At 45.9% G+C, this 144,179-nt stretch overlaps 2 protein-coding genes across 3 annotated transcripts; both read right to left on the minus strand.

Moving 5' to 3' along the window:
* Positions 1-11,829: 11,829 nt before the first annotated feature.
* On the minus strand, positions 11,830-30,725 carry CLEC19A (C-type lectin domain containing 19A). The gene is made up of 5 exons (XM_006123155.5): positions 30,289-30,725; positions 21,733-21,898; positions 18,887-18,980; positions 17,580-17,712; positions 11,830-12,859 (listed from the first exon to the last, which is right to left on the minus strand). Exons 1-5 carry the CDS (start codon positions 30,377-30,379, stop codon positions 12,780-12,782), a joined length of 564 nt encoding a protein of 187 aa, XP_006123217.3. The 5' UTR covers positions 30,380-30,725; the 3' UTR covers positions 11,830-12,779.
* Positions 30,726-31,631: 906 nt separating this feature from the next.
* Positions 31,632-120,695, minus strand: SYT17 (synaptotagmin 17). 2 transcript variants are annotated; one of them, XM_006123154.5, is made up of 8 exons: positions 119,742-120,695; positions 109,393-109,410; positions 107,775-107,923; positions 99,672-99,820; positions 98,341-98,960; positions 71,746-71,866; positions 70,549-70,704; positions 31,632-33,291 (listed from the first exon to the last, which is right to left on the minus strand). In XM_006123154.5, exons 1-8 carry the CDS (start codon positions 119,754-119,756, stop codon positions 33,095-33,097), a joined length of 1,425 nt encoding a protein of 474 aa, XP_006123216.1. In that variant the 5' UTR covers positions 119,757-120,695; the 3' UTR covers positions 31,632-33,094. The 2 variants fall into 2 exon arrangements, with proteins under 2 accessions (XP_006123216.1, XP_075755500.1); XM_075899385.2 differs by lacking the exons at positions 107,775-107,923; positions 109,393-109,410; positions 119,742-120,695 and adding an exon at positions 102,629-102,903.
* Positions 120,696-144,179: the final 23,484 nt, after the last annotated feature.

The raw sequence follows: 144,179 nt of genomic DNA on the forward strand, positions 1-144,179 counted from the left end.
CTAGGGAAGTATAAGTGGAAGGAGGTGAGGGAGGAATGGGCTACGAGCCCCCGATGGGGAGGACTGGGCTGGTTCTGTGGGCTTCTGGGGGTGGAAGCTCTCCTGCAGCCCCCCAATTACCCCCTCTCCCCAGATGGCAGCCTGCGGCAAGTGCAGCCGGGCTGATGGCCGAGTGCTGTGATGTGCCCAGTGTGGGCACTCAGGGCACTCCAAGCCAGGACTGCTTTGCAAGCGGGGCACCCCTGAGAACTGTCTGTCTGGGGTGGGGGTTGGGTCCCTTTAAGCACAGCCTCGGCTAGCCTGAGGCAGCAGCTCCACGCTCTAAGTCCTCATCTGATGCCCTGCCGGCACTGCTTCCGGCCATCCTTAACCCCGGTTCAGGGTCCACTTAATGTGGACATGCTAATTCGAATTAGCAAAACGCTAATTCGAACTAGTTTTTTAGTCTGGATGCGTTAGTTCGAATTAGCGCTGTAGTGTAGACATACCCCATGAGACTACCCTGCTTCTCTGTCACTCATTTCTACCTAGATGTCAATGGGTTAAAAGTGATCTGTAGTTTAAGGTTTGCTTGGATTGATTTCTTGAACTAATCAGAGTGGAATTCACGTGCCAGTACATTTTGTAATGAATATGATTGTTCAGAGCCTTTTCTTTGTATATGACATGGGAACTCTGTTATACATAACCAATAAAATTGTATATACAAATCACTAATCATAGCAGTGCACTAATCATAGCGAGGAGAACAAAAAGTATTTGGATCCAACAAGTGAGCAAAATATCAATGCTCAGGGGCCCAATCTGGGGAATCAAGTACGTAAGCAACCACCCTGTCTGTGAGTTCCAGGGGTCATTAGCTGAGGAGCAGCAGCTTAGGGAATTCCCTACTCATGGGTGGGGGGTAACTGCCCCAGGGCCCAGTGATTCAAGATGGCTTTGAGTTCCTGCCTGCCACTGTTGCAGCAGCTGGAGCCCCGGGCCCTTGAAATTGCTGCTGGAGTGCTGCACAGTGTGGCTGCTCTGAGGGCTGCTTGGGTGGGGTGAGGGTGGCATGCTCAAGTAAACACTGAGGGCTGCCACCAAGTTCCCCCCCCCCCCTTATAGGAGCACAGAGCCCTCTGCACCTTCCCAGGGGCCCAGCAAGTCTGTTGGCCCCAGTGTACACAAGCTTCATGTCAAGCTCCAGTATTTAGAGGGAGAAAAGCCTGTTGAGAGTCTTTGGGTTAAGTTTAGAGGTGGAAGCAACAGGAGTGATGTTGTGGTTGGTGTCTGCTATAGACCGCCGGATCAGGTGGATGAGGTAGACGAGGCTTTCTTCAGACAACTGAGAGAAGCTTCCAGATCGCAGGGCCTGGTTCTCATGGGGGACTTTAATCACCCTGGCATCTGTTGGGAGACCAATACAGCAGTACACAGACAATCCAGGAAGTTTATGGAGAATGTTGGGGATAATTTCTTCGTACAAGTGCTGAAAGAACAGACCAGGGGCCATGCACAGCTTGACCTGCTGCTCACAAACAGAGAGGAACTAATAGGGGAAGTAGAAGTGGGTGACAACCTGGGAAGCAGTAATCATGAGATGGTAGAGTTCAGGATCCTGACCAAAGGAGGAAAGAAGAGTAGGAAAATACAACCCCTGGGCTTTAGAAAAGCAGACTTTGACTCCCTCAGAAAACTGATGGGAAGGATTCCCTGAGATGCTTACATGAAGGGGAAAGGAGTCCAAGAGAGCTGGCAGTATTTTAAAGAAGACTTATTAAAGGCACAAGAAGAAACCATCGCAATGCGCAGCAAGAAAAGCAAATATAGTAGGCGACCAGATTGGCTTACCGGGAACATCCTTGATGAGCTTAAACACAAAAAGGAAGCTAACAAAAAGTGGAAAGTTGGACAGATGACTAGGGAGGAGTATAAATATGTTGCTCGAGAATGCAGGGGAGTTATCAGGAAGGTGAAAGGTTAACTGGAATTGCAGCTAGCAAGAGATGTGAAGAATAACAAGAAAGGTTTCTACAGGCATGTTAGCAGTAAGAGGGTGATCAGAGAGGGTGTGGGGCCCTTACTGGATGAGGGAGGTAACCTAGTGATAGATGATGTGGGAAAAGCTGAAGTACTCAATCCTTTCTTTGCCTCTGTCTTCACGGACAAGGTCAGCTCCCAGACAAACACAGTAGGCAACACAGTATGGGAAGGCGGTGAACAGCCCTTGGTGGGGAAAGAACAAGTTAGGAGCTATTTAGAAAAGCTAAACATACACAAATCCATGAACCCGGGTTTAATGCATCCGAGGGTAATGAGAGAGTTGGCAAATATCATTGCGGAGCCTTTGGCCATCATCTTTGAAAACCCATGGAGATTGGGAGAGATCCCGGATGATTGGAAAAAGGCAAATGCGGTGCCTATATTTTAAAAAGGGAAGAAGGACAATCCAGGGAACTACAGACCAGTCAGCCTTACTTCAGTCCCTGGAAAAATCATGGAGGGGATCCTCAAGGAATCCATTTTGAAGCATTTGGAAGAGGGGAAAGTGATCAGGAATAGTCAGCATGGATTCACGAAGGGCAAGTTGTGCCTGACCAATCTGATTAACTTCTATGATGAGGTAACTGGCTCTGTGGATATGGGGAAGTCAGTGGATGTGATATACCTAGACTTTAGCAAAGCTTTTGATACGGTAAATATTCTTGCCTGCTAGTTAAGGGAATATGGATTGGACAAAGGGACTGTAAGATGGATAGAAAGCTGGCTAGACTGTTGGGCCCAATGAGTAGTGATCAACAGCTCAATGTCAGGTTGGCGGTCAGTTTCTAGCAGAGTGCCCTAAGGATCTGTTCTAGGACTGGTTTTGTTCAACATCTTTATTAATGACCTGGATGAGGGGATGGATTGCACTCTCAGGAAGTTCGCAGATGACGCTAAGCTAGGGGGAGAGGCAGATACGCTGGAGGGCAGGGATAAGGTCCAGAGTGACCTGGACAGATTGGAGGATTGGGCCAAAAGAAATCTGATGCGGTTCAACAAAGACAAGTGTAGAGTCCTGCACTTGGGACAGAAGAATCCCAAGCATTGTTACAGGCTGTGGACCAAATGGCTAAGTAGCAGTTCTGCAGAAAAGGACCTGGGGATTACAGTGGCTATGTGTGTTTCTACAGCTTCACTCTTTGATCACAGAAATATAATTTGTAGCACCACAAAATGCATTTTGTGCAACTTCTAATGCCAGACTATACGGAAAAAAATCAACTTGATTAACACTCTGTGGTAACAAGGAAGCAGCACCTTCCTCAGCTGCACCTGAACCTAAGAACATAAGAATGGCCATACTGGGTCAGACCAAAGGTCCATCCAGCCCAGTACCCTGTCTGCCAACAGTGGCCAATGCCAGATGTCCCAGAGGGAGTGAACTGAACAGGTAATGATCAAGAGATCCCTCTCCTGCCATCCATCTCCACCCTCTGACATACAGAAGCTATGGACACCATTCCTTACCCATACTGGCTAATAGCCATTAATGGACTTAACCTCCATCAATTTAGCTAGTTCTCTTTTAAACCCTGTTATAGCCCTAGCCTTCACAACCTCCTCAGGCAAGGAGTTCCACAGACTGATTGTGCGCTGTGTGAAGAAGAATGTCCTTTTATTTGTTTTAAATCTGCTGCCCATTAATTTCATTTGGTGGCCCCTAGTTCATATATTATGGGAACAAGTAAAAAACTTTTCCTTATTCACTTTCTCCACACCACTCATGCTTGTATAGACCTCTATCATATCCCCACTTAGTCTCCTTTTTCCAAGCTGAAAAGTTCTAGTCTCTTTAATCTCTCCTCATATGGGACCTGTTCCAAACCCCTGATCATTTTAGTTGCCCTTCTCTGAACCTTTTCTAATGCCAGTATATCTTTTTTGAGATGAGGAGACCACATCTGTACGCAGTATTCAAGATGTGGGCATACCATGGATTTATATAAGGGCAATAAGATATTCTCCATCTTATTCTCTATCCCTTTTTTAATGATTCCTAGCATCCTATTTGCTTTTTTGACTGCCGCTGCACACTGCGTGGACGTCTTCAGAGAACTATCCACGATGACTCCATAATCTCTATCCTGATTAGTTTTAGCTAAATTAGCCGACATCATATTGTATGTATAGTTGGGGTAATTTTTCTAATGTGTATTACTTTACACTTATCCACACTAAATTTCATTTGCCATTTTGTTGCCCAATCACTTAGTTTTGTGAGATCTTTTTGAAGTTCTTCACAGTCTGCTTTGGTCTTAACTACTTTGAGCAGTTTAGTATCATCTGTAATCTTTGCCACCTCACTGTTTACTCCTTTCTCCAGTTCATTTATGAATAAGTTGAATAGGATTGGTCCTAGGACTGACCCTTGGGGAACACCACTAGTTACCCCTCTCCATTCTGAAAATTTACCATTAATTCCTACCCTTTGTTTCCTGTCTTTTAACCAGTTCTCAGTCCATGAAAGGATCTTCCCTCTTATCCCATGACAACTTAATTTATGTAAGAGCCTTTGGTGAGGGACCTTGTCAAAGGCTTTCTGGAAATCTAAGTACACTAGATCTACTGGATCCCCCTTGTCCACATGTTTGTTGACCCCTTCAAAGAACTCTAATAGATTAGTAAGACATGATTTCCCTTTACAGAAACCATGTTGACTTTTGCCCAACAAATTATGTTCTTCTATGTGTCTGACAATTTTATTCTTTACTATTGTTTCAACTAATTTGCCCAGTACTGACGTTAGACTTACCTGTCTGTTATTGCCGGGATCGCCTCTAAAGTCCTTTTTAAATATTGGCATTACATTAGCTATCTTCCAGTCATTGGGTACAGAAACTGATTTAAAGGATGGGTTACAAACCATAGTTAATAGTTCCGCAATTTCACATTTGAGTTCATTCAGAACTCTTGGGTGAATGCCATCTGGTCCTGGAGACTTGGTACTGTTAAGTTTATCAATTAATTCCAAAACCTCCATCTGTGACAAATCCTCAGATTTGTCACCTGCATCCTTAATCTGTTGCCACACTTTATGGGGAGGTTGCTCGCTGATAGAAGGTTTTGCCCTTACTATGATGTTTTGGGACTGGCCCTTTAAAAATGGCAGAGCCAAACAGCTGTAGCCCTAAAGAGGCTATTATATAACTGGCTGTTGCTAGCTAAGTCTCCATTGGCAAGTGCTTTTAATTCCTGTTATATTGTCCCAGTATGTCTTTTCTTATGCCTGTGCTCTCCTGTTATGAGGTGTTCCCCACATGTGCAATTAACATCTTGGTAGCAAAAGCTATTGCTGTAAATGGACCAGTGGCATCTAGAGTTATACAGATGCTCATTGTTGGGGCTGAGATCCACTACTTGACCAAAGTCCCAAGAACAGGACTAGACCATCTTCTACTTCAGACAGAAGCTCTGTGAAGAAAGCACTTTCCCACTCCTCCTCGTTCTTCTTTGACTCTAAAGCAGGAGTGGGCAATCATTTTTGGTGGGGGGGAAGGAGGGGCTCTCCAAGATTTTGGAAAGTGATGAAGAACTGCACTTTTCTGTGGGAGAGGTGCAGGGTCGAGGGTGGAGGTTGGGTGCAGAAGGGTGCACGGGGCAAGGGAGTGGGGTGTAGGGCACGGTGTGAGGTCTGAGAGGGACTTTGGGTGCAGGAGAGGATTCTGGCTTCGGGGAGGAGTGTAGGAGGGTGTACAGAGTCTGGGAGGGAGTTGTGATGTGGGGCAGGGGGTTGCAGAGTGTTAGGATGGTGAACTGGGGAGGGCGTTGGAGCACAAGGGGGGAAGAGGTGCCAGAGGCAGGCTGTGGCACTTACCTAAGCATCTCTCAGCCAGCAGCCCTGCAGCACCACCAAGGCAGGCTGGACTCCCTGCCTGCTGCAGCCTCAGACTGCTTGAAAATGCAGGCTGTTCCCTCCATGTGGTTCTCAGCTCTGGAAGCGGGGGAGAGGCTTGCGTGGCCCTGTCCCCCAGGTCAATCTCTCAGCTCCTATTGGCTGGTTGTTTCCAGCCAATAGGAGCTGAGGATTGGGCCAGGGGCAGGAGATCACACAAAGCCTCCACCTTCCTCCAGAGTAGAGAGCCACACAGAGCAGCCCTGTACTTAAAACAGCGGCAGCTGCATGCTGGAGGAACCTGGCAGGGTGTCCACGGGTTGGATCCGGTAGCTTGGTAGGCTGGATTTGGCCTGCAAGACATATCTTGCCCACCCCTGCTCTAAAGGATGATGGCAGCATTGAATGCTTATACCATCTACCTGTTTTGCTCAGACCATTATAGAGATAAGGGGCAGTCACCATATTTGCATCCAGTTATGGGTTCAGGCTCCAACCTCCCCCAGATTCAGATTTGTGCTTCAGGCTCATTGTTAGTTCATGGCTGGATGTTTAATAAAACAAAGTATCAGCCACCAGTGTTCATAGGGCCTCCAACCTCTGCAAGTTCAGAAGAAGAGGCTAGAATTCATAACTGCCTATGCTTGATAGATGTTAAGTCAATAAGGACTTTCCCCCCCGCTCCCCGCAAATGGCATCAAACATTTCAAAAGAAAGGTTAAAATGTTCCCTTGGGAAAGTGTTTGAAGTACTGGAAGAATTGGGCTGCGCTGTGGAATGACTTCACTAAAAATACAGCTAGTGGGGAAAACTTGTGAAAACTGTCATCTCCAATTAACATCTTCATTTCCAGGAGAAAAGAAGGAAATATGCATGGGTAGCAAAACTGCAAGTCTACCCTTAAAATTAATAGGGTCTTTGTTATACAACCCCCTCCCCCCAATCTCTCCAAGCTCCAGGATCTGTTACTGAGAAACAACCACCTCTCCTGCCTGAGGGCTACTAGTAAGAGGAGATGCAATAGTGACCAGTTTGCTGCAGGCAACATGCCCAGGCTGCCAGGCTAAAACATGGGCTGCCAGATTTGTTTGCTCTCGTGGTCTCATTTGTGCATGTCATAGTGTCTGGTGATAGCTAAACGGGATATGGCTTCGAGTTCTGAAGCAGTAAACACTATAGCAGCTACTGCTATAGCAAACTAGCCACATTCAACTGCCCAAATAGCCACATTGTTCAAGCTACCTAGCCACACTCAACTGGCCAAATAGTCACATGTGACTAGTATGTTGGACACCACAGAGGTCAGTGATGGGCCCAAAAATCAGGTGCTTTCCTGAACTTCATCCAAACATAAGAACAGCCATGCTGAGTCAGACCAAAAGTCCATCTAACCCAGTATCCTGATCTCTGACAGTGGCCAATGCCTGGTGCCCCAGAGGGATGAACAGAACAGGTAATCATCAAGTGATCCCTACCCTATCACTCATTCTCAGCTTCTGACAAACCGAGGCTAGAAACACCATTCCTGCCCATCCTGGCTAATTGCCATTGACCTATTTTTCATGAATCTAGCTCTTTTTTGAATTCTGTTAAAGTCCTAGTCTTCACAACATCCTCTGGCAAGGAGTTCCACAGGTTGACTGCACATTGCATGAAGAAATACTTCCTTTTGTTTGTTTTAAATCTGCTACCTACCAGTCTTGAACCTGGAGTTTTGAGCTGGAAATCAAGAGCAGGCTCTGAGATTACTGGGATCTATTCTAAATGTCAATTAACTTCAGCCTCCAAAACAAAGTGTTTTGGGGATAAGTTTGAGTCCAGGATGAAGGCTGAGTTTAATTCTGTATCTCAGGTGGACTGGCCATCCCTAACACTGCCCACCTTCCTTCCTGCCTGCTCTGGACTTGGGGCAGCCAGGTTCATGTGTGGCTCCAATGCTCTTGAGAAGACTCACTTTGCTTCTTCTGACCCTAAGGCCGTGTCCAGACTCAGGGGTTTTTTCGGGAAAAGTAGCCTTTTCCCGAAAAAACTTCCCCTGCGTCCAGACTCAAGCCGCGTTCTTTCGAAATTATTTCGAAAGAACGCGGCTTTTCTTTCGATGGCGGTAAACCTCGTTTCACGAGGAAGAACGCCTTCTTTCGAAAGTTCCTCTTTCGAAAGAAGGCGTTCTTCAATGTAAATAGGCCGTCTTCGAAAGAGAGCATCCAGACTCGCTGGGTGCTCTCTTTTGAAAAAGCGGATTTCTCTTTCGAAAGATCCGCCTGCAGTCTAGATGCGATCTTTTGAAAGAGCCTCTTTCGAAAGAAGCCTGCAGTCTAGACATAGCCTAAGTGAGTGTCTCTGATCAGCAGCTTGCTCTGGGCCTGACTGTGTACCCTTTATTCTCAGGGGAGGGCACTTAATCATCAGACTACCCAGGGAGGGAGCAGCGGGGTGGCCTTGATGATGGCCAAAGGCTACTCCGCACAGTTTAGACTAAGGGTCTCTGCTGTATGCCACCCTGCCAGGACCACACCCTTCCCCACGCCTTGTGCCTGCAGGGACTGGCTGTCACCAGCTCTTTGGCTTTTACAGGGAGCCCTCTGCAGCCCCATTGTCATGCCTCCTCCTCTCACTGCCCACCCAGGAGAGTGGGAGCCATCTCCAGCTAGGAACTGTTTAGCAGCACTTCAAAGCCAGAGGTTCGTCCTCCTTGCAGTTCTGGCTGGGGGGTTCTGCTGTGCCCAGCCAGGATCCCAGGACGTGCACCCCAGTGTCTTGGGGCCACTGGCTATACAGGGGCTCATCTCCAGTCCTACTGCCAGCACTAATCCCAACGCCTGCCCTACCCACCCTGGATTCCCAGCTACTTTTGTAAAAATAAAAATATAAAAATCTTCAGCGTACAAATTGCTGTTAATTATTGCAATGGGAAAAATAAAAATCAAATGCTACCACGCCTGGACTTGGACACACCCCGGCAGTCGTCATCTCCTGGCTAGTTTAGATGGAACCTTCAAACTAGGGTGCAAGTCTAGATATACCCTCTTAGAATAAAGTAGCAGTCTGCTAATAGTCTCCCTGGGCTACTTCTGGGTCAACTGTCCACTGATAGAAATCTTTGTAAAAGAAACCTACTCAGATGCTGGTGCCAGTGACTGTGAGTAACAAATCACTGGCATAATGAACTTGATGTGCCACTGGAAAATCACTTTGGTGGCAAGGCCTTTGTCCAACTATATATCAGACCTGCTGCTTATCATTTTATCCAGCTGTGTAACGTGGAATCCTCTAACAGATTTGTAAGTGATACAGGAAATGAAAGACTGTGGCGTGGTGCTATGAGATGAAAAGCCATGGTACCAACCAACCATGTGCTGGAGAAATTTGACGTCCTGTACAGCGCAGACAGTGTTTGGTCTTTAAATCAGCTTTGCCACTCAACTGCAATCTGAATTCAGTGTTTGCATCACACTGTGAATGTACATTTTTGTTCTACCTGGACTGCATTCTCATCCTGTTCATTTACCGTGTGCTACTCAACTCCTTGAGGTTTCTTATGTGCTTAGTGGCTGCCAACCTAAGTTTCTGGGGCAAAACCTCCCTCCAGGAAATGATCTTATTCCTGGTTGGAGCAGGACTAGACACACTAGACATCCTGATTTAGTATCCTCCCCTCACTGTGTAATGTCAATTTCTAACTTCTCTGTGAGATGTATGTTAAACTTCCCAGTGCTGACATGCCATATGACTCAATCAGCATTTCTTCAAAGGAACCTACCACAGAAATCTCACACCCGAAGGATTCACCCACACATCTTCAGGAAATCATTTCAAGATGACCTATCCAGTTGGATTTTTTTTCCCCTCCAAGTGTTTCTTAGGAACTACTCATCTTCCTCTGTGAAGTATCAAAATCAAGATAAGGTTAAGTAGCATATGGACCACGTTGGTAGTGAATTAAAATAATTATCCTCTGGGAATGGCTGATGTTCTCAGTTTGCTTCCTGGTGAACAGATGTCCCTATCACAAAACCCCGCATTACGATCCACATTCATTTGCTGCTTGCTGGCAAGACGAGCAGAGAAGTCACAGGCTGAATGAACGTGGAATATGAAGAACATATTGCAACCGTCCTGGTCAGGACTAAAGCATTAGATAGGCTGTGTAGGGAAGCTTCCATTGCTGCTGCCCATGCTGTAACCCTTTCTAAGGATACATTGAGAATTACAATCTGCAGTTCTGAGCGATTCCCAGCACTGAATTCACATTAGCCAGGAATAAAGGAAAACACTAAGCAGCGCTAAATGTTTGGTCACAGGTCTGATACAATTGCAATTCTAATGCTGTGGGACTTGCAGGAATCAACCTGGTACCACAGTAATGAGGTGACTGGATTTATTTTCTCTGCAGCACAGAATTGGTGTCCCTTTTAATTTGGTATGTTATTGAAGACTATCAAAATGTCAGTGCTTCATTCTTCATCCATAGTCATGTCCCAGTATATCAGGGTAGGCACAGACTCAGAGCAGTGTACGTGACTTAACACTGGGTCATTTCCCTTAGCATCCATAGGCACTTTGCAGGTGAATCCCTATGCACTGTGGTGAGGGCATGTGGACCCTTTCTAGAGCATCACTTAATGAACTGATCTGAAATTTCCCTTTTCCCTCACCGCACCAGACTTAATACCATTTGAGCATAGTTTCTCTATTTGTATTTAGCTCTTTGATATTGGGATCAATTCTCTGTTTGATTAGATTAATTAGAAACAACTGATAGGGTTTTTCCTCTGTCTGCCTTATCCTGATTACACAAACTGAACGTGAGCCAGTTCTGGAACATGCTGGCTTCACTTGGTCCCTTGCAACAGAAAGCTGGACTGCAAAGCCTGACTGCATGGTAAGTGGTAATAGCACGCAATACTTCTCAAGAGGTGTGTGTGTGTGTGTGTGGAGGGATGCACTCCAATTTCCCATTGCAGTCTATGGAAAGATTTTAGTCGAAATTAAACCAGGCTCTAAAGTGATGCACCCCAGAACAACCTCATGCATGGTAATAATTTCAGTGACAGGTTTGTGTGTACCAGACCAATCCTTGGACTATATTTTGCAACACAGAAAATTGGGGCAGGGACTGTTTTTGTGTAGAGAAGTGCTAGAGTCAATTAGGAAGCCAATTGGAGGGGTGTATTTTTTAGCCACGCTGAGAACTGACAGTGCTCATTGGATTTGTTGAAGCTCAGCTATTCTGAGAATTGGCCCCTTAATTACTAAATGTATATGCACACAGTAATCAAAGAAAAGATGGATTATAAACAATAATAATTTCTAATCTGGTGAAATCCTCATTTAGTCAAGGGGCTACTTGATCAATATGAGCAGCAGTTTGATTCTTAGACTTGTCAGTCAGAAAGCGTCAAAGGCATATGGTCTGGAAATCGGTGTGGTAAATACCTGAATCAGTGCAGGCTTGCAAACTAGCCAAAGGTTGATCAACATTATGAATAGCTCAAGTGGGTGAGAAGGGGTGGAGGTGTGGGACAGAGGAAATAACTTTGGCTAGTGCAGACAGAAGTGAAAAAATGGCCAGTTCAGAGGAAGGAAGAAGGCCCATGTTGAAACAAAGGCTATGTCTACATTACGGAGCTTTATCCAAAAAAGTATGCAATTTTTTGGAAGAGGCTTTTCCGAAATTTGGCCTGTCTACACTAGGCCAAATTTTGGAAAAAAGCCCTCTTTCAGAAGAGCCTCTCTTCCTCGTGGGAGGAGGAAGACAGGGCCTCCGAAAGAGCGTGTCTGCTCTTCCACAGAAAAAAGCGGAAGAGCAGATGCATTTCCCGGAAAAACCCATTCCCCTCTTAAGATTTCTTCAGTCAACTGCCAAAATTGAGTATAAAAGCTGGTTTGGTTTGCACCAGTGTAAAACATCCTGTTTAAGCTAATGAACTTATATTTTTCAATGGTGTTAGAAAAAAAAGGAATATAAGCAAGTTGTTGCCAATGTATTTTAGTTGTGAGAAAGCGACTTTAGCAATACATGACATTTTTCATGACTTAGCAGAAAATGACAGTCCCTGATAATACACACAGGCAAAATCATTTAGCGCAATCACCTATATTACTTTATGATTACAGTTGAGTGTTGCAGTAAAATAATTGGTTTCTTGTTATGTGACAGGTTGATATCTTTAAAACCTAAATATGGGTTCAAATCTAGAAGGTCCCTACTTAGTAGTCTGAGTAAAGAATGAACATGACCTGAGTATGGACTTTGATATTTCTCTTAAACTGCTTTATTTGTACAAAACAGTATAGATTTGGTAGCATCACTGATATAACTTATGAAGAATATTCATTCAAAATCATGCACTATAAGTCAGATCTGACTGATGCTTTTAGTTGGACTCCATTCTGACTTCCAAGTTCAGAAACAATGCAGAATGTGTCTTCTGTAGTAACGAACTCTAGTTTGCAATGGCAAAAAGGATTTTGTCCTGCTCCTCAGGATTCTAGAGAGATTTCCAAATCCTAGAACCAGTCTGACAGTCTTTTGTCACACAAAACTCCTACAGAGGGCAGCAAGACTCATTTCTGGAGGATGAGTACCGTAGAATTAGATTTTCTCACCGTCTTGATTCTTTTCATCTATTTAATTATACATGTAGGTTAAGAAATTATTTTTGAGTCACATGGAGGTCTGGATGGGGCTGCAACACTAAAATTGTTCCTAGACCATGGAAAATGTACTGGCTTGACTGTTCTCCAATGTTCTTTGGTCAGCCATAGCTTGAACAAAGAAAAGAGTCAGTTAAGGTATTTTCTAGGTGGTGTTGCTGCCATCAGACATATAACTAGTTATCTGAGCTACTAACATTGTCTCTGTTCAGACTGACTTTGTTCCAGTAACTTAGTTGCTGCTGTTTGTTATTGTGGGAGTGAGCTAATCGATTGCCAGTGATGGAATCTTGCAGACAAATGGAAACTCTCTGTTGCAGCTGTTATCATTCCAGGATCGTAAAGCTACAGGGGAGTAAGAATAAGAAGTTAGTTAAGGTTTTAAATGGAGGTGTGATCACATGATGGACAGAAATTCAACTCTGCTAAGTGCTCCATGAAGAAGAAATGACACACAATGTGGCCAGAAACACTAAATTTCCTATGCAAAGGATTTAGTTTCATCCCCAATCCTTAGTCCCGAAGAAAAGTCTAGTCAAAAGTCTCTGTAGTACAGGCAGAATTCTGACAACTTCAAAAGCTGCATATATTTTTGCATAGACACAAGACCATGCTGGCTAGATATAGAGAAAACTACAGTCTTACCAGACCCAGCTCTGCATACAATTACTCATGCATGTATGTTGTGTTTATTCCTATGCAAAGTCTCATATGACAGAGAAAAAGACTTATTTGTAATGCTCCTAGTCTATCTTTTCCACCTCTCGGTTGTCTCCCTCTGCCCCCAGTGATTGCTTCCCTGCTAGTGTCTCTTTCCAATAATCAATCCCTGCCATTGCAGGTGACAGGTCTGGAACTGTCCATGACGGGTCTGGAACTGTCTCAAGGCTTTGTCTTCACATACAACTCTACAGCAGCTGCTGCCATGCTTTAGTGAAGACACTACTATGCTGATGGGAGAGCTTCCCCCTAGGGCATTGTTAATCTGTCTCCCCAAGGGGCAGTAGCTGTGTGGAAGGGAGACATGGGGGGTTATGTTGGCATAACTACATCACTCAGGGCAGGAAGGTGGATTTTTCACACCCATGAGCAATGTATTTATATAGATGTAGATCTGTATTGTAGACCTGGCCTCAGTTGAGGGAAAAGCAGGCAGGTGTCTTTATATCATCTTTGACTGACAGTTCTTTACCGCCTTCCATCTTGGGGAGAGGCCATGACATTGAACGCAAACAAATTCTTTAGTGTGGGGATAGACAAAGACTATGACAACGAAAATACCAGTAGTAATTTTAATCTTTCTTTCTTTCTTTCTTTCTTTCTTTCTTTCTTTCTTTCTTTCTTTCTTTCTTTCTTTCTTTCTTTCTTTCTTTCTTTCTTTCTTTCTTTCTTTCTTTCTTTCTTTCTCACACACACACAAAAGTCAATGGGAATCTGTCTATTGATTTCTGAGGGCATCTTTGAAATACATTCATTCCCTTATCCCAGGGGTGGGCAAAATATGGCCCACAGGCCAGCTCCAGCCTGCCAAGCTGCCAGATCCAGCCTAGGCGCAGCGGGAGCCTTAGGCAGGCTCCCTGCCTGACCACCCTGCCCATCACTCAGAGCAACTGGCTACGCCTACCATGTGCTTCTCTGAATGCCATTGGAAGCCGGGGTGGGGGGCAGGTTTTACACACTGTTCCACCCCCAGTACAATCTCGTAGCTCCTATTGGCCAGTTTCCAGCCAATGGGAGCTGCCTGTGTGCAGGAGAGAAAGAGCATGAAGTACCCCTCCCCTCTGTTCCTGAGCTCATGATGTTCAGAGAAGCTTATAGCCCTCACAGCAGGCCACTCTGGGCAGCATGTGAGGACATGGAAGCAGGGAGCCTGCCTGCTGGGCTGCTGGTCGGGAGCAACCCAAGTAATATCTCCTGGCCAGAGCCTGCCTCTGGAGCCTCAGCTCCTCCCCCAACTCTCTGCCCCCTCCTGCATCCCTCCCCCATATAACTCAAACCCTCTGCACCCCCGATTCCTGTGCTCTTTCCCTCTCCTAGACCTTGTACCCCAATCCTCTTCCCCTGGTCATAACTCAAATACCTGCACCCCCTCCTGCACTCCTGCTCCAGGTCACAAACCTCTTCCAGACTCGGCAGTCCCTCCTGCAGCCCTGTTCCATGTCAGAATCCTCTCCTGCACCCATACCCTGTCTCAGACCCCAGACCCCAATTCCCTGCCCCAGGTCAAAACCCAGGCCCCTGTACCCTCTCCTGCACCCCTGCCTCTGGTCACAACACCCTCCCAGACCTTACACCCCCTTCCCCCAACACCTCTCCTCCACATCAGAATCCTCTCTTGCACCCATGCCCCCTCCTGGACCCTGCACCACCTTCTGCACTCCAGTTCCCTGCCCCTTCCTTTACCCAGACTGCCTCCCAGATCCCACACCCACTCCCCAATGCTGTACCCCAAGCTCCCTGCTGCTTCAGCCCAGACCCCGCACCTCCCCCATCAATATAATGAAAGAATGAAGCACTTGATCACTTATCAAAATATTGGAGTGGCCCTCCATCAAAAATTATTGCCCACCTCTGCCTTCTCCCCTTTCTTCCCTTCTGCCATGATTATCGACAGAATTAGTGAGCGCCTTCTCCTATTTTCATCTGATTTACATGAGAGGCTGGTAACTGGCTGTGAAGAGATGACTCATCTGAATAATCCTCGGTGAGATTACGTCAGCATTTCATTTGTGCTCCTCAGGAAAGTCCAGAAAGGAGGCAAAATTTGAACAACTGGCTTGACTTTTAATTATGCCACTTGTGTGCTACTACAATGAGCTCATTGGGAATACAGATAGATGGATGCACAGAAAGAGGAATACACTGTAGCTTTGGCTGAGCCTTACTACTCTTTAAAAATCTTGCCATAACCTTTGAGAACAAGAAATAATTCAACTGTTTTTTCCTGTACCCTATGTGCTGTTGTAATGCCAACAGGCAAACCCAAACCTGGGACCTCTGGAGCTTACTGCATGAGCCTCCACAGCAGGGCTCTCCAACCTTTTTACAAGATCATTTTTTAAATGTCAGGGCAAGCCAAGATCTACCCCATCCTTCCCCAAGACCCCACTCCTTCCTTGAGGCCATGCCCTCTCCATTCTCCTCCTCTCCATCACTTGCTGTCCCCTGCCCTCACTCATTCTCACTGGGTTGAGACAGGAGGTGTGGTCTCTGAGATGGGACTGAGGGATTTGGGTGAGGGAAGGGGTGAGAGGTGCAAGCTCTGGGAGGGAATCTGGGTGCAGGAGGAGGTGGAGAAGGGGATGCTGGCTCAGGGTGGGGGCTCCAGGCTGGAGGGTGTTGGGGTCAGGTAAAGGGTTGGGGTGCTGAGCAAGTCGCAGGCTTGTGGATGTGGGGATGCAAGGGTTTGGGTTGGGGTGTATTAGGGACTTAGAGCAGGGGGGTTTGGGTGTATGATGGACTCTGCACAGGTTTGTGGTGTGTGGATGGTGCAGGAGTGTTGTGGCAGAAGACTGGGTAGGTGGGGGTGCAGGAGTTTGAGGATGTGAAGGGCTCAGGGCTGGGGGTTCAGGAGTATGATGGGCTCAGGGTCAGAGTCTGTTGGGAGTGCAGGAGTGTTATGATGCTGCAGCCAGATGGGGGCTTGGCCCCAATTGGGGGCTTGTTGGCTGGGATTCAATTTAAATAAAATATTATGATCAATACAAAAGGTTTCAACATTGTCTTTATTTATGGGAGGGGCGGGGAACCTTTTTTGGGTCGGGGGCCACTGATCGACAGAAACATCAGTCGGGGACCACAAAAGTGAGATGCAAAAATCAACTCCTTCAAAAAAAACCCAATCCTCACTGAGGTAGCTCCAATTGAGACACCTCACTCCCCTGGCACTTCAGCCCCGTAGGAGGGAGGGTAGATAGGACTGAGGTTCAAGGCCCCAGGCCAGATTAACTCTTCTGGGGTTCCAGGGTTAGTGGATCTTGTGTCCCCACCCCCAGGCTCTGGGGTGGGCCAAAAATGAGGGGTTAAAGTGTGCAGGACAGGACTGCCAGTGAGTGGGATAGAGATGGGGGTGCAGAATCTGGGTGGGAAGTAGGGTACAGGAGCAAGCTGGGAGTAGGTGTCTGGCCAGGAGGGAGAGGGCAGGAACAGGGTGCTGGTGGGTATCTGGACTGGGGGCAGGAGCAGGATGCTGGGCAGAAGCAGCTCAGCTGGTACCTTGGGAGTCACCTGGCACAAGTATCTCTCAGGCAGGATCTGAAGGCTGCACTGGAAGAAGCACACGTGCCGCTCCTTTAAGAAATCCAGCTCCTCATACCCAAAGTCCCGATCCTCTGTTGCCATGTTAGCTCCCATCCCCAACCCTGCCTCCCTGGAGCACGGAGGAAGGAAGGGAAAATAAGAAAGCACGCATGTTGGTGGCAGTGGGGAAGGGAGAAGCAGCGTGTGCATGCTTCCCGACAAACCAGATCTGCCGCACAGCCTCAGGACTCCCCATCCTTCCCCTCTGCCCCGCAGGAAGCCGGTGCTGGTTCCAATTTTGTGAGGGGCAGGAGGCTATAGCACCAACACGGGCTCTTTGTTGTGGGGGAGGAGGAGCAAGACAGGGGCTGAGAACACAGAATCAAGATCAACTGCCAGTGTCTCTGCGATCAACCACTCAATCGCGATCGACTGGTTGAGGATCACTGCTCTACAGCTTCAGCTAAAAGCCAGCTGGCTGAGATGAAGCTGTAGAGCACACTCATTCTTTCTCTCTGTAAGTGGTCTAAGAGCCACTGCATGGGGAGTAAACCACATGCATTAGGTGTGTGGGTTACACTATGGTTATATAAATACAAAATATGCGGGGAAGGGGAAAGTGGTCTGTTTAACTTACTTAGGCACAGAGGCAGGCAATTACAGCAACAGAGACAATACATTTCCTCCTCCATAAAAACAATATGTTAACTAAAACACGCTGGCAGTGTGATTATTTTATGCATAGAAAGGGTGAGCCAGCGGCATGTCACTGAGTTTATTTGCATGTGCTTGCTGGAAAGCACGGTGTACAGCCCGAGATACCTACCACTGTTGTATCTGTACCAGATCTGCACACAGTCCTCCTTCTCGGGAATAGAGTGGATCCCATCATCTGGCTGGTTGCCATCCCAGTAGTTGTAATCATAGGAAGAACCATCTGTCCATTCAAAGTGGCCTTCCTATTAAATACCAGTCAGAAATTAGGCAGGGAAATGGAGAAGAGCTAGGATTTCAGCTGTGGAAGTCTGGACTCCAGGACTGGCCACCAGACTAGTCTCTTCTCCCTTCTACAGAGTGTCACTCTCAGTCTGGCCTCGTTCCTATGTCTAGAGAGCAAACACTGAGACCACGCTGAATAGAGGCTCTTCTTCCATTGACATTTGCACTCTGCTAGCAAACTGTTTGAAGTCCTAGGGTACAGCTACACTGCAAAGAAACACTCACAGCATCGAGTTTCAGAGCTCAGGTCAGTAAACTCTGGATCATGGGGCTTGGGCTGTAGGGCTAAAAATAGAAGTGTAGGCATTGCCATGGCCTTCCCCTCAGCGGGTTTCAGAGCTCAGCTTCATTGGTTTTCCTTCTGTTACCGTGAAATTTTCCAAAAGAGGATTTTAAAAGTTACCAAGTAAGACAAATAAAAATGAAAGTGTGCGGGGGGAGGAGGGCTAAACATCATTTATTGTACTGCACATGACAGGGGAGCTGGACACTTCCATCGTGGGATGCTGCTGATACCCATTGACTCAAACTGGAAACCCTGACTAGGATGGAAGACAAGCATTGCATTGCAATTACTTCAGACCAGCGGGTGCTGGACTGCCCGTGCTTGTCCCCTACCGTACAGTCCTCACCCCCCAAACAAATGGAGAAAGGAGGGACATTTTGCAAAAAATTCACACACTCAAAAATTGTTCTGGTTCAAACCATGTGACATGGAAACAACTTTGAAATTTCAAAATTGATCATGAAATTGCTTTCCTCCTCCCTTTAAAAAAAACACAAGCATTGGCTACCTCATGGTTGCGAGGCCTGAATTATCTGCTAATGTTCATAGGTCACAGTTGAAACAATGGAAGGGCAATGTGGATAAGCAGAAAATCTTGCTCTCTAGGGCTAACTGCCCAGCACTTCCAAGCTCCGTTATAGTCCGGGGGGCGGGGGCGGAATGACAGGAAGAAAACAGAAAATATAATTTAAAAATATAATGTTGCCTTTTATGTGCATCTGATGCAACTGGCCAAGGGTTACATGCCAACGAGCCCCTGACTGAATAGATTTCCAGTTCTTTTTTATGGGAAAACCTGTTTATAGAATGATCAAGCAGGCAGTAGCTGTGCTGTGACAGTTTCTCACCTGTCTTAGGTCATGAAGTCCCATCCAGATATCAGTGGGTATTCCAGGCACTCGGCTGTTAACCAGGTCATAAACAAAGACATTCTCTGCCCAACTGGTAAAGTCCCATTATAAGAAATAGGAGATTAGTATTAGTGGAATGAAGTCAATACTATTCCTAGGCATTCAGGCTGCAGTTTGGCCAATGGGATGCAATTTTTAAACTATCCTTGGAAATTAACCATGAAAATTTTGGATTCATTTTCTTAGTCTGTGTAGGAGTATGGCTTAGGATAGCAAAACCCAGAGCTGGTTGGAAATTCAGGGAAAAGCATGTGACAGTGATTTCTAATCCCCCCCTTTCAAAATTAAAAAATTCGAATGTTCAAAAATTTTAAATAATTTCACTGGCGGCACCAGCAAGCAGGAGCTGTGGAAATATGAGGCATTTATTGCGTGTGCTCTGCCACAGCGGTGTGAAGTGAATCCCAGCACATCAATGACCTGCCACATCTTAAAAGGTGTGTCTACACTACCGGGGGGTGGGGGGGTGTCTCAAAAAAGTGGCCTGTTTTCGAAAAAACTTCCTCTGCGTCTAGACTGCCGCTGCGTTCTTTTGAAATTAAATCGAAAGAACATGGTGGTTTTTTCGACCACGGTAAACCTCATTTTATGAGGAAGAACGTCTTTTTTCGAAAATGCTCTTTTGAAAAAAAGGCTTTCTTGAATGCAAACAGGGGTTTTTCGAAAGAGAGCATCCAGACTGCCTAGGTGCTTTCTTTCGAAAAAGCGAGCTGCTTTTTTGAAAGAAGTGGTTGCAGTTTAGATCAGTGGTCCCCTACCATTTGGAGCTGCCGGGAGACAGGGGGCGGGCCCGTTGCCCGCCAGGTGCCAGAGGGCAGGGACACTTCTGTGCCCGGGGGCGGAGCTGTGCCTACGCCACACCCCCAGGAGCCACATGCCTGGGGCCAGCAACTCCATGCGCCACATGGCCATAGGTGGGGCCACCCATTCGCTGCAAGCCTGGGGCTGGCGCCCTCCAGAACCACACGCCCGGGGCAGCACCCCCCATAGCCAAGCGCCTGGGGGTGGGGCGGCCAATTTGCCGCATGCCCAGGGCCGGCGCTCCCCATGCGCCATGCGCCTGGGGCTGGCACCGCGTATGTACGGTGCACCTGGAGCGGTGCCGCGCATGCACCACGCGCCCGGGGCGCGGCCAGCCCCAAGCACTTGGTGGGCGCACACAAATGCCCCCACGGGTGCCATGACGCCCACGGGCACCGTGTTGGGGACCACTGGTCTAGACCCTCTCTTTCGAAAGAGGCTTATATTCTAGACGTAGCCAAACTGTCAAGAGTGGCTGGGCCTTGCAATGGAGGGGAAACTCCAGAAACAGGACATTGCCTCGTGAATGCCTATTCACTTTCTAGGGGCCTGCTTCAGTGCTCCTTGAGGTCAAAGAAAACACTTCATCATCTCTCAGGCAGTTTCTAATATTGGCCGTAGGAGAGGTGTAGGGAGAGGAGATTCTTGAATTTCAGGTGGATTGTAGATGTGCCCATGTAGCAAAATCTGCCCCTGATCTTGAAACCCAGCGTTTTGCTTTAGGCCCCATTTCCAATCTGGGTCCGTGAACTGATCCAGTGACCAGGAATGGAAAACCTTCCTATTTTGCAAGTTGAGAGTCAGACAAAATTATAACCAAAATTGTTCTTTTGAAACCAAAGCCACTCTCCTCTCTCCAGGGACTGCTTAGTATCAGGGGTGTAATATGGCAGTTGTTGGTGTGGAGTCTATTGGTGTAATTGAGGCCCTCTGCTCCTGCTGTGCAGTTTCCATTCAAATGCCTGGGGTTTGCATTGTATGCACATACAGGCAGCCTCTTGGAAATGCAGCCCTTTAAATTACTATGGCAAACCCAGGGTGAGCCAAATAGCTTTGCTGTATTGCAGAGCAGAAGGGGATAGCTTGCTATTTATGTTAAGGTAACTAAACAGTATTAGAGACCAGGGCTATTCCGCAAGCGACTGTGGGCTTGACTAAGAACAATGGCCACAGATCTGCTTCAGAATTATTGGCCTAAGCTAAATCTTGGGTATGTCTACACTACCACCCTAGTTGGAACGAGGCGTACAGATAGTTCGGAACAGGAAGCCTAATCCGAACTACCTAGTTCGTGCCGCGTGTAGCCGCGGGCACGGAGTCCGAACTAGCGGACATTTAAAAATGGCAGCGCCCGGCAACATGCAAATGAAGCCCGGGAAATTCAAATCCCGGGATTCATTTGCAACTTCGGTTGACTACATTACCACCCTAGTTCGAACTAGGGGGGTAGTGTAAACATACCCACATAGGGTATGTCTACACTACCCCCCTAGTTCGAACTAGGGGGGTAATGTATGCATACCGAACTTGCTAATGAAGCCCGGGATTTGAATTTCCCGGGCTTCATTAGCATAAAGCCGGCGCCGCCATTTTTAAAAGCCGGCTAGTGCGAACCCCGTGCCACGCGGCTACACGCGGCACGGACTAGATAGTTCGGATTAGGCTTCTATCTGTTCGGTATGCATACATTACCCCCTAGTTCGAACTAGGGGGGTAGTGTAGACATACCCATAGAGATCTAATTAATGCAGTTGAGGAGTTTTCATTCTGTCCATTAGAGGGCAGAGATACACATGCACACAAGCTCATGCACTTCAATACAGAACTCCCTACAGTGGTAATGGGGCTTGAATGGGTTTGTTTTCTTGTAGGAAAGTTAAACTCCAGCAGAGGAATTATTTTGCTTATATATTTATTTATTGCAGCAGGCATTGTTTACATGAATGTTAACAATGTTAGGAGCCAATTTCTTTGGTTCTTACCTGTGAATTGATGCTAATTTGGCTGATTTTATGCCACTGGAAAATTCAGCACAGTAGAGGTCAGCTTCTGCCCATGTTTTATTGATAGGAAAATATCTGTAGCAGTACCCTTCATATTCCGTCCAGAACAGTGGGCAGGAATAGGATTGAATTGGCTCTGGCATAGCTGGCGAGACAGGAAAGAAAATTGCCAGAACATTGAATGTGCAGCAGATGCAGGAATCTCAGAAATGGTGAATGTTTCTAGTTTTAAGATCTGGCTCAATGTCCTGGTTGATTTTACAAAAAAAAAAAAAAAAAAAAAAAACCACCACCACCACCAACACACACCAAAACCCAACAGCCTAGATTAGCACGATACCTGGAGACTTTGAATGCCTCTTTTTTTGGTTTCTTCCTGGAAATACCTGAATGTCAGAGGCTACGAGCTAAGCGCTGTGGAAAGTTCGAGCAGTATTGGCCATTTTTGAGTAGGCCAAGCAGAGAAGAAACATACTTTTGGATGCTACTGTAATATAAATAGTTACTAACCCTATTGTACACTTTCCAAGCAGGACTGAAGTGGCACTATGGAGTTTTGAAGGGGTTAGGGTTGGGCCCAGTCTCATTTACATCAATGTCTGGAAAGGGCAAACTTGTAGGAGATATTGCACTTACATTGCAAATAACACAGAGAAGAGGAAAAAGACTGAAATCAAAGGGACTGGAACAAAAATAGGAGCAGCAGTGGGAAAGGGATGCTTGCAACTTAATGCAGTAAAAATCAATGAAAATAGTATAGAAAGAAGCTAAGAAGCATTATCCTCTAAATGGTCACAAGGCACAAGACACCGTGGGAGAAATAATGAGCAGAAATTTAAATCCATCAGTCACATTTCTGGGAGGCAGTTAAGAAGGTAAATAGGGCCTTAATTCAGCAAGATATTTAAGTACAGGCTTAATTTGAAGTACACGCCTGGTCTTGCTGAAATCAATGGGATGATCTATGTGCCTGCAGTTAGCACGTACTTAAGTACCATGCAAGACTGAGGCTTTAATCACAGCACACATCAGAGAATTTGAGGAAGCTCTGTTATCTCCACTCTATCATTTCCTAACCAGTTTCATTTCCCAACACTGTTCTTTGTGTGTGTATTTGTTTTACATCAATGGATTCATGCGTACTAACCATCAAAGCTGGCTCTGGTGGTACTTCACAAAGTACAAGAGAGACTCCAGCTATAGAGATCACTGAAGACATAGAAAAGGTAGAGCAAGAGTGAAATGCTCCAGGATTTGGAGGAAGGGGGAGGAAAATGCTGCTGATGCTCTTTAGAAGAGAGGCAGCACAATAGATGAGTATGAAATGTTGAACAGTGCAGAGAAGGCGGATGCCACAAAACTATCCAAGCAAATAACAGGCTCAAGCCCCAGAGAGTTCAGAAAGGAGCCGGTATTAAGGGACTTCCAGGGAATCATCTTTACAATGACCCATAATTAACCTGCAGACAAACTCTGCTAAAAGCAGCAACTGAAGCAGCAACCACAAGCATATTAAGAAGAGGGGAAATAGCCAAGTCCCAGTCATCACAGGATATAAATGCTAGAACTCGCTGGCTTGACCTCATTCCATCCCCACATCACTATGTGAAACTGCCTTTGGCAGTAATTTTGCACCCCATTTCTTCAGTTCCTTCCATATAGGCCCTCACAGCATTTTACAAACATCTGTCAATTCAACCTCCCCAAAAGTCCCTGTTGCTATAAGCATTGCACTCAATTCTCAAAGAAAGGCCACCTGCGAGGCAAAGGTGCTCCCTGAAGATAACACAGTAAGTCCGTGCCACAAGGCCAGCGTTAGAACCCAGTTCTTTAACCATTTCATCACCATTCCTGTGTAGAGAACATAACGCTGGCTCTGGATTATATCAATCAATTCCCCAGAAGCAGGGAGTCTCTCACTGTCTATGGCAGCAGAATGACTCAGATACCTGGAACTGGCTGTTCCCAGCATTTCACGGCTCACCAAAGCTCCGTGAAACGAACAGCAGGTGTTCAGGGGAAGGGGAGTGCTGTGAGTCAGTCTCTCCTGCTGACCCAGGTTATTGTATGCCTCCATAATGCCAGAAATGCTGAGTCCAGTGATTTCAAGTACTGCAAACCAGGCACTATTTTGTGACTATCGTACACAGCTATCTTTCCATTGCCTTCCTGTCAGCCCCAGCCTTCACCAACACCCTGCTGTCCCTAGAGCTCAGATAAGATCCTTCTTTCCCTTCTGCAGTGACCCTGCCCCTTCCCCTCCAGAGATCTTTAGAAGACGTATCCTGATACAAGTGCTCTTGGAGCCAGTTCCAGTCACTATCAGCCTTGAGAAGTGCCAGGCCTCGATAATTAGGGTCAGTATGCAGCTCATATTGGAAGAGCCAAGTCACACCGAGGAACGAATGAGTTGCTTTCTGAACACGGCGTGACTGTGCTAGTGATGAGCTATGCTCCAGTTGAAAATCAGGACAGTGTCTTGAAACACAGAAGCAACTTTTTAAAACTCAAGCGAATTTGTAGTCAGTTAACTGCAAGACGCAGTGTTGAGTCCCATGGAGCCCTTCCTGCCATCATCTCGCAGAGAAAACAGTGACTCAGGGCTGCTTCCCTGCCTAGTGTAACAAAACCCAAGACAGAGAGAGCGGCAGCAGGATCTGGACACTCTATGAGTTTCAACCTCCAATGAATGGAAGGGAGAGATTGGCTCCCAGCCTCCACAGAGCCCAGAAATCCCAGGCAGGAAGCATCAACTAGCTGCAATTCCCCCTGGGCTCTGCCTTCCCTGATACATACTGAGGGGTCAGTCATAGAGTGGAGGTTAGTGGATCTCTCAGCCTGGCTATGCACATTGTCCCTTGACTCACTCCTTTCCTACTCCCTGAGCTCCCACGGAGGGTGAAAGTGCCTGGAGAGGCCTCGGTGAGTTTTGGGGAGCATGGTGCCCGGCACAAAGCTCCTCTAGCTCTCGCCAGTTGCATGCCAGGCTCTTCCATTGGCTCATTTTACTCCTCTTTGCTCCCTGTCACAGCTCTCTGGACAACAGGGTCCTCAGACAGGCAACCCATTGATTTCCATGGATACCTTTGCTTGAGGGGCAAACCCTAAGCCCTTGGAGATCAAGAGGAAGCTGCCTGTTAATTTCAGTGGGATTTTGGATAAGATCTGAGCTGGTCCTACATTCTGATTCTCTATATTTTTTATGCTATTGATGTCACTTATTACCAATTCCTGATGAAGTCACATTGGCTAGACAGCATGCTTCTTCCTGCTCTCTGTGGGCTCTGTACAGCAAGATGGCAATGAGCTGAGAGCACCCCTAGCTTCTCAGGAACACTCAGCACATGGAAGGACTGAGCCCTGCCCAGCAACACCCAGCGGTACTTAATTATTGGCTGGAATAACTAAAGACACTGTGAGCTTCACAGCCTGCCTCATCGTTGATATTTTTGGAACATTTATTAAAGGTGGCTGCAAACTCTTCCCCTTTAGCCTCATGAAGCACAAGGGACAAGCACGGCAGCCGTCTCAGTGTTTTCCTTTTCATGTGAAGCGTTACAGCATGTTTGATGTGTACTGTTTTAAATTTCAATTAGGATGGCCCTGGCTTCCCTGAAATTTTGTGAGCAAAGCGTTTCCCTTGATAGAAATAGTTGAAACAGTCATTGGAGCAAGGTGTTCAGACAGCCTTTGGAAATCCTATACCATTTTCCCAAGTAGATATTATTAATTTGATTAGCTTCAGTGAACAAGAGGTGCCTGGAGGAATTTAAGGTTAAATATACCAGAAAAGAGAACAAGGGTAAGTCAATGCTTAATTAGCATCTTTTCTGTTAGATCAATGTAGGAAGCCTTTGCACTCTTTAGAAGAGAGGTTATTATTCTTAAATTCATAGGAACTAACAGAGCAAACCACTTTTATTCTAGAACACTGAGGTATATTTTTATTTTAAAATCTGTCAGACATAATATAGCCAACAGGTCCACTTCTCAGCAGGAAAACTTTAACCAACCAAACCCAGGAATTCACAGGGGAATTTACTAATAAGGAAAACAAAGATCAGCCCTATCAAATTTCTACATGTTAAACGACTTCAGCAGAACACCTCTATAACCAGGGCTAACTCCACACTGGCACTTCACAGCGCTGTAATTTTCTGGCTCAGGGGTGTGAAAAAACACCGCCCCCCAAGGACAGCAAGTAACAGTGCTGTAAATCACCATTGTGAACCAGGCTGTGAGCCATGCTCCAGCGCAATTAGTTACTCCCCCTCCTGGAGGTGGTTTACATAGAGTGCTGGGAGAGCTCTTTCCCAGGGCTCATGCCGTAGTCACACTTTCAGTTTAAAATGCTGCCGCAGCTGCGCTTTAAACTTTTAAGTGTAGACAAAGCCCAGGTCAGACAATGGTAAAACGCTTTGAGCTCTCCTGCCAAAAAGAGCTAAATCCTTTATTATTCTTATCCTTGTTGACTCTCTGAGCGAGGCAGGAACATCTGTGAGTAAGGCTGTGGGCTGGAAGTCAGGATTACTTGGGTGTCATTCCTGGCTTTTTCTGGGTGACCTCAGGCAAGTCACCCAAACTCTGTACCTTGGTTCTCCATCTGTAACATGAGACCAAGTCTTTGTGCTTACACCAGTGTTTCTCAAACTGCGAATATCTCCTGGGGCTCTGCGAGATTGACAAACTGGAAATATCGATAGGTACAACACATATAATCAGTGGACCGCTGGGGCACCGCATACATTTTTACACATGTAAAGGGCTCCGGAGCCCAAAGAGTCTGAGAACCGCTGGCTTAGACCAGTGGTCCCCAACGTTTTGAGGCTGCCGGGCACCTGGGGGTGGGGCCGCTCACGCGCTGGGCGTACGGGGGCGGGGCTGCTCACAGGCCACGTGACTGGGGGTGGGGCCAAGCATGCGCCGCACACCTGGGGCCGGCACCGGCATGTGCCGTGACCCCGGGCAGGGGCCACCCAGGCGCGGTGCGCCCGGGGCCGTCACCGGCATGCACAGCGCATCTGGGGCCAGGGCCGGCACCGGCACGCACCGCGACCCCATAGCATGGGCCCCCCATGCGCCCGAGGCTGGCACCTGCCGCATACTCGGGGGCGGGGCCAGACCAGATTGCTTTGCGGGCGCACATAAATGACCCAGCAGCCGCAATGGTGCCCGCGGGCACCATGTTGGGGACCACTGGCTTAGACTATACACTCTATGAGGCAGGGATGGCCTCTTTCTCTCTGTATATACAGCATCAAGCACAACAGAGGCCCAGTCGTGGTTGAGACTTCTTGATGCTCAACCAATATTTTCCTTGGATGCTACTGAGAAAGAAAAATTAAGAACAACCTGAGCCCTACAGAAATCAGATTCTCGAGTCTTTTTTTTTTTTCCATAACAGATTCCAACGTAAGACTGTAGGGATGTTTCTATGATAATAGCATAACACTCTGGGTCTAGGTCTAGAGCAACACTGTCAAGTCATGTCAATCCTGGTAGCATTCCTGGCACTTCAAAGCACTCTCACTGCACCTTTTCAACAGCTGATTATTACCAGTCTTGTGCTGGAAACAAATCACTATCTTGCTGAAGATTATCAAAGGGCTTGATTGCATTATGGGCTATGGATTTATCAGTAAGAGTCTAAAATTGTAAACAAGCCATTAATGCTCTTAAAAAGAAGATTTAGCAATTCAGAGGAGAGGGTTCAAAGGATACCCTAGGGCTACCAAAAAGGGTTATGTGGCTTTGACTGTGCCGGCTACAGAGATCCAAAAACTTAATAAACTCCCAGCCCCGTGGGACTTCCAGCAGCCCCATGCAGAGTTTAACCATTAACAGTAACCAAGAAGCATCAGCTTATTGGTTAACCAGTTAAACTCTTACATCCCTACTGAGCACCTCACAGGGTCAGGCTCTTAGAAGAGACTAAATGAGAAAAGACTCCCTTAACATGTAATGATCAAATGAGCTTCTTCTATGGAAACCATTCCTGGACCTCTGCTGTGACTAGCTAGCAGCAAACATTCTCTCTTGAACATGCAGCTAGTGATATCAGGGATCAAGGGGTGAGCACATCTGTGGGGAAAGGGATGTTGATTTTTCTCTTCTTTTTTCTAATTTAGTTAATTTGCTTTTTCATCTCATTTAGTTTACAGTTTGCCCTTTGCCACAGGACTAGCTGTAAATACAACATGAAAGCCTAAGACTGGACCTGATGTTCCATTTGTGTCTGTTCACAGCCTCATTTCATACACAGAGTGAAATCCTGGCCCCACTTATGTCAATGAGAGATTTACTATGAACTTTAGATGGGACAGGATTTTCCCCAGAGTATGATGAAAAATCAAAGCATTTAAAAATGTTTGGTGTAAAGAACTGAAAAATTTTTAGTAGAAGAAAATCCCAGTCCTAGAAGGTTTAATTTACTGTCTCATCGGCAATGGGACAAATCCCGTGGGAAAAGCCAAGTACATACTTTCAGCAATTCAAGCAAATTTAAGCAACACATCAGGAACTTGTTAATTCCTTAGAGGTTTTTAAGGCCAAGCTTGGCAAAGTCCTGGCTGAAATAATGTAGTTGGCATTAGTCTTGTGTTGAGCAGCATGTTGGACTAGATGATTTCCTGCAGTCTCTTCCAATCTGATGTTCTGAGTCTATGAATTCATTCAGATCTATCATTTTGGAAAGGGCTTGGCACACAACATCACCTATTGGTGCTGTAGCTGGCATTAAGCAGGATCACAGAAAATTCAAGCAACAAATACGCACAATTCTGGAAGACATGAGTATGCAGAGAATGAGGCACGCTTTACAACCTCCATGAAAAAATTCATATAAAAGACTTCTTCTGCAGACATAACCTAACAGTAACTATACACACCCAGTGGGGATCCAAAGCACCACCCTAAGACAGAGCCATAATATCTCCCCAGGCTAACTTTGCTACATTCCTCTTACACTACACTCGTCTCAATCTATCGATCTTCCCATTGTTGGATAAAACACACTGCCAAAGGAGAAGCACAACAAGAGGAATAGAAAAAAAATAAGCCATTTTTATTAAGCATCACTGAGAGATTTTATATGAATGAAGGCTGCAGTCACGTCCTTAAGTAAAGACACCAAAAATGACACTAGGGTGTCTTCAATATTATTATAATGCAAAGTTTTTAATGTGGATGATTATTTGCCTCTTTTCATTATTAAAGACACATCCATGTACATGACTGCTTTCAAAACCAGCAGTTTTATCTGAAGTGGATGTGTGTGCATGTATTGTACTCTGAAAGCCAGCTGCTCCTCTCTTTGCAGAATGGCAGAGCAGAGTTGGAAGAGTGAGGTGTCTAGTGGTGAATATGGAGATTATAGATTATCCAGGCAATGGAATGAAATTGCAAAAGTGTCACAATCTCAGTTATATTGGAGTATTTTTTTTATCAAAATGAAGTTATGTGTATGGAATACAATTCTTTATGGTATTTTATTTAAAGATGTAAAAATACTACAGTCAGTTCTATAGATATCCTGCAGTACAGAAATACTATACGTCTAGTTAGTTATAACCAGATAGGAAGCATCTTTGATTTTTCTCTCCTCAATTAGTTTTTGAGGACGCTCCCATTGAGTTGTTGCCTGGCCCTAAAGCCAAGCTTGTGAGAATTATTTTTCTCATTAGTTCAATGAACAATACTTATTGAGTGAGATTCTGCTCACAGTTCCATGTAAATCTAAAAGAATACTGTCAAAATGAGTGTAGTTACTCTGGGATTACAATGTTGTAAATGAGAACAGAATTTGGCTTATTCTGTCCAAACAAGTGAAAAATGTATGGCAAACATGGGTAATACAATGAAATCATTAAATTTTGTTAAAATACATCTCTCACCCGAAAAAGTACACTTTGTGATTAACGGTAGACAAACTCTGCAGCTAGTTGTGCGTGTGTTATATGATTGAATATATAGAGGTACAGTTTTATCATATGTTAACTTCACTTTATGGTAGAAAGGGCAAGTAAAAGAAACTTTGCAAATTGTTGTTCTCAACTTTTTGCACTTCCACAGAAAGATGAATATCCGAAGAGGCACAATCCTGTGCAACTTGCAATTGATTTATTAATTATGACTGTTATTCCTGTTGAGTGCAATTCCTGTTGTTTGGACTATTATCAGACTAGGAGCATTCTTTAGCTTGTAAACATAATGTAAACTTCTTGGCACCATCATACAGGATCACATACTGTTTATAAGATTAAACTGAACAAGCTTCCAAAACAAAGAAATAAAGCCAACAGCAAGAATCCTCAACACACTGGAACGGAAAAGATTAGCATTACTTGATAATACATCCTCCCAAATTAAGCCAATTATTGAATTTACAAGTTTGGTCTTTATGGCAAAGTTAGCAAAATCGGAAAGGAGAATTGTATACTTTACAGGATGTGTTTGTAAAAGGGCCTGATTTTAAGTCATCGGTAAACTTTTTTTTTTTTAATTAATCCAAGCTCCCGGTCAGTGGTTTGCACTCACCTTGACTGATTTTAATGTTTGTCTGTGGGAAAGCCTGGGTAGAAAGCAACACCATTGAGAAGAGCATGCAGAAATCCCATCTGTTCACCATCTCTGACCGAGGACACCACTTCAGAGAGCCAATGACATAGAGCCTTTTCTTAGTTCGGGTTTGCCTTGCTCTGCTGCTGAGATTCCTGGAGCAGATGTGAATATACTCTGTGCACTGCACCCTCCCCCGCAACGCCAAACTTTCACAATGACATGCGAGGAAGGCTGGCCAAGCTCCCTCCAGTGTAATACTACAACAACCAAGAGCTTCCCAGCAGAAACGCTGCTACATCCCCTTTCACTGGTAGGTCAGGTGGTGAGGTTTTAGAACACAGGCATGCACACTCCCTAGTAGCAGAACTTCAAATGTTAAGTCCTCTATTCAAGCAAACCACATTCCTTTTGTGCTTTCCTAGCTGCTTCCTGAAAGGTTTTGTTTGTGTCTATTGACCAATCAGTGTTTTTCACCAATCTTAGCACAGCACAGGAGAAGTAGGAGAGGTCTTGTTTGGCAATACAGTCCTACATTCCGGAGCAGCTGTGCTCAGAATGGGGCCTGATTGGTTAGACCTTACAGTTCGCTGCTGCAGAGATGTGCAGTCACAACTTCAAACAAACACTAAACCAGTGGTGGGGGAAGTCTATGTGAATGTCAGCAAAAGATGGACATGCCTGGCAGCCAGGGAGATACAGGCAGGCTAATTTAAGCCCAGACACTGCAAGTTCTCACAAATTGGTGGATCCTGGCACACATATGAACCCCCCTCTGAAGACCACCCTACTGAAGTCAATGGATTGTTGCGTGTCCACGGGGTCTGTCTGTGTGGAGCAGCTTGCGGGATTGGGGCCTTATTTGGTGCATTTCTATATTTTTTAAATCCATTATTCCTTATGAACCATTTCTGAATGCTTTCAGCTCCACCTAGATCCAGCGGTGGGCGCCTGCAGCAATGCAGGCAGCTACGCACTGGGCCCTGGGATGGCTCACGCCCCCACCTCTGTTTGACCTCCAGTCTGAAAGGGTTGAGCAATGAATGCAAGAGCCCACTGCTTATTATAAAGGAATTACATTCAGAGTAAAGGATAGGCTGAGAGCCCCATGGGCTGTCTCTAACCATTCTAACTGGCATTGATATGGCTGCAGAGGCTTGCCCTCACAACATGGATAAACACTTCTGAAGATAAGAGGGACATTTCTCCCTCTCAAGTGGAGATAAATAAAAGAAAACAGAAACCAGCCAGCAATGTCATGGCTTCCTTTAATTCCATTATGTGTTTATTTGTATATGGACTCTGTACACAAAGGGGTGAGATTCATGAGCCTTTTGTGCTGAGGTGGCAGTTTTGATAGCCAGAGATGAAAATGAGACTCCAAAAGGCTGATCCTGCAAGGGGGTGTGCTCTTTGGGCCTGATCTGAAGCCTTTTGGAGTTCAGTTCCCATTAGGTTTTGGCTCAGAACCTATATGTAGCTCGAATTCTCCTCCCACATCCAAATTACAACAGTGTAACTCCATTGGTTTCACTCGAGTTAACTTGTGATTTATTCTGGTAAGCAAGAAGAAATTTAGGGCCAACAACTTGGTTTTTCTTTTGGTTGTGCAAAACCCATAACAGATTAAATTGGACACCACGCTGAGTCAGGCTAAGAAGTACCCCTTCAGTATACATGGCACAAATAAATAGATCTTTATTTTCAATAAATATACACTCTCCATCATACCAGACAACATGTCGTGAAAAATGTACAGAAGCATCCAACAGAACAGACAGCTTGACTGTAGCTAAAATTCACTCTGTGGTTTGAAAAACTACCTTGTTTCGAACATAAAACACAGAAGGACCCACTGCAGCCTGTTAAGAAAGGAATTAAAACTCTGTGTTGTTCTTATCTGCAAAAGCTCCCAAAGCAGGTTCTTTTGCACACCATAAGAAAAGTCTTTAAAAGCTTGCCATGGCTTTTCCAGAACACACTTAATTGAAAAGGTTTATTTTGCTATATCATACTCTACTTTACATACACAGATTGCTATACTAGAGTGGCAGGGTCTCATTACTGACAACATTAGCTCCATGTTATACATGGTTGTTTGTGAGGATCTGTGTGTGTAACACTGCACATGCACACACACAAACACATACACACACACACACCCAGACACAAATTACTAACAGGAGTTTAATTTTGTTAAAACTAGTACAAAGACAAAACTAGAGTTAGAAGTGATTTTACCACACATTCTATCATTTAAAAAATAAATACTCTAACCGATTTACCACATTCACCAAAGAGAACACACAGGTACTTACATCTCCAATAAAACGAGTCATGGATTGGTACTGTAAGTGTTGCGGAGGTAACTCAAAAAATTTCCAGTTAACTCAGAATCTACCTGGCAGATCAGCATATAATGTGCTTGGCAATACGTTGGAGCAGACAATGGACACTTCTGAGCTAATCGTGATCTTTTGAATAGTTTCCATTATACCATACATGGATTAAAAACAGTGGTGTGGATGAAGCAGATAATGCAAGTAGTAACAGGTCCAACAGGCCACATTGGTAGTGGCCCTGTGAGAACAAGGGGCGCATGAACAAGTGATATGTAGTTTGCATTATGAAGTTTCACTGAGGCACGTAGGCTAACGCAGCCAGTTTGTTACCAGCAGCTGTAACAGTTATTTTCAATTCCATGGCAATCACATGGGAGTATGCGGGGGTTTGATTTGTTTTCCTCAGTTGTTTGCTTGCTTTTGTGGCTGCCGGAGGACCATTCTCACGTCACCTCAAGAGATGCTGGAGAGACGCGATCACACTCAGCCCTGGACCGCAGGCTGTGCCACTGCTCCACGGCTGTCCGATGGGAATTGAGCATTCGACGCCAATGGTTTGACTCTGGTGAGCCTGTCGAATACTGACCAATCACAATCCTTCCAATAAAGTCATTGCTGCTTTTCACATTGTGGCCATAAGCTGAAGAAAAAAATGAAAGAGGGTCAAGATCAACATCTACAACAACCTTCCCCACCACATCAAGCCCATCAACAGCAATTCTGGGCCCCAGGGCAGAACTATCAATGACCTCCCTGCCCCACTCCGTCGGCCAGGTTCCGGGGCCCAGTAACCCCACCCCAGAAGCTGCATGGGGTAAGGATGGTAATCGTGTATTTGTGCAAATGTGTAAGCGCTGAAATTTTTAGCAGTTACACATTTACACACAGGGGAGAAGGCTCTCGACTCCACACCGCCTCTGATAGAAAGGCAGCAGCGCCGGGGGCAGGTGGCTCAGCGGGAGCCAGTATGTGCAGGGAACCGGCTTGAAAGTCGCTTCCCACGTGTACCATTTCCCACCTGCCCATATCAGAGGTAGCAGCACCATGTGGGGGAGGAGGGGAAGGCAGGCGACTCAGCTCTGGGGGTGGACGGCTCAGTGGCAGTCAGTATATGCAGGGAGCTGGCTTAAAAGCTGGCTCCTCATGTGCACTGGCTCCCATCTTCCCCCTGGGGGCAAGGATGCCTGTCACCATTAGGAATAAATGATAAGCTCAGGCTTATTGGTTAATCATGTAAACGAGTACACACTAACATCCCTAGCATGGAGCATATCAAACGTGACTTTGAGTCAAGAGATCCTTTCCCCAGAGCAGGCAGAGCTACCGTGGCCCCAGCCAGTGTCCCTAGGCCTGGTTAAATCTCCATGGACCCTGGGCTATTGTCCCCTCTGGCCCTCTCCCGCATTCAGGGGGCTTGCATCACATCTATAGAAAACCGCCCTTCTTGCTGATCCTAACACTATAGCCTATGAGTGCAACCAGCAGTACTGCAGAAACCTCACCTGGTGGGAGGGACCATTTTAAGGTCCAAAAAAACATTTCACAGTCAGATTTGTACAAGAATCCATCTAAGTAAACTGCAGAACTCATGTACCAACCAAGGTATCCTCATATCCCCACAAAAGAATACTGCAGCAAAGGTAGGGAATGGTTCATAGGGAATCTAGAGCAATCAACAAGAGGCATAATAGCAAATGGTCCTCAAGAATGAAATCCTGGCCGCACAGTTTAGGGAGTTTTCCCATTGACTTCAATAGGGCCAATATTAGACAAGAACATGAGAGAAATCCAGTAAGGGCACAACCCAGACCACTGAAATCAATGGAAACAGATTTCTCCTGACTTTGGTTTTGGATGAGGTCCTAAGATTAGCAACCCCTTTGGCAGAAGGGAAGAAGGAATCTTCCTGCAGGAAGATGATCAAATGTACTTTTGCATTAGATCATATGCCACAGAGGAGAGGACATGGACAGGGCATGGAATCTGGCATGTAAATTTGTTATTGTAGACAAAAGATTTTGCAAAAATTGTAAGTAAAATGAGCATTTTGGCCCACTAAAAAGATTATGCAGACCTCATCAGCTGCTTGGAAAAAATTAAATATGTTCTAGATTACAATAAAATTCTAATCAGAAACCGGAGCCCCAACAAATCAGAGCTTGTTACATACTCGAGGAAAAACAAGGGAGGAAACAGTTAGCCCATATGCCATTATAGTTGAATTTCTTTATGTAAAAAGAGATTGAAATTCTGGTGCAAACATTATTGAATGATGAAACAGGTAAATATAATGAGAGACTTTAAATGAAGTGATGCTATATAATCCTTTCATTTTCAAGAGTCAAATGTGCTAGTTAAAATTATCAGAGCTCTCAGTCGACAGAAATCAGTCAGATATGACCAGGCTGTCCAGTGTGATGTCTATAATGAGCCAATTTTCAGTAATTACTAGAGCTATTTGTTAAAAGTACTGCTAAATATCAAAGAGGAAGGAATGAACCTAGTATTCTGTTCCTTTTGTTAACCTCCCCTGGTGGAACAAATAGCCACCCATAGTGACAGAAATCAATATAAAGGCATGATCCTGAGAAGCGTGCAGCAATCCCATGAGACTGAACTGAGGGCACTCAGCACCTTGCAGCAGGAAGGTGGAGGAAGGGGTTAGAGAAAGCTAAAGGTTTTGTCTATATTAGCACTTTTGCTGGAAAACTTTTGTGTGCCAGGGGTGTGGGAAAAATAAGCTCTGAGAGACTAAACAACTAAATTTCACTGACAAAATCCCAGTGCACAGTGCCATATTGGTGGGAGATGCTTTCCTGCCAAAAGAGCTACCACTGCTGATTGGAAGTGGTTTAATTATGCTGGTGGGAAAATTATCTCCCATGGACAGAGCAGCTAAACAGGAGGAGACCTTACAGTGGTGAAGCTGCAACAGCTGTGCAGTTGTAAGATCAATAGGGCAGACACAGGGTTCTCAGAATTGAAGGATCAACAACAAAGTATTTAAAACTGGATGAATTTCTAGGACTTCCAGTGTAAACTGATGCAGAATGCAATTCTTCTAGGGGATCAATGCAGACAGGTTACCAAGCATTGGATGCTCTATCTCTATTCCCTACAAGTGTCTTTTTATGACTATTACACTACCACCACCCCATAAACAGTGCTAATTAACTAAGTATAACATTCTGTTCTTAGCAGGGGCAGCCTTTGGGTTGTAAAACAATCAGAGCCTGAAGCCTTGGGCTTTGCCTTTTCTGTCCTTTTGGCTAATACACCATGCTGCCCTAGGCTGCTAACGCAGGGCCCAATCTGGCTCCCCATCAAAGTCAGTAGCAATATTGCCATTAACTTGAGCAGAACTGCGCCCTTTGTTCATGCCTGTGTGTGGTCCCTCACATCCCATTTAGAGTCGTACATTCTCAGGTTACACCTTTGGCATTATTCCCTTGTGCAACAGGAGCAAGCAGAAGCAGGGGACTAGATTTTGAGGCAGTGCCAGTCAAAGGGCTGCACATACAAAGAGCCATCTGTAGAGGGGGGAAATTTATCAGGAACCTCCAGACGGTATTCCTGACATCACCAGAGCCCTACAAATCCGTCAATATCTGCTTTATATCTGCAGGTGTCTGCATCCACAGATGCGATTATCCACGGCTCAGTTTTGCGGATACAGATGCAGATGCGGATACTAATTTTGTATCTGCACAGAGCTATTCATTGTCACTTGGGAACAAGGTTTTGCAAGGACCGGACGTAGACCTGTCCTTGTGCACTGTTCCCTGGGGCCTTCTCCCTGCATGGCACAGGTAAGCACAGCTTACACACCAGACCCTTACACCCCTGGAGCAGGAGATATAGCTGCAACTCTCAGCATGAACTCCCACAGCCGTTCCCAGTGGAGTTCTGCCCCATCCAGCAACCTGAGGCTCTCCAAATGCATGATACTTTCTAGGGGAAAGCAGGGAACAGTGGCTGTCTATAACGCCACCTCCTCTTTTCTATCAGATTTGGGCTGTATCTGGAGATACAGCTACTCTTCTGCACAGTGGGGTTGATGTGATCGCTGCACTTGCCAGCATCAGGCAGCCAGAGACACTGAACAGCTATTAGCCCAGGGTGTCTGGGGAAACCCCATGTTCATGACAAATATGCCACAGGCACTTCAAACCCATGACTAAAAACAGGGCTGAGAGTGTCAGCTTTTAAGTTTTGAACACACAGAGTAAACCACTGGGAATTCAGACACCAAATTCTTATTTAATCATTCAACTCCATGGAAATGAACATCACTGAAAGGGGTATACAGCAGGTGCAGAATTTGACCCAGTGCATTTAGAATGGAAGGACTAATGACTGTTTTCATCCTGCTACAATCCAAATCTGTAAGTCTTAAATATTTTAATCGGCATGCTTAACCCACTCAGCCATCCGCTCAGGCAACCCTAACAACTAGCTAGCTCCCCAAATCCCAGGATACATATGAGGGACGTAAATCCCATTTAATTAGTCAAACAGTTCAATGATTAAACGGGGATGGGAGTTGCTGCATCCAGCCCTTTACACCCTCCCCAGGTTGCCACTTCCAGCCTCATGTAAGGCTGCTGACTCCCAGTCCACATGGGAGCTAGCAGCCGCAGCAGTTAGGGGGCTGTTTCCGGGTAACTGGTTACCCCTTCACGTTCCTAATACATATCTGTTGGAAGTTAATTTATTTTGATTTTTGTGGCAGTAGGAGCTTATAAGGAAGCAGACATAGCAGTGACCAGACTCTGCCACATGGCTTTGAGTCTAGACCTGAAAGCACAGTTTGTCTCAGTGGAGAATTTCATACACTCAGGGTTATGGAAAAGACCAAATGCTGGAGTAGCCTGCCTTGAAAAATCTGTTAACATCGTATCTGAAACTGAGGCCATATAGTGTCACTGTCATCTGCTGCTGGAGGAGAGAAACTCCAAAAGTCATAAAGGCAAACATGTGACGCAGAAACACCTACACAAATGGCTTAAAATAGAACCCAGTCTATCAAGTCAGGAAAGACTCAGGCAATGCTGTGTTCAATTGTTTATATTAAAACAGCAACCCAGTACCCTCATTGCATTGCACAAGCACATGCACACATTTCTAATGGAAACTATTAAAATGCATAAAAGTTTTATCTCTCTCAAATTCTTTGCAGACCCAGTTGAGAAACAGTTTAGTTCATGTCATTCTGCTGAGCCTGTGCTATAAAAACAAAATGAGCTCCAAACATGGTGGGCTGTGTTCAAAAATTTGAAAATCGACGGCAAGACGTAGTGTAGACTAAGCCTTAGGCTATGTCTAGACTACAAGCCTCTTTCGAAAGAGATCGTCTAGACAGCAACCAGTATTATCCAAAAAGAGAGCCGCTTTTTCGAAAGAGAGCACCCAGGCAGTCTGGATGCTCTCTTTTGAAAAAGCCCTGTTTGCGTTCAATAACGCCTGTTTTTGAAAGAGCACTTTCGAAAAAAGGTGTTATTCCTCGAAAAAATGAGGTTTTCTGCGATCGAAAAAACCATCGTATTCTTTTGATTTAATTTTGAAAAAATGCGGCAGCAGTCTAGACACAGGTGAAGATTTTTTGAAAAAAGGTTACTTTTTCGAAAAAACCCTGTCGTCTAGACACACCCTTAGGGTACAGCACGTGTCTCCTACCCCACTTACGCAAAGGAGCATTCTACTGCGTATCTGGCAGTGTCAGATAAACAGCATATTGAATCTTAATGCTAACTGTAAACAGCGTACTGCTACCATTATTAGTACTGCCATCGTAAAAACTCCAAATACCGTGTGTCTTTAAATGACCATCAATATTTTAATTTGATTTATAACCCCAAGACAGGAGGCCAGATGCCAATCTCAGCTACACCAGTGGAGATCTGGGTAACTCGATTCATTCTAAGGGAGCTTCTGCAAAGGGAGGGATGGCATAATGAGAATCAGCCCTGTTTTATGTGAAAAGGCTACGCTTCAGCACGCGAGGCAGCATTTCAGACTATCCGTCTCTTTAACTAGTACACAGGCTGTCGGAGTTATTAATGAGTTCTCATAGAAGACAATGCATCTCAAACATCCCCAGCAGGGACTTGGAGAAATGCTTGAAAGATTCCAAGGGTGATTATCTGACAGTAAACAAACATTATGCAAAAAATAACAACCAAAAGCTCCCTGAACAAACACCCTCACCCAGCTTCTATAAAGGTTTCACCCCCCCCCCCCTTGTTTCAATAACTAAAGAGAAACTAGAACCCTGAGCTAGGATACCATGTAATTTAAACCACCAGGGATCAGATGTTCTACAAGTAATCACAGCACAGATTAGCAAATGCAAAGTGTTCCAGGCAATGAAAGGTTCTTTAACAATTAGTTAATGTTGGCACTGTCAGCTGAGTAGCTGAGTTCAAATGTGGGGAACATGTATTGCTCTGTTAATGCTAGGCACATTGGAGTCCAGTGACTTTAACTGCACAAATTGAAAGCTTGCCTTTTAAAGTGTAACTGTTTCAAACCAATTTCTTTAATTCCAAGTGAACTACCTGAAAGGGCTTTTCTCCACTATGCAATGGGTCAACACTGCAGTGATCGATCCACCAGCAGTCGACAGATGCGATAAATTGATTTCCGAGTGCTCTCCTGTCAATTCCTGTACTCCACCAGGACGAGAAGAGTAGGCGGAGTCAACAGAAGCGCATCAGCTGCTGACTTTACCACACAGAAGACACTGCAGTATGTAGTCTAACTAGGACGACTTCAGTCACACTATTTGCATAGCTGAAGTAGTGTATCCACGGCAGGGCATAGTGTAGACTAGGCCTGAGGGTACAGCACTCATCTCCTACCCCACTTACCCAAAGCAGCATTCCCCTACATATCTGGCAGTGTCAGATAAACAGCATATTGAATCTTTATGCTAATTGTACTACAGCGTACTGCTACTATTATTAGTACCACTATCATTGTTAGCACTGAAGCAGTTCCATAATTGCTGGAAAATGAGTAAAGAAATTTCCTGCTGTGCACCTACAGACTGGATGATGTTAGACTTCCTTCAGTCGGGTGGCATGTAACATCTAGCCTCATCCTCTGCTACAGTATCTACAACAGACTCAGTAAATTCACATCTTGAGATAATAAAGGCTGCTGCTCGCTAAGATAAAACATCTTTGTCTGCCAAAAATTCAGGTCCATTTACCAGTCCATGAGCTCATTTTAAAATTTTAGAGCAGTTCATCATTGGGACATAATTGTTTTATTCTACTGTTAAAACGGTCAGCATTTGCTTGGTAAACCATCTGTAATGCCTCCAAGGAACAGACTGGCTTAACAGGCTCGAAGGCTACAGTTGTGAAATTAAGCCTCTTTTTTCAGCAGATTCCAGCATTGAACTTCTTTTCCTGCTAATTTTGTGTCTTACAAGAACAGCTTGGGCAGGGAAACTGGAAGATTCCATATGCAGGAATGAGAAAAGATCAAACTGTAGAAATGGACTGTACCAAGGAGATGTGTAGCAATTTTCCCTCACTGGTGCATGTTATACTGTGCTTCATCTCTCAACTCCTGAGGAAGAAGCTGTTATTCATCACCTACTTTAGAAGCAGAACCTCCTTTATCAGAGGGCCTTGCTCAGTACTGCCTTGTACGTTGATAAGGGTGTACTGACCATTCTCCCTTCACTGCATTATTTACGCTGTTGTAGTAATTGCACACACAGAGGGGTGCTTTATGTTTCGACTGAAGGCCAATCGTGCGTGCCCTCTTCTCCCGGCGCACTTACACTCAGAAGGGTGGCAAAGATGCTCAGCCATTGCTGGGTTTGTCCCATTCCATAAACTTGCAGGCATCTCATCTATTTCGTCACATTAAGAGAATTAGAGTTTTGCCAAGGTGCCATGCAAGACACCAGGCTGGCACAGTGAAGGGAACTGAGATGCTGCTGCGCACAACCTCTGCGACAGGAATTATTCCAACCGGGCAAGATTCCACAGGGAGGGATGGCGAAGTGGGGCAAGTAGCACTTGCCTGATGGCCACACACATGCATGCTGACTGAGGGGGTACAAGTGCCCCCTACACACAGGACACACCCGTGGGATGTTCTGAGTGAGCTAACTGCTGCTTGTACCATGGCTATAGCCAGCCCACCTACCTTTGGGCATGGGGAAGAGGTGCCAGATGCCCTCTTTCTACCACCCTAGTGCCCCAGAAGGAAGCACATAAATACTGATTATTAGTATTGCTTCAGATGAGGCACTAGCTTTCCCCAGGTCCTGGAGGTGCTCAAGCCTCCTCTGCTCCACCCCCGGCTCTGCCCCCACCCAGGGGGCAGCAGAGAGAGCAACTGCCCCAGGGCCGGTGACTCAAAAGGGCCTAGAGCTCCCAGCTGCCACTCTTGCTACTGCAGCAGCAGCGACAGACGGAGCCCTGGGCCCTTTACATCACGGCCAGAGCCCCATGCAGTGCACTCAGGGTGGCACTGAAGGCTGGTTGGTGCAGAGGGACGCACTGCGCTCTGCAGAGTGAAGAGGGCTGGCTGCCCCCAGCCTACCCCTTCTACCCGAGGCCTTGCCTCTTCTGGGAGCACAGAGCTGCCCCCCAACTTGCTGTCCAGTCTGTTCCCCCCAAACTCCTTCTCCCAAAGCTTCACCCTTGCCCCACCTCTTCCTGACCCTACCCCAGTGGTGGGCAATAACTTTTTGCCGAGGGCCACTTCAAAAATTTCTGAAGGGGTCCAAGGCTGCACCGGAAGGGGCGGGGCCTCGAGCTGAAGGGGTGGAGGTGGGATCCTTCCGGGTTCCACACCCCAAGACCATGATTGGTCTGGGTGGGGGGAGTGTCTTTGCCCACCCCCCGCCCCTACCCTCTAGGCGCCCATGCCCCTGGCTGGGAGACTTCCCATGCTCCCCTGCCCCCAGTCCAATCAGGGCCTGGGGGCAGGGGAGAGTGAGAAGTTTCCTTCACTCTGTCCCTGCCCTGCACGGTGCTTAAAAGCACCACGCGCTCCTGGCAGGGTGGGAGGAGGCTTCGTGTGCTCCCCTGCCCCCAGTCCAATCAGGGCCTGGGGGCAGGAGAGCGTGTGAAGTCTTCTCCCACCCTGCCAGGAGCGCACAGCACTTCTAAGTGCCACGTGCTCCTCACTGGGCAGGGCCAGGGCGGAGGAAACTTCGTGTACTCCTCCGCCCCCAGGCCTTGATTGGCCTGCAAGTGGGGGAGCGCGTGAAGCCTCCTCCAGCTTTGCCTGGAGCACGTGGCGCTTTTAAGCACCGCACGCTGCTCGCAGGGCGGGGACAGAGGGGAGGAAACTTTGCACACTTCCTCCATCCCTAGGCTCTAACTGCGTGAAGGACACTGCCCAAAGGTGCAATGGGAGGTTTGCCCGAGGAAGGAGTGCAGGACTAAGCCTTGCCGCTCGAGATGCGCTGAGGATTTGTACTTCTCTTAACTTCAGCAGGAGCTGCAGGTGCTTTGCCCCTCGCAAGACCGGGCCCTAAGCAAGGCATTGGGGAATGCATAATCATTCTATTGGTTTGTGTGTGATCCTGTCCATCCCTAGAGGCTGGCCCAGGTGTCCACAGTAGCCTGCTTTTTCACAGCTAAAGGACTTTGAGCTGCAGAGACCCGAGTCTTCAAATACGCTGAGCACTATTAGAGGATTGTGATCAACCGTTCTCAGTGTCCACTGACGGCAGGAAAAAAGAAGTTATTGGCTTAGTCTGCAGCAAGGAAGGTTTAAGTATATTTACAATAGGTGTAATTATAAGGATAGTGAAGGGCTGCCACCTAAGAAGGTTATGGAATCCCGGGTCACCGGAGGTTTTTTAAAGGACAGGTTAGACAAACCCACCAGGACTGTACTAGGTATACTTGGATCCTGCCTCAGTGAAGGAGGGATGGAGAAGACGACTTCAAGAGGTTCCATCAATCCCTACATTTCGTGGTTTTCTATGTTCATAATGCTGACATTTAAGGATTCAATTGGCCATGATGACAGTGGTGTCTTTATGTTTATGGTCATGGTTCATTATAAGTGGACTGAGCAACACTATCCTTATACCCATGTACACAGAGTTTAATACCAAGATGAAAATCTTGTGAGTTATAAACACTACCTTTAAGGCTTTGTCTACACTTAAAAGTTCAAAGCCCAGACAGGGCAGCACTTTAAACAGAAAGTGTGGCCACAGCATGAGCACTGGGAGAAAACGCTCCAAGCACTCTTTGTAAACCACCTCCATGAGGGGAGTAGCTAACAGTTAACAAGGGAGTAGCCTGGTTCACACTGGCAATTTACAGTGCTGGAACTTACTGTGCTCTTGCGAGGTGGAGGAGGGGAACAGAAGGGTCATACCCCTGAGCCAGAAAGTTACAGCATTGTAAAGTGCCAGTGTAGCCTTAGCCTTACTGTCTAACAAGCTTTTAGATTTTGCATTTTATTAAACTTGTCCTAGGTCTACAAACCTGATAAGCCTCACAGCTTTGTAAAGCATAAAATAAAATACTTTTCTCATCATCTGGATTCCCCCAAACTCAGCCAAACTCTGGTTATGACCAGGTGGGCACCTATTTTCCATCTTAATAATCCCTGTTCCTAATAGAAATTGAACAACTGGATCTGAGGTATTTCTGCAGCAGAGCAGTCATTGCTGTAACAACAACATCCATTTCGAAGCCAAGATAAAGCAAAAAGCAATTAAAAAGGAAGAAATCGAGTGACTGGACATACTGTGCTAGTCTAACTAAATCCTTCTGTATCCGCACATACCACAGCCGGTCATTGAAGAAAGCCACTGTGGAATAAAAAGGATCCCCTTTCCTTTTCAACAGAAATGTTGAAATATAAATGAACATTGATTTTTTATGTGAACCAAAAGGGCTGCATTTTAAAGGATGAAGGATGTGGCACAAACAACATAGTTGTATGTTTATATTTGTGTTCTTCCTAAAAGCTTTGCTCCCCTAGCTAACGTACTGACTGGAATTTGTGGACTGTGATGAGGTTGTCTCCAAATTCAGTTGTGAAGGATTGGAAGAAACAGATCCAGCCACATAACTCCCTCCTCCCACGAGTTCTTGCGCAAATTCTTCTGATGCCTTCACATGAGAAAGGGGTTGTTGGATCATGCCCTTAGGCCTACCTCTGAGGACAAGTGTCCAGACTGAGTAGCTAGGCCAAACACTGGGCAGATGTGTGGAGAGACACCTCCTACCAAGCCTGCAGAGTAACTGTTGAATGGCTCTCATAGGTTATTTCAGTGCTGTGCATATTCCCAATGCGGACCCCCATGGTACTGGCTATTGGGAGAGCCAAACAGCAGCATATTCCCAGATGTGTTCCTTTGCCAGCCAGCCATGCTGGCCCAAACACCGCTACATGACATCTCTTGTCCTCTGTGCATAGGAACCATTCAGTTTCCCTGCTAAGCAGGCCTCAATGCACATGAGGGACAGGGCAGCAGTGTGTTTGTCTTGGAAAACAGGAACATTTCGCTATCTAAAGTCGCAACTCCATTTGGCATAAAGCATTTATAATGGGACCTGCGCACCCATGAGCCCCAGTGAAGTAAACACTCTCTTGTGGCACTCAGACCCTCTAAGCCACATTCTCAAGAGAGCTCAGTATGACGCACAAGTGTGTGCGGGGGGGCTTTTCTAAACAGCTGCACCTGCTATCAGAACAGGAGTTGGTGGGTACGGAACTCTCTCAGAACCTGGTTTTGTGTACCCTTGTCACAGATTACTCTGTGATCTCACTTGTTTTCTAAAAAACACAATGCAGACCATCCTGTCTCCAGAACATTTGCAATTACTTTCCATTGGGTAAATGTTGCTAATGGTTTAAGGAGGTTTCTTTTTTACAAGTCCAGTTAACCTGTAGGCAAAGTGACTCATTTCAGTGGCCTATTTCAGCGACACAAACATAGGGTTGCCAGATGGTTTCAACAAAAATACCGGACACACTTGACATTACATCATAATCTTATTATGTTCTTATCTTCATTACATTATATTTAGAAAATACCGGACATTTACATTTTCTCAATTTGTTTCCCGAACAGAAAGCTCAAATACTGGACTGTCTGGTTCAAAACCAGACACCTGGCAACCCTACACAAATGTAACTGGTGCATTAGGCTCTGCAGTTTAAACAATTATTTGCAAAGGTGCAATTCACAGGTTTCAAAGCTATATTGGTGCTAAAAGAACCTATCAATGTAGGCTAGGACAAATCGAGAAGTGCAATAAAAAGAAAGCAGTAAAACAATTTTAAAGAGAAAAGCCAAATTATATTTTCATAACAACAGTCCATCAGCCAACAGCGTAAGTCCAATACAATTAAAATAAATGGTTGGCTAAGACACAACAGTATTTTGCATTTCTTTGGGAAAGATGGCTTTTTTTGGGCTCACTCTCATTTTGAAAAATACACCCCATGACATGGGTCTAATGGAAAATAAATCAATTGCATCTGGGGATGGGGTAGAAAGCAGATAGAATTAGTGAATTAACTGCTTGGGCACTCCAGGCTTCCCAGGACACCAAAAGAAATGGTACATAACTCATTAGAGATACCTTCAGTTTGCATTAACATAAAATTCAGATCTCCTGGGCTCAGCATGTTTGCCACTATGTAACATGTAGTTTTCTTTTGCATACTGAGTATTTTGCCTCTGCAGTACAGATCTAAAGACATGTCTTCCATGCACATGGCTTCCACTAACTTTCATATGATACCATTATTTTGCTTATCAAACAAGACTTTCAATTTAAGCATTTCATATTGACAAGTCAGACTGGAAAGCATTAGCAAGCACAGATTTATGGGCAATGCTAACCAATACATTGTATTAAAATATGAATTCCTCCTTTGAATGATCATAATAGTTATGATCTGCATTCAGCAAGGTATTTAAGTATGTGCCTCATTTTAAGCAAATAAACAGTTCCACTGAAGTCAATGTACACGCTTACCATTAGGAATAAGGTTAAGCACCTTGCTGAGCTAGGTCTGTAAACATCTACAAACTCTGAAAAATGTGCAAACTTGTTATTTAGCCATTACTGTAGCAAGAGTAGTAGGGAGTCTAAACAAGCAGGAACTCTGCTGCCCCCTGCAGGCCAACAGGTTGAATACCCAAGGAACTTAATTTAAAAGTCATACATAATTTAAAGTTATTAAGAACCTGATCCCAAAAGGTGTTGAGAACCCCACAACTCTTGCACAAGTCAATGGGATTTGCAGGTTCTAGTCTGCTTCTCTCAGGATCAAGCCCTAAATCAATGAAGAGATGCTGCACCAAATTGCTCAACACCGAAAGGAAACAAGAGAGAAAATAATGAAATGAACAAATCCCTATTATTTTATCATTTCAGCTCATTTCAGGATTCCCTCATTGCTTCAAATGGAATGTTTCCCCTCAATAAATCTAAATTCCCCATTAATTTACCTCTGTGGTACATAATTCATTTCCTAACAAATTTTACCAAAGTTGTGTTTAATGTATTTGCTCTCACATTGCACATTTTGAGACTTTAAATAATTAAACGCGGCCTTGTGCACGACATGCATGCATCTGCTGCAGAAATTGCATCACAACTCTGATAATACACCCAGTATGAAACCAGTGCAATACTGCCCTATGGCCATTTCTTATCTATCCAAATGCAGTCAAACAAAACTATACAGCAAAAGGAAATCGAAACACTAAGAAAATCCTGAAGTTTTTTCATTTTTATCAGTACAATATATGCCTAATTTTTTTACATCTTCTATTTAGAAAAACTCCAGTTTAATTTACTTCCCTTCAGTTGTTCTGAGTGAGACCACCCACTGGGTATGCTAATTATCTCGCTTTAAAGCTATATTAACAGCTTATTAATTATTATATTGACATTATTGCTATTCCAATAGCACCTACAGGCCTCAACTGAGCACAGAGTGGGATGATGGTAGAGTGGGAGCTATGATAAATGCTGCACAAAACACATAGTAGGTGACATTCCCACCCCAAAGAGGCTACCAGATGATCTGAGGCAAAAAGTCATCCCCAAACTAGAGCCTGATCTGGCATGTGGCTGATGTTGTTATAGTGCCAGAGTCCAGCCACTCCACAAGTCAGGGTCTGGCTCATAGGGCAGGTACCTAAGCTTCACACAGCAGCTCAGTCTCCCCAGTGTGGAATAAATTGCCCAGGGAGATTGTGGAATCCCCATCTCTGGAGATATTTAAGAGTAGTTTAGATAAATGTCTATCAGGGATGGCCTAGATAGTATTTGGTCCTGCCATGGAGGCAGGGGACTGGACTCGATGACCTCTCGGGGTCCCTTCCAGTCCTAATATTCTATGATTCTATGATATGATTCAGTGTAACGTCATAGATTAACACTTTCTCCTGCCTGATCGTGGTGGTTCACTCCAGTCCGCTCCAGCTCCATCCTTGACCCTGTCCAGCTCCCAGCCCTATGCTTCCTCTGTTTCCACCTGTTTTTGATTGTTTATTCTGGCTCTGACCTCCAGCTCTGATTGCTTGCCTGACTGCCACTTCATCCACCACTGGTGCCAACTGCCATTGCTCCAACCACTAGGCATGACAGTACTGATAGATAAGCAGACATAGGGTGGGGAGGGGAAAAGTCTTTCCCTGGATTCTGGTCAGTGCCAAAACTAGAACCCCACATCTCCTGACTCTGCACTTGAGTGTACAACCTGCCTCCCCTTCCCCAACCACACTCAGACTCCAAAATGGGCAGTGCTCCAGTTACACCAAAGGCAGCTGGCATTTCCTCCTTTGCACTTCCCAGGCCTGAAAAATCTTAGGGATGAACTATACTTTTGAATTGCAGACATCATTATTAAAAAGCCATTAGTGTAAAGAGCACAAAGTTAAGAACATACCACCATGGGATTCTAATGTTATGCTACTGGTGAGCAATGATTAAGGTCCTAAAATAAAGAGTACCCCTCATAGTGTCAAAAGCAAGATTACAAAGTTATTTTATTTTTAAAATTATTTATAAACATGTTAAATCATGTTTGGCCTAGAAAGTCCCTTGGAAACCTACATGTGAAGATGATAAAGAAGTAGTGACATTTTAAAGCCAGGATGCTCTCTAGTCCCACCCTTCCCCCAAATAAATTCATGGTTATCATTCTATATGAGTTCATACATATATTGAATGATGACACTGAAATATAAAGATGAAGAATTGCTAACTGACATAATTCAGTGCTTAATAATTTATACTTAATAACTTATAATTACGGACAGTGAATGAGTTTAGATGAGATAACATTTGTCTGAGCCAAGGCATCAGCCTCACTTTGTCTGGCTTGAGTGTTGTTTTGCCATTTTTTCCCTCTTACTTGGATGCTGGCAGGACAAAAGGGATGGTTTGTTTATGGAATATCATGCATTTGAAGATTGTAGGTAAAAAGCCAATTAGCATGATAAATATACCAACCTGTAATACTAAAAATCCCTTTTCCTGAGAAAAATCTGGGCAAGATGACATGAATACATAATGCAATTATAATGGTATAAACAGCAAAAGCTGTGAAAATTGATGCTGCTCATATGCACAGTACGGTAAATGCTTAATGATGATTGGTGAAAAACTAAGGAATATGTAAATGTGGAAACATATACAAATCCAAGTGAAGGAGGGGCCCATGCTGGAGAAATAAACTCCAAACTGAAGGAACAAGACTAGGAACAGAAGCAGCAACAGCCATTGTGAAGTACAGGAGAACTTCCCAGTACGCCAGAATTCAGGTGACATGGGCCACTATCTAGTATAAGTTCAGGCACTATAACTGCACGTGATTCTTTTCTGCAATTTTATAATGAAGGTGAACGTGTATTAAGCCTCAATTGGATGGACACATGACTCAATTTCCCACCTTATGGTAAACAACTGGTTCACGGGTATGGTGCAAATTCTGCCTTAAACTCTGCTGACAAAAGACCACTATTGAAGTCAACAACTTCAGGGTAACTCTAATTCTGCCTACATGATTTATCAGAGAAAAAAGAAAATCAGAGACAAGAGGCAGTGGTTTGACATTTATGAATATGGTCCAAGTAAGTCTGTGAACTGAATTTAAAACTCATTTATCAGAATTTTCCTTCGTTAAGCTACTCTCTGCAACATCTGCTAATGTTAAACTGCAGATGGAATTTTAATCATGATAGCTAGTTATTTAATCCTGATGCTAATGTTGGGCTGCTGGGATTGATGGTGCAGAGTGCTATGCTTCATCCGGCTGCTGCCTTCCGCAGATAACAATACTAACCAACTTAAGGAAACTCTGTCTTGGCAAAATTATTTCCCTTTCCTGGTCTTGCTGCAAAGACAGGCCCATATGTTGGCCTAGAGAGCATCTAGACAAAAGAAAACCCAAAATATGAGATTAGCCGTGGGCTTCTAAAAAAAGATTTGGCTTCTGGTGTATGAAGTTTGTCCAATAAAAGATATTATCTCACCCACTTTATCTCTCTAATATCCTGGGATCAACATGACTACAACAACATTGCACATCAGGAATGTGAAATTTAGGCATGGTCCTGAGAATTCTCTTAGGCTATGTACATACTACAGAGTTTTTCTGGGATACCAGATGTATCCCAGAAAAACACCGTGTCCAGGGAACACATCTGCTCTTCTGAAACTTTTTTCGGAAGAGCAGATGCGCCCTTTCGGAAGCCCTGTATTCCTCATTTTATGAGGAATAAGAGCTCTTCTGAAAGAGGAGGTTTTCCCGACATTTGACCCCATGTAAATTGGTCAAATGTCGGAAAAGCCTCTTCCAAAAAAAGAATCGGAAAAAGGTACGCAAATTGCGGTTTGCAATTTGCGTCCCTTTTTCTGAAAAACACCCCCAGCAGTGTAGACATAGCCTTACTGTACCAATAAAAGAATGGTACCAGATTTTGTGGGCAATATCAACAATCAATATATTATTGTGAGTTCAGTAAAACCTTGTTATGGATTAAGTTAAAACCCCATTGAGATTGATAGGTGTGAATTTCCCAGGCAATTAACATAACTAAGCATAAGGCTGATACAGGACTCAATTAATAAAGAAGTAAACAGGGTAATAATGAATGCATATGATCATGGGTTTATAAAAAAAATCACATTAGTTTGACAGGATATATTTTTGATGAGATTACAAATGTGGTTGATAAATGCAATAGTGTTGGTGTAATATGTTTATACTTCTGTAAAACATTTGACTTGGCGCTATGGGATATTTTGATTAAAATACTAGAATAATATAAAATGAACATGGCACACATGAAATGGATTAAAACTGGCTAACAGACATGTGTCTCAAACTATAACTGGAAATGGGAAATAATTATAGTGAGGGTCCGAAGGGATCAGTTCTTGGCCTCGCACTATTTACTATTTTTATCAATGACCTGAAAGAAAATACACACTTATCACTGACAAAATCTGCAAATGACATACAAATTGGGGGAATGGTAAATAATGAAGAGAACAGTCAGCCACAAGCAAACAATATGTGTTTTAATATAGCTAAAGATAAACGTATACTTCTAAGTACAAACAATGTTGGCCACATTTACAAGATGGGAGACTCTACTCTTGAGAAACAGTGACTCTGAAAAAGTTTTTTTGAAGGGAGGAGGGTGGATAATCAGCCAACATCAGCTCCCACTGTAATGCTGTGGCTAAAAGAGTTAATGTGATCCTTGGATGTAAAACCAGAGAACTCTCAAGTAGGAGTAGAGAGGTTATTTTACCTCTTATTTGGCACTAGGTGCAATTGGTGCTGGAATATTTTGTCCAGTTCTGGTGTCAACAAATTCAAGGATGTTGAAAAATGGAAGAGGGTTCAGAGAAGAGCCACAAGAATGATTAAAGGATTAGAAAACATGCTTTATAGTGGTAGACTCAAGGAACTCAATCTAGTCAGCTTAACAAAGAGAAGGCTAAGGGGTGATTTGATTACCATCTTTTAATACCTACAAGGGCAACAAATATTTGATAATAGGCTCTTCAATTTGCAGAGAAAGGTGTAACATAATCCAGTCACAGGAAGCTGAACCTAGACAAATTCAGAGCAGAAATAAGGAGTAGATTTTTTTCCACAGTAAGGTTAATTAACTATTGCATTCATTTACTAAGGGTTGTAGTGTCCTCTTCATTACTGGCAATTTTTAAATCAAGTCTAAAAAAATCTGCTGTAGGAATTATTTGGGGCAGTTCCACAGCTTGGTGTTATAGACGTTGTCTACACTTAAAAAGTTTCAAGTGCAGCCACAGCAGCGCTTTAAACTGAGAGAGTGGCCACAGCACTAGGTAAACTACTTCCAGGAGGGGAATAGCTAGCAGCACTATGAGTGCGGCTCCTAGCACTGTAACCTGGTTCACACCGGAGCTTTACAGCAGCATTTGAAGGGGAGGGAGTGTTTTCACACCTCTTAGCTAGTAAGTTACAGCGCTGTAAAGTGCTAGACTTGGCCATATAGGAGATAAGATGACATGATCCTTTCTGGCCTTGGAATCTAGGAGAACCCTCACCTAAAAAAAGGGGTATGTGAATCTTCCCAGGAGTTTAGCTGAATATTGGTTTGGGTGGGGGGAGGCACAGACAAAAAATCGGCGAGCAAGCAGCTGAAGGAGCAGCTGAAAGCATGGTGGATGCCTCTGGAAGGAACCCAGCGAGAGGTTTTTGGTAGGGGATCCAGGCTGAATAGAGTGCCCTGGGTGTGCCAACAAAAGACACTCTTCTCTGCAATGTGATGCCTTGAGTGCATCTACACAGGACCCTAAACTTGAAATAAGATATAAGATATGTAATTTGCACTACATAAATTAAGTATCTTATTTCGAATCCATTTCAAAATAGCTAATTTTGAAATCTGGCGTGTCTACACAGCACCAAATTTTGAAATAACGAGCTATTTCGAGCCATCCCTTAATCCTTGTGCAATGAGATTTACCGGGATGACGAAACAGCGCACCCATTATTTAAAAAATATTTCAAAATAACAGGTGGCTTGTGTAGATGCAGGGTATTCCCATTATCCTGAAATAGCCATGCAGTATAGACGTACCCCTTGTGAGTTCAGAGATATGGGGCTTTGTACGTGTTTTGCAAACAAACATGCACCAAAGAAATATCTGTCACTAATTTCTCCTCCTAACTAGAACAACTTACGAGACCCTGAATTTTTGCCTAGTTATTTCAGTCAAATGAGGCACTAAGAGGCAGCCTCTACCAGTGCAGTGATTACATTCTGACATCTCCACCTCCAGTTCGCAATGAATGTCATCTACAACTGGTACTGCTGGTAACGTGCACAGACCCTAAAAGGTTCTTCTACACATAAGACTGTCAGTCTACACATAAGATTTCTTGGGAGGCAGAACAAGGCGCCCTACAGAAGAGTGCTGAGATCCCTAAGTAGTAAGAAACATGTTAGCACAGATCCTTGTCAAGAAGAATGCAAACGCAGCCAGAAATGACACCACAGGAAATATGATTCCAGAGTGAATCAGAACAAAATACTAGGTATACCAATGTATCATTTTCCAGTTTTTCAAAAAGAAGTTGGTAACGAGAATACATGCAATTTCATGTCCAAGTAGACCCACTCATCTCCCTCTCTGACCATCTATTCCCTGCACCATTGGACCCAGGCCCAGCTAAGTATTTAAGCATTTGAGTGACTTTAAGCATATTTCCATACTTCAAAGAGATTATTCATATGTATAAAGGTACCCATCTTATTTAAGTGCTTTTCTGGGTCAAGACCCTGCATGTGCCGTCCCTCTGCCCTGCTCTTTAGGAACATTGCATGACATCAATGTTAAATAGAAGATGGCAAAATTTACAGTGAAAGATGCTTTATTGGCAGCCATTCCTGTGTGTAGTACAAACAACACAGGGCAGGGGACGAGGGGAGAATTCAATGAAAAACTATTTGACACTCCCCCGGTAAGTGTCACTTCATGGTATTTACAGCAGCAAATCAATTATCTAGGGCTATGTCTAGACTGCAAGCCTCTTTCGAAAGAGAGCGTCTAGACTGCACGCGGAACTTTCGAAAGAGCAAGCTGCTTTTTCGAAAGAAAGCACCCAGTGAGTCTGGATGTTCTCTTTTGATGAAGCCCTAGTTACATTCAAGAACGCCTTCTTTCGAAAGAAGCACTTTCGAAAGAAGGCGTTCTTCCTCGTGAAATGAGGTTTACCGCCGTCGAAAGAAAAGCCGCGTTCTTTCGATTTATTTCGAAAGAACGCGGCTGCAGTCTAGACGCAGGTGAAGTTTTTTTGGAAAAAGGCTACTTTTCCCAAAAAAAACCCTGAGTCTGGACACAGCCTAGGAGGGGCCATTTTTTTCTTCTGGAGCCCTATTGTTTGTTTTCTAATAAAGCGGACAAATAAAATGGCAGTCCACACACATAAGAGTTAAGATGTATATGGGGATTTACAAAATGACCCAAGACATCTTTCAACTTGGGGTTGTGCAAACATCAGGCTCTGTGAGGTGATCTGTTACAACTGCCATAGAGTACAGATTAGAAACTGGATATTTGTTCCAAATACAGGTGTAGAGGAGAAAGAGGATTATATAGTGTGAAATATAAATCGAAAGGCTGCATGGCCGAAAGGAAAGAAACTTTCCACTGTATTTACATGGAATTCAGCTCGTGTATCAGTTCTTTTTATTTTCTCTTCCCTTTATTTTTAAACCCATTTGAATAAAACAGGTGACTACAACCAGATACTGATTCTCCTTTGACTTGCACTGGTTTATATTAGTGGACAAATCCATTAATTTCACCCACGTTAGTCCTGAGTTACATAGTTGTAAGCAAGAGCAAAAACAGGACACTAGAGATGAATCCTGGGCTGCACAGAGCTCATGTTTGCAGTAGATGGGCAAGGAGGCAAAGCCGCCTTTGTACCTCCCCACATTCCAGAGGGGATTGGGACTGAACTGGCCCTGGGCTCTTACACTGGAGAGGCTGACCAGAACACAGAGCAAAGCGCACTGCAACTCTGTTCCTTTTGCCCCCTGGAACATCTCCTCTTCCCCCAGAGTGCTTTCTGCACAGCAGGATGGAGGCACCAGGAGAGCTGGTACAGAGAAGGCTACCATCAGCTTTATGCGAGCTGAGGATTCCCCTCACATTGCAGTAATGCCCATGTAGGTCAGGGTTAAGGTCCCTTCGCACCATCTCACAGGTGCAATGGGGCCCCAGCAGGGCTGACAATCTGGCTCCAGTTGCTTCCACCTTACCTGACATTTTAGGGCCCGATCCTGCAATCCTGTTCCAGGCAAAACTCCCACAGAAGTTCTGTGAAAGAATGGAGGATCAGGCCCATATTCCTTCATGCATCTCCACACTGCCTCCAGCATCAGTGGTGGCTTTATTTACAGCTGTGATCTGGCTCCAAGGATCCAGCAGTAGAGATGTACATGGTAAGCCTGAGCATGTCAACATACACCACAGCCTACAGCCATCTGCATGTCTTACAAAATAAGCTAAAGGGACATATTTTCAGACAGTTATGAGGCAGGGCTTACACTCATATTTTTGTCACGTGCACAGTGAACCATAGGCATTGATATGAACAGCTATTCCTTGAACCTCTGGATTTGCAAACTCCTTTTCGGGTGCCACACCTCTCATACCCACTCACAACAGAATTGCGGGTGCACATTTTGTAGGTCCAAAGCAACATTGCAAAAGGAGAAGCCTTTATCTCTCAAAATTGTTCCTAATACCAGTAAATGTAAGGAATTGCATTGGGATCCAGTTCTAGAGAAAGCATTTCACCCTGGGATTTAGAAAGGGAATAACGGAGCTGATTTTAAAACCGTCACAGGAAAGGTAATTATATTATCAATTTCACTGCAGACAGTTTATTAGGAGAGAAGCAGCACTGAAAACAAACTAAGGAGATAAAGGAATCTGATGGGAAAGAGAAATATAAAAGCCATATTTACATGTGAAGAGCCTTGATTGTAATCCATTATTGCCTAGCCTTGCTTTGGAGGCAAACCGGATAATAAAAATAATAATGAGTAGCACCATTGCTATGCAGCATCTTAAAGTCAATGGTCTCTGGGTTACAGAGACAGACTCTGCCACCACATTCACATATATTATGTGACAACTATGGAAGCAAAGATAAATATCTGTTTGAATGAGACTGTTTTCCACACTCAGTATTTTCGCTACTTGCACTTAGGGAGTTTTAGTTACATGATGCATGGAACAGATACAGGCTAATAACAAACTGTAATGAATCCTTTTACCATAACAAACAAACACGAGACAGATAAGCCAAAGAGGCAGACAGACATAACACAGTACATATTAATGCACTTTTGCAAAATTGGCTAGTAAGGTAAATCAGCTTGCAAATAAAAATTTTGCTAAGTTCTGTCTAATTATTATGCCAGAGAGACTCAACAAAGAAATATTAGATATACATGAAAAACAGTTTATTTTATACTATGGCTAAAGTTGCATATAGTCTGACACACCTTCTTATTAAAACATTCAGCAGAATTTGAGAGTCTAATTTTACCTTCTAAGGAGATGATGCCATATTGACCAAAGGACAGCAACTGCACTGCACTACAAGGACTTCTTGCTTTCACAGGTATTCATTTTAAAGAACATTACTATTCTTTCCCTTTCTTATTTAATCCATTCCTCATGATCTAAGGAGCCAGATTCATCCCTGGAAACTGGACTAACAGCACATACTCCAGTGGAGTTACATCAAACACACGTTTGGTCAAGTTGTCTAGACCCCAACTGCCTGCTCTGCATTTAGCCTGACTGGACATATCCCAGAGTGCCCACTGAGGGCTGGATCCACGAAGCATACAGCTAGTTTGGATTAGGAAGCCTAATCCGAACTAGCTAGTCCGTGCCGTGTGTACCCGCGCGGCACGGGGTCTGAACTAGCCGGCATTTAAAAATGGCGCTGGCCGGCTTTATGCAAATGAAGCCCGGGAAATTCAAATCCCGGGCTTCATTTGCAACTCCGTATGACTACATTACCCCCCCTAGTTTGAACTAGGGGGGTAGTGTAGACATGCCCTAATGGCTCGCCAATCGCCAGCTTGAGAAGAACTCCAGTGCTGCTAACTCACGTGGAGTCAATAGGACAGCTTGGGGGCTGGCAACATGAGACAAATTCTTCCTCCTCTAGGTCACCGTTTCAAAATCCGTACAGACCAATTTGTGGCTGACAGTCAATGTTACCAGCAAGCAGCATGGTGAGCTGCAGGACTTAACACTACAGGAGTCGAGCAAATCATACAGGACATCTGCCCTGCTACAGTACAGTCGCAGGAACAGAGCACATTGCTTTTCAGGGCAGAGCTGTAAAGGGAGGCGGGGCCATAATGTTTACAAGGGAAGCCCCCTGAGCAAACACCCTTTGCTAGAATGCCAGATGCCCTGCAGGCTGGCCTTCATGGGAAAAGTCATGCCATGAATGCAAAGTCATGGGATGCTCTGGTTGTTTCCCCATCATCTTGGAGCTTATCCATAGTACAACGCCAGACAGGGGGACGGACTAAGGGGATTCCTTCTCAGAACACACTCCTAGAAACAAGGCCATAACTACAGCAGAGCTCAGCAGAAGACAGTCACATCCGCACATGAAAAGAATCTCACAATCTAACTTGGAGGTTGGGAAAGAATGTTCATTAGATTCAGATTCTAGCTATGGTTTCCAAGGCATCAAGAAAGGATGTTCATTAACAGAGACAGAAAAAAAACCCACATTATTTCCTGGTCCATTAACAATACACCCATTTTTGATCAAAGGCTTCCATGGAGTCGTCATTTACTAGCAAACCATGCACTTGAAAATGATTCATTAAACTTCCTTTGCACAACTGGCTGCAGCTGGCTATGCATGCGAGTTCATGCCTAGCGGAGAGGCAGAGAGAAGGGAAAGGAAGCGGGAGAGGGATATATCTGGCATGTGTAGATTCCTTCTTACTATTAGTATTTGCAAACAGCATCATACACAACTTGGAGGGTGGTTTGTATTCAGTTAATACTGATCAAGCCTTTACAGGAAAGCCCCAGTTTGGTTAGCTTTGTAATTCAATCTTAGCAGATTTCAGGAAGGGGGGGATCAGACTCTGCCCCCACTCCACACTTGAAAGCAGAGATCAAGAGGGCATTGTGCTGATACTGTGTGGCGCAAAGATGAAAAGCAGTATCCCAGTTCCTTGCTGCTGAACCCATTATACAAGCGTTTCCCATCTTCTGTCTCCTGGATGGCTCCAAACATCCCAGGGCTTCCCAATATCTGATTTCAGTGTAGTGAATGGTCACTCTCATGTAAGTCACAGGATCACTCAACTGTTCCTGAGATCAAGGGTCAATTTCCTGTGACATGTCTGCCATCTGTATGTCAGCATCCTGCAGGCAGAGCTTATTCAGACCTTCCAAGGCTAAAAAGGACCATTTGGCCTGACCTCCCAACTTCACCTAGCTTCTGTCTCTTCAACTGCTGCCCATGGCCATTAGGATTTAGAATGCCTGGCTTTTACACTTTTAGAGCAGGGGCAGGCAGGATACAGCCCGTGGGCCATCCTGCTGGGATCCTCAGGCCCGAGTAACCACAGACCAATCAAAGAGGCTGGCTGCTCCATGTGCCTTTCTGTGTTGTGCACCATGGGGTGGGGAGAGGCTTTTCCAGCCCCAGCATAATCTCTCAGCTCCTATTGGCCACTAGCTATTTTGAGCAACCTAGGGCAGCAGCAGGCAGAGAGCCTGCCTGAGGGTCCTACTGGGCTGCTGGCTGGAAGTTGCTTAGGTAAGTACCTCCCAGTCAGAGCCTGCCTCTGGCACTTTACCCTGTCCTGCACCCGAACTCTCTGCCCCACGTCACCACCTGAACCCTCTGCACTCCTTCTGCCCCAGGTCACAACTCACTCCCACACCCTGCACCCCTTCCTCAAGACCAGAATCCTCTTCTGTACCCATACCCACTCTTGGATCCTGCACCCCAATTCCCTGGTCAAAGCCCCCTCCTTCACTCAAACTCTCTCTTATACCCTACATCCTCTCCTGCACCCCAGTTCCCTACCATGATCTCCCTTCTGCACCCAACCACTGTCCCAGACCCTGCACACCCCCCATAAAAAAGTGCAGCCCTTAACCACTTACCAAAATCTTGGAGTACCACCCCCCATCAAAAAATATTGCCCACCCTGAGATAGAGACTAGAACAAATAATTCCCTGACACTTTGTGCTGTACTTGGGCTTACTTAATTTATTAGCTATTATTTTTATTTAAACAACCCTCAAAACTTGCAGTTTCTATTCTGCATGAATTCCTGTTATGGTTTAAGACTACTTATGATTTATTGCTTTCACCTCTAGGTCACCATTTTGAAATCAGGACAGATCAGAGTGTCCCCCACCTATCAACATTGTGTCCCCGGGATCCCAAGGCTCCCAAAAAGGTTTGCTTTCCTGACATGTTCTATCAAGACCATTAGGAACACATTCTGAAGCCTCAAGGACCTGGAATTAGGGATGTTAATTAAGTTAATTGAATAGTCAAGTAACCTCAAGATTTCTAATTGGTTAGTTGACTATTCTATAGTCCCCGGGGGTGGGGATGGCAGCCAGGGCACTCCGGCCTCACTCCTGAGGAGCCCTCTGACACTCCGCACTGCTGCCTCTGTATCAGAGGCAGTAGTGCAAGGTACCAGGTGGAAGCTGGTCCATGAGGGGAGCCAGTTTAAAAACCAGCTCTCTTCACAAACCAGCTGCCTGTCTCCCTGTGCTGCTGCCTCTGATACAGAGGCAGCAGCACAGGGTGGCAGCAGCCCATCTAGGGTGGGTCTGAGCTCCCGGACCCATCGCAAGCCCGGCTTTAATACACTTTCAATGCAGAATGGCAGCAGGGGTAGGTCCCAGACCCATTTCAAGCCAGGACTGAGCCAGGCTGCTGGCCAGCCTGCTAAAAAATGTACTGGAAAACAGGCAGGGGAAGAATGCGTGTAGTCTATAGCGTTAATCTATATGCTTTTGCTTATCGGTTAATCAGTTAATTGACTACACTATTACATCCCTACCTGAAATAATACCTGCCATACACATGGGTGGCATTTACAGCAGTTGTGTGCTCTTGTTAGAGCTCCAGATCAAGGACTGTAAGGTATGCAGTGAACAAATCCGTGAATGCTCAGTTAAGGTTACTTTAAAAATCCTGACCCAAAAGGCAAATTCTGATCTAAGTGCAAGAGGTGCAAATCCTAAGAGACACCACTTAAGAGTCTTTGCCTATGATTGGACGACACAGGTTTGATGGGAATCAGCTTCAGCCTTTGAGAGTCAGGAACGTAGAACCTTTGGATATAAAGAACCAAGATGTTTCACAAACAGCAAGATCCGCGAGGAGCTCGTTTAACGGGGAATGCGCCCATCAAGAAATGGAGTTCAATAATGAAAGCCTGGGCCTAATTAAAGGCTAAAGGAATGTCTACACTGCAACAAAACACCTGCATTTGGCTCATGGATGCTGACTTGGGCTCAGGCTGCCGGTGAAACTGTCCAGCTGGAGCCTGACCTCTAGCATCCCACAAAGGGGGAAGGTTCCAGAGGCCAAGCTCCCACCGCACCCCAAACCTCTACACTGCTCTTTTCAGCCCCACAGCCTGAGTCTCATGAGCCTGAGGCAGCTGACCCAGCCAGGCCACAGCTATTTTATTCCAATGCAGCCATACAACAAGGCGCGGCTCCAGGGAGGTGCGCACAGCCATGGAGTCTCTCTGAAGGGAGCAGAGCTCAGAGTCCGCAGACCCCAAGGAGCAGGGCTTATGCAAACCCTGAGCCAAGAGGAGAGATTTCGTGTCAAGAAGTGGGTTGTGCCCACGAAAGCTCATGATACCATCTACATTTTTGTTAGTCTCTAAGGTGCTACAAGACTGTTATTTTTTTCAGTTTGTTTCAGTTACAGACTAACACGGCTACTCCTCTGAAAGTTTATTTGTGTTTAATAAAGTACAATCCCAGAAAGGGAATTTTCATTTGTACCTTTTTGAACTCTGTGAAGGCCTTAAGGGATCCAGAGAGAAAAGAAACTTAGGCAGGGAGCACCACACTAGATCTGGAGAAGAAGGGGGGCACCACAGGGCCAGCATGCTCTGTAACAGCATTGAAAATTCAATGGAGGTTGCCTAGCAGCAAGGTAGCTATCCCTCTCTGTAGCTTAGCATTTCTATGGCTCCCATCACCACAGTATAAGAGCGCCTTGCAAGTCTTTTAAAGTAGAAAAAAATCTTATTTTCTTATTTCCCACCCTGGAAGAGAAATAGCTCGATTTACTTACACGTTTTTTTTGGGGGGGGGGGTATGTTGTTTGGGTATGAAAGCAAGAGGCTCTCTTGTGTGTCTAAATGCATGAAGAAATGTTTGACAGAAAACTAAGATTAGGACATGAGTAATACTCATTGAAAGATGGGTCATGTTCCAGCCCCACACCTTCACCATTTGCAACCCCTCCAAACCAGCAGTTAGAGGGAATGCTGAAATGTAAGTACTTAGATCTCTGAAGATACTTGAACAATTTACAAGTTTCCACACTGGCAGTTCAAAATTCAGGTGCCTCTGTAGTCATATCTGCAGATGAGGCCAATTTCATGTTTCAACATATAAAGCTAATTGGAAAATGTGAAGAGCTGGCGCCTTATGATGACAATATGAACGGAAAGTACCAATATCTCAATGTCTTCATCATGTGACGGATTTTTTTGCAATTCAAATACTCATCAGAACATCTGCTCCTTTAACTGTGATTGCTAAGAGGCAGGGAAAAGATGAGAATGATTTTCAGTCAGGTTTTGTTTTTCCAAAAAACAAGCCAGTGGCAGATAAACAAGACCTGCATATCTGAACCTTGAAACTTAGGCCTGCGTTTATCAACCTTCATTTCGATCACAGATGAGCCAAATGGGAGTGGATGCATTTCTTTTTACAAAACTTTGTGCCATGGTGGTTTTGCTTTGCAAAATAAGGAGGCTTCAGATCCATTTCCCAAAATCTTGGGCATGTGGGTCAGTTAAATGGTTCTGGGTTTGGCACATGCTTAGCTACAATTTTTATTTCAGATAAAGGGCCATATTCGTCACTGGCACAAACAGGCACAGCTCTTTTAATGTCAGTGCATTGCTCCTGCTTATGCTAGCAGTGTACTTGGCCAATGTACACCTTGAGTTCTGGTTCAATAGTATGCCAAGCACATTTTCACTCAACTAGAACATCAAGCAAAGCCTCACCAGTGAATATGCCTTGCACAGAAAAGGTCTCTACTTCATTCAAGAGTCCTACTATGAAGTGTGTAGAGTACAACATAGGCAAAGTAAAGCATCTCTAAGATGCACGATAATGACAGATTACTCTACTTCACTGTTCTGCTTGACTAGCTATTAGTGTCCAGGTATTCTGGGTCACTAAAAGATGTCTAAAACCATGGGTGCTGGGATTCCCGAAAGCCATTCAACTGCACTGTAAACCCAATATATGATGGAAACCCCTAATACCAGCTCCTTAGGCCTTACATAAGCATTCATCACCTACAGAATCACAGAATTTCATGGAAGCTGTAGTTCTTCTCCTCAGGTTATAATGGCTTTTAAAAAGAATGAATATCCTTAAGCACAAACAGTATGCAGCTTCCTCAATCCTACATGATGAACAGAACCAAACCAACAACAGCAAAACCCAAACCAGAACTATTCTAAAAATGAGAAGAACTATTCTGTACATTTCAGATGTCATTAAAGCTCCCTTGAAACCTCCGTATGAGGGAAGAGAGGGGAGAAACAGGTTTGTTTTACTACTGGGCAGTGTGATTTGATTATTTTAGCCAAAGCAATTTCTATTAAGCTGATGTTAACTGGAGCCTTGGACTAAAATTTTCAAAAGCACCTAAGTTGCTAAGGGATAGGGGTCAATGGCAGTGAGGCATCTAAAGATGCAGATGCAGCTAGGCACCTACTGGATTTTTCATAAGCACCTAGATATTTAATTTCCATTGAAATCAGACACCTTAATGCACCTATCTGAATATTTAGGCAATTAAATATCTTGGAAAATCTGGCTCTAAGTCACTAATGAAAACGGGAAATAGACACTTTGGGCATGTCTATACTAGGGAGTTATTTTCAAATAACAACTCCCAAAATAACAATTTTGAAATAGTGCTATTCCCCTTCACAAGCAGGAGTTATTATTTCAAAATAACAAGCCCTTTATTTCGAAGTAATGGGCTTGGTAGTGTGGACACTCGCCTTATTTCGAAATAAGGAGTGTTATTTCAAAATAATTCCCTAGTGTAGACATGCCCTTTAAAAGCTACACCGTCAGAGTGTACTGAGAAATAGCACCGTGAGAGGAAGAGGGAGTCAAACTGAAACCTACAAACAGTTTAGAAGATTTCACTGACTGTTACACAGATATACCCAAAGCTATAGGCCAAATCCTGCAATCTGCATTTATACCAGGCCTGCACAACTCGGAAAGCAGTGATGGCCATATTACTCCAAAGAAAACAGCTACAGGCCGCAAGTACGGATGCTCTCCTAAAAAATACACGGGCTAAAAACACGCAGGCTAAAAATTTTTGTAGAGAAAAAAAAAAAAGAAAAGAAAGAAACAACATGTGTCTCCACATGACCCGCTGGCATTTGGCTCTCCTGCACCCTGCCCCTTGGTGCCTTCCCCTTTCTCCTGACCTACTCCCCTACCTGGCTTCTGCCTTCCAATTTGCGGGGCTGCCAGAGCCTTTTTGAATCTGGCAGTCACCGGCCAGGACGTCACAACACCATGTCACGCCAGCATCCTGGCATCTGCCGGCGTCCCGCCCTCTGGCTCACGCCCCGACTCCTCGCACCAGAGCTGCATGCAGGCAGCCCAGCAGTGAGAATCGCCGCACTTCCCTCTCCCCGGTGGCGCTCTGATCCTCCGCCCAGCCGGCAGATTGGATGAGGCCGCGCCGACTGGAGTCGGTACGGGCTGCACAGTGAGCCCCTGCAGGCCACATGCAGCCCTCGGGCCGTATGTTGTGCAGGCCTGATTTATACAGTGCCAGCAAGCAGAAGTGTCCCAAGCTCCCTTCCCCCCTGCTTTACCACACATCCCTTTTAAGAGCTCTCAGTTGTATTGCTACTACTCCATTTTAAAAGTAATCTCCTGCTTCGCCTCCTACTGTCTGTTACACAGCAGCCCATTTGGGTTCCACATGTAGCCCGCGTCCTCCCTGATGTCCCTTTCCCTCACACCCCTTGCACACTGGGGCCCCACACTTACCTACTCCTCTCCCTCCCTCCCAGCATTTTTGGAGTACTGTGAATTTGCTGGACCAGGGGAGCTCCCCTGTCACTGGCCCCCAGCCTGCCTCCCCTCCCCCTGCTATTAGGCTCCCAGCTCTGGTAGGGATCCCAGCCACTGGCCCTCCTGCTACTGGGCTCCAGCTCCAGGACTCTCTGGTCCGCCAACATCCAGGGTCCATTGAGGGAGGTACAACTTGTAGTATTAGCAACCACATAGAGCTAGCATCTTTTAACCCAAAGTACTTCACAGCTACAGTCAGCATTTGCAGAAGTTTAGACTGACTTTTCAATACAGCACTCAAAAAGGAGGCCTCCAGACTCCTAAGCCGAGATCCACATAGTTGTTTAGGCTCCAAAAGAGCTGAAATTGAAATAAATGGAAATGAGAAACCTAAATACCTCTGTGGATCTGGGCTCTAGTGCCAGGACACCTTGCCACTTCCCATGTCTTAACACCATCTCCTCCAAAAATTAGGCACCACGTGTCTCAAGCAACACACAACGTATAACTGTGTATGTTCTCTTATGAGAATCATTTCACCAACCACTGCAAAGGGGGAGGCACCGTAGCAGACAGATGACCAATACAGAACACCAAGCTATACAAACCAAGGATTTACATAATGAGATACTTAAACAAGGCGCAAATAGGATCTCAGTTTAATTAAAAATACCCACCATCCTAAGAAAGCAGCAGTCTGGAGCACTGAGTGTCCACAGCCACATTGTGCTGGGTTATTTCTGATGGGCAATAGGCTTAACTGCAGCAAGGGAGGTTTAGGTTGGACATTAGGAAAAACTTCCCAACTGTCAGGGTGGCTAAACACTGGAATAAATTGCCTAGGGAGGTTGTGGAATCTCCATCTCTGGAGATATTTAAGAGCAGGTTAGACAGACAGCTAACAGGGATGATATAGATGGTGCTTGGTCCTGCCGAGAGGGCAGGGGACTGGATTTGATGACCTCTTAAGGTCCATTCCAGTTCTAATATTCTATGATTCTATGATCTGGTGTAGCTAGATTATGCACAGGCAGTCCAATTGTCAGAGCTCAGCGTGTGGGGACTTTGTCTCTGATGTGGGCAACATGACTAAAAAGGGCCAATCAGCAGTGGCCAGTCATAATTTCAATCTCTTAAGGCCAGTTCTCAATGATACATTCATTTCTGATTGTAAAAAAAAAACCCTCAACCTATTTTATATCCAGTCATTGTCACTGGCAATGCACCTGAAATGCCTCCAGGTTGTCTTGTTTAAGCAATGGCCAGTTTTCAGATGCATATAAAAATATTGGAAGAATGCAGGTTTGATAAATCCTTACTTTTGTATATAGTTTCATCATCTTTTAGCACCTCACCTATGCAGGTCCTTCATGACTGAGGCTGCCAAACCAATTCTCTTTTGGATACCTGGCCAGCTGCACCTGCTTAAGGACAGCCTAAGTACTTAGATGAAGTCACCCACTATTTCCACAGTTAGTCCAAAAGCACAGACATCCTGTATCACAACTTTGTGTCAATGCTCTGGATTTTTGGTTTTGCCTCATGCTGGACAAGGGTGCCATTTCAGGTGCATGTGGGGGGTGGGGCAGCAACCATGCATTCCGGGAGGCAGCTAGCTTTTCATCCTGTTCCCCAGATGCTAAGGGAGTGAGGGGGAACTGCTTGCATTCCATGCAAGAGAGCTCACCAGCCAGGTGTGAGGAATGCACAAAAATGCAAGCACTTTTCCTTCTCTCCCTTAGCATCCAGGGAATGGGATGAAAAGCAAGCCATGCCCCCCCTACTTGCCTGAAATGTTGCCCTTGATGCTGGAAGCTCTCTAGTGCATCTTTGAAACTGTTTGTACCCATTAAAAAGAACAGCATCATCCCCATAACCCAGGCCAGTAAAAGGCTGTACCGACAGTTACACTGGTATTTGCAGAGATATGTTCAGGGAGCCAATCTACTGTACAGCAGAATAGGGCTAGGACCCTACTTCACCCTGACCAAGTGTGAAACATGTCAGACCTAAACGTATCCTAGTGCACATGTGTAGATCCTGAATTAGTCTGCCTGAGAGGAACTTCCACAAGGCAGCTCTATTGACAGAATCAAAGGTTGCCTTTAGATCAACGTATGTTATTGTCTAAGGCCAATTAAATTCACAATGGATCTCAGGTTCAAAATGAAGAGTAAATATAGCATCCACTGTGGATTGCCTGGTGTGAAGCCCAATTGCTCCGTGCAACGGAGTTTCACACAGTATGGCGGGGGTCGGGTGAATAGGACACGTGCAAGCCCTTTAGAGTTACCAGTTCTGAGGACCAGGGTGGGCAGGGACTCACTACACAGTTTGGATGGCACTAATGGCTGGCTGCATCAGCCCCACCCCTTCCTCCCAAGGCTCCACCCGTTCTGGAAATGGGGAGCACGTCCACACACACACGTTGCCTAGGGAACAGCAATCCTGTCAGTGTCCCTTGACATGTGTGAAGATTTTTCCAAGAACAGAGGGCAGTTAACTGGCTTATAGTTACCACATCAGTGTGGGGGGCTGTTCCCCCCCTTATAGAGCAGGATAATGATTCCTTCTTCCCACTCCACTGGTACCTCAGTCCAAGCCCAGACGAAAAGTTGGTGTCATGGTACAGTTATGGGCTCTGTAGCATACTTGAGACGTTCAGGAATCATGCCGTCAGACCCGGCAGCACATGCACTTCATTGTTTCTTTATGGAACAGCAAACATCTTCCAATATAGATACAGCTACAAAGGTTTACAGAACTTTTTCTTGGGCAGAGCATGTTTTACCATCTGCCTTGTTAGTCAGCACAGATCCCATGCAAAGTTCATTTCTGGACTGAAGTGACTAGATAGCTTTGAATGCCTGTAGTAATTAGGTCTTCTTCCCCTCTTTTGCCAAGTTCTCAAAACAAGCTTTACGAGTCACTTTTGCTCACACTTGAAAAATACCTCATAAATGTTATGATCAGTGGCAGCAGAGCACTGTCTTTTTCTTTTGCAATACATGAAACATCCCACTGTACAGCTGGAGGCATCGTATGTAGCATTTCAGTTCTGGGATGGCCTCCACTGCTTTTCACAGGATTGTGCTTATGACTGTCCAAGCTAATTCTACGTCATCTAGGAGAGTGACAAGTGTGTCTAATTTGTTTTTCCACCATGACAAACTATTTATTACCAAGTGCTGAATTTCCACAGATGTGTTGGGCTTTATGTATTCATGTGAGGCACACTTTTATGTTAAAATAGAGAAGCAATTGCCATTTTAGCAACAAAGTGACAATAGTCAGCATTCACCAGCGCTTATGCACCCCTGTACACCCATATCCACCTCTGCAGACCTTCATTAAAAGTGACAGCGCCTGTATGCGCTTTCCTCCACAGTACCCTTAAAACAATGCAGTTTAAACAAATGTACACAAGAAAAATACAGTGGCTCTCAAAAAGCAGTGGCTCTCAAACTTTTTGGCCTGTGGACCACCAGTTGATAATGGAAATTCCCTGTTAATTATATAATTACGCCCAATCCATTTTGCTGGTGCTGCAGCTAGGGAGATGGATTTAATTTAAATTATTAAACAGACGAAGTGCTTTAACTTTCCCATGTTGGTTTATCAAACTTCATTTTAAATCAAATAAAATATTAATTTGTGTCCAACATAAAAGGTTTCAATGTTTTCTTTATTTATGGCAGAGGTGGGGAACCTTTTTTGTGTCAGGGCCACTGACCCACAGAAAAATCAGTTGGGGACCACACAAGTGAGAAGCAAAAAAACTTCCTCTAAAGACTCCCCAATGCTCACTGATGTGGCCCCCAACTGAGACACCTCACTCCTCTGGCGTTCCCGCCCCACAGGGTGAGGGGAAGGGAAGCAACAGGGAGGACTGAGGTTCAGGGCTTCCATAGGCCATACATTTCTGGGGTTCTGGAGTTAGTGGATTTTATGGAACCTCTTAGGCTTTGGAGTGGGGACAAACATGAGGGGTTCAGTGTGTGGGACAGGGTTGCCAGTGAGTGGGATAGGAATGGGGTGCAGGATCTGGGAGGGAAGTGGGGTGCAGAAGGGGGTGAGGGTGCCAGGTCTGGGTGGGAGATAGGGTGCAGAAGCCAGCTGGGAGTAGGGTGTCTGGCCAGGTGGAGGGAGCAGGAGCAAGGGATGGTGCAAGAACAGGCTGGGGGTAGGGTGTCTGGCCAGGAGGGAGGGTGCAAGAGCAGACTGGGGGTAGGGTGTCTGGCCAGGGGCGGGAGATGGGGGCAGGGAGTGCATGGGGTTAAAGCTGGGGGCAGAATGGCTGAGGGGGTTCAGGGAGATGGGGGGCAGGGTACTCCTGGGAATAGGACTGGGGTCAAGGTGGCTTAGTGGGGTTCAGGGAAATGGAGCCTGGACGCATCACAGCAAGGAGTGGGCAGGCAGGTAGGTGACCGCAGGATGTCCAGCACTGCAGGCTAGCACAGTGGAGGCTTGCCCATCCTACCACCCATTGCAGCTGCTGCTATACCACTAATTTTAGCATGCTAGCTCAGCTACACCAGCTACACAAATAGTGCCAGGATCCTCAGCTGGGTAAGCTGGCATTGCTCCACTGAATTCAATGAAACTATGCCAGCTTAAGACAGCTGTGGCTCTCATCCAAAATCTGAAGCTACTGACATGGTTTATTGAAGATGATCTAGCTCCTGGCTGGCCTGGGTGCTTTTACAGATCTACAGACCTTCATGGAATCAAGAGCCACCCTTTGCAGCATGATTGCTTTCCTGTCTAACTGGCTCTTTTCTCATCAGCAAATTTAATTAACTGACTTGGGGGATGCTAGAGCAAGCAAGAACAAAAAGAAAAAAAGGAAGTGGCTTTAATCCCCGTTGTGCACACAGGGGTAATGAAAAGATCTGGATTCTGCTCCTCTCATTTTTACAGACAGAAATTCAGCTCTGATGAAGCAGAAGTGCAGATTATTGTCATCTTCCTTCCGAGGATTTCAAAGCACTCTGCAAGCATGAACCAATCAAGCCACACAATACTCCAGACTCTCACCATAGGTTTGTATAGCAGAAAGGGGCCCTAATCTGGGCTGGAACCTAAGTAATGTCAAGAGGAACAGGGCTTCTCAGAGTGCTATACTACTTAACATGAGGCAGGCTGCAGAATCTGGCCCTTGCCAACTACTGTGTTTTGATGATGCAGTAGTAGGTCACAGATTTCAACAATGACTATTCTGTGCCTTCTGCTATGAACAGCCCTGGGATATGATCATTTCAAATCTCATCAGTTACATCTGATAGCTGTGTAACAACATATGACCATTTATTTTTATGAATCAGTTAGCTTCTGATTGACTCATTTTTTTAAAAAAAATAATATTTATCCATAATAAAAGGTCAGTCATCCAGCCATCTGACACCAACTTCATTTACTCAAATGAATTGTGCTGGATTTCATTTCTTGCTCCTGATCATGGAGAGCTGGTTTTTGTAGGTAAGGAGTATTTCTCTCCTGCAGAAAGAGATCACCTGGATGAAGACTCCAGGAACAAATTCATCATTACACATGAATGGGAACAATCAAGATGGTGTGCATGTCAAGCCGTGTTTAAATATAGCCTTCTTGTGCTGGAAATTTCTGCGCATGAAGGGCAAGATTTAAAATGCTGATGAGCATCAATTATGTTATGAAATGTTTGGAAACAAGTTAATGGATTGAATTTCAGCATTTTATGCTGATTTAACATCCATTTCTGCCATAGCAGAAACAGATGTAAGAGCTTCACCATAATATTTTCTTTTGGGTGCAGATTATCTTTTCAATGGCTCAGAAACATTGTTGGAACATTGCAAAAAAAGAAAAAAAAGCTGAGTGCAGCAGGCCAGGAGGGCAGCGGAGGAGGCTGCCAGGTGACTCAGGCTCCCACTGCCTGAGTGGCAATTGGGGGGGGGGGGGGTTCCTAATGCCACCATGCCAAACCCCCATAATTCCTCAGGTCTCTCTCATTCATAGGATAGTTGAGGCAGCCACTGTGGGGGCCCCAAAAGTGCAGGGCTGGAGGCTAATTTGTCCTATAGATAGGACAGCTCTGGCTCTTTCCACTTCTTAGTGATGTAACAAAGTTCCCACCTGGATCCAAATAGTCCCCACGTTCATGTGAGTTTTCAGGTCTGAGATTTTGCTTTAGGCCCATCGTTACCTTTCAGAATGTAACAAAATCCAAACAGTGAATAATAAATCCCAGCACTTACTCTGGAAGCTCAGTATAGGCGGGACCTCCCTGATCCAGCACCCTCGGGACCTGAGTGGTCCCAAACACCAGAGTTTGCCAAACCAGGGGAGGTCAAGGCTCCCCTCCTGGCTGTTGCCCCTACTACCCATCACAGGCCTGCTGCCCCCAGCCCTGCCAGGGCTACATTTCTTGCCTGGGCCTGGGTCTACATTCCCAGCATGCAGTCTCCAGCTGCACTCCAGGGTGCATCTACATTGCACTGTAGCTCCAAATCAGCTACTCAATTTGAGCCACGCAAACTGTGGATCTTATTTCAATCTTATTTCAAAATAGCTTATTTCATCATTTGGCGCTGTCTACACAGCTCCAAATTTCAAAATAACTCACTATTCTGAAATGTCCCTTACTCCTCGTGGAATGGGGTTTACAGGGACATCGGAATAGCGAGCCTGTTATATTTCGAAATAATGGGCTTGCTGTGAAGACACGGGATAGCTATTTCAGGATCCTCCAGTATTCCAAAATAGCATTGCAGTGTAGACATAGGCCCAGGCTCCAGTCTGGGTTGCACTCCCCACTGTGCCAGCCCTGCTACCACTGGGGCTGTGCTCACAGGCTGGGCTGGGCTCCCATCATTACCATGCCGGCCCCATGCTCCCCACCACCAGCCCAGCCCCTGAACCTGGCCAGTTGGGGCTGTTTGGTCCAGCAATATCCGCGATCCTTCCAGATCACAGATATTGCCCGACCAGAGATTCCCAAATTTCAACCTGTACTTAATAATGCCCTTTTAAAAGTACAGGCATAAACAAACCAATTTATGTGCCAATGTATAATGGGCTAGTACAAGGCATGTGCACAGTCCTCAAAGTAAAAATTACGTGGCATCCCAAAACAATTATTATTTAAAGGTCTAGGTGGACTATCATCAGATTCTTCCTTCCACCTGTCTCTCATTCCTCTGTCTTCTCTATGAAGCAGTGTAGGGCCCAGTTTAACTAGCCTGCCTCTCTCCTCAGTGGAAACGCTTTCCCAGCAGCGCCAATGAAGAGTGATGATCACAAGGTGAGTTCCTAGACAATTCCATGCTACAGGTGCTAGCGCCAGGAAAGCTTCTATGCAGAGAAATGTGATGTTCATTAAGCTCCTCTAGAAATGCCAGAGCTGATTGGCCCATAAATGATAGTTTGCTGAAAAAGAGGATGCCTCTGTGTAGGCGAAAGTGCATGCATTGGGGCAGCTAATTCATTTCCCTCTGAGACAGCCACAATAGCATCAAATCAATAGCAAGAATGCTTTTACCTGTAAATACTAAGCTGGCATTTTCCAGTTCTTCTTGCGGAACCTTGAAGCTGAAGGACTCGTTGTAGAAAGGATCTATCGTACCCTTCATGCAAGAGGTTTTCTTGGTTTTTGCTAATTTTAATCCATGAACCAGCTGAATTTTCACAAAGGGATCTGAGAGAAACACAAACGCAGGAGGTTAGGTCCATCAATGGCTATTAGCCAGGATGGGCAGAAATAGTGTCCTTTGCCTCTGTTTGTCTGTAAATGGGTGACAAGGGAGGGATCACGTGATGATTACCTGTTGTGTTCCCTCCCTCTGGGGCATCTGGGATTGGCCACTGTCGGCAGACAGGATACTGGGCTAGATGGTCCTTTGGTATGACCCAGTATGGCCATTTTTATGTTCTTATGTAATTCCAGCTTTACAGTTACAGGCAGTCAATGTTCCTGTCTCAGAAATGTCAATGTTCTGCATAGGTGGATCGGGAGTGTGAAGCTTCATTGTGGAGGAAAAATAGCTTGGGGGTTGGGAAGGGAGTTGGGGATCCGGATTCTTATGTCAAGGTACCAGGTGGCTTGCAGTGGAGATATACCAGGCTCAGGCAGAGAGTTCAGAATGTTTCTCTTGGCTCTGCATGGAATGCAGTGAATGGAGGCCTGGACGGAAGCCATCTCTCGCTGACAGATTTCAACAATCTGACGGCAGCAGCAGCTGGTGTAGGGAGTCAGGGAAATATATTGTGGAGTAGAAGGGAAATCACCAGCTGGCAGGCGAGTGAAACAGGCCTTTCTCCATACTCAGGTAAAGCACGAGAGAGGTGGGTAGATACCATAAAAAATCATAAGTATTGCAGAATGAAACCATCTTTATATTTAACACACACACACCACTCTACAGCTGCAAAGCAAAGCGCATACGTTAAGAAATAACCCTAAACCACATAAAAAGAGGCAGGAATAGCATTTAGAAATTCCTGATTCTCAGTCCTGCGCTCCAGCCAGTAGAACTGAATTTTCAATGTTTGATTTATATGCTTTTAAAAAAAAACACATATACTGGAGCTTTTCAAAGCCATGCATTAATTTTAATATGAAGTGAGTATCCAACTCATTAAGTGGCTTCAAAAATGGCAGCCTAAGTATACACGATAATTTCAGAGCACACACAAACATGAAGGAGTGATCTGAAAAATACACTGCCCTTTACTTTACCTGAACCTTGGCTCATATCTGTCTGAAGAAGTTGTTTCGCTCTAATAATGTCTACATTCAGTCTTCCTGCACTGGGAAGGTAATTTAGCGATAGCAGCAGCTCTCCCAACTCAACTTCATTCTACCAGGAAAAGGAAATTAATAATATACAACTGCATACAATATACAAGTCAGCTAGAGAGGCTGTTACAATTAAACCAACAATAACAGGCCCCTCTAATTGACTGTGATGTCTGAAAACATTTTAGCTCACATTCCATTTTCATCATCATCAGGAACCATTTGGGGCTTTGCACTGAACAAGATAAAAAAAAAAAGAATACTATGTCCTACTCGTAGGTTTGCTTTAGTATATAACATAATCACTGAACATGGTTCAATTTTAACTGCCATCACTACTCAGTAGTGAGTTTGTGTCAGAGTGCTAGGAACCAAGAGCTGAGATAGCTCTCTGGTCACTTACACACCAAATCATTCTCCCCAGCGTGAACCTGACAGGGCCTAATTAGTGGATTACAATAGATTGGATGAGGACTAATGAGGAAATCGGCCCATTAACACAGCAGATATAAGAAAACTCAAGAATGCAGTGCAGGAGAGTGAATGAGAACCAGTCTCTGGAGAGAGAATGCTTTCTCCTCAGCAGAGATCTGAGGAGAAACTGTACCTAGGATGGTGTGGAACAGAAAGGTTATGGGGAGAGCAAATGAAATAGACTGCACTGGGGTTATTAGAAGCTGAAAGGGCAGCTAGTCTGCAGAGAGAGAGCAGAAGACAAGAGCAGTTTGTCACCCTGTCAGTACTTGTTCAACAGAATGCACCAGGAAGAGGCATCTCAAGATATGTAATTTTCCTTTCTTGCATCTGAAGTCTTTTAAGCTAGTTCTAATGTTAATAATTTAACATGACCAAGCTGCTGGTAACATACAAAATATGGGCCAATCCTGCAAAAGAAACCCACACAAAACTGCCACCATAAGCCTTGCAAATTCTGGGCACTGAATGCTTAGAGAATCAGACTCTACAGGATTAAGTAGCATTAGCTTTGCAGTACAAGCTGACAACAGGAAGGAAATTCAAAGGTGGAATTCACTTATGAGCTTGTGCCCTTATGCCTTGATACTGCAGCGTGTCACGCAGATATCTGAGAGCCAGGCTTACCAGTGTCCTTGCTATTCAGAAGAGAGTGTCCTGACCTTAACTTTATATAAGCATAACTGTTTATCCATTAATCCCTCTTCCATTGACTTAATTGAAATGAGTAAAAAAAGAACCCAAGTATCTAAAATACTGCTAAATGCTGCCTAAATGTGTGTTCAGTTTTACAGATGACTGGCATGCACTGCCTTTGATGCTTTCTATTGCTATTATTATATGAGTGTAAGGAAAATACACATCCAGCAAGTACTATTTTGTTGGTTTGACATTCACCTTTCAGATACTATTGTTACTGTTGCTGGTATCTTCCCATTCTCATCACCAGAGCTGAGTCTATCCCAGAACTCCCATATCCAAGCCTTGGAGAAGTTTAGACCCAGGTCTCCCCCAGACCTACCTTCTGCGGCCGCCCAAGGTTCTAGGTAGACAATGGAGTTACTTAGTCACAGTCTGGGGAGGCCAAGGAGAGAAATGTAGGGATGCCCCCCTGAGGATGGCCAAGCTGGTCAGAGAAATCAAGCAGGAGGGTAAGTCAAATCTAAAATGGGAGGAGATGTAAGGCACCAGCCTTTATGAGTCTCCCAGAATGATGGCCTGAACCTTCATCACTCCTCCCTTATCCAGGTGGCAACAGATGGCAATATAAATAGACAAGGGCAGATGACGATTTTGCGGGGCTCAGGGCATCACAATTTCGCAGGGTCCTCCCTTTGACATGGGGCTTCTTGAAGCGCAGGGCCCGGGGCGCCTGCCCCGCTCGCCCTGCCCTATATCCGCCCGTGTAAATAGATGCAGCACACACACAATCCAAATTAACCACTCACCACTCTCCATTTCTTCCCAAGAGAAACTTCATTCTGGTTGTACCTAAAAGAAAGATGGAGAAAGGCTCCCCCACCACCACCACCACCCACACCCTCACTTCCTCTTGTCAAGGAATTCACACAACTGTGATGCAAGAGACGAGCATTGCAGTCTAAATCTTCATTGCACAGGTAATTCCCTCTTGTCTGGAAGCAGGGGGGAAGTAACTTAAGTTTCTTACAGGTATTGTGTTATTGCACCCCCCTTGGTGGGGTTCAGGGCAGGAGATTGGGAGGGAGTGTGCAATATGACAATACCTGTAAGAAATTTAAGTCTGGGGTGGAGGGGGGGCTCAGAGAAGTGGGGAGCATGGGGGGTGCAGGACTTGGTTGGGGAGAGAGGAGAGGCACAGGGCAGGAGGGCATAGGGGGTGCAGGAATCCGGGCAGGTGGCTGGAGTTTGTAGGGCAGCGTTTCTTAAACTGTGTTCCGCGGCACACCAGTGTGCCGCGGAGAACAACAGAATTCAAAATGGCCGCCCTTTTGTCTCAATAACTTTCCCCCAACTTTTTTTTTTTTTTTTTTTGGTGTTCCTCATAAAAAATAATTATTTGGTGTTCCTCGGTCTTAAAAAAATTAAGAAACACTGGTGTAGGGGTTCAGGAGTTAGGGCAGGGAGCTGCAGGTGTGGGGGGCACAGAAAAGGAAGGATAGAGGGTGCAAAATTCGGGACAGGCAGCTCAGGGCAGGCGATTGGGCTGTGTGTAGGGGTGAGTGGGGGAGGCAATGATGCCATTTTGGGAGGGGGGGGCTGCATACACACATACCAGGTCCCTGTTGCTCCTCTTCTCCTTCCCCTGACTCTCAAGGAGCAAGGAGAAAGTGCACAGCCTACGTACATTCTCCTCTGCCCCTCCCCTGGGCAGCTGGGAGTGAGAAGGCTGCACACAAGCTGTACGTTTTCCCCTTGCTTCCTGATAGTCAGGGGAAGGGCATCAGAGTTACAGGCACACACAGCCATAGCCTCCCCACCTTCCCTAAAGAGTGCAGGGAGGGAGAGGAGAGGGCTAGGGGCTACGGCAGCCCCAGACAGGGGCCGAGGGCATGCATGCTCCCAACCAGCCCCTTTCACCTGCCTGCTTCTTAGCAAGGCAGCCTGCAGAAGAGCCTCAGGAGCCCAGCTGGAAGCGCGCCACCCAGTTGGCTTCTTCTTGCTGGAGCACTGCACCAGGGAGAAGCAGCTTACCATCACCTCTGTCTGGAAGGCACTGCCCATAGGAGATCTAAGTCTGAAAATATACACACTGTACTCTGCACCAAGGGTAGGTCCACACCAATGTTCCCTCTATTTTTTCCCATCCGTGTGCAGAATAAATTTTATGTGCACTGAGCTATGTGTGAATGTGCAGCACCAGTAGAAACACATGCTGCCAGCTCTGGGTGCTCTGCTAATTAGCTGAGTGGCATTGGAATATCTCCTGGGCAGCCACTCAAGTGCACAGTTTACAGGGAACACTGAGTGGCCCAAATCCTACCTAAGCACTGAACAGGTGGCTGAGAGAGTGAGATGACACAGGTGTTTAGGAAAAATTAGTGGAAATGTATTGGCTTTACCAGATTTTTCCTGACAAGTTTTTTATTGAAACTGTGTGCACGCTTTGGGAGCTACTGCCAACCATCTGTGAGATGGGCCCCAGCCCTTAATAGCTGGCTTAAGCTGGCAGCGATACCTTTGGTATATTACTAAGAATAGTTAATACCTTCCTTTTGGAGAGCAATGCACTATTCATGCTTCAACAAATGCTGCCTAGGCCCTTGATCAAAAAACTAATAGCCTGATCCTGAAGCCTTTACTGGTACCACAGAAACCCACAGGATAGCTGCTTATCTACTTGCTTACACATATGGCTGAGGTAGATGGTAGCTCGACACAGGGTCACTCCCAACATGGCTCTTCACACTCTATAAAATCAGTTTTGTATTAGTATCACAGATCCAAAACACTTCCCAGACATCACTGCACTTTATTTGATCATAGTACCACAAATCAGGCTGCCTATTGAAGGCTGTTGAACAGTTGACTCTGAATCCTGACAGATCAGTCACAGGTTGGCATGTAGGGTGTAAAGGGCCCACACAGTCTATGAGACAATCTGTGTGTAGCGCCCCCTCTCCACCCGGTTACATTCTTTAATGCCAATCTGCCTACAGGTTTTGATGGACAGGTCGGGGTTCTTCTGGATCCCACCACCCACTCAGCACAGTGTATCCGCTTTATGTTTCCCTACGAATTTATTTGGCGGTGCCTCCACCCCCCTCACTCCTTCCTAGCAGGGTCACCAGGGCAGCTTGGGAGGAAAATTCTAACCACAGGATAATCCCCAGTTACAGGCAGTCCCCGGGTTACGTACAAGATAGGGACTGTAGGTTTGTTCTTAAGTTGAATCTGTATGTAAGTCGGAACTGGCGTCCAGATTCAGCCGCTGCTGAAACTGACCGCCAGTTCTGACTTACATACAGATTCAATTTAAGAACCCCAAGCTTCCCCAAGTCAGCTGCTGCTGAAACTGATCAGCAGCTGATTCCAGGAAGCCTGGGGCAGAGCAACTCTGCCTCGGGCTTCCTGTAGTCAGCGCTGGTCAGTTTCAGCAGCGGCTGACTTGGGGACGCCTGGGGCAGAGCAGCTGGGGTGCTGCTGGGTTGCTCCAGTAGCGCTGCTCCTCGGTGCTACTGGACCAACCCAGCAGCACCCCATCTACTCTGCCCCAGGCGTCCTGATTCAGCCACTGCTGAAACTGACCAGCAGCGGCTGAATCAGGACCTGGGGCAGAGCAGCTGGGGTGCTGCCGGGTTGGTCCAGTAGTGCCCAGAGCGGCGCTGCAGGACCAATCGGCAGCGCCCCAGCTGCTCTGCCCCAGAGTCCAAAACAAAAGCCTGGTCTGCTGGGGGGGGCACACTAGCTGCGCCCCCCCCAGCAGACCAGGGACACGGGGAGCAGAGCCGCAGCGGCAGCGGGGTGCCGCGCCTCTGAGGCTTTGCTCTGGCAAAGTCTCAGAGGCGCGGGACCCCGCCGTGGCTGCAGCTTCAGTCCCGGTGCCTGTGGTCTGCTGGGGACGGTCCCCAGCAGACCACAGGCACCGGGACTGAAGCGGCAGCAGCGGCGGTTCCCCGCGCTTCTGAGGCTTTGCTCTGGCAAAGCCTCAGAAGCGCGGGAACCCGCCCGGTGCCCCTGGTCTGCTGGAGACGGTCTCCAGCAGACCAGGGTCACCGGAGCAGCTTACGAACGGGGCTTTCTCGCCCTGGAGCTCGCAGGTAGCAATCCGCCACCTCGACCTCCGGGGCGAGAAAGCCCCGTTCGTAAGTGTGGATCCGACATAAGTCGGATCCGCGTAAGTCGGGGACTGCCTGTACTTGCCAGATAGTTGGAGACTTCCAAGAAATAACACAAACAGATACAATATATTCAACACAATAATTATATTAAACAGGAGACAAATATAATATAACAAGGTAAAACACTATTTTTAGAGTCCCACGCTGCTAATACCTGTGACTTGCCCCAGTCACGTGACTCGATGTAGCAAATGTAAGATTAGTGTCCTGCTGGTACGTGTACTTTGTTGGGGCCCTTGATGACCTATGACCACAAAATTCTTCTCCACAGTAGTTTAGCAGTGTGGCTGACTGGGTTCAGTACAGCCCAAAGGACTCACAAGCGGGATAAGGTGGTAAATCCTTCCACAGGTTTAATATGCAGCAGGTTATAAAATCCCCAAACCCTTACTCTCTGGCTTGAGGACACAGTTCAGGGAGTAGGGGGTCCCCAAAACAATTTCCTGACTGACTAACTAAAAGATGGTGCACTCACAAACTCCATGAATGATCCTCAGGTTCAGAGATGACTTTGGACTCCTCAGTCACTGCAGAGGGCTGATCTCTGCTAGCAAGGATCTCCTTCAGGCAGGAATCACGCTGCTTCGGACCCAGGATTTCCCCTCACCACAAAGGCGTGCACAAAGGCATTTCACTCCCTATTGGTTGCCAAGCAGACTCTCAGTTTGCCTTGGCTCCCCTTCCCTACCAGGGATAGCGTGTTTGTCCCTGAACTGCCAACAGACAGAGCCCCAGGAATTTAGGTAATTTCCTTGGGGGTTACATGTGTAATTCTGAGCCCTTTCACTGCCAATCATTTCATGTTCTAATTTAATCTGAATCTGGTATTCTTCCACCCCAATCAACATTGTTAAAATCAGTGGCAAAAGTAACAAGTTTCCTACAGGTACTGTTGTGTCGCATCCCCCTGGGGGCCTCAGGGCGGGGGAGAGGGGTGCAATACAACAATACCGGTAAGAAATGTAAATGTGAGGTGGTGTGGAGGGTCAGGGCAGGGGGCTGGCGGTGTGGGGGGTGCAGGAGTCAATGCTAGGGGATATGAAGAGAGGCTCAGGGCTGGGTATACGGGGGTGAAGGATTCAGGGCAGGGAGCTGGGAGGTATCTGGAGTGAGTGCAGGGGAGCAATAGCACCACTTGGGGGGGGGGGATAGACTGCAGCTGCACATACCGGTCCCTGTGTTTTTCTTTTCTCCTTCCTGCTTCCTCTGACTCTCAGCAAGCAACGGAAAATGCAGAGCCTGCTGCATCCCTCCCACTCCCATCTGCCCAGGGGAGGGGCGCAGAGGAGTGATGCAGCAGGCTCTGCACTTTCCCTCCTTCGCTGAGAGTCAGAAGAAGCAGGAAAGAGAAGAAAGCCCACCCACAGGGACCAATATGTGAAACTGCAGACCCCCACCATCTGAAATAGTGGCAGGGGAAGGGGCTCAGGGCTGCAGCAGTCCCCAGAGGGTCACAGTGCACCTCAGCTAGCCCCTTTAACTTGCCTGGCTTCCTACTGCTGAGCACAGCAGCCTGCAGGAAGCTGGGAGCCAGGCAAGGAGCACGTCTTCTCTCCCGCTGCAGCCTAGTGCCCCATCTGGCCGGCCAGCTTCTTGCGGGAATATGCACTGGGGTGCATCAGGTTACTCTCATCTCTATCAGGTTACTCTCAATAGTATCAGGTTACTGCATCAGGTTACTCTCAATAGTAGTTAAAACATACTATTGGTTTGCTTTTGGGTCATATATCCATTCTTATTTGTCATTTGCAGTCATTGTTTATCTGGTTCATTGCACAGTTCAGCTTTTGCAAGTTCAGCTTAGTTTGGAAAACACCAATTGAAACCCTGTGTTACATACTGTCAGATACTTTTCCCTGGAGTGGAACTAACACTCAGTAACACCAAACAACTTATTTTGTAAATATCCATTAAGGCATAAATAAATATAAATATAAGGGCGGGGAGACATTTAAAACTAGAATAGTTCTCAACCTATTTACCACTGTGGGCTGCATATGCAGCGGTCTATGTTATGCATGTTGTATCCACATAATATATATACTACCCATATGGTCCTGACAATGTCACATGGGCTGCAGCTGTTGAGAACTACAGATGTATAAAAATGCAGAGCTCTTCAAGTCACTCTAGGCTCAAGTACTAAACATCTGCACCAAGATTCAGGGGACTTACTGCTGGGTCCCATTTAGTTTCAACCAGCAGGGCTATGAACAGATAACCGGTTAAACAGTTACCGGTTAAGCATCATTCTTCCCAAGTGATGCTTACCAGGTAACAATTAACTCACGCATGAGAGCAGCCCTTCAGCCACAGCCTGCCATGGGCAGTGGGATGCCCCAACACTGGAGCTACGAGCTACCAGTCAGGCTTGCATGGTCCCTGGCCTGGGATCCCACTTAGTCAGTTAACAAGTTAAACATTAATTAACCGATTAGTTTAATCCCTGATTAATCGGGATTTTACATCCATACTCTGCAGGAGTTTAAAGTATCTCAGTGGCCCAAATGGATCTCCTAGGAATGGCTATCCTTATGCTGGTATTTATGTGGTTTTAGTGGGTTTGAGTCACCAGCACAGCCAGTCTCCAGGAAGTGCAAAGGAGAGGGCAGTGGCTCTGGGCATAGAACCTGATATGGCACTTTCTTGAAGGCAGGGTAGAAACTCCATGGCTGTGTCTAGACTGGCCAGTTTTTCCGGAAAATCAGCTGCTTTTCCAGAAAAACTTGCCAGCTGTCTACACTGGCCGCTTGAATTTCGCAAAAGCACTGACTTCCTACTGTAAGAAATCAGTGCTTTTTGCGGAAATACTATGCTGCTCCCGTTCAGGAAAAAGTCCTTTTGCGCAAAACTTTTGCGCAAAAGGGCCAGTGTAGAGAGCTGAGATTTTTTTTCTGCAAAAAAGCTCCGATAGCGAAAATGGCGATCGGGGCTTTTTTGAGGAAAAGCGCGTCTAGATTGGCACGGACGCTTTTCCACAAAAAGTGCTTTTGCGGAAAAGCGTCTGTGCCAATCTAGATGCTCTTTTCCGAAAATGCTTTTAACGGAAAACTTTTCCGTTAAAAGCATTTCCGGAAAATCATGCCAGTCTAGACACAGCCCATTTGTTCACCATAAAATTGGTGTTTTTAAACATTGCTTTCTTTTGTAGATACACACACAATTGGATTTGCACACACAGATCAGGCAGTCAGGCACCTCCCCACACAAATCTATGCTCCAAATGCAGGACGCTAAATGGATGGGACAAACCAAAACACTTTTTTTTAATAAAAAAATATACCATGGTTTATAGTGAACAAACAATAATGCTGCCTATGGTATGATCCAAGTTAAGACAAAGATAATGTGTTAACACAAAGATAATGATCTCCAGTCATGCCCTTTTGCATATGCCATGGGCAGCTCTGGCAGAGTCTCTGTGAAAACAAGGCTTTATATTTTACTGATAGTTTTGCATGCAATATTCAGGCAGAATGTGATGAGTTACAAACCACTTTGCATTATTGTCTAATCCAAAGCCCATGGAATTGAACAGAGATCCCCATTGACTTCAGTGGTCTTGGGGTCAGACATCATGTGCCTAAATTTCCCTTGAGGCCTTTTCCTCCATCACACTGCTTTCTAGCTTAGTGTCTGCAGTGTCCAAACACTGCAGGGTTCCATTAATTGCCTTGAAGGAAGTAATATGCAACCCAACCCAGAAAGACCACATCAGGATGGAAAAATGACAAAAAGTAATAGTCTTAACTATCTCGTTGTTGAGCACAGCTGGTAATGTGCTTGCCAGAATGACAAACAGTATTTTCAAAAAAGAATCCTATTCACTGAATAGCCTATCATACAGATGATTCAGGGACCTGAAAAGGCATTTAACTTCAGCAGTGAACTATATCTGATCTTATCCATGTTTATTTCCAGTTCAGTGGAAGGAATATGAATGCTGAATAGTTCAAATCCTGCTACAATGCAGGGAGGGGGATCAGTTGGCTACAATTCAGCACTAAAATATTTTCATTGAATTTGTAACTTTGCACTTCTCCTCTGGTAACTTAGATTTTGATCAACCCACTGTTCATTAATCAGGTTTATATGCTGAACTTGCTACTTGTTGACTTTATTCTTGCAGTTTATTCACCTATCATTCACAGTTCTCAATTGGATGCCATATAGAGTTATTAACAACCACGTTACAAATGCATCGATTGCTACAGAAAAACCCAGGCTACAGTTATGTCTCAAGATTTAGCTCCTGCCTCTCCGATGCACTCTGTAAGCCAAGTCCACGCTGCTGAATATGAGCCCTGAAGTCTGACACTGTCTAATTCAGGGCTGAACAATAATTTTTGATGGGGGGATCACTCCAAGATTTTGGTTAGTCATGGGGCTGCACTTCTATGGAGGGGGCGTGGGTTCTGGGATGAAGGTTGGGTGCAAAAGCAAGCTTGGGGCAGGAGGAGATGTGGGGTCTGGGAGGGAGTTTGGGTGAAAGGAGGAGTTGTGATCTGGAGAAGGTAATTGGGATTTAAGGCATAGTTTTCTCTAAGGTGGCTGCCTGCTGGGGCACCCTGTAACACGATGTGACTCACCACTGGGGCGCCTCCTGCTGGTCACTCTGGAAATTAGCTTCTTGGTGCTGGAGCGCCCCCTTCTGGCCAGTATCTCCCCATGTCTCTGCACTCTGGAGTCCCCCCCTCTGAGAACCCCTGGCTCCCTATACTCTCCTTGCCTCAGTGACCCACTGCCAGTCTTCATCTAGCCCCATACCTCAGGGGCAAACTGCAGTCTGAAATGGCCACTCATCATGACAAGTGGGTGTGGACTTGCTGCCTTTGCCTACCCTTGATGCTCCTCTGCAGCCTTAGTACACTCAGGCTTTGTTTCAGGCCCTGCAGCCTGGGAGCTTGCCTGTCCAGAGCTGCCCCAACTCTGCCTGCCCTCCCCAGTCCTGCTCTAACTACAGGAGAGGAGAAGGGCAGCTACAGATGACAAGAGTGGGGCTGGTGGGTACAGGGGGAAAGGGAAGGGCTAGTAGCGATGGATAGGAGGAGTGCTGGCCAACAACCGGTGACTAAAGGGTTACACTCAGGTAAGCTAGCAAGGATGTTGGAAAAATGCCAAGAAAGCCAATGGGAAAGCCTGTTGACATTTAAATTGACTATAGATACCTGGCTGCTGTCCTTTGTCTGAGTTCTAAGTTAGGCGCTGGAGGAAGCAAGATGGAGTAATCAAATGGAATTACCATGCCTACAAGAAAAACTGGGAATAGCCTGGGCCTGGAAGTATGGATCAGTACGGATCATGAGTAGATAGAAAAAAAATGTACGTTTGGTCACGATCAGAGTATTTTTCTTTATTTTGCTGTTTGACTAAACTTATATGTGCCTTTCTTTCCCCATTTACCATATCTTAGCTGCAGCCCAAATACACTGTGTTTCTTTGTGTTTTGATCTGTTCTTTTCTTAGTTGCTCTGTAACACCTAGCAGCCAAGTATTCTGCATCAAGTACACCTTTTTGTTTTGTCAATGAAATCACGTTTTTTAAGGTGATGATTTGACTCTTGTGTGCTGGAAGGTAAGAGGAGGTCTGTGTGTGTGCTTGCCTAGCCTGAGAGGTCAGCTAGCAGAGATATAGTGTGTTTTCTGTGTTTTTTGTTCCTTTTTTCAAGCTCTCTTGTGGCTAAAGAGCTTGGGGACCCCGTAGGAAGAAGATCAAGTGTTTCTTCCTGGTTTTCAGGGTTTTATTTAATTCACTTGGTGGTAGTAGCCTATCTCCCAGGGCAGTGAATCTGTGACTCTGGGAAGTTTCTGTAAGCAGAGCCTATTGAGGCAAGGTATGTAAGGTCCTTCCCCTCTGCTCCCACCTTCTGCACTTGGGAGTGCCGGACTGGGAAACACCCAACACGGGTGCAGGAGTCAGAGAGGATGGGGTGGGGGTAGGTCCCAGGAGGGCTGAGGGGAGTGAGAAGAGCAGGAGCCAAGACAGCAGAGGAGGGTGAGGGGTGGGGGTGTGCAGCAGGCACCAGGGGAGCAGATGGGGAAGGGGAGGATGGGAGACATGGCAGCAGAGGGGAAAAGGCAGAGATTTATAAGATATTTGTGAGGGTATGTCTACACTACCACCCTAGTTCGAACTAGGGTGGTAATGTAGGCAACCGGAGTTGCAAATGAAGCCCGGGATTTGAATTTCCCGGGCTTCATTTGCATATTGCCAGGCGCCGCCATTTTTAAATGTCCACTAGTGCGGACTCCGTGCCCCGCGGCTACACGCGGCACGGACTAGGTACTAGCGGACATTTAAAAATGGCGGCGCCCGGCAATATGCAAATGAAGCCCGGGAAATTCAAATCCCGGGCTTCATTTGCAACTCCGGTTGCCTACATTACCACCCTAGTTCGAACTAGAGTGGTAGTGTAGACATACCCTGAGATATTTGTTGATAACTTGGGTGCCACAGTAGTACCCATCTGAAGAAGCGCACATGACCTTAATATTGATGCACAAGACAAAACTCACTCTGCTCATGGATGGAAAATTTTAGAGGGAACACTGCTGCAGGGTCAGGGAGGGGCACAGGAGAGGATGCTGGCCTAAGTGAGGGGTATAAGAAGGGGTGCAGGGTTTGGGAGGGAGTTGTGACCTGGGACAGGGAGTTGGGGGGGAGTGCAGAGGGTTTGGGTGGTGACCTGGGGCATGAGGGAGTGATAATGGGGGCATGAAGTTGGGGTGTGGGAAGGCCTGGGGTGCCAGACGGGGAGGTGCTTATCTAGGCGGCTCCCAGCCAACAGCCCAGCAAGACCCTTGGGCAGGCTTCCTCCTTGGTGCAGCTCCAAGCCGCTCAAAGTGGCCGGCTCCTGGGGCCATGTGGCTCTCTGTGCTATATGCCAAGGGGGACAGCCACAGGGAGCTGCAATGATTGTGCTGGAGGTAGGGGCAGTGCATGAAGTCTCCCCCCTTCCCACCTACAAGGGGAATGCAGTGCCTAGAGGTACATGGCCCCAGCAGCATGCTGCTTTGAGCGGCCTGGGACTGTGGCAGGCAGGGAGTCTGCCTAAGAGTCCTGGCGGCCCGCAGGCCAGATCCAAAGTTCTTGGTGGGCTAGATAGAGCCAGAGCGCCGTATTTTGCCTACCCTTGGTCTAATTAGAGAAACCAGTGGAAGCATTTGGGTCAGAGATTAAATCCTGCACACTAGTAAGTGAGGGAGCTACACAGATTTGTTCAGCCAGCAAAATGGAAACAATTGGGGAAAGTCAGTAGGTGATGTGAGGTGGTTATGTTTATTATGGCAGATCAAGTGTGAGAATTGGTGAGATTGATGGAGAGGTTCTTGCTCAGTTTGCTAGGAAACAAATTAGAAGCCTTAGGACAATTCAGGTTGGCATAACTGGTTGGAAAGGAATATTTCTTACTCCTGAGTACCTCTCAGAGTTGTGAGGGCTCCCTCTCCATGCTTGCCATAAATACTGCACAACTCCATAATCATCAGCTCTTTGGTTTCCTTGCTTTTATTATATAAACTACGTCACATAGAAGGGCAGTGTTGCAATACCTTCCCTACTGATTCTATGCACTTAAGTATGTCTAGCTATGTTTAAACTACACCCCTTTGTCAGCACAGGGATGTAAATTAGATGTATCGAAAGTGCAAATGAAACCGGGATTTAAATATACTGTGCTTCATTTGCATAATGGTGTCCGCCACTTTTTTCAAAATGGGGCTTTTAAAAAAAACCCAGCAGTTTAGATGGGGCATTTTCAACAAAAATGCCCCATTTTGAAAGATCCTGTACTCCTCATTTTTTGGAGGTCTGCCCCCTTTAAATTAATGTTAGTTTTTCCTGATACAGAGCATGTATAGAGTTCAGTATTACAGGCAGGTTTTTTTCCAGTTCTGTCTAGAGATAGTGTAGAATATGCAAGGACGTGAGTTTTTGAACCTACGCTGTTTGCTGTGCATGTCTCCCTTAGGCACCATAATTTAAAAGTATAATTTCAGTTACAATTGTAATGCTGATGACACACTGGTTTGTGTTTCGATACCAGATGACCCTGGGAAAGCAATTTCCTGTTAGATTAGGTAGCTAAATGACATCCAATCTTGGATGTCCAAGATTTTCCTGATGTTCTGATTATTGCTTCATCCTCTACAGTTCCTTTTTATGGGTGCATTTTGCAGACTGTTACTAACTGGGGGGGGCGACAGGAGCGGCTTCGCGAGCCACACTTTTGGGAGGCAAGTGCCACGGGTTGGTCATGGCTGATGTTGAGGGAGGCATCACGTGGTCACCTCCCGGGTCTCTGCTGGTCACATGGGCCAGAGCAGCATGTGCTCTGCTCCCACCCCAGCTCGGTGCTCCCCTAGCGTGGTGCCCGGCAAGTGCCCCCTCCTATGCCTTTTCACTACAACTCTGCCATGCTCCTCACTCCACCACCCCTGCCAGATGAGGCGGGGAAAATTCTCCCCACCAGGCTTCCGTCCGAGGGAAACCGGAAATACCGGATATTTCGCATGTCCGGTATTTCCTGTTTTTTTTACTGGACGGAGCCTGAAAATACCGGACTGTCTGGGTGAATACCGGACACCTGGCAACCCTCCGCTCCCCAACCCCTCCAGCAGGCCTCGACCTCCCCCAATCCCGGTCCCCCAACATGCAGCAGGCTCTATCCCTCTCCTCCCCACAGCAGGTCCCAGCGCCCTTCCCCAACCCCTCCAGCAGGCCTCGGCCTCCCCTGCCATGCAGCTGCGGCAGGTCCCAGCCTCCCTGTCCAGCGGCAGGCTCCAGCCCCCCTCCCCTCTCCCAGGCAGGTCCCACCCCCAACTGCCAGAACAGGCCCCAGCTGCTCACCATGTGGCCGTGGCCTCACCCCCCACTCCCAGCACCGCAGCCACTCTCCACATGGCCCCACACAGCCGGGCCATGTAGCGGCTGTCGGAGCTGGAACTGGGGCTACGGTGAGGCTGCCCCACTCAGGACAGACTATCCATGGCCCCAGCTCCAGCTCCAGCTCTGCCCGCCACCCCACTCACTCTGCTGCTACATAGTAAAGTGGGCAGAAGGAAATTCCTTTTTAGGGAACCCCAGCGAGCAGGGCTAATAAAAAACTGGGGTCATGACTGGGCAATGTGCTATGGCCCAGCAGGCTGGGGTTCGCAGCCCACTGCAGGTCCAGGGACCAGCGGTTGGGAACCTCTGTATTAGAATACTGCTGCTTTAGTACACCCTGTTCCTACAGGCTTCCTGCAGCTTCCTACAGTATATGACTCAAGGTTTCTGAAGGTCTGAGCTGCTATATATTATTCCATGACAACAATTTACCCATCTGTGATTAAGGTAACAAAGCCTGGTTAACACACAGTCATGAGATCTGGGCAGTTGTCCCACTCCCTTTGCCAGTGAATTCCTTCTACAATTTGGACTAGGCACTTATTCTCCCCAGCCTTATGTGGAGATAATTCTTTTCACCTTGCAGGACTGCTGGGAGGCTAAATTCTTTCAAATCTGTCAAGCACTTTGAGTATTTGGGATAGAAAGAGCTAGTGAGCAGCACAGGATTATTATTACACCATCAATGCACCAAGCAGGGGTTTAACTGGACATGGCCCATTCAAATGAATGGGGATCACTTGAGCAAATCCCCATGCATCTCACCTATGTATCCAACAGAGCTAACTTAGCTTTTTGTTATATTCAGCAGTAACACAAGGAACCTATGGAGCTGCATCCTGTAAGACAATAGTTTAAGCAAGTCAGGATAAATATACGAAGCTTAGTAGGCTTCTGGGATAGATAAATGGCCTGACAGCTACCTGTAGCTGTTGGGAACCTAGGAATAGCTTGCTGAACAATGGATAGAATCATTGGCAAATGTCTAACCACAAACTTGCCTGAGCAATAGATGGTGTACGTGATAATGAGTTAAATGGCGTTAATATGTTAACCTGAAGCAGTGTTTCTTCTCAAAGTGGGCTGCTGGCTCACCTTGGTAAGCTGCTGGTGGGCCTGAGCTGCTTTCTTTATCTAAAGTGTCCATAACCACAGAGCCTCACAGCTCCCATTGGCAGGCCACCCCACTTCCTGCAGCTGTCCTTGGCTAGAAACGGCAAACTGCACCAATGGGAGCTGCCAGGCTCCGTGGCTAAGGACACTTCAGATAAACAATGTGGCACAGGTCTGCCAGCAGCTTACTCTGGTGGGTTCATGGCCCTCCTTCAGAAACACTGACCTACAGGTAGGGTTGCCAGGTGTCCGGTATTGACCCAGACAGTCCAGTATTTTCGCCTCCTGCTGGTAAAAAAATTCGGAAAATACCGGACACCTAAAATGTCTGGGTTTTTTCCCCTGCCAGGTGAAAATACCAGACACCTGGCAACCCTATGACACGCTCAGCAACTGGGCCCAGCCCCTGGACCCCCTGCTTACCTAGTTCCACAGGGAAGCTCCCTTCTGGCTCTACCAAGAAAACAAGATGGCCACCCGCAAAAAACCTAAAGACCTGAGCAAGGGGAAGTAATGCCTTTCTTGGGTCTTAGTGCTCCACCGCTTCTCTTCCTATCCCTATTCTGACTCTGCATGCAATTAAAGGGGCCATGCTGTTTTAATGCTCTTTTTTTTTTTTTTTTTTTTTGCTTATTAACTGTTAGGGTCCTTTTTTCTTTCTTTCTTTCTTTTTTTGCTCAACAGCTGTGGCCACTGACAACATTTTATTTGCATATTTGCATATTCATTATACAATGAATGAATATGCAAATAAAATGTTACCAGTCCACCAAAAGCCCTGTCCCTGGAGCCGCCACAAATAGTCGACTTCAGCTCTGGCAGTCACCATGTGGCAGGCAGCTGCCACAGTTCAAGTCAGCTGTTCTCAGCGGCTCTGGGGGCCAAGGCTGTGGTACACACCAGCTGCCTGAACCACCCAGTGCCAGACATAGCCCTTAGAGCCCCCCCTCCACTACCTCCAGTGCTAGCCACTGACCCCAGAGTCCCCTGCAGCCAACCCTTCCTGGTGCCAGCATCCCACCTTCAGAGCCCCCCAGTGCCAGCCCTCCATCCCAAATGCCTCAGTGCCAGCTCCTGCCTCTTAGAATCCCTCACCACTAGACCCCCCTCCCCCAGTGCCAGCCCTGTCCTCAAAGACCCCCCAGTGCCAACCCTGCTCCCAGTGCCAGCTTCCCACCCTGGATGCCCCAGTGCTCCCCAGTGTCAGCCCCTCACCTCTTAGAGCCCCCACCCCTTAGAGCTCCTCAGTACTAGCCCTACCCCAACAGCCCCCCAGTATTAGCTTTGCCCCCAGAGCCCTCCAGTGCCAGCCCCCCGCCTCTTAGAGCCACCACCCCCAGAGTTCCACAGCACTAGCCTCGCCCCCAGTATCCACAGTGCCTGCCCCACACCCCTCACCTAGACCTGCGCTGCCTCCAACTGCCAGCTGAGCACTGCTGCTCTAAGGCTGCTATGCCGGGCTCCACACAGCCTTCCTCTGCACAACGAACTGCTCTTCTGCATCTGAGAGGAGACACTGCCCCTGCCCGGCGCTGGTTAGCTGAAAGGCGGGGCAGGACATGCCTCTCCCAACAGCTGTGGCAGCAGGGCAGGTCCCGGTCTCCAGAGCCTCCGTGGCCCGGCAGCCAGCAGTTTGTAGCTTGATGCCAGTCCGCAGACTGCTGCCCTAAAAAATACTGAAAATTCATTGGTTTTACTCCTGTGTAATCTGATTCTGGGACAGGAAATGTATTACCCTCAACTCATTATTTAGAACCAACTGTCAATCAATACTATCATTATTTTACATCAAGTAGGATTAGGCAACACATATAACCAATATTAGACTAAAGGAGCATTTTTCGAGCTCTGCTTTACGCTCATGGGGGGACTTTCTCTGAGGTTAAGTGTATGTATTTTCCACAGGTCACACATCAACTAGCAATGGCTCTGTGATCCTTACTGCTTCCTGGGAGTTTGTTTCCCCACTATCATTACAGAGGACATGAAGCAGCTGCTTTGCGATGCTTCTTGGTCTCAGAATGGGGTTGGGAAGCCTCACCCCACATAAGAGGGTCACAGTCATATAGGAGGAAAAGTTCAGGTAGAAAGGGAGCCTGCTTTTATTACTGATACATATTACAGCCAACTGCAAACAGTGGTGCACATGTTCACTTGCAATGCTATGCACCCAAAACTGAAAAGTCTGGGAATTCTGCATACACAGTGGAGAGTTCAAATGAGTATTTAGTTTCTCTATCATTCTTCTTTACTAATCAATATCTCTGTTAGGGTCAGAATTGAGCAATGAGGACACATATCCAAACCCCGTAAGTCAGGAATCAAAACTAGAATTTCAGAGAACTGTTGGAAGCTTGAATCTGTTGTGAGCAATTTCCTTAAAGCTGAGTGCAACATTCAAGCAAGAAGCCCATTTGACTCCCATTGAGCCCTGTGCTTATGAACCTATTTTCCCAAAAAGTAAATGCCACTCAAATGAACAAGTGACATGAAGGTTCAATGGAGAGGTACAGCATGTACCCCTGTCTTTTATCAGCTGTAGCTCCATGACTGCATCTCTGGGGAGGAGAAAGGAGTTCTTACGAATTTTCACATATCAGCAAGACATGGATTTTCACTTGTGAAATACTGATCAATATTCGTCAAAAATATTTCATCTCCCCTACTCAGAAACAGCTCCTTTCCCAAGGGAAAAAAACCCTACGGGTGCTCCATGCTATGTTTCACCAATCTTTACAGAGAAATGTGAGACTCTGAGCATAGATATAGCGAGAACTTTCAACCTGCTTAACAACAGTTCGGCAATTTCACGGTATGGAGTTATTTAAAGAGGGTAGAACATTTCATATTTTCTCTGGCTCTGGTACTATTCTAACTGGCAGATCACTGATGACCCTTTTGGACACAAAGCCGCAAGGTGCTGAGTGTTCCAGCCCCCAATTCAGCCATACACTGAAACACATACTTGATTTTCAGCACTTTAAAAGCCCCCTTCAAGGTAAGCACCAGCTAAGGCATTCCACTCCTTATGGAACTGAGCCCTTTATCTTTCTTGTGAATTTAGCGTCTGTTGAAGGCACGGGGTTGACAGCCTGGGTGAATATGAAACCCTTTATTTATCCACAGAACAGGGCAGGCTTGCGAAGCAGTGCCTGCCAACAGGCGCCAGCCCTGAGCTGGAGGGAACTTTCCTACGGGCTCAGGTACTTTCAATCCTGAGTGTCTCTGATAACAAAAACATCTGCTAGGATGGTGGATTTTGTGGTGTGGGCTCATGGTCTCTGGTCTGGGACTGGAGCCAAAATAATGTTACATGGTGCTGACTAACAAGCAGCCATCAAATTGTAAGAAATATTGCTCACTATTGATCTGGACTGGATTTGAACCAGCTCCCTAGAAATTAAAAGCGGTAGATACCATTATGAATTTTATGAGTGCTAAACAACGTGCCTCATCCAAACCCCAGTGAAATCAGTGGAAAGATGCCCATCAATTTCTAGGGGACAGAGCATGCCTTTAACTTAGAGAAAATAGGCAATTGCTTCTGTCCAGCTTCTCCCATGCAACAAGAGGTGCCCCCACGCCCTTGTCGCTGCTCATTTCAGGACCAGTTCTAAAGATGCACTCTTTTTTAAAGGCACCTTCTGTGGACTTAATTCACCCTACACTGCCTCACAGCCTCTGGAACTGATTCTCCGTGGTCCTGGACTGTGTCATTGTCATTTACACCTTGCCACAGTAAGCACAAAGTAATTGCCATTCTGATCTGGTAGCTTTTTATAGCTCTTCTCAAACCCTTGTCCTCTTTGCTTTTTCTCATTCTCACCGCTAGTCACTTCTCTCTTCTGTAGCTCTTGCCATCTGGACTTGCCTTCCTGTATCTCTCCAGCTCATGAAGGTTTCCATCTATTTTTAAATGTCACCATAAAACAGACATCTTGCCTTCTATCTTTACATAGCTCGTCTATGCCTCTTCATTTTTCTCTTCTTCTGTTAACGGTCTTATGACTGATTGTTTTAGCATTTTTCATCACATAAGTTTCACCACATTGATTGCTTTCTTTATCCTATTGGAGCAGATCCTCAGCAGGTGTAAACTGCCATAGCTCCAATGACTGCAACTAAGAATCTGCACCACTATGCTTCTGTTTTGTATTACTATTTCATTCTGTAATGCAAAATCAACTTTCACTGGATCGTATGCAATTTTTTTCTTCCAATGTATTAAGATTCCCAGAATTTGTTTGGAAGAAACAGATGTAGCAAATGCAGTTAATAAGGAATTTTAAAAGGCTGACAGTTAACTTTCTTCTTCATTGATCTTATAGGAAACATGCTCTCAGCTTCAAACTCAGCCATTTAAAAAAAATAAGGTAAGTAGAAAAAGCTTCCTTAGCACAAGTATAAGCAACGTTTTTTTTAATTTCTATTATTGTCACCTTGACGACAGAACTCTCTGTTTATAAAAATAATAGCTACAAATTGCAAGCATACACCTTATCATTTCAAAACTTAAAATTATTCTCAATTAATATTTTACTTATTTAAATATCTATTTCTTCCTTTGATTCATGCAGGTTTTCCATATGTTATTCTGGCAGGGACCCATGCTGGTTTGAGTTGTGTCTGTGGGGAGCTTGCTTCGGAGGCTGAGCTTGGAAAGGTATGTGTAGGGAAGGTGATTGAAGGCCAGAAGAGAAGGCTCAGGAAAGATTTCTTTCAAAGAAGGGTGTTGCAGTTGTTTGATGATACTACATAGAGGGCCCAGGATGAGGTGGTAGGTGACAACAAGGGTTGTGCAGTCAGAGGGGGTTTTATTTCTATACTGAAGCAGCATGGGCAGTTGGTGAAGGTAGGGTTGGGGGAGGCAAGCCCCCATCCTCATCTTTTCTGCTGAGGCCCCACCCCTTCACTGCCCCCATGGGGAGGTGGAGCAGTGCACCACATACATCTCCCCCGCCACAGGGAGGGAAGGAGAGCAGGCTGGTGTCTGCTTGCCCCAGTCCCAGGACACAGGGGAGGGAGGAAGGCACACGGTGTGGCCCCAGCCTCTCCAGCCCCAGAGCACCAGGGGAGGGAAGAGGGTGAACCACGCAGACCAGCCCCGGAGCACCAGAGGAGGGAAGAGGGTGCACCACACAGCCCCAGCCCTAGAGCACTGGGAGGGTAGGCACTGGGGGTAACAACAGTCACCTCCAGAATGCCTACAGCAGGCATTCTGGGGGCAGAGTGTGGGCGGAGCCATGCCTGGCGATTTGGGAAGGCAAAGCCTTCCCCCGCCTAGGCTACCAGACACTCATATGAAACAGGATATCTCTGGATATCTGGCTGGCCCACTCCATGATGCAATCTACTTCTCTGATGGAGTGTCCTTGTTTGGTTAAGGCAGTTTGGAGTGTGCTAAGGTGTACACTCTGGACTTTTTCCTCAGAGCGTATTCTGTGTTTTTTGTCACCTACCACCACACATAGGAACCCACACAGGGTATCAGCAGAACAACAGGTGTAAAACCTGCAGACACATCTTCACTGCTTCCATCATCAACAACAAGGGGTCCTGCACATGCCTATCACAACAGCCTATCATCCAGTGCATGAAATGCTCCAATACCAAGCCAGACAATGACTACTCTCTCAAATAAACTCACACCAGAAATGATAAAAAACAAAAACACTCTATTGCCTGAAGAAAGCCGTCGCTCTCTGTTTGACCTGCCAGTCCTCATCCTCAAAGGAACCCTGCACAACACTTTCAAAAGACAAGTCAGGAGGCTTAAAAATCCTAATGTTGCTAGATACTAAAAATCATAGCCTTACTAAAGACACTGGATTTATGGCTTTTTAAAACATTCTTTAACCCACTAACCCCTTTTTGTCCTATGACTATAGTGGGTGTTAATAGGCCAAATCACCTTGAATGATCCTTGAGAATCTATGTATGTTAGTGGTCCCCCATTTTTTTCTGTCATGCCCCCCTTTACCCATAATTAAACCTATCCATGCCTCTCCCTGCCTCCATTGTCAGGAGCTGCAGCCAGGAGCTGAATCTGTGGCTGGGAGCTGGAAGCAGAGACTGGGACTGCATCCAGATGTGGAACCGAGGCTAGGAGCCAAGGCTATGGCTGCAGCTGGGGCTGTGAGTGAGTCGGCACCAGGAGCCAAGTCCAGGGCTGGGGCTGGGCCAGAGCAGAGTCGGGGACACAGAAGAACTCGGAGAATGTGTGTTCTGCCTGGGCAGTGCTCTGACTTGCAACCTCCTTCTCAGGGATGCTTAAGGGAGGCACTGCAGCCCAGAATTTGTGGAAGGTGAAGTGGTACGGCTACGTTCCCTCCTACACCAACCCACTGACCTCTAGAGATTGAGATTTAATCCAAAATGTTCAACCTCAAGGGGCCAAATTTTCAAAGGCAACAAGAACCCAGAACAGCAACTGGTCTCAGTGAGAGAAGAATCAGGCTACTGTCCTTTCAAATGAAATCCAGGCTTGATGAAGCCAAAACTAGGGATGTAAAACCCTGTTTAATTGGCTCACCAGGTAAACATAGGGTTTAGCTAATTAACCGATTAAAGGGGCGTGAGCTGGGGGGGCTCTTCAGCCCCCTGCTGGGCTAGAACGCTCTCCCAACCCTCCCACCACAGGCAGGAGTTGCGCTGGAGCAGCCCTGTCTGCAACAGGGCCCACCATGGCAGGCGGGGAGCTGCTCCGGCTCCACAGGTTAACCTTAACCAGTAAACCTGGGGAGATGGGGGATGGATAGGGGGCAGCATGGCTGGCCGGAGGAGATGCAGGGGGGGACGGAGCTCAGGGGCAGCGCAGCTGGCCTGGGGAGATGGGGGGGGCAACGCGGCTGGCCAGGGGAGATTGGGAGGAGAAGAACTGGCCGGCAGGAAGCAGGGGTGCCCGGGAGAGGGTCAGGGGCAGTGGAGCTGGTCGGGAAGTGGGACTGACCCAGGCACATGCAGATCCCGGGGCGCTGACAGTCCTGCGCACAGTCAGGAGAAGCGTGAGTGAGTCCGGCTGCGGCTCAGGAGTAGGGACAGGGCTTCTCCTCCTCACCAAGGCGTCAGATGTAGCCAGGGCTCCCAGCGCCGATCACGCCCCGCCTCCCAGCCACTCCCCCGCCCCCGCCAGGCTTCCGTCTGGCGCCCAGCCAGAAATCCAGGAAATACGGGACTTTGCACATGTCTGGTATTTTCTGGATTTTTTTACTGGACAGAGGGCCCAAAAACTGGACTGTCTGGTAGAATACTGGACACCTGGCAACCCTAACCACAAGAGGCGGGACTTGGCCAATGCAGGGGCAGCCATTAGCCCTCCCACAGCTTTCCCTCCCCCTCACAAAAATTCCTGCGTGTGGGCCTGGTAACAGAGAGGAGAAGAGAGGAGGCCCACAGGATTATGATGCCGGGGTTGGGGTGCTCACCACCACTCAGGATCAGGCTTTAAATTTGCAAGTGAAGAGCAAGCTGCTTTGCTGTGGCTAAACAAAATCTTAAGTGCGGCTCTTCATATAACATGCCGCTGACATTTCAGTTCCTACACTAATGGAATACATCAGTCTGCTGGTAGTTTTGTTTTTTATACAGCCTTCTGTCTGCCAACTTAAAAATACAGCATGTATCTTCAAAACTCTCCTTGTCCCTAAACTTAATTATTTATTGATACATGATTATCACAGAGGTTTCAAGACACCATGCCAAATTCTGCTCTTGCTTACATATATACAACCTCATTACATTCAAAGAGGTTGGTGAAAGCAGAATTGGGCTGACTTATTTTAATGCAACACAAGTGGACTAGAAGAATGCATAAAGCCACTGCTCTCTGGCAGAGAAGCAGCCTGCCCCAGCAGGAGCTCTGCTTGTTTTTGGCACAGTGAGCCTGATTCACCATTAATCTGTACTTCATACTGGCCGTGGCACACACATCATTGCAAAATGGATGTAAATAGCTGCCTGACCAGAACATTGGTGTTTTAGAATCATGGTGCACTGGCATTAGCAACAAGATGGGGTGAATCGGGCCCAATGCCTCTGGAATCCCTGGGACAGACTGGACCAGCAGAGACCCTTCCACACTCTTGGAAGCGCAGAGGGGGGCATGATCCCACCCTCACCTTCTTTTGGGCAAGACTGTATGTTGAAGGAACTAAGCTCGAGAGGTTTTCGTGCACAAAGATCAGCCACTGCCCAGGGATCCATTGGCAGACGAAGCTCCTTGCAACATCCTCACAGAGGCTAGCCATGTATGCATCCTACTGAGCTAAATTCTAACATACTGTAGTCCATGGCTGGACAAAATTCAGCCCAGGGGCTGGATCCAGCCCACAAACCACCCTTATGGGATGCTAAGGCATGCAGCTGCCACAATTTAAAAAGCAGTCCCTATGTTTCTCTGCAGGGAGGGGTGAAGCGTCATATGATTCCTTCCCCCCCCCCCCCAGCCCAATTCTCAGCTCCTATTGGCCAGAACAACTGGCTAATAAGAACTAACCTTGGCCAATCTCTCAGCTCCTATTGGCTGGCTATTTTCAATTGTTTCTCAGCCAATAGAAGCTAAGAGATTGCCCTTGGGAGGCAGGGAAAACCAAGCCTCTTCCCCGACTCAGTCGAGAGGCAGGTGGAGGGAGCAGGCTGCATTTTCCATGCACTGGGGCTACAGCAGGCAGGGAGCCCAGCCTGCCTCATGGGTGCTGTAGCCCTACTGGCCGGGAGCTGCTTAGGTAAGCGCCTCCCAGCCAGAGCATGCCACTGGCATCCCAGCCCTTCTTGCATCCCAACTCCCTCCCCCAGGTCACCATCCAAGCCCTCTGCACCCCCTGCCCCAGGTCACAACCCCCTCCTACACCTCTCCCCCAGGCCAGAATCCTCTCCTGCACCCAAGCACCCTCTCAGACCCCACACCATCTCCTTCACCCTGGTCCCTTACTCTGTGTGCCCTTCTGCACCCAACCTCCATCGAAGACCCCGCACCCTCTCCACAGAAAAGTGTGGTCTTTTACCACTATCAAAATCTTGGCGTGGCCACCCACCCAAAATTATTGCCCACCCCTGCTGTAGTCTGAAATGCACCTTACAGCACTAAGATTCTGACCAAATGACAAGATGCAGTCACCTTCAGGATGTAGTCTGTTTTCATCACTAATATGAAACACTTGTGGTAACAGCACCTTTTATGGGTCAAATCCTCAGTTTGCATAAATCTGACATAAATCCACTAAAGCCAGTCCATTTGCATCAGCAGCAGGCCTGACCACATAGCATGCAGGCCAGCATGAATTGGACACTGTTACTGCCTTATTACCACACATATTAAGACCAGACCCTGTAAGGGGATTGACTTAAAGGCAAAGAACTACTTACATATTCAGGCCCTTGACCTGCATTAACATGATTCTGCAATATCATATACAGCATATCTTCAGAAGGTATAACAAGCATTAATCATACACAAAAAGCCAAGCTGGGAAAAATGCAAGGCTGCAATGGGTTTGCATGGCTATAAATGAGAACAAAATTTGGCCCTCTGTCCTCGGATACACCAGTGTGATGCTCACCGCCCTCAAGGGGAATTATACACCTATAGGAAGGCACAGCTTGGCTACAGATATTTATAAGTACAGATGTGGGAGAACAAGGGATAGGATGGAAGATAAGCCTTGTATTGGCTGGTGCAAGTGTTTCTCATCTAAACGCAGAACCCTTTGGCTGTTCTGCCACCCATCCCAATATCACACTCTAACCAGTGGAGCTAAACTCTGCTCTCATTTTCACCCATAGGGCCACGCACTTTGAATGGGGGAAGATTTTTTCCCTCTACATTTACAAAAAGTGTGCTTGCTAATCTCATCATGCTACTCGCTTTATTATAGAGAAAAGAAAAAAAGTAGTTATCTGCATCGTAACAGATAAATAAATAATATTGGGAAATCCAGAGCCCAATTCTCCACTGCCTTGTGCATTTATAACAGTGCAGAGTTAAAGCACGGAGCATGTAAAACACTTTCCAATCTCTTTGCACAGGTGCAGACGTCTACAGATGGTGTCACACAATGGAGAATCAGTCCCCCCAAAACTTTGGGGTTTTGGACATAAAATCCTGCCTCAATAGACTTTCATTCTGCAGCTTTTTGAATGCAAGAGATACACCTCGGCCACAGTCTGCCCTCAGCTGCAATAGTGTAAAACAGCGGTAATGCCAGTGAAGTCAACAGAACTACTTCAGATTGACACCAGCATAACTGAGATCAGACTTTGACTAATCCCTTAGCCCTGGCTATACTGGCCTTGGCCTTCTGTGAATTTTAGGTGGTGTTAAGCCCCAGAGAGATCAGACACTGCCTTATCCAAAACTGATAAGGGCATCTGAACAGAAGCATAGCAATGTAGGTTTTTTCTAATACTGTAGTAAGAGAGAGACCATGTACTAATGCTCCCAGGAAAGGATGTGGAAAGATGAAGACCCCTATGCCCTCTTTCCCCTCAGCACATCAGAAGGCAGAGGCTAGCCCAGTGTGAAGGTCTGAACATGCATAGGTGCAAAATATCATTACAATCCAATTAAATACGCTGCACATTCAACTTCCAACATGCACAATTAAAATAAAAATTAAATTCCGCCAATTGTTGGCCATGTATTTCTGGATAGAAATACAAAAAGAATCCTCTGATCAGCTGGACTACCAAGATGTCTCAACAAGGGCCATTTTCTTATGTGTTTGCTCACAAATTAACAGAAAACAGACCCCCACACCCCAAAGCCTGGTTCTGTTTTGATGATAATGATAGTGCTTTTGTGGCCCACATAAACTCCCTATAGTGACAGGGAACATAGCTTACTGAGGGGAAGGATTTGTCCATGAAGCTGTATCTGCACAAAACTATCTCCCAGAAACTGCCGATTCACAAAAGCGAATTTCAGCAGTTTCCATTATGCACAATATAGACAATCTTTCTAATTTAATCTCCTATGTGATCTTGTTCCTTTAAAGTCAAAACAGTGAACCTGATTCAGGTCTGACTTACACCAATGTAAATCAAAAAAGGTCACTGAATTTACAACTGTGCAATACAGGTATAAGCAAGATTAGAAGCAGAACCAATGATTTTTTAATGTAGAAGTGCTTTAGTACGTGAATGAGCATGGCTATTTAAAAACCTCTCATTAACCCCAAACAAGCAAAGGAACCACAAAAACAAAGTAGAAATATTACATAATAACCATCTGAAAAATTCTGTTACCTGTGAACTGGGAACAAGGGCCTTCCACCAATGTCCACCCTTCACAAGGTCAACTTCATTTAATGGCATTGACACTTTGCCAATGACACAATGGCGTGAAAATTTGTCAAAATCCACTATGGTTAAAAGTAGAGTTCTTCTTTGGGCTTCTAAAAATGGGATTTCAAAGGTGTATCTTTCCTCAAACACTGGGTTCTGGGTTTTGCGTTTTACCCCTGTCTGCTTGGAGTTCTTCTGATCTGGAAGGAGGCAGATCTTGACATAAGGGTTGGAATGAGCCAGATCTTGTCTTGAACCGTCATATGAAATTGGAGGAGGCAGATCTCTAGCCTCAATTACCCTCACTATTAGATAATTATGCAGCAGATCATACTGTGTACTAAAATGCAGCATGCCCAGTTGATATTTTGATAAGATTTCCTCATCTGTCAAGGAGTCCATGTCATCACTATTAGAGTCAAGAGAATACAGTCTTGGTTCGAATTTTCTAAAATAGTCATCTGGGGTATATGTTTTTCTCAGGATAGTTGGCTGAACTATTTCTTTTTTAGCTCCTATAATTCCAAACTCAATAGGTTTAATGTCAATTAGTGGAGAACTTGGCCGCCTTGATTCTAGACCTAGGCAAAAGAAACATACGAAGAGCTGTATCTGTAACTGAAAAGATCTCATTACAACCCTATGTTATTACAGTCTGTCATTTTGTTCTGTGTTTGGTCAAAACCCAACACAATGATGGTGGCTTCTAGGAGCTCTCTCAACACAAATGATAAAATAAATAACAATATCATAACTAGTTAATCTTTAAGTGCAAACATCAAATAGATTTTGTCCCCTGCCCCTGTCTTACTCTGTGATTCTGTCACATTAATCCTTTAGCAAAAATACAAGTTTGATCCCTTTCACAGTCTCTTTGTAGAAGGGTTTAGAATTTTAGGCTTTGTCTACACTTAACAGTTTAAAATGCTGTTGTGGCAGTGCTTTAAACTGAAAGTGTGGCCACAGCACAAGTGCTGGGAGAAAGCTCTCCCAGTGCTCTACATAAACCACCTGGACAAGGGGAGTAGCTACCAGCACTGGGAGCATAGCCTGTTTCATACTGGCACTTTACAGCACTGTAACTTACTTCACTTTTGACGGGGGTGGGGGGAAGGGAAGGGGAGGGGTGATTCACACTTCTGACTTAGAAAGTTACAGTCCTGTAAAGTGCCAGTGTAGACTTGGCCTTTATCAACATGCTTTAGGCTTGACTCACATCTCTCTCTAAAAGCAAGCACTAACTTTGGTCTACCTGGGAAATTACATTCCTATAATATGGCTGACAGCCTTACTTGAAATCCGCCTTGTGAGGCTGTAAGTGGACCGTGATGTATCTGAAGATGATCGCCTTCTGTCAGGAGAAGAGTCCTGAGGAGTTGGCGGTGGCTCACTGGTTGTGTTATCAGAGTCTCCATCTTTATCTTCATTCTGATTGCTTATCCTGTTAAAATGACAGACCTCTGGCTGTATGAATCCAATAAGTATACAGTACACATAACAAGCAGGATACAAAGCCCTTTTCCCTGATACGTTAGATTGAACCTGGGCTGCTGGAGTTCATCTTCAAATCTAGTTGGAAACAGAAGAGTGCTGAGTTGTGTGGCTTCAAAGCCCTACAAAGCATGGATTCTCTATCCTTTATTGTGTCTTTCAGACTTCTTAAAATGTAACAAAACTTACTAGCAACATCAAGGATGTACATATGTATATAGATATGTTCATGTTTCACAAACATGCATGATACAGACTTTGGGGCATTATTGGTATGTGTTCACCTATGTAGTGAAAATATTTAAGCCATTACTAACTGATGTATATTTAGGGTACAGTGCAAAAACTTGCGGCGCATCCACACTACAAGCCCATTCTTGTGCAAGAAAAAGTACAGTTAATCGTAAGAATACAGGGCTTTTTGCGCAAGAGTTATTCCTTTTTCTACAAGGAATAAGCCTTTTTGCACAAGAGCTCTTGTGCAAAAAGGCATGTGTGGATGAGCAACAGGGGTTTCTTGCGCAAGAAACCCTGATGGGTAAAATGGCCATCAGAGCTTTCTTGCGCAAGAGAGCATCCACACTGCCATGGATGCTCTTGCACAAAAGCACATCTCTTGCGGAAAAGCACATGACAGTGTGGACGCACTATTGCACAAGAACTTTTTGCGCAAGGACTCTTGCACAAAAAGTTCTTGCACAACAAGCCTGCAGTATAGACGTAGCCCCAGCCTCTCACAAACTGCAGCAATTCTCATTAAACAGAACAAATCAGAATCTCTTAAGTTCCACTCGAAGAGCAAGAACAAACAAGAACAAAAATATATAGTTCAAAGATTTTGATGTCAATTATACTGGTGACAGTCTTTGATAAATCCAATGAAGTCAATAGTAGAACGACATTATACTGACACAACTAAGACTAGAATTTCACTTTTTTAACAGTATTCCACTCGTAGTGTACCACGATAAAATACATATTTCTGGTTAGGACACAAGACAAAAGAACGCTCAGGAAAATAGGAAATTGGGTACAGACAAAGTTAAGTAGAACATAAGCAAATAATATGGGAGCACTGCTTGAATTTTGTTCTTCATTCCTTCTTTCTATATTTCTACTTATGTTGGGTATAAGATAAATATGCTGAATCACCTGCCTCACAATCCATTTATGGAACTAGACTGGTAGAAATATTCTGTAGCAAGTAGCAAACTAAAAAAATTGAAAACCAAACGTAGGAATGGGCAGAAAATGGAAGTTCAGATTTGAAACTTCCTCTTCTCCAAGTTTCGGGGAAGAAGTGCAGATCGGGATCGTGTGGTGCTTGGTGAGCTGAACCCACTTGAGTGTTACAGCCCATTAATATTTAACAGATTTTAATTTCCATTCAAAAATCATGGACACACAATACCTAGCTTTCATATGCAGGTTGCTCAATTCCTTCAACTAGAGCAATCAAAACATCGGAGCATAAATGTATGCTTTTCATGCCAAGATGCAGATCTGAACATACTTATTAGGTGGATGGAGTGCCAACAGCTCACCAGAGGCTGACCCTGGTGAACGGCATCCAGCCCAGGGACCGGTTATTGCACACCCCGGCCTAGACGGTCCTGCCATGAAGGCAGGGGACTGGACTTGGCGACCTCTTGAGGTTCCTACCAGTTCTAGTATCTTATGATTCTATTATTGTGATTCACACACCTGAAAATTAAGCCTTCAGAATGGGGGCAAAGTAGGGGGGAAAAACTCAGAAAAAATATCATTAAAGATATTCTACACATGCTAAATATAAAAGTGAGTTAACTAAGTAACAAGCAGGTGACTTTTTGCAGGGAAACTGCTACTGAACCATGGTAATTTTTCCTCAAATAAACTCATCTGTTTGGAAAAGCTCTGTTTGTATTTAATCAAAACTTTTAGTAAGGAGACCTGAGTTCTAATTTCAATTTAACCTTGCAGCACACACAGTACTTAACTAGTTTTAAGGTAGGAGATTTCATACTATGCAGAGCTGAAAAGCACCCCAATTCCCTGCTAATTTTTTGCTAGAGCTAGGAAACAAACAATTGTGATGAAATAACAATAAGGATCTACCCATGTGCAAGTCAATACAATCAGATTTGCTCCAGAAAATTAAAAATACTTCTTTTAACACTGACGCTGTTGGGTGCTGTAAAAATTCAGGAAGTGCAAAAAGTCAACATCTACTGTAGGAAATGACTTAATTTCATGGCAGCTGGGCCCTATCCTGTTTCCCTAGCAACCCAGAAACTCCTCCTGATGACCATAGGAATGCTGGGGATGCAAAAAACAGAGGAGCGATGAGGACGTTAACGAGACTGCTCCCATACATCTCCAGACCATGAGAAGAACTGAAGAGGAAAAAATCTCACCCCATATGACAGCAATGGCCATGTAAGGCAGACAAAGAACAGAGGATTGGGAGCTCTTAGTTGTGATCCTTTAGGTATTTTTAGATAATTTTTGCGGGGAGGAGGGAGAGAAAGGGCAACACTACAGATGTACTTGTTCCCCAGACACAATACACATATCTAACAGAAGAATGTGGATCATTTTAAATCCAGGTGCCTGCCAGGTGTTACCCTGCTGTCCAGCACTACAGTAGGGGAACATTTACCATGCTAAATCAATTAACATAAGCAGACCCTGAGCAGTTCTGAGATACATACCAACATTAAAATAGCTCTTTTGTTGCCCAATTCTGCAACTCTTACACATGTCAAGTGGCACTTACCTATCTGATGAGTGTAGTACTGCAGACTCCAAACACTTAGAAACCTTCTCACCTCCCTGCACCTCAAGAAATAACAAGACCAGGCAAACGCCATTTGTCTCTACTAATTTCTGAGGTACCATTCTGTCCCTCTCCTTTCTCCTCTCAATCACTCTCCTGTCTTCTCTTCCATCTCTCCAGCCCTCCTCCTCTACCCTCCTTCTCCCCCTATACAAATATTCTCTCCCTTCCCCTTCAATCTACACCAGCTCACATTCTCCCATCATATCCCCCATATTAGCATTCCCCCAAATCTCCTGTGCCCGTTTTCCTTTACAATCTCTCTCTCTCATACACAACATCCCTCTCTCTCTATCCCATCACATTCCTTGGCTTTCTCAGCTGCTACCACTATGCATTCCCCTATGCCCTCAGTGCCTCCTGTCTGAGATACATACAGAAAAGAGAAGCTGCCATTTTAGCTGAGGGCATCTTGGATTCAATCATATAAAAAGTAATGGGAAACAGCAGCCATTTTGAATTAGTTTGCTGCCCAGCTTCTAGAGGCAAGAATCTTTAAAAAAAACACACACTAAAATAACATTTGTGAAAATATCATGAGCGCTCATGACTTTCATACTCTCTAGAGGGCTGCTAGCCTGACTATATGCTACACAGCACAAGTAAGGATAGCAGAATAAGATCATTTAATTGTATTTCATATAACCTTCTTCACTATTATTGAGCGCAAAAATTAACCAAGAGGGTTGCTAAAGGCAAAGGATCTGGAGCAGATCCATGGAACAGGTGGGAGGCAGTGCTTCTGTAGCCACATCAGCCACATGTTGCAAAGTTCAGCTCTCCAAAGGAACTGAAGAATTGCCCCACAGGTCGGTTAGCATGGGGCCAGAGAAGGAGCAGAGGCCCAAAGGTGGTGATCTACCCTAGCCAGAATGGAGGATCAGAGATCATTGGATTTACCACGTTAGGGCCCATAGGTGGGAATCTAGGGGTGGGGAAATGCTGCAGTACTCCTGGGCTCCTGGCCCCACATGTTGCCATCCCCACATGCTGGGATCCTGGCTGCCGCCCTGTCAACAACGCTACCACCCTGCATACTGGCTGCCTCTGCTGCTGGCTCCGCCCACTGGGGCATCTGCTGCCATCCTCACGTTCCGGCTGCCACCCCCATGTGAGGGTGGGGGATAGAGCTAAGAGGGCTGGATTTCAGCACCCCCACCCTTGAAAATGTTCCCACTGCCAAGGCCTGCCACTCCACAGACTTTAGTGAAGGTTTCTTCTGCCTCACCCCTCCCTGGAGCCCCTACCAAACCTAGCCACTTGTCTCCAAATACTCAATCATTTCTGCAGCGTATCTTTCTAAGACCAATAAAAGCACTCTCGTCACTTGCACACGACGTTTCCTTATTTAGCATTGATTTTATTTCTAATTTCCATTAGCTGCAGATAAATGAGATTCTAGGCATAATTCTGACCCTTTAAAAACAGTTCCCTGTTTAATAACCACTTTAAAGCTGTATTGCTAGCCTCTCTGCACCTTCTTACTATACTAATTCAAAACAATAAACAAGCCACTGTAATCCAAACAGAAAAGGATGAATTTTATGTACCTTGTATACACAAACCTGATAGATCTGGCAGGGGAAAAAATGAACACAAGGACACTGGGGGTGAGGATGACACGGATCACATGTCTACCCATCTGTCCTCCGGCAACTCAGTGAAGTGCGGTGCATTAAGAAAGCAATTAAGGGAGCACCTCACCTATTGTGGTTTCAGAAACGCATTGCACATTTAACCCTGGAGGGCCAACTACTCTGCTTCTCTGGGAGGCTTTTTAGCCTTGCAGATAAAGCACTAGATTGACACTAGGGTTCCTGCTCTGCTAGAGGCATGCTAGGTGACCTTGAGTCACTTTGCTGCCCAGTGCCTCAGATTCCCCAGCTGTAAAATGGAGATAACAATACTGGTCTCCTTTGTAAACTGCTTGGCTGTGTCTACATTGGCATGATTTTGCGCAAAAGCGCCTGATTTTGCGCAAAAACATGCTGCCTGTCTACACCGGCGGGGAGTTCTTGCGCAAGAATACTGACGTTCTAATGTGTGAAATCAGTGCTTCTTGTGCAAGAACTATGATGCTTCCGCTCAGGAATAAGCCCTCTTGCACAAGTGTTCTTGCGCAAGAGGCCAGTGTAGACAGGCAACATGAATTTCTTGCGCAAGAAAGCCCAATGGCTAAAATGCCCATCGGAGCTTTCTTGCGCAAGAGAGCATCTACACAGGCACGGATGCTTTTGCGCAAAAACACATCTCTTGCACAAAAGCATATGCCAGCGTGGACGCTCTCTTGCGCAAATACTTTAACGCAAAAACTCTTGCATTAACAGTATTTGCGCAAAATCTTGCCAATGTAGCCCTTTAGTTTTGTTGTTGTTACTGTTGTTGTTTTAGGACCAGATTTTAAAAGAACTTAAGTGGCACAGGAATGTAAATCCCATTGGAAATTCTGCTTTCTAGGAGCTGTATTCTCTTAAGTCACCTTGGTGCTTTTGTAAAGTTCCCCTGTTTAACCTAGTAAATCAAAATAACATTAATAAGACCAAAAGTTTCAGAGGGCTAGCTATGTTAGTCTGTAACTGAAAAAAACTTAAAAAACAATAAATAGTCCAGCAGCAACTTAGAGACAAACAAAAAATGTAGATGGTATCATGAGCTTTCGTGGGCACAACTCACTTCTTCAGATGAATGGACGTAAGGGGTCCAGGTAGCAAAATAATAGCAGAGAAAGGGCATGGGAAGGGAAAGAAAAGGAAAAAAATGGGGGGAAAATTAGAGTGTTCATGCTAAATGAAGCTGATAGAGTGGGTTCTAAGTACTCTTAAGTATCCGGAGCTTGGCTTTTTATGTCATTATGTGGGATGTGGAATATAGCAGGTAATCCAGTTAAAGTCTTTGTTTACACCTCTATTGCAGGTACTTGTAAATGAAATTAAGTTCTGCAGCTTCCCTTTCAAGCTGTTTTTTTAAATTGGCTTGTAATAATATGGCAACTTTGAGATCCATTAATGAGTGCCCAGGCAAATTAAAATGTTCCCCCAACAGGTTTCTGTGTGTTACCTTTTTGAATATCTGATTTGTGTCCATTAATTCTTTGTCGTAGAGATTGTCCAGTTTGGCCAATATACATGCCAGAGAGGCATTGCTGGCACTTAATGGCATAGATCACATTGATGGATGTGCAATTATATGAGCTTTTGATATCATGGTTTATGTGGCTAGGTCCTGTGATGATGTTGCTAGTATAGATGTGTGGACAGAGTTGGCACTGAAGTTGATTGCAGGGGTGGGTTCCTGGATGAGTATGAGGGAGGTGTTATGTGGTTGCTGGAAAGAATATGTTTGAAGTTAGGGGGTTGTCTGTAGGCAAGGATTGGCCAGTCCCTCAAGGCCTGTGGGAGTGAGGGGTCATTTTCCAGGATAGGTTGTAGATTGTTGATAATGCGCGGGTGGGGATTATGTTGGGGGCTGTAGGTGATGAAAAGTGGTGTTCTGTTGTTTTCTTTGCTGGGCCTGTCTTGAAGAAGCTGATGTCTGGGTACTCAGAAGACCAGAATCAATTTCTCGGTAAGCCTCAAAAATAGTGTAGTAGATATCATTTAGTTTCACTGCGTGCTGTTTCTTTGCTATCTTTCTGCCTAGAATAATATTTTACAACCAAACTAAGTGCTCCTAAAAATACAGATTTATCCTGAAAATAACTAAAGTTAAGGGCTATTTCAGCCACTTTCCCTGGGGTTATGCATGGGTGCAGAGGTCCACCAACATGCAACAAATTACTGAATTAGGACCTGAATTAACCCTAACCCCAAATCCCTATTTGTCTGAACAGTTATCTGATGTATTGTTTATGGCTAAGGTAGATCATAAACTCCTCTGGTAGGAACCCTGTCTGTTATGTGCCCATAAATTACAGTGCATGATCTAAGTAATGTGATAATAATCTTCTTACTATATATTTTAGAAATGTGCATCTGTCTATCCATTTGTGAGTCCATTTGTTCAAGAACTCTCTTAAACTCTAAAAGCAAGGACCGCCAAATTTGGTGTGCCGCCTTCTCTTATCATAACTTAAAGCAAGGTCAGGATATGATTGTGCCAGGACAGTGGGATGTACCTGGAATTTGAATGTTTCTTAACAAAATGGAAAAGGAGGCGTCTGGGAGTAGGGACAGTTATACTCTGGAATGACCACAAGATGATAGCAAGGGACCAGAGATGGGGACCAGGACAATTACAATTTCATTGGGCCAGCAGAGGGCAGGGGTGGAGAAAGGGAGAGCTATCTACTATATATTTCAGAGACTGTGTCTATTTGTGTGTCTGTTTGTCTGTGTCTGTCTGTCCCCCAGCTGGGGGACATGCACCCTTCACCCCATCTGTGCAGCTGCAGCAGCCATAGGCAAGCGCTTCTCACCTGGCCTCGAGTTGCTGATGTGAGAGAGGGTGGGCTGTCCTCACTCTCCAGGGCAGCCTGCATCTTGAACCCCTCTTCCCCAGCTCTACCCCAGAACAATGATTTAAATGAAGAAAAACAAAACTTATTTCAATTAAGGACCCGAGCAACGCCAGGTAAATCTACTAGTAATAATAATAAATACAGACCCTCATAAATAGTCATTTGACTAGCAGTATGGAAAATTATGGCAATCAAAGGAGCAAAGTACTCAAAATAACACAGTCCAATTTAGAGATTTCATTAAACTTAAAATGAAAGGTATTGTCTTCTCAGCATGGAATACAAATTGAGGCCAATTACCAACTTGCTTTGTTGGCTTGTAAGATAGTTTCTGACTTAAGCTTCGGGGCAGCAGTATTTCAAGGACTGTAGCTACCTGAATTAACAGGATATGTTTAGTTTTACTGCAGTTATATGCATTGTTTATGTATTGTATACACCATTTCCACCCTTAACACCAACCCTTCCCACCAGTTTGTTATTATATGTACGCAATTAGCCAGGTGTGTAATATTTCTGGAGTCTTATAGCCCTGTGTTTATGCCTTCATCACAGACAAAATAACATTACCTTTGTCTTACTGCTATAAACTGGAGATAACATTTGCTTAAAATGCACATCTAAACTTACAGCCATGCTGGTGTCTGTGCAGGAAAAGGTCCCAGGATTTCAACTTCATCTTCGCTCGACTGACAGCAGCTACAGTCAAAACACTTCTGACAACAATTTCTACAAGTCCATCTGCACAGCAAGAGATCCGATATTCTAGAGAGCAGACCCTAAGGCCATTGGAAACCAAAGAATAAGATTACAACCAGTAGATCATTGGTAAGAAATAATGCTCAGCTGTATTTATGTTTGTGCCTCTACAGCAGAACATTTAGAACTATATTTATTCCATTTATATAAACAGACAAGTACCGTGCAGTTACTGGCACATTCTCACTAAAGCCATAACTAAGCAGAGAAATAAACATTCACTGCAGGTATTTTGTTTTATAGAATTATATGTACGTGGGCGAGACAGTGATATACAAAACACTGTGGCATAACAATATGCTAGAGCAGAAACATGCCCATTATTTCACCCACATTAACAAACTAATATATCAGCAAATTTGTGGCAAAGAGAATTGGAAACTGAAGATTAGTGACACCCCCACTTTTGATTTCACAAGTTGTTTCATAGTTGAAAAAAACCTAACACAACAATATCAATATATTTTAATACTGTATGTATTGTAATCATGTGATATTCATATGCTCTATATATGCAGTATTACAGCATCAAATTTGTCAGCAAAATGTATCATCTTCGGTACAAAATCTTTCCTGATTTTTACTATGATGATTAATTTATTGAAAAGTTGTTGTTGGTTTTTTTAAGTTATTTGCCCTGGATCAGTATAGAAGTGCCCTGCTGTATGGTGGCAGTAATAACTCCCTTACAGTGCTACTACATTTATTACATGTACAGTACATATATGTACATAGGCTAAGTGTATACATTTATAGCAAAGACGTGCACCCCAAGAAAAGAACTGTGTTTGAAAAAGCCACAGTTCTCTTCCATCTCCCCCTTGCCCCAAGAGCGTAAAATCTTGCTATTGGTTTATACCAATTACAAATAACTATCCCCTTCAGCCCCACACCCTTGCTGGTGCACTGACGAAAGAAGAAGAGGGGCAGGAAGCCAGAGGTCCACTCATTCCCCATCTACTCCTACTCCCCTTCCCCAGATACAGGGGAGGGGCAGAAGAAGTGGTTTGTAAGAAGGCTTGCAGAGCAGTGTGTAGGACCCAGACAGACAGATTGTAGCTATCTGTTCTCAGTGGGAAGTGAAAACCCAGCATGCGTTATAAAACCTTCACAAAGCAAAAATTTGAGAATAGCCTATAACTGAACCAAAAAATCTTGAATCTTGCCGTGTTGAGCACTATCTGTATAGGGAAGCAGTCAGCACTCACTGGGAGGCGTTCCCTAGAAGTGCTGGGCTGCAGAGGACAGTAGCAGATTGATAGTAAAGCAGACTTTTATTCCACACCTGTATGGAATTCAATTTTTTCTTCTATTAAAAAAAATCACCGTTTTTCTACACATGAACCCAGGAAATCAGAAAAGCCACAAAGCAAGGAATCTGGCCTACCATCTGTACCTACGGCATTAGAAAAGATTCTGAAAATGCAGGACAACCTCCTCTGTATGATGAGACGAGACAGAATAGGGAAGAATCATCAGATTAACTCACCTCATTTATCGGTTCCAACTGTCCTTTTAGAGATTCATGATGAAGCAAAGGGGAATAAAATGAAAAAGACAAAACCAGTTTAGCAATGCTCAAATAACTCTAAATCAGCAGGCAGACAACATGCTTTAATTTCTCAGGGCATACTATTTCCCAAGCTTGTCCTATTTAATTTTAGGAAAGGGGGAAGAAGCTCTTGAGGGAGAGACAATATCTTCTTCTCTTTTTACCCTCCCACTCCTCTTTTATCCTCTTTTACCCTCCTGCTGCTCACAGCAAGAGAAATGCATGTCTAGCATCTGCCGTCAGCCCCCTCCCAGGTAGGGTTGCCAGGTGTCCGGTATTCTACTGGACAGTCCAGTATTTGCGCTCTTTGTCCGGTAAAAAAAAATCAGAGAATACCGGACATTGCAATCCTCTGATTTTTCCAGCTGCGCACCAGACGGAAGCCTGGCGTGGGTGGGGGGAGCGGCTGGAAGGCGGGGCCACGATTGGCGCTAGGAGCCTGTGATTGCGCAGAAGCCTTGTGGGAGTGGCTGGGACTCCCAGCCACTCCCCCTGCCCCGGCTAGGCTTCTGAAGTGCCCAGAGTGCCAATCGCGGCCTCGCCTCCCAGCTAGGGACTCCCAGGCTGGGAGGTGGGGCCACCATCGGCGCTGGGAGCCTGTGATTGTGCAGAAGCCTGGCAGGGATGGGGGAGAAGTGGCTGGAAGTCCGCCCCCACCAGGCTTCTGTACAATCACAGGCTCCCAGCACCGATCATGGTTCCGCCTCCCAGCCAAGCTGGGAGGTGGGGTTGCGATCACCACTTATCCCGCGTTCCTTTTTTTTGCTTGACCATCTGGTATTTTTTGGGAGACCATCTGGCAACCCTACTCCCAGGAGACCCATCATGTGCAATCACGCTCTTCATGTGTCCTTAGGAAATTACTTGATTTCTACAACTATTTTACTGCATCAGTTGCAAACCCAACCAGGTTGTAGATACACTACCAGCTGCCAGTAATAGAGACCTTGGTCTCAGTTCAGTCTTAGCAAAAACAGTTGCAATTCCAGATATTAAGACCCACACTTTTAGAAGGAGACACTAATTTTGAATACTCCCCTTTCTGTGTGCCCAACGCAAGTCACTCTGTGCCTGAATTTTCAGAGGCGCTGAGCGCCTTAAATTCCCATTGTCTTCCATTGGGGTGATGGGTCCTCGGTGTTGGAAAAATCAGTCCCCAGAGAACTGTTTAACAGCTGAGTCACCCAAGATTACTGACCACTTTTTGAATATGTGAGCTGAAGTGACTTGCCTAAGGTCACACAAGAAAAGTGTGGCAGAGCCAAGAAAATCTCCCACGTTCCAACCTACTGCTTTAATCGCACCATCTTCAACACTTACTCACTTTATCAACAATATACAATCTATCCTGGAACATGACCCATCACTCTCACAGGCCTTGAGGGAAAGGCCAATCCTTGCCTAAAGGCAACCCTATAACCTCAAACAAATTCTTTCCAGTAACCATGCAGCACACCTCCATCATAATCATCCAAGAACCCACCCCTGCAATCAGCCCCAGTGCCAACTCTGCCCACACATTTACATAAGCGATTTCATCACAGGACCTAACCACATCAGCCACTACATCAGGGACTCATTTAACTGCACATCCACTAACAGGATCTATGCTATCAAGTGCCAGCAATGCCCCTCTGCCATGTATACTGGCCAAACTGGACAGTCTCTATAATGAAAGATTAATGGACACAAATCAGATATTCAAAAAGACAACACACAAACACCTGTTGGAGAACACTTTTACCAGTCCGGGCACTCATTAATGGATCCCATGTTGTTTCAAGCCAATTCCACAAGCCAAATACACAGGGAAGCCTTAGAACTTAACTTCATTTACAAGTTTGGTACCCATCACAAAGGCATGAATAAAGATATTACCTGGATAGCACACTACCTTCCACATCCTAATGACTTAATCAACCAACAATGGGTACTTAAGAACAATTTGCACCTTCTTTATCAGCTTCTTGTAACATGAACATTCTAATTCATTATTTTTCCCTTCCTTCCCGCCTCCCATCCCCTATTTGTTTTGGAACTGGACTTTTAATACTCCATTCATCTGAAGAAGTGGGTTGTACCCATGAAAACTCTACATGTTTTATTAGTCTTTAAGGTGCTGCTAGACTCCTCATTTTTAAATTTTTTTTTTCAGTTACAGACTCACTTTGTGTTATTCTTGCTGCAACTAGTTCCTTTACTTTCATGAACACTGAATTCACCAAAATTCATTAAAAGATCTTACTTAGAAAAGTTTGGATCTCTACTATAGTTGCTTTTCTATCTTCAGCCCTTCCTCATATACAGTAGTTTTCTGTCTCATGTGCCTTCTTTTAAAGATGGTTTCCTTAAGAGGCTTGTTCTCCCACCTCCTCCCTCACCAATAGAAAGTATGCTGCTTCTGTTGGCTATCTTCTCTTTGGAAAATATAAACACTAATACTATTCAAAAAGGAACAATGCAATTTAGCTCTGCAATAGCTTCCAAAGAAAACATTTTAACACAAATATCCATCTTCATGTTCTCACAAACTATTGCTTAGTGTAAATACTCCCATCTGTTTGAGGTAGCACAACACAGGAAAGTCCTGTACTGTAATATGGCTACACCCACAAACCATTAAAAACAGGGTTGTATCATCCCCCAGTTTACACTCTAAGGGTATGTCTACACTACAAAGTTAATTTGAACTAACAGACGTTAGTTCGAATTAACTTTGATAGGCGCTACACTAGCGCTCCGCTAGTTTGAACTTAGCGGAGCGCTTAGTTTGAACTAGGTAAACCTCATTCTACGAGGACTAAGCCTAGTTCGAACTTACTAGTTCGAATAAGGGGTGTGTAGCCCCTTAATTCGAACTAGTGGGAGGCTAGCCCTCCCCAGCTTTCCCTGGTGGCCACTCTGGCCAACACCAGGGAAACTCTACTGCCCCCCTCCCGGCCCCGGAGCCCTTAAAGGGGCACGGGCTGGCTATGATGCCCATGCCAGGTGCAAGCCTGCCAGCACCCAGCCAGCAGACCCTGCACCTGGCACGGCTCGAGCCAGCCACCTGATGCCCCCCAGCCCTCCCCCTCTTCCCGGGACCAGGCTGGCGGCTCCCGGGAGCTTGCCCTGGACCGCAAGAGGCGGGCACCCGCCTGGTCTAGTGCGGATATCATGGACCTCGTCCACGATCTCCACACTAGGCACAGGAAAGCGGCCGTCTAGGGCAGGACAGCTGCCAGCCTGGCCACCCAGGAGCAGGTGTGCATGAAAATCAAGGTGGTCCACTGAGACCCCCGACCCTGAGCCCTGAGCTTACAATGGCCGTACTGGGTCAGACCAAAGCTCCATCTAGCCCAGTAGCCTGTCTGCCGACAGCGGCCAACCCTAGGGACCCTGGAGGGGATGGACCAAAGACAATGACCAAGCCATTTGTCTTGTGCCATCCATCTCCAGCCTTCCACAAGGGACACCACTCCTACCCCCTGGCTAATACCACTCCATGGACCCAACCTCCATGACTTGATCTAACTTCTCTTTAAACTCTGTTCTAGTTCTAGCCTTCACAGCCTCCTGCAGCAAGGAGTTCCACAGGTTGACTCTTTGCTTTGTGAAGAAGAACTTTCTGTTACTAGTTTGAAGCCTGCTACCCATTCCTTTTCTTTGCTGTCCTCTAGTCCTTCTATTATGGGAACTAATGAAGAACTTTTCTTGATGCACCCTCTCCACACCACTCATGCTTTTATAGACCTGTATCATATCCCCCCTCAGTCTCCTCTTTTCTAAGCTGAAAAGTCCCAGTCTCTTTAAACTCACTTCATATGGGACCTGTTCAAAACCCTTGATCATTTTAGTTGCCCTCTCCTCTCCCAGCCTCTCTCTTCCCTTCTCCCACCTCCTTTTCCCAGTCTCCCCGAGTTTTGTTCAATAAAGAGAGATTCTATTTTTGAACACACGTTTTCTTTATTTTGTACATCAGGAAGGGGGGCTAGGAAGGGGTAAGTGGAAGGAGGTGAGGGAGGAATGGGGTACGAGCCCCCGATGAGGAGGACTGGGCTGGCTCTGCAGGCTTCTGGGGGTGGAAGCTCTCCTGCAGCCCCCCAATTGCCCCCTCTCCCCAGATGGCAGCCTGCGGCAAGTGCAGCCGGTCTGATGGCCGAGTGCTGTGATGTGCCCAGTGTGGGCACTCCGGGCACTCCAAACCAGGACTGCTTTGCAAGCGGGGAACCCCTGAGAACTGTCTGTCTGGGGTGGGGGTCGGGTCCCTTTAAATACAGCCCTCGGCTAGCCTGAGGCAGCAGCTCCACGCTCTAAGTCCTCATCTGATGCCCTGCCGGCACTGCTTCCAGCCATCCTTAACCCCGGTTCAGGGTCCACTTAATGTGGACATGCTAGTTCGAAATAGCAAAACGCTAATTCGAACTAGTTTTTTAGTCTGGATCCGTTAGTTCGAATTAGCTTAGTTCGAATTAGCGCTGTAGTGTAGACATACCCTAAGTTCCATCCAAAACTGACATGGTTTATTCCAAGCCTGCACTAAAATTAGGACCATTAGATTCAAGTTCTGCAACCAAGCAGCCCAGTATGCATTATGAGAAAAGGCTTTGTGGCATAGGGGAATGGGTGTGGGAGAGGGTGTGGTAACCTCAGGCAGGCCTGCATCAGACAACCCTTCTGTATTAGTTGTGCAAGCAAGGCGTCAAGTAAAACAACCTAGGATCTGTTTTAAAATAGGTCCTTGGACACCGAGTGCCACAGGTGCATGAGCAATGCTATGCACAAAGTCCATCATAATGCTACAACAGGCCCATCTTTAGAGCCCTGCAAATCCACAGTTATCTGCTTTATCTCCATGGACCACTTCTGTGGCTAGGAGGGCAGATGCCAATACACGTCGCATCTGTGCAAGCCTCTGATGTAAAGAGCTGCACAAGCAGTTGTAAGGAACTGCAGCGCAGATTCTCCACCTGCCCTGGGCTGGGGTGCCGGGCCAGGCCAGCCAAGGAGCAGACACGGACCTTCCACCTGTCCATGGTGCTGACTGTGTCCCTGCCCCCAGGTTCAGCCAAAGGAAGGTGAAAGGTCCACACAGGCTCCCCACTGTAGCCCACGCAGCTCTCCCCAACCATGCTCCGATGAGGTGGGGGGGGGGGTGCTTTGGAGTCTCAACCAGGCCTCCGGTGCAGAGCCCTGCTGTGGATCAGTTTTGTGGATCACAGATTGGATGCAGAAACACATTTGTGTATCTGCACAGGGCTCTAGCCATCCTGTCTGTGTACTCAACCAAACTCCCTCTGAAACCCTAAGCAGGAACACAGGACTGATGACATAGACAACAGGCAGGAACTAATCACCATACACAGCAGCAGCAAATGAACAGCCAGTGCCATAAAATTCATAAATGCACAGCTCCATGAAATAAAAGCAAACATGAACAGCTGTCTGTGTCCATGCCAGTCACATGCAGCAGGGGGGCTACCTCGGGGGGAATGGAGTACAAATGATATGATTGCCAGCAGTTGGAGTTTATGACACAGATAATGTAACAAACCCTAGCACACAGAGAGAGACTGCATCTACATTCAGATGGATCTAGCAGTCTACCGGGAATGCAAAAGGAATACCTCTCACATCACTACTGCTCAGCCTAGCATTATACCAGCTCTGCCCATTCAAAATCAACTCTTTGACCCAGGAGCATAATCCATCTGGGACTCCCAGTCACTACAGTCACTGTTGTTTCAGAGATGAAAAGCTAAGAGGGCAACTAACCAAACAGTATTTTACAACCACTGTGCACTGATGTCAGTGATTGTGCAAAGCAGTGGAGCACCCAACCAAATCAGTGGCAGAGCTCAGATAAGAAGCCAGATTTCCTGGCTAACATCTCCCAGGAGTTTTTAAATCACAAACCCAGGGGTATCAAAACTCATTCAGGAGAGCAGGTCAAATTACATCTTTAATGATACACAATGGATCCGGTTTACAGTGTTAGGGTTTCGTATAAAACAGCCAATTCACCAAACAGCGCCTACCCTGGCATAATTGCACAAGGGACAGGCCAGACCCAGTACTTACAGACCCCAGGGGCTCAAGGCCCCCTGCCCATCTAGTTCCTAAGAGCCCCTCAAAGTAACAACAGTGTTTTCATGGCCCTCTGCAAGTTGAGTGAGCCCCTATTTTGAAGTTCATAGTTGGTGGTAAGATGTATACTACACTGGGATCCCAGTATCTATATCCACAGTAGGCCCCATTGTTGTGAGGGGCACCGTTTCAATTTCTGCGGGGATTCCCGTATGTGTGAAGGCTCCCATTTCTAGGTTCACAATGTATAGGTTAGCATGTGGGTGGTTGGCTCCCACAGTGTGTGGAGAGGTGTCTCACATAGATCCAGAGCCTGCGTTTGCTAGGACCCGTGTGAGTGTGAGGGTCACTTCCCACCCTGCTGATGTTTCACAAGTCTGCAAGGTGTGAGAAGCAGAGTCATCTCCATGTGGGGGAAGCTCTGTGTCCTTTCATGTCCTTCTGGCTGGCTCCTGAGCCTCCCAGACCCTGCCTACTCCTCAGCAGCAGCCACCGAAGCTCAACTCAGCAATTAGTAGAAACAGCATCTATGGTAAGGCCAGCTGGACGGATGAGAGAGGAGCTGGTAAAACACGCCTGGCTCCTTCTCTCTACTGACTCTTGCTCCCACTCCAAATTCAATCCTACACATGGAACCCACAGTCAACAGCTGGATCATTGAACAGGCAATATAACAGCAGCAAAGGCAGCTGCAAAAACTGTTACTCTGTGTCTCTCCTTGTGCCCTGCATATGCTAAGCTGTAATAAGACATAAGAACCTCGCTCTGTCTTTCTCTCTCTCTCTCTCTTTCATACACAAACTCATGTGTATGCCGACATTCCCACACCTAGATTTGTGCACACTCCCTTAAACCCACAAACATAAGCACACCTGTGTACAAGCACCCACTCATCTGCATACAAAACCCCCCATGCACACAAACACACAGTCGCATACATACATCATCAGTCAGATGCACAGATTCACACAAACATGCATAAAACGGGATCTTCGGATTCATTCTTAGGCATGAAAAGAGATTCCCTCCCCCCCCCACACACACACCCTTCTCCTGTAGTACTCCACAAAGTGCCTGCCACAGCCCACAGTTCTGGTCTGAATCAAGATACAATGGCTGTAACTGTTGCTATTGAACAGGTGCAAAAAGGGAACCCACAAAGCATCCGGCTGCCTGTGTCGCTAGAGTACTTAACCTTCAGGGACTGACTTGCACCCCCACACATATCCCGTGAAGGGGGAGCAAAGATGACTGTTGCCTGCGGGGAAGGTGCAGGGAGGGCCACCCAGCGGAACAGGGAGGGGGCACGAGGAGGCACCCCATTTAGCAATGAACATTGTGGTTGGGAGCAGAGGGGGCGGTGCTCCCCCCACAGGCTACCACAGTCACCTGTGGGGGGGAGAAGGGATCACTAGCCTGGGCCAAAGGGACATGCAAGGAGTAAATTCGGCTGAGCACTAATCCAGGCTGGAGCAGCCCGGGTCTCCCTGTGGCCTCCGTGCCAGAACAGAGGACGCTGCCTCCCCAGCTGCTCAGGAGCGCACTAGTCCCCCGCACAGCCCGAGCATGGCACCTCTCTCTACTGTGCCCTCCACAACAACGTGACTTGTCTGCTGGATGAGCACTGACCATCTCCCCCTGCCACTCCTCAGCGCCTCCCCCAGCATTTCCCTAGCATGGGGAGTGGGACGCCTCTGTCTGGCACTCTGGCTTTGCGGGGTCCTCCGCGCACCGGTGCGTGGCTCAGGGTGCATTTCTCCCACTTGGGCAGCAGCCCTGCCTCCTCCCGGGCTCGGCATTCCCCACTCACGGGCAGCCGTCTGGGCTTTGAGCCCCAGCCTCCCCTGCCACAGCCAGCGACATTTGGTGCAGAGCCAGACACCGCCAGGGCTGCAGCAAGCAACAGGGGCTGAGCCCACTGGAGGCAGCACCATGAGGGGATCACCTCCAGTGTGGCTGGGGCTGCCATCCTGAGGAACCGCCAGGGCGAACAGACTGCCTTTGGAAGAGCCCACTGGACAGCAGGCTCTGGGCATGGTGGGACTTGTGCATCTGATAAAGGGGGGTGGAGGAGCAAAGTGGGGGGGGGGGCATTCTGAGGTAGGTGGGGGCAAGATCCTAGGTGAGCCCTGCAAACTGCCTGCTGCCCAGGAGAGGGCTCAGCCAGTGGTTAAAGGAAGCAGGTAGGGTGGGGATCCCCTGGCACCTCCATGTACAAGGCAGCCCACGGAACCACCTGCCACCAACGTGTGCTACAGCGGGGTCAGCCAGCTAAGGAATGCAGCAGGGGGCAGGAGAAGAGGGGGGAATCCCCCCAATATAGGCCCTGGTGGGACTTGTATCACACTCCATGTGGCATCTGTGGAGGGAACCCTGGGGGTAACACCAACAGGGAACTCACTAGGAGGATGCCACTTAATAAAAAAAAACCCTGGAGCCAGTGCTAACTCCAGAGTTTCACACACTACAGGACTGGACCCCAGCCCACAGCACCTGTTGGTGACAGGCCCTTCCATTAGCTCTGGATGCCCAACCTATCATTCACCGCAGCTGCCTTCATCCCCTCGCTCCATCCCCTCGCCCCAGATTAGTGCCTGAGAATCACTTTTGTTGTTTTAAAGGAAGTTTCTAGCCTGCAGGGTTGTTGAGAAATGTGACTCTCAAATGCCAGCAGGCAAATAAAAAGAACCCAACAGGTATTACCTTGTCAATGACTCAACTGTCCAGGGGGCCTGACTCATGAGTCTGAAACACTTGGGTTTGCTATACTCATTATTGCAAATGCGGAATGTGCTCTAGGAAACCTAAACCCTGTGCCCAACAGGGAAGGGGCATATAATTACTAAGGGAGCAATCACAGTATGCTCTCTTTGCAGGGGTGCCCAATTGGGGGGCATCCCATATGCAAATTAGCCCCCCATGTTCAATCTCCACTGTGTTCGGGAAGCCCTGTTTTGACCTTTGCATGAGGACCCCAGATGGGTGTTTGAACCTCTCTGTGCCGCCACAAGATCCCAGAGAGAATGTGTGGACCTGGCTTTTGGATTTACAGTGATCACTGAATGCATACAGGGATGCTCCTTTCGGTGCTCACAGGTGAAGGGGGCCACATATAAGTGTGGTCCTCAAGGCTCCACGTGACCTCCACGGGACTCTTCCATGCTGACATTTCACAGGATTGCAGGCACGGAGTCACATAGCCAGCCAACACTATCAGGAAGCTCTGCCCTTTCATGCCCTTCTGGCTGAGAGTCCCAGATCCACTCTATTTGTATCTCTGGGGGCTGCTCTGCCTGGATCTCCATCTGCTGCCCAGCAGCAGCAAGCTCTCCTCAGCTCAGCAATTAGCAGGAGAAGCATCCATGGTAACATTAGGTGGATGGATAGAGGCTGGGGTTGTTAGAGCACCCCAGCTGCTCTCAGTCCCGTCTACCAGGCTGCTCTTGCTCACACACCACTCTCAGTCCCAGGAACTGAACCCTGGAGTTAACAGACGGATCATGGCACATAGAGCAGCAACAAGGGTGTCTTGTGAAAATTGTTCTTCTGTTTCACTCAGGGCACAGTTGCACACACGGTGCTATAAAGCATCAAACCTCTCTCTCTTACACACACACAAACACACACACCCTATATATGTACAGACATTCATACACATAGATAATAGCTACACATGTGTGAATGTAAGTCTCCCATATCCACAGAATCTCACTAGCACATTCATACACTAAGTATGTTACTTTCCTTTTGTTTTACCGATTTGTATTGACAACCTTAAATAACATGCACCCAGCGGATAGCTAGAAGGAATGCTTTCAATTTTTGGTTGTTTTTTTATTAAGATCCGATCAAAATACAATTTCCCCAAACTTATCTTGGAAGTGATTGTTTTGTTACGCTACTTAGTATTGCCAACCACCAATAAGCCACAGTTCTTGTTTCTAAATGCTCTACAAGCAAATATTACTATTGAGTGCAAAAATCAGAACCATTAATAATGCTACAAGTTGCATCTGTCACTAGACAACTTAACCTTTTCTGTAACTAACTCTCAAGTCTCCCAGTTAGTGGGAGAGGGAATCACTAGTCTGGGATGGATGAACATGCAACTAGTAAATTCAGCTGAGTTCTATACTAGGTTAGAGCAGACCTGGTTTCCCTATAGTTCCCTCCTCCCCAGATAAAGAGGACATTTCCTCCCCAGTGCTGTTCAGACCTACCTGTATATACGCCATCTTCACTAGGTATCACATTAGTTCCCAGCACAGCCTGAGCATGGCGTCTCTCTCCACTTTGCCCTCAAAAAAAAAAAAAAAAAAAAAAAGACGTGACTTGTATGTTAGATGAGCACTGTTCATTCCTCCCCTCCCTTGCTGCTCATTGCCTCTCCGTAGTGATCAGTGTTTCCTTCCCAGCATTTCTTTAGCCAGAAGTGCTGATTATTTTGCTTGATTCTAATATTTTTGTATGGCTTTCTGGGTTCCCAGGCTCTCTGTGCTGCGTTGGGCTGGGAGGGACGTGTTCTGTCAGCCTGTCACTGCTGCATGATTGATTTCCTTCTTTTCCTTCTTCTCTATGCTAGGCTGGTGATGAATTTTCCCCTCTTGGGCAGCAGCTTTCACACTTCCAGAGATCTAGATTTGGATCCCCTTCTCTCAGTGCATCTTTCCTTAGATTTGTTTTTCCAACTTAAAGCCTGTGGATGAATCCGGGGAAAGTGTCTCCTGCAAACAGCATCATCCATCTGTCTGCAACCAGATGGACAAGAGACTTTGAAACAGCAACATGTAGGAGGGTCCTTTTTGTCACAGAACAAGAATCAAAACGTGTCTGAAATCTATTGGTGATGATTTTCCACCAGCAAACCAAAAACCTTGCTCTTTATTTCAAATTCTGCGAGACCAGGTTAGATATCTACATATTGAAAGGGAATGGTGTAATGAAGGAAACTCTTTCATTATGAGTATTCAGAAGCAGCTGGTACTGAGTTTACAGAAGGACCAGCAATAAAATATACTCAGGGGACCTGGCACATAATCTATAGAGAATACTGTCACAATGTGCCGTGCAAACTCTCTTTTCACATGCACAAGGAAGCTGACAAAAATATGAGTAGAGGGAACCGCAATGTAACCTACATTTTGCCATGTAAGATTCTGAGAGAACAAACACTTTAATAGTCACCTTGATTTGCCAGCATCCACCTCTCTTTTCTGTTTTTATAATTAAAGCTCACATTGATTAGACCTGCCCCTTTTCCCTCTTACAAAGGGAAATACTTTTTTAAAGTATTTCACTACAGCTATTCTGCAACTGGGTGATTTTTAATTTAGGGAAGGTGGTATTGTTAATTGGTAGTGCTAATGAGAAGAATTAATAAATGAAGACTAATCTATAGACTCTGTGTGTTTGCATTATGGGGCGGAGTGCAAGTCCCTTTTGAAGAATGCTAGTGTCAAAGCTGCAATTGCAACAGGTCCTGTGCACAACAGCAGAACAGCGACATCCAGAGGACATAACCCAAAACTTCAGAGAGCTGGAAAACACTTCCCCAAGCTTATGAATTAACCAAGAGACACGACCCTATGTCTGGATTAGATTGGTTTCATAACACAATGGTATCATATGCTGGTAGTTAAAGTGCAATAAAACCTTATCTAGTGCATTTAACTAACAGGTCTTAGTAGAAGCAAATGTACCTAAACAGAGTTTATATCAGCATTTATCTTCATAAGCATATTATTTGCCACCAATAGCCTGCCATTATTATTGCCCTAGTCCCTTAAAAACCAAGGATTGAATCAACAAGTACTAAACTGTAGAATTCATTGTAACAGAAACTCATCCAAACCAAGCACTGTGCCTGATCTTTAAAGAACTGGATAATTCTATGAACATTAATTCACAAGCTAAAGGATAAGGATAATCAGATCTTGAAATTCACATCATATGGGTAAGTGGAACGGATAAGGAAGGAATTTTAGCCCATCTATAACATCACATATATTCCCCATTAGGAATTTTTTTACTCTGATGAAAGTTATTGCTGGAGGTAAGATATTAGTTTCATGTGGACTAATGATCCACTAATGAAAAATGATCCACTAGAAAAAGTGGAAGAGCACATGCATTCCCTGGATCTGGCAGAGTTTTTCCGGGATACCTCTGGTATCCCAGAAAACCCCCGTAGTCTAGACATAGCCTAACACAACTACCCCTCTGAGACCTTTCATACATATATATGACATGACAAAAAACAGTTATCTCTTTGCCATTTCCTCAGTGGTCACATAAGATGATTTTCTGTCCGATGTAAGCTGTATAGTTTATCTGATATGAAAACAATATCCGACATCATATGAGAAATCCATTCCTCCTTCTCAATCACTGGCAATTTCAGTGTGGTCAAAAATGAAACTGTATTTGATCTCTTTATTTTCACTCCATCAAGCATGACCCCTAACATCAGGGATCATACATTGGCTTCCTCCTGCTCTGCTGGTGAATTAGCAATCAGAAGATTGTAAAGGTAAAAGAGCCTGGTGAGAAATCAAGTTTAAGCTTAGGGATCTGATTCTCTGCTGCCTTGCACCTTGCAGAGTTCTTTACACCATTCTGATCTGGCAGTATTTGACACTTTGTGACCAAGGAATGCCTTGCAGTTCTTCAGAAACTATGGACTGATGAAATGAGACAGGAATGGAATAATCTATAGAGACAGATGTGGAATAATCTGTAAGAATCAGCATGTAAGATTCACTCTTAAAACTTTCCTCTTGGCTGCCTTCAGGGCTCGGAAGGCAGAAAGCAAGCTACCACACACAGAACTATATTGGAGATCTTGGAATTCTGCTCTCTGGGCCAAGAGTAGTCAGAAGGTTTGCAGACAGTGTCCCTGCAGACCCCATCCTGCTCCTTCTGAAACCAACAATCAGACTTCTCAGCGCCTAGGCAGGAGTAGGGGTCAGTGTCTTGAAAATAAAAGCACCTTCCTTTTGCTCTCCAGCAACAAGGAAGGACATTCTGAGCCAGATTCTGGGATGTTGTTCTTGAGTGCCATCTTTGCACATCCCAAATTATGGCCTTGTCTGAGGGAAGCTCTAATTTAAGTCTCCTGTCTGTGGCTCCCTGTGAAGCTGTCTAGCTGAACCTTGGTACACCCTTGCACGGATTTACACTGGACCGTAGACAGCCCTTTACTAGAAGAGCCATACTAACAGGCAGCAGGAATAGGCTGCTATTGTCCACATGCTAACCACTAAAGAAGGATGCATAGCACACTGAAACAGAGGTTTACATATCTACAAATAGTCCCATTTAACAGAGCATGGATGACTACTACTACATATAACACATTCTGAGACAATGTAGTTTATGGAATGAGACTGGACTCTATCCCCAACTAGTCTAATCTCTCAACTCTTACTCAATAAGAGTTGTGAAGGGACAGAGTTATTGCCAACAGATAGTATAAATAGTGATTTTAAATCAAGCTCTCCTGGTTCTTAATCCAGTCCACCTTCCTCTGAGTCCAAGGGCGTTTTGATGGGGCAGAGGAGAAAGATGATATAACTGTCTTGTCTGCTCCTTCTCCAAAGAATTTAATTTACCTGTGACATGCTGTAGTGATGCACAGAGAGTGGTTTATGGGCTGATGAAACATTGAGGGACAAGCTCTCCCTGGGGACTAAGGGGTTAACTGTAGCTAACCAGGTGGCAGTCGGCCAATAGAAATGCAGGTAGCAATTTCAAACTGGGACAAAGGAATTTTTGGTTTTTCCCTCCTTTGTCCCTGGGCAGTTTTCTCTCCAGATACTGAGGGAGACAGACATGTCTCTCTCTCTCTCTCCAAGAAAAGACTCTTCTCTATCTGTAAGTAGGGTAAAGTTTAGATAAATCCATTAGGTTTTATTGTTTTATGGTTTGGGGATGGGAATCTGATGTCCATGCATTTGAAATGGGTTTTCCTCTCCTTTGTAACTAAGCTTTGGGCCCATGGGGGTTCCCTATGAGTGTATTAATTGGTGACTTTTCCATCTAGTCATTATGCTTGTAACAGGAGTATTGTGTTGATAATAAAAGTTCTTTCTTTTTTTTATTAACCTAGTATTGGTTAATTTTTGTGTCCTGGTTTTACTTTAGGGCTGAGATTTCCCAAGTGATCTCTTCCCTAGTTTTCTTACCGTTACTTGGGTGGTGGCAGCGGATTTTTATCCCCAAAATCTAGGTTTTTAAGATTTGGGGGGGAAGATTTTATACCAAAGCCTGGAAAGATAAGGTTTTGAGGTACTCTTGCAGGCCCCCACTTCTGCATTCATTGTGCCAAAGTGGGGATTTGACCTTGACAAGCTGCCAGCAAACCTGCCCAGCACAACTCAGGTGGGAAATAATGATTGTCAGCTGCTTAGAACCAGGTCCAATCAGAATGGAGTTTCATGGAGACAGCAAGTGGAACCTCCCTCACCCATGACTCTAAGGGTACGTCTACACTGCATGGCTATTTCAGGATACCAGAGGTATCCCGGTAGCTACCCTGCATCTACATAAGCCGCGCATTATTTTGAAATATTTTTTTAAATACCAGGTGTGCTATTTCGCCATCCTAGTAAACCTTGTTGCACGAGGGATAAGGGTTGGCTTGAAATAGCGCTTTATTTTGAAATTTGGCGCTGTGTAGATGTGCCAAATTTCAAAATAAGCTATTTCTAAATAGATTTGAGATAAGATATGCAATTTCCATAGCTCAAATTGCATATCTTATTTTGAGTTTAGGGTGCTCTGTTAGATGCACCCTTAGTTTCAGTCTCCTGCTGCAAACTCTGGGAGAACTGGAGTTCTCCAAAGAAAAGTATAACATTCTAGGCAGCCTAAATATATGTCCCACTATGGCTCCCTGCATAATGACAGCAAGTCCCTCCGGTACAGCACTGCTAGAGGAGACTTCCGCAATGCAATTTATATTTTAAGGGCTTTTTTCTGCTTTCTCTAAAGTCAACAGTAATACCCTCACTGTCTACATTGGCAATGGCTCCTCTGTTTCTTTTTAATATTTCTATTTCTTTTCCTCCTAAAGGCAGTTCTTGTTTAAGAAGCACAATTATCATAGTTTAAATGTAATCACTTCCCTCTCTCATTCTAGTTTTAGGGGGTGCTGAGCACCCAGTTAAGTTGCAGTGCATGGCATTTCTCAATTTTTACTACTTGTTTAATAGACTTTTTTATTCTACAAATAGCTTATTTCTAAGTTTAGCATTTAAAAAGTCAGTCTTCAAAAAACTTCAATTTGACTCACTGTCACTTGCGTGGGGCTTACAGTAAATGAATAGATGGAGTTTTTCCATATTGCAATACAGTAAAGAAAGGCTTGTGTCTTTAAAATAATTTTCAACTCATGAAACCATCATGCAGTGAGTCACATTAATCCAGAACGCATGACATTCTGTAAATGTCACACCACGTGTATTTGGTGTCGTGTATTTTCATGGTGTATTTTTAAAAGAATATAAGTATGGAGCTTATATAGAGAGAGAAACAATTTGTAAGTAAAAGATGAGACAGTCAAATCTTTTATAAACCTAGAATTAATCCTCTTGTTCTTACTTAGGCAGAAGTCCCCTCAAGTGCTTTATATTCTTAACACCTATAAACAGTTTGACATACCCCCACCCAAAACAGAGAGGTTCCATGAAACCCATGAGAGCATTTTCTATTGTTCATTTTCCTTGGAAGGTGCCAGATGTTGTGATGATGGGCAGCTGTCTAAAACCCTGAGACAAAGACAAACTTGCATTTTTTTTTAAATATGCACAAGTATTTGAATCCATATTTAGGAATTTTTCAAAGTAGTTACTGGCTATTTAGAAAGGCTTCTATATTAGGTTCTCTTACAGTTCAATAGATACACAGAGTTACAGTCCAGAGAACAAACTGGCTTCTAAATAAACAGCAGACAAGTGTGTATTGTAAACTCTAATTACCAGTCTGCATTTGGCCAGTACACTGATTAAGCTCTGCTCCTACAGCATTCAGTATAAATAGCTCCATTTGACAGGATGACAACATAACCTTTAGACTCCCTATGCTGCATGAAATGTGTCATACTGTGTATTTTATAGCATGTACTCTGTACCTTCTCATGTATAGAATGTGCCTGCAATATATACAGACTTGAAAATCTGGTATTTTTAACTTTTAAGTAAACTGTTAGTTTTCTGTTTTAAAAGTTACTTCCACACAACTGGAAATATTCTCTTCTCACTTGCATTGGTGCATCTCAAGAGTATCTCCTGTGAAATCAGTGGTGTTACACAAGAGTGACACTGGTTTTCATGAAGAATCAGGCCCATAGTAAACCAAGACCGAATACCTCTGAATATGTGCGTGAGGCAGAATTCCCATCACAATAAGGTAGCAAAACCTGCTGCTAGTATAGCAACTAGTTCATATGCTAACTAGACACATCGGAATATGCAGTAGATGTGTTCAAAACACATATTTAAAACATACCAGATACTGTACTATTAAACCCAACTTAGAAACTAATTGTTAAGCCTGCTGCTGGTAAAGCAGCACAAGTGAACCTCAAAAGTGAGTATCAAACTGAGGGTGGCAAAGATGAGACTTAGCGGGCAACTTTGTTTGAATCTTACCAGGGGGAGTCTGGCAGCATTCACCAATATAGCAGAGCATATCTGTCCAAGATGGGAAGTCTTACTCTGCTTTCCCAGACTGAACCCTGGTCATACTTACTTTACTTGAGCCTGCTGAAATCATCTGCTGCCACCATATCTTAAAAGAAGCCTCCTCATTTTTAAAATGGCAAATCACTGGAGATGGTGCTTGCCCACTGCTCTTAGCAGCTTGGTTTTGCCAAGATGACAGGTCAAGCTTCACTGTCCCACAGGCACTCTCCTCTAACAATGCCAACTTTTTATTTATATCCCTTGTTCCAGCTGCTTGTTGAGTAACATGCTTTACTGCTGGCAGGGTTTCATTCAGGCATAGTTCTCCCTCGGCTGCCTACTTGGCCTTTATGTACCTACATGTTTGCAGCTTCTACTTCAAGTCAGTGCAGTACTAGGTATTTAGATGCTGCCATTACCATATTATTATTATGTATATGCCAACATTACATTCGAGTCTGAGAACCTGCCAATCATTAAAAGTAACACCACCTCAGGAGGTAGGAAATATTGTTACCCCCATTTTACACATGAGGTACTGAGGCCCAGAGATGCTATGGGTATGTCTATCCAGGCTGCAGCAATAAGATTCTCAGCTCAGGTCAACAAACAATGGCTGTGTATGCACTGCAGCTTGGGCAGGAGCTCCTGAAGCTTACCCAGGGAGGTGGGGTCCTAAGCTCCTGCTAGTTACAAAGTACTGTTTACACAGCTATTCTTAGCACAGTAGTGCAAGCCAAACTGTCACCCCAAGCTGGGAGGTTCCCTGCCACAGGCTGCCACAATCTTTGCAGAAGTAGTCTGTGTAACTTGCCCAAAGTCACCCAAGAAACCTGGGCAGAGCAACAAATTAAACCTAGGACTTCAAAGTGCCAGACTAATGCCCCAACCACTGTGCAATCCTTTCTCCTTAGTTCCCCTCTGTGAGGATGGCCATGGAGCTGACAGAATTTCCACCAGCTCACGCCCTTTGGAGCAGGGACAGGTTGCCACCGTAGCTCTCAGAATGACCAGGGGATTCAGCCTCAAATCCAGAGGTTCTGTGAGAACCAGAATCAAGGTGTCGGTAAGAAGCCCAGGCAGTCCATATGTGACGGACCGGGCCAGGTCTGGTCACAGCTGAGGATGTCCACTCAGGGCGAATTGCTCAAACTTGGGGCTCCTTACAGCCCCAGACTGGAGACCTTCCCAAATAGGCCACAAACCAGTCACACCAAGCTCTTCAGCTGCCAATCTGGCCAGCCAGAAGCCTCACTAGCAAAAACCCTCTGACACCCCAGCTCTTCTTGTGCCCCAATCAGCCCTGGGCCTAACACACAGGTAAGGAGATATAGAACCTAATCTCACCTACCCCGAATGGGTTCTTTTGGTCCCAAGAAACCAGCCACAGGTCTCAGTCAATTTACACTCTGGATCTTACCCACAAAATCACGCTGAGCCAGTCCTTTAGAATCTAAAATCTAAAGGTTTATTACTAAAGGAAAGAAAAGCACGAGAGTAAGCTTGTTAAAGAAAATACATTACATGCATCGAATCACCAAGTTCTCAATGCAGGATCTTAGCAGAGATGTTATAAACTGCTATCTTATGAGTCTCTGGTATACATCCTATGTCAGGATAGGTCCACAGTTCTTTTCGGCTCGTTGTTCCCTGCAAGTCTGCATCTGGGATCAGGAACTGAACTGAAGACAAGATGGAGGGTGCCACATGGCACTTAAATACCTCTCCTGGCATCCTCCTGGCCAGAGCAGGTCACATGGTTGAGCGACCTATCTCTGTTTTACATGCTGTTAACCATTATGCCCTGGCTGGTTTGCAGGTATCAGTCACATTCCTCAGGTGTGTATTGGCACCTAGAGATTCATTGTCTCCTTGCTAATAAGCATAGCCACTGGCTGAACATTCTTTGCCCGTTGCTCTGTCTCAGACAGAGAATTTTCCAGCATAAGCAGAGAACATGTTTATAACTCCACATACATATATTATACAAGTACATTAATAGCACATACAGAATCAGTAGAACATAAGCTTTCATTTGACACCTCACATGTCCCCCTTTGTACCGACTTTTGGGGCAAACAGCGCCCCCCATGGGTGCAGCAATTATCTGGCTGCTTCCCTTAAAATTCAGTAATGTGACACCATGCATCTACGTAGTCACTGCGATACAGCCCAAGCACTGAAATTGTGAACGAAGGTGCCGTGTTTGTTACAGTGGTTACTTTTGCGATGTCCACTGGGAACTGGACTGAAGTCAGTAGGTCTGAGGTGGATAGATTTGGACTAGAGGTGGCCTAAAGGCCAAAGGCAGCATAGCCCAGCTCCACATGCCACCTGGTCTTCTGTCTTTTGAGTTTCTAAATTATACACACTTGCAGATGTGGGATCCCATTTCACGTGTTCCTTTGCTTATGTCCTGAAGATGATAGCCAGCTGTTCTTTATATTTCTTTTCCCTCTGTTGCTCTTCTCTGTAATTTTCCTTGGCATTATTCCTTTCTAGATTAGTATTATCTGCCCACCCATTTCTCTTTTTTGTTGGGTCCTTTGCATCCCTCACATCCCACTTGCCTCATTAAAGCATAATAAAGAATTAGCCGCCAGACTGCCTGCTCCCCTCCTGTTCTTTTTATTTTGCCCTCTAAAGCTTTATTCTGTTTTACTTCAGAAACAGCCTCAGCTGATTCCACATCTTCTGCAGTGCATCTGGATTATTATCAGGCCACCTGTCAACTCTCTAATTGGCAGTATCAGTAAAAGCACATTTTTCTCTTTTCTTTAAGTCTCCAGATGAATAGCTTAAATTTGATCTATAAACCTCAGATCCCCATTGCCTGATGTCATTTATAATGTACTTGTGTGCAGTGTATAACCACAATTATGCTCTTCCCCTCACACACGCTTTCTGTTCTATCCTTAACATACATTCCTGCAAGAACGGAGATTGAATAATGCTGGGAAAGGGTTTGAAAACAGCCAGAAGCACACAGCTACTTCTAAGCCACGTCCCTTTAGGAAGTCTGTTCTGTATATCGCTTTAGCAAGAACATTAAACACAAATACTTGTGAAGGAACATGCTCCTAAGAGCTGGTCTTCACTAGAAAGTTGGGCTGTTAGAACTAGGCCTTGCAGAGTCAGGTTAACTAACATGACATTGACAATGCCTTAGCAATAATTAATGTAGAGGGGGCCCATTGTATTGAACAGAGTGTGAGCAACTGAACCATTAAACACAACGTGCCCCCATCTAAACCAAACACTAAGTCATTTTTAACATGTTTGTTAACATGACTCAGGTCATGATCTACCACCATCTAACTTTCTAGTAAAGCCTAGACCTAAATGACATGGGCTCTATCTACTTGCAAGACCTACCTTCACCTCTCTCCTCATGCCATACTGCTACAACCATATCAATAGAAGAGTTCATGGTAGGGCTCCAGGAATTAAGAAAGGGGCTGCTGATGGTGCTTCCTCCACGAAGGCTCCTCCACTTTGGAACTCACTCCTCTCATTTTGATTCAAAACAGCCTGAATCTGTTGACCTTGAGGGCATGCTGCAGAGGTCAATTTTTGCTCAATTACTTTATGATTCAGTATGCTTCTGAGTGATCTATTCAAGCTGAAAGAATTGAGGATATAAAATCATAAAATAGAACCATAGGACTGGAAGGGACCTCAAGAGGCCATCTAGTCCAATGCTTTGCACTTATGGCAGGTCTAAATACTACAGGGGTGGCCAACCCGCGGCACACAAGCCGCATGCGGCTCTTCACCCCTGAAAGTGTGGCTTGCAAAGCCTCCCCATGCGCCCCTACAAACAGCCCCTGGTCCCAGCATGGCAAAATGGCATCGGCCAATGAAATCCTGATGTGACCAACCCACAGTTTTTAAAGGGGCATTGCTCAACAATTCTGGTGCAGCGCCTCACATTTTTTCTGCCACTGTTTCGGCTCTCTTCGTTTAATGGGTTGGCCACCCCTGAAATATTAGGTGGATGCCAGCTAAATTTGAGTGTCTAATTTCTGACAAACAATAGACAGATTTTTTTAGTATAAATCAAGAAAAATATTAATACAATATTTTTGTGTCTGCATATCTCACACTCCATATTCAGATGAACTTCCCATGGAAATATGATCCATTTTTATAATGCTTTCAATGGATATAGTATTTCCCATCAGAGGATCTCAAATGTTAGTCTCTCTGTCCTGGTCTACACTAGAGCATTATTTTGAAATAACCCCCCTTATTTTGAAATAATAAGTGGGCTTGTTATTTTGAAATCTGTACTCCTCCTTTCCTCGGGCAATAATGCTTAGTTCAAAATAGTGTTAGTGTTGATGCTCTGCTGCCGCTATTTTGAAATAACTTCTCCCCAGAGTAATTTGAAGTAATTACTCCCCAGTGCTTCATGGGGCTCTAAGTCGAGCACATACACAATAACGGAGTCTGCCACAGACTAATTTCGAGGCTCCCCCATAATGGGGACACACTATTTCAATTTTGTTATTTCAGAAGTTATTCTTTCAAATGTCATTATTTTGAAATAATTTCCTAGTGTAGACATGCTCTGTGAGGTAGGTAATACTTGTCTCCATTTAAAGTTAGGAAGACATACACATGCCAGGTTACGGGATCAGAACCATATCCTCAAAGGTATTCAGGTGCCTAAGTCCCGTTGACTTCCCATGGGATTTCGGCACCTAATTACCTGAGAGATCAGACCTCTGTCCTGCCAACTGAGGTTGAGACTATTCAGCAGCTTTCAGGAACAAATGTTAAGCAACTTGTCCATTGTCAAAGAAGTCTTGGAAGAAGTAGGGACATGTCTACACAGCACCAACAACATTTGCAAAAGGGTGCAATTTATAGAGAGCTCTAACATTCTGCACTATAACTGCCCTCATGTAAACTTTGCTGAGTCACACTAAGGAGCACCAAGTTTGTGTTAACATGACCACATTAAAGCAAACTATGCACCCTTTAGAGCACGCTAGCAGTGTCTATAAGGAGCAATTAGAATGCAGCACATTTGTGCACTTTACATATACACATAGATGTTGACTCTGTGAGTACTCTAACCCCGGAGCACACACGGAAAAAAATTAATGGGTGCATAGCACCCATGAGCACCCAAGTTCCTCTCCCCTCCTCCAGCGCTTCCTGCGCCTGCTGGCAGCCCTGCAGATCAACACTTCGCCCTCCCTCCCACCTGCTGCAGATCACCTGTTCCTCAGTGTTCTGTGGGAGGCAATGGGAGGGCGGGAGAGGAATAGGAATGAGGTACACTCAGGGGAGGGGCGGAACTGGGCAGGAGGAGATGGCAAAAACATTATGGGGGAAGAGTTGAGGTAAGGAATTGGGACTAGAGTTAGAGTAGGAGTATGCACAGGGGCTGAGCACCCCCAGGGAGATTTGCAAGCTAGCACCTGTACTGGTACCTTTAGAGAACATGCCAGCAAGATCTACATGGGGCAGCTAGAATATAGCATATAGAGTGCTTCACAAATCACAGCCCTCTGACATGCTTTGCAGCACCTTGTAGACAAGCCCAAAGAACACAGTCCAGATCTCCTGACTCTCCAGTTAGCACTTTTGCCATAAAACAGACTAACCTCTTCAGAATCTTTTGTCATGATTTCCACCATAAGAGCAGGGAAGTATATTCCAGGGCTAGAACCTAGGATGGCAGGAGACCTGGTTCATTTCCATGTTATTCCACAGACTTCCTGTGATACCTTGGGCAACTCACTCAGTCTCTCTGTGCCTCAATTCCCCACCTGTAGGATGGGGGATATTTCCCTACTTCACAGGGCGTCATGAGGATAAATACATTAGAGAGTGTGAAGTGCTTTAAGATCTAGAGATGAAAATAATATATAAGAGATAGGTATTATTCATCTACCCTCATTAAGGACAGAACAGACTGAGTTTGCCCAAGATCATCTATTTAAGGTTTGGTGGATAAACAGTAAAGTAGCCATGAAGATTGTTTTGGTTATATATTATAGACTTAATGCTAACTCATGTTAGCAGAATATTTCTGTCCCCTAAAACATGTGAAAAGTATTCCTTGCAATACAATATAAATTCTGAATTATTAAACAGGAATATGTGAATTAAACATTCTTCAATCATTTTTTCTCATTCATTGGAACTTATAAAATCATTATTATTAAAACAGACTCAAAAAGATACTTAATTAGCTCCTACAGACAGTCTGGACTCCAACAGTGACCTAAAAATACTGGTTAGCATAAAAGGGCTGGGTCTCATATGGGGCAATCACTTTATTATATGGAAAATCATTTACATTTTTAACTATAAATTATTTTTAAACCAACCCAGCAAAGTCTTTATAATTGCACCCCTAGACTGCACAGCTATGAAACAGGGGAAATTGTCAAAATATATTTTGAGCTGGAGAATACTGAAAAGAAATGTTAACGAGAAAAATCTTTAAATGATTGCCCAAAACAGAAGATTTAACTCATGTTGCCCTGGAGCTTCACAAATACACCAGCTCCTGGGCATTTATGGATTAATTATTTGCCAACATCAAATCATTCTCATATTGGACATGCCCCCAAGTTTACTTTAAAAATAAACAGATGGTAAAAGCAAGAGTAATTTATAATCATATATATTTAATATTATTTTATGTCTTCCTAGCACTCTGTTACTATTGTCTCTATATTAGCCTACCAAACAGATGTGCAAACTAAACCCAAACACTGCATTTTAAAGATATATCTTTTCTATATACATATATTAGAGTGTGTCTGTCTGTGCATTTGTCCATTTAAGAACTTCTCCTAAACTGTAAGGCTACATCTACACTGCAGGCTTTTTGCGCAAGAACAGCTGTTCTTGCGCAAAAACTTGTGGAGCATCTATACTGCATGTGCGTTCTTGCACAAGTAAATTTACAGTAAAGCGTTGGAATAGAGGGCTTCTTGTGAAAAAGTTATTCCTCTCCCCACAAAGCATAAGCCCTCTTGCGGAAGAGCTCTTGTGCAAGAAGGCAGTATAGATGAGCAACAGGGGTTTCTTGCGCAAGAATACCCTATGGCTAAAATGGCCATCAGAGCTTTCTTGCGCAAGAGAGCATCCACACTGCCATGGACGCTCTTACACAATAGCACGTGGCAGTGTGGACGCGCTCTTGCACAAGATCTTTTGCGCCAGAACTCTTGAGCAAAACAGTTCTTGCGCAAGAAGCCTGCAGTGTAGACGTAGCCTAAGAGTCAGGAACACCCAATATGATATGCAGCTTCCTCCTACCCTAACTTAGAATCATAGAATACTAGAACTGGAAGGGCCCTTGAGAGGTCATCAAGACCAGTCCCCTGCCCTCACAGCAGGACTAAGCACCTTCTAGATCATCCTTGATGCCTTAAACCAAGGTCAGAGTTTGGTTGTGCCTGGAAAATGGAAAGTGGCAAGAATGGGACTATTTCCCATAACATGGAAAGAGAGGGCAGAGAGAGGAGGAATTCAAAAGGGAGGGGTATGGGAGACGGATGCGATACTGAGTGTGGCCACTGGGGGCAGCTGCAGCACCAAGAGACTGGCCAGCAAGACTGAGGCTCTGCCATCTTGCCTGCCAGGACCCTGGTAAGGAGCCCTGCCCAAACTTGGAGCCAACCCCCTCCTGTGGAGAACCTGCAGGTGGTGGGGGGGTCTGCTGAAGTGGGGGACAGCCCCCAGAGCCTGGCCCCTCCCCAGACAGCCTGCAGGCCATGGGAGGGGTCTCTGGAGGAGGGAGCAGCCCCCAGAATGTATCAGAGACAGCTGGACAGGTGGGGGAGGAGTGCAGGAGCTAGTGGTCACGAGGAGCCAGCTTTTAAGCAGGCTCCCTGCGAGCATCGCCTCCTGGGGAGCCATCTGCCCCCACACACACTGCTTCCTCTGATACAGAAGCAGCAGTGTAGGGGGGGGTGTCATAAATAGGAGCTGCTAAGGAGAGCCTGACTTACCTGAAGAATGAGGAAAGGGTTAAGCAACTGGAGATGCATCTAGGGAGGGAGTTCAGGCAGTCAGCCAATAAAAATTCAGATAGGAATTTCAGCCTGAGAGAGAGCGTTTTTTCTTTCTCTCTTCTTACTTTGAGATCAGAGCACTTTCTCCCAGGAATTGAGGGAGATGGGAGATGGGTTCTCTCCAAGAGCAGACTTCTTGAAATGTGTAAGTAGGGAAAAGTTTAGATGAGGGCTACTCAACATGCAGCCGATGGGCCACATGCGGCCTGCAGCTCGTTTGTTTGCGGCCTGAGGTGCGGGTTGGGTTTACGCAGGGCTCAACACACGGCCCGTGGGTGGGATCCTTTGAACATGGACTTCACTGGGAACACGATCCACAATGGCAATTCAATATAATGGTCTTCTGTTGATATGCCTGACCTGTCATTGCTCATTAAAAGTGCTGTCATATGGGTGGAAATCAGGTAAATATTGCATTTTATTAATATCAGCAGAACTGACTTAAATGGGGCCTGCATGTGTCTTGCCTTAATCTTTCTATTCATGCCCATCAGTGTGAAAGAAGCTATTTGCACATATATATCTAATATATAGGAGAATGTTTGTATGTTTGTGCGCTAATAACTTGGACACTATAAGAGCTACCGCAACCAAACTTTGCATGGGATAACCTTTCCTCCAGGAGAAGACTTTAAGGGACTGTGGGAGGGAAGAGATGAGAGACCGACGTCTCTCCCCGGGACTGCACGGAGCTTGGCAGTGTGGGGAGAAGCAGCTTCCCCGCCATTGCTGGAAGCATATGGAGGCCCCTCTTCAATAGTGCAATTGGCTCAGGGCCCATCAGCTGACCAATAGACAGGTTGCTGCCGGGGCTCGCTCTGAGTCTAGGTGGAGGGGGCGGGGCTGGTGTTACCGCTCAGCTGCTGCTTTGAAAAAATGTCTAGAAGGCAGCGCATCAGGGACCTGGAGGTGAGAGTGGGGGAGGGGAGAGGGAATGAATGGGGGGGAGACTGGACCGTTGGGGTAAATGGGGGGTAGAGGAGGATTGGGGGGCAGGCTGATCCGGGGGGGGCTGGACTGTTGGCAGCAAGTGGGGGGAGGGCAGTATGAGGGGGGCTGGACCATTGGGGGCACGTGTTGGGGGAGGGCAGGATGGGGGGGCTGGATCGTTGGGTGGTGGGCTGGTATGGGGGGGCTGGACCATTGGGAGAGAGTGGGGGGAGGGCAGGATTGTCGGGGGTGGGGCTGGACCACTGGGTGGAGATTGGGGGGCAGCAGGATTGTAGAGGGATGAAGGAAATAGGGCTGGACAATCCTGCAGGGAATGAGAAATGAAACCCATGGCAGGGGGGGGGGTCTCCTCTGAGGGACACTGGCCCAAGGGGCAGCACTGGATGATGCTCGGTGGGTGAGAAATTAATCCAAGGTGGGGGGGAACCCTCAAATCTGGGCACTGATCCTGCATTTGATACTGGATGATCCTGCGAGGGGTGAGAGATGCAGTCCATGGGAGGGGCAGCTGGTCATACTGGCAGCTGCGGTGTGGCTGGAGGCTGTCAGGACCAGCTTCTGTTTTTCTAAATTTTGTTCCTCCAGTTTCCCGGGTAGTGCCGGGTAAGTCCAGCTAGTCTAATATATAAAGGAGAATGTTTGTAAGTTTGTGCACTAATAACTTGGACAGTTACCGCAACCAAACTTTGCATGGGATAACCTTTCATCCTGGAGAAGGTTTTAAAGGACTTTTGAACCTGATCGGGCCCGAGCTCAAGCTGTAAAAATAAAAAAGTAACCCACCGCACTGTGCTGCAGGGGCCACCCCTCCCACCCTAGGTCCCGTGCCCGCCACCTGCGGCCCCCAGTGCTGTCCGGGACTCGCCCCCTCCCACCCGCGAGGTTACATAAGCGATCCTCTTTTGCACCCCCTCCGCCGCACCAGCACGCAGTGCCCCGACCCCCACACGCACAACGGCTCAGGCACCCGCCCTGCCCCCTGTGGCACCTGCAGCCCAGGGTGCAAGCTGGGACGCCCCTCCCCCGTGTAACCTCACCTCCCCCTGGGGTCGCACCTCCCCCCCGAGGATGACGCGGACCTATATTTTAATCCTTATAGAAATCAGTGCAATTTTTCAACCATTTAAAAAAAGATAATGGATTACTGTTTTTCTGCATTTTGTTCCTCCAGTTTCACGAGCAACGCCGGGTAACTCCAGCTAGTGTATGTATATATATATATATATATATATATATATATATATATACACACACACACACACACAACCACGCTTGCGGCCCTCACCATGTGCTGAGTATGATTGTGGCCCCCAGGGCTTCCAAAGTTGAGTAGCCCTGGTTTAGATAGTCCGTCAGGGTTTATTGTTTTCTTTTTGGGGTGGGGAGTTGGAAATCATGTCTGAGCTGGCTAATTGTTTTTCTCTTTTTGTAACTGAGTCCATGTCACTTCATGGCTATCTAACAGGGCCGGATTGAGGGGTGGGTGAGCCGGGCAGCTGCCCGGGGCACCCACTGATGGGGGGCGCTTGATGGCAGCTATAAGGGGCGCGCAGTGTCCCTTATAGCTGCCATCAGGCGCCGTGCGCCTGCCTCCTACAGCGCTGGCCCTGTGGCGCCGGCCAGCAGTGCCCTTCCCCCGACAGCCACAGGGCCCTGCACGGCCCGGCACACGCACCAGCAGCAGTGACTGGGCCAGGCCGGGCTGTGCATGCGCCGTGCGCCTCGAAGGCAGGCCCGCGCTCCCTGGGGGGGTGGGCCTGCACCCCACAGGCAGGCCCACGCATGCGCCGTGTGCCCAGGGGCAGCGCCAAAATGTCCTTAAGTTTACGTGCCAGGCAGAGTCCATTGTTCTTTGCGGATTCCCTCTGTTTGTTTTCCCAACTCCAACCATAATGGAGGTTGGGGATGGGAGGAGAGCTTTGCCTTGGGGAGGGGAATCCCAAATGATCTCTTCCCTGGAAAAGGGTTTATTTTATATTTCCTTTTAGTCACTTGGGTGGTGGCAGCAAGAAATCAGTCTTTGTCTTTTTGGATCTCAGGGGACTGAGATAGAACAAGTTTGTCTCTGGGAGTCACTGAGACAGGTTCTGCAGAGTTTATTCTACTAACCAGCCCCCATCTCTGCATTCAGAGTGTCAGGTTGGGGAGTTGAGCCATGACAGGGGGCATGTGGAGGCAGGAGCCAATACGAAAGGGGAAGGGGGGGTTTCGTGAGGCGGCTCCATAGGAGCCAGTGCTCACAGGCAGTTGGCTTAAAAGCCGGCTCCCCACAAGCACCAGTTCTCTGCAAATTTACACATATCACTGAAAAAAGAAAATGCTCAACACACTGAAGATACACATACAGGCCTTTCTTCAGCATCAAACACATTCCTGTACAGCATATAACTCAACTTATCTTTGATGCTTTGATTCAAGCAACACATTATCCATCTGACACATACTTTCTGCTCCTCTTCCCACAAGTCTGGCAAGCAGCATTCCACTCTCTGATCTCCATCTGTGCTGTAACCATCATGACCCCTTGAGTGTGAAGGAACTGGGACCAGAGGTGGGAGAGAGCATGAGAAAGTGAGGGGCAGCAAAGACTTGTACTCAGATAGAAAATTGTCTAAGCTCTTCACAAGCAGACACAAACTTGAGGTCACCGAATTCTCTTTGGCTTCATAAGATCCTTGCTGTTGTCACAAGGATCCTGTTTCTAGAAATATCATTTTACCACCCCCTGGAAAGCACTTGTTTCTTAGGAGGATGCTGGCAGATGATTAGGAGGATACAGCAACAGCTAAAGACCAGCCCAAAGAACACTTTTTCCAGTTGAAAATGCAGGGGAAATTTCATATAAGCAGACTATAGAACTTAAATGGTGATCTATTTTTCTATGGAACTTACAGACTCAAAATACTTCAGCCATAAAGATTTGAGTCCCCCAAAATTGCTTTTATTCTTGAACTACTCAACAAATAAATAGTTAAGTCTACATCTAAGGCAATTCTAATGCTAATTATATGAGTGAAAAACTGGGACAATTTCATGGTTATAAAGTGAGTTGTTCCAGATTTACACCAATATAACTGCATCAGGATCTTGCTCCTTCTGTTTTGATGTTTTTCCCTTCCTGACTTCACTCACCTCCTTTCTTCATTCTTATTTTAATTCATCCACTCGTTTCCATATCCACTGTAGTTCATGTAGCAGCAAATCATGTGCCACTTTTGGACTATTGCATGTAAGGGTACGTCTACACTGCATCTGAGGTGTGACTGTCACAGACTGACATACCTCTGGGAACTTACTCATGCCATGCTAAAACAGACTGTTAAGACTGCTAAAATAGCAGTAGAGCTGCAGCAGCACGTGCTCGCAATGCAAGCAAGGTCCCCTGCATACAGCCTTCACTGAAGCCCACCCTGCTGCACCTAAACAGCTATTTTAGCCATGAACGCACAGGCAAAGCTAACCGGAGTGTGTCTATCACCTCTCAGATTGCAGTGTAGACACACCCTAGGAAAACAAATAATTAACTTTTATTGCTTGACAGTACCACAACAATATAGACAATGCTTTCTCACGGCAGCGTAGGCGCATTGAAAATTGTGGGGTTTTGTGTATTATGCATAACATTAACAAGGATTAAGAGGCATTTCAAAAAGCAAAATTGCAAACCGTCTGGTAGGCAGATGACTGCAAGAGCTGCACAGAATCTTTGGATTTGAGGCGATTGAGCTCTGCGGCTGAAACGATCCACCCTTAGAAATCCCTGTCAGTTCCCAAGAGCACTCTCTCATAAAGAAACACTTCAGAGGAACATTCCAGCACATAGCAGCTATTTTTTTAATAGCCTCTTCACTCCTAACATAGCCTGCGTGCTCTTATACTGAAATATCAACATTCGTAGATACACAGAGGATAAGCTATGACACAGGCCATTACAATTCACCCAGTTAGCCTGACACTGAGCCCAGTAATTTGTAAACAACGAGTAGTCCTGTGGTACCTTAGAGACTAACCAATATATAATATAATGAGCTTTCGTGGGCAAAACCCACTTCATCGAATGGAGAACTCATCTAGCTCGTCATCTGATGAAGTAGGTTTTGCCCATGAAAACTCATGATACTATCTATCTGTATATTTGTGGGTCTCAGACCCCTGGTCTACAGTAGGGGCTAAGTTCGAATTAAGATACACAACTTCAGCTATGTCATTTGTGTCGCTTAAGTCAGAGTATCTTACATCGAATTTTAATGCCATTCATACTGCGGGAAGTCGAAGACAGCACACTCCCCTTTCGACTTCCCTTACTCCTCGTAGAAGCAAGACTTACCAGCATCAACAGGAGCGCCCTCTCTGTTCGAATTAGTGTGTCTTCACTAGACCCGCTAATTCGAAACCTGGAATATCGACTGCAGCTGCTTCAATCTTATCTGTAGTGTAGACATGGTCATAGGTGCCACAGGGCTACTCAATTTTAAAGTTACAGATTAAGACAGTTATCACTCTGAGACCAGTCATTTGTGTTTGGGTAAAGCCCAACTTCCAGGAAGGCATCCAGTTTTGACCTGAAAACATGAATAGAGAAACCACCACTTCCCTTGGTAGTTTATTCCAATGGTTAATCAGCCTCACTGTTATAAACTTGTGCTCTTTGGCTAATTTGAATTTGTCTGGCTTCTAGGGGGATATCTACAAAATGCAGTAACTAATGCCACAAAGAAGTGGTACTTTCCCACTATTAGGATGGGCCTCAGCAGCACAATGAGTATTTTGGCCAAATGTGCCTAAATCATGTATGTTACTGCTGTCCCCAGGGTGTATCTTATCATATTTCCCACTAAGAAAACTACTAGGACTGGACAACTCAGTCAGTAGTTTGAGATTCTTCTGGATTCCTTGCTGATGCTAACCTTTCACATAGCAGTATCCTTGGGTTATGCTTTCTACCCTGTTTGACTAGGAAATCCTATCCCAACATATCAGGAAATGACATGGCTTATTCTTATACACACCTTCAAAGCCTCCCATCTGGACAATATGAAATAGCTGGGCATGAAGCCATCAACCCTTAGGAAATACCAAGTAATAGAGAACGCTGCCGTGCGTCATCTCAGCAGCACAGGCAGCCCTGCGCACATCACTCCTGTCCTCTGCTTGCCAAACTGGAACAGTCACATTTCAAGGTCTTGATCTTGCTCTGAAAGGCACTCAGTTGGTCTGGGTGCAGCATAGACAGAAAGTCATGCAAGGCTGCAGGATGGAGACCACGACTGGCAGCTCCTCTCCTGTGCACAATAGCACTGTTACCAGAGAGGTAAAGCTTGTGCAGAAGATAGCTTTATCAGGGGTCAGTTTGAGACTATGGAATGAACTTCCACAGGACTATGCACCATCACGATCCTCACTACCCTCTGCTCCAGGTGCAAGGTGACTCCTCTGACACCCCAAGGGTACTGTGTGCACCAGGGATAGGGAACCTACAGCCTGCAGGACAGTTCCAGCATGCAGTTCATATTGATCCAGCCTGTGGTGAGGCTTGGGGCTTCCCCCCCACAGCAAGATGAGCTGGTGCTCATACTCCGGCCCCATGGTGAGTCTCCAAGCCTCAGCATCCCCTGCAGGACTGGAGCGCAAGTGTTGGCTCCTCACTCCATGGGGGAAGAAGGGCAGGATTATGAAAGGGGCAAGACCCCAGACTAAGGGAGGCTCCCTTAGCCCAGAGCCCTGGGATGCAGCCACTAAAGCCTGTGTATGCTACATTCCAGCCAACTCTAAGGGGTGGGGGATGAGGCAGCTCCACATATTATCGTTCCTCCTCCCCTGGGCTGGAGCCATATGCAATGCTGATAGCACAGAGAAACCCTGTCCCTACGCTCACCTGCACGTTTTCCTCCCTCCACTCCTATTGGCTGGGATTTGAGGCCAATGGAAGCAGCATGGGTGGTGCCTGCAAGCGCAGAGCCTCATGGAACCACTTGTTACCCTCAAACAGGAGCAGCACCCGGTAAGTGCCCCAATCCCCTGTACCCTCCCTTCCCAACCATGAACCCCCACCTCCAGTCCCCTCTTGCACCTTACCTCTCTCCCAGACTCTGCAACCCCACCCCAACCTGCTTCCACATCCTCCCTTCCACCAAAACCTTGTACCCTCCACCCCAGCCCGCTCCTGCACCATACTTCTCACCCAGACCTCCACACCTTCTGCCCACGCCCACATGCACACCTCACCTCTTGCCTAGACCCTGCGACCTCCACTCCCCACCTGCTCCCCAACAGCTCTCTCCCACACACTGAACCCCCCATTTCTGGCTCCACCCTGGAGCCCAGAGAAGACCACAAAATCTACTAGCCTCAGGTCTCCAAAAGAGTTAATCCAGCCCTGGAAGGAAGCCCTGAGCCTCTGCACCACCCCCCCTCCACTGCGGGACTGGAGCCCGAGGAGGCCCTGGCACCTTAAGTTGGGTGAGTGTCTCTTTTATCCCTACTTCTCAGTTGGGGGACAGGTCAGTGAGGCTATGTCTCCACTCGCAGCTTCTTGCACCAGAAATATTCAAATGAGGCTAAGCGTGGAATATCGCCGAGCCTCATTTGCATACCTAATAACCCGCCATTTTTGCAGAAGAGGCTCTTGCGCCAGAAGGAGCTGTCTACACTGCCCCTTCTTGTGCAACAAAAACCCTCTTGTGCAATGCCATAACACCGATTACTTTTCAGGCAGAACAGCATTGCGCAAGAGGGAAAACCTACTGTTATCTTTAGTAGGAACAAGGTTTTGCTCTAAGAGTTTCAAGGCTAAGAAGTTGCTCACAGAAGTCACTGGGTTTTGTTACTGCTCTGATTGGCTCAGCCTAACTTGCAGCCAGGAATAGCGTTTGCAGAATATGTGTGTGCCCAGCTTTTGGGCACAAGTCTTCCAGCCCAGATTAACAGAAATAGGGAAGTGGGGTTTGTTCTAGTGCTTCCAGAACAACTGTACAGACTGGGGTGGGCAAAAGGGCCTGTACCCTCCAAACGGGTGGATCTGGCCCGCGGAGGCCCTGCTGCTCCCCTGCCCTCAGGCTAATTAGAGCCTGAGGACAGGGGAGCACCCCAAGCCTTCTCCACTCTGCCCCCACCCTGCGAGCAGCGTGCGGTGCTTCAAAATGCCACATGCTGCTCACAGGGTGGGGGCAGAGCGGAGAAGGCTTTGTACGCTCCCCCGCGCCCAGGCCTTAATTGGCCTGCGGTTCGGAGTAGCAAGCGAAGCCTCCTCCTGCTCTGCCAGGGTGGGGGAGAGAGTGGAGGAGGCTTCGCGAACTCCCCCACCCCCAAGCCAATCAGGGCCTGGGGCCGGGAGGGCTGCATGAAGCTTCCTTCACCCTGCCCCGGCCCTGCAAGGAGTCCGCGGCACTTCAAAGTGCCATGTGCTCCTCGCAAGGCAGGAGGAGGCTTCCCGCGCTCCCCTGCCCCTAGGCCCTGATTGGCCTGGGGGTGGGGGAGCATGCCAAGCTTCTTCTAGGGCCTGGGTGCCTAGTGGGAAGAGGGGGCAAAGAGGCTCTCCCACCCCCAGACCAATCATGGTCTGGATTGGGGTAGTCCTGCCCCTTCCTGTTTTGCCCCATCCCTTCCTGTTTAGGCCCGGGGCTACTTCAAAAATTTTTGAAGTGGCTCCAGGCAAAAATGATTGCCCACCTCTGGTACAGATGGTACTTTGAAGTGGAGATTCAGGCTCTGAAGCCTAAGGTTCTCCTCCCGAGCCTCCACTTCAAAGCACTGACTAAAAGCTGCTCTTAGACCACTAGTAGGAACTCTACTACCCAATGTCTGTTCACCCAGGCTGGAAGACTTGCTCCTGCTCCAAGCAAAGTGCTGTGTTGACATATCCTCATTAGCGTGGGAAAGGGAACTTTTAGAAAGTATTCATCCCTATCCTTGGGGATGTGCACAGGCTTTGCTCAAGGTCTCTTTCATTCCAGACACACTGCCCGCCAGAACCATTGGCAGCTGTAAGAATTATTTACAAGTTCCTCTCCCATACCTGAAGAGGAGCTGTGTATAATCCTGAAAGCTTGTCTCTCCCACCCACAAACACTGCACCAATAAAAGAGATTACCTCACCCAACCACCAGGGCACTGGTGAGGGGATCAGAAAGCTCTCTTGGGCAAGATCCTGCCCCATATAAAATGTACCATTTACAGCTGCGATACTGAGGAAATACACCTCTGGGTAACAATCCGTCCTCTTTCCTACTACAGAAGACATCACTAGAAATGCCAGTTGTCTAGCCAATTAGAATTTCTATTTCAACATGCCACACGTCATTTCAGAAATGAGTGGTTAAAGCCCAGGCCTGGGAGTCAGCAGATCTCTGTTTCAGTACCATCCCTGTGAGTGTGACCCCCTCAGGAAAGTCCTGGATTAAATCTGTAAAACAGTAGTCATTAAATTTACCTCAGAGATTGTTGTTTTGTACAGTATCTTCTATGCAATTTGGATCACAAATGTTTTATAATTAAATATTAGTGATACTCTGTAAAAGCAAAGTATCTTCCTCCTGAGGATTTCAAGATGATCCAAAAACACTAATTCCTGCCTTGTATCTATAATATTTTTTCACTTCAGAAGCACCTTTCATCCAAGGCTCTCAATATTCTTCATAGATATTAATTCAGTCGAATTACAGTACTCAGTCGATTATACCCATGATGCAGAAAGGGAAACTGAGAAACAGAAATACCTGCCTAAAATCACTTAGGGTATGTCTACACTAGCCTCCTAGTTCGAACTAGGGAGGCTAATGTAGGCATTTGAAGTTGCAAATGAAGGCCAGGATTTCAATATCCCGGGCTTTATTTACATCAACCTGTCCGGGCGCCATTTTTAAATCCCCGTAGTCCAAACTAACTGCCCGCGGCTACACGCGGCAGTCAAACATTAACTCGAAAGAACTTAGTTCGAGTTAACGTTTGACTGCCGCGTGTAGCCGCGGGCAGTTAGTTTGGA

The sequence above is a fragment of the Pelodiscus sinensis genome, chromosome 15, assembly GCF_052426305.1.
Source record: "Pelodiscus sinensis isolate ZL-2025 chromosome 15, ASM5242630v1, whole genome shotgun sequence".
NCBI lineage: Eukaryota > Metazoa > Chordata > Testudines > Trionychidae > Pelodiscus > Pelodiscus sinensis.

Bases quoted from the DNA above. Each gene is read 5' to 3' on its own strand.
- CLEC19A (XM_006123155.5), bottom strand. From the start codon at position 30,379: ATGGTGAACAGATGGGATTTCTGCATGCTCTTCTCAATGGTGTTGCTT. The intron at 18,981-21,732 runs GTAAGAACCAAA...GGACTTTACCAG, and splicing joins AAATTAGCATCAATTCACAG to TTGGGCAGAGAATGTCTTTG. The intron at 17,713-18,886 runs GTGAGAAACTGT...GGTATTTAATAG, and splicing joins GACTTCATGACCTAAGACAG to GAAGGCCACTTTGAATGGAC.
- SYT17 (XM_006123154.5), bottom strand. The intron at 98,961-99,671 runs GTAAGGCTGTCA...TCTTTTGCCTAG, and splicing joins CCTCACAAGGCGGATTTCAA to GTCTAGAATCAAGGCGGCCA. The intron at 71,867-98,340 runs GTAACAGAATTT...TTTTCCTGGTAG, and splicing joins CCCTTGTTCCCAGTTCACAG to AATGAAGTTGAGTTGGGAGA.